Below are 121,896 nucleotides of genomic sequence, written 5' to 3' on the forward strand. Positions count from 1 at the left end.
AATTTAATGTCCCTCCATGTGTTGGCATCATGCATGGAGGCTTCTTCCATTCCTTTAGTGACAATCTTAAATCCTACTGGGTGGTCCGCAAATCTCTCTCTTCTCATCTTCTAGACTTAATGGTAGTAACCTTTCCACTGCTCTATCCTTGGCTACTGCATTCTGCATTCTTCCTTGTAGTTTACCTATGCTCTTCCTACTCATCGAAAGCAGTGTTTTTGTTAAAAATTCTTGCTGAACTACCTAATTTAAATGTTTCATTTATTTTTCCCAGCCCTCTTGGTTGATCCAGAAGTTCAATTACATTTTAATCTAGATTGACTAGTACATAGAAAATTATAATACTGTATTACTCACTGTCAAAAAATAACTGAATAAACAACTTAAGGGAGAAAGACTTTATTTTGATTCAAGGTTTCAGACCTTTTTGTCCATGGTTGGTTGGCGCCATTGCTCTTGGCCAGTAATGAGGCATAGCACCATGGTAGAGAGGGAAGTGTGAAGAGTGAAATTAAGAAGAACTTTACATCACAGAGCCGCCAGGAAGCAGACCAAGGCAAACATAGGATGGATCTAGGGACCAGATAAACCCTTTAAAAGTATGCCCTCAATGCCTTACTTCAACTAGACCCTACTTCCAAAGAGCCCATTCAGCTATCAATTCATCAAAGGACTAATACAATAATGGAATTACAGCCTTCATAATCCAATTAACACCCAGTTTTACCATGAGTTAGGGACCAAGCCTTTTGTGGGGACATTTCATAGCTAAACTATGACAGATACCTCCTTAACTAATAACACATGCATATTTCTCTTCACTATAAAATCTCTGGAATCATATTGTTTTGATGCCTTTTTCCCCTGTTAGACAATCGTTATAGGAAGATTATAAAATAAAGAAGTGAATCACTAAGTGATTCCATAAGCCTGAGTCAAGTGATATTAATATTTGGTGTGAAAATCTATAGCAGAATAATAATCTGGTACTCAAGTAGATATTCTTTAGGTGTTTACACAGAGGAGTGGTAGTATACTGGCATAGCAGAACACCAGATGATTGGTAGGTATATCAAGCAACACAATTCCACCCCCAAATTCCCACAGTTCACTCAGCTGTATCTTGTGCTGCCCATCCAAACCTCCAACAACTATAGTAAATATTCCTTCCAATCACATATAGTTCTATGTGTGGAATAAATTCAATAAATACAACTTCCTTCATCTTGGCAACATTTCCACTAATATTTCATTGTTCCAATACTTTTTTTTAACTCACTCTACCTCTTAGCACTGGGCTAATGTCCATGTCTTTTTTTTTTCTACTTTGGCATAAAACTAAGCATGGCAACGAGATCACTGCAATACTATAGCAGTGGTGAAGTGAAAACTAAAACATGAAATGTAATTTTCCAGTTATCCTATAAAAATGTCAGCTTGTCTTGTTTTACAGTTGCCTCTGCCAAAGTTTCTTTATGAAGTGTTCACAAAGAGACATTAATTTTGATCCATAGCTCGTATGAGGGAAAAAATTAAGTAAGTGTTTATGCAATAAATACTTTGACTTGAATGGATGAATGGACCATACAGTACTAAACCTCATTGACAGAATGCACTCACTCTTCTCCTTGAGATGAGGGGGGAAACTTGTGCGACCAAGGAGTCAAACTTTCATTGCTGTTTAACTTTATATGTTATTGCTAAAAGCACAGGAGCAATGGTGACATCTTGTGTCAGGTTAAAAAGTAACAGGAACTTAATTCCTTATGGGTCTACTGGGAGCACCTCAGATGAGCTCTGACTGGAATACTTCCTTATATGTTCCTTTTAGCTACAAATCAAACCATGAAACAGGATTTCTCAGATGTGGAGATTGATCCTTGCACGAATTATGGAGGCAACTCCCCTTGGAATTTGACTCATTTAATGGCCACCTCAATGATAGGGCCAGTAGGAATCCCAATCTAGTTCTAAAACTCATTCTTTCCACCATGCCAGGACAACCTCAGCAACACACACGAGCTCGGAGTCCATTCACTAACAATCTGAAGCAGCCAGAGGGGAGCTGCAGAGCTCTGTAGCAATTCTATTATTTATTCAATGACTTTGGCCATTTTCCTGATCTTATTTCTTTGGCAGGCCTTTAGATATCATATAATATAACTGGAATTTCTGGAACTCAACAAATGCTAAGTAAAACTTATTGCTGTGGCAGTCATGTAGGAAGACAATTCTCCTGTTTCACATGCTCTCCACGAGATTGATGTTTCTTAACATTGGCCACACAAAATCATGTGGATATCTTATAAAAGCACCAATATTGTACCTAGATTGATCTCAGACCAGTAAAGTCTCAATTTATGAAGGATGAAGCCAGACTCCTTTTCAAATTCCCAAAATAATCTTATCTTTTCTTACCTTGAAAACCCAGCTACCATGTTGTAAGGAAGCCCAAGACACCTGGAGAAGCCATTAGTAGGTATTAGAGATACTACCTCATCTGAGGTCTAAGTTAACAGCTAGTATCAACCACCAGATAAAGGAGTCAGAGAGCCTTTGAATAATTCAAGCCTCCAGCCTTCCAGCCATCCTAGTCAATGTCAAGTAGATGAAAGACAAGTTGTCTCCACTTACCCTTGACCAAACTCAGATCTGCCCTCCCAAGTAGATATGATTACCTAGTTCTAAGATTTTTTTCTTAAAATATAATTTAAAACCTTCTTAGAATTATTGAATCTGGAGAATCCCTTTGTAAAATATAGATTAAAATATTTAATTTGCAAATCTTAATGTTTAATTTCTTTCTTTATGTTAAATGTATTGCCAAATAAATTTCCAGGAGGATAGGTCTTTCCTCAAATAGTTCCCAGCTTCTGCCATCTTCACTTCATCTCCTTCTTTTCTCCCTTATACCCACTCCAGTTATGCCTTTACCTCCACCACTACACTGAGCTTGCTGCTATGATTTGAAAGCATCTTCCAAAGGCTAATGGGTTGAAGGCTTGGCAATAAGCCTGTGGCACTAGTAGGAGATGGGAAAATCCTAAAAATGAAAGGAAGTAAGGTCATTGAGGGGTATGCCCTTGAAGGGGATATTAGAACCCTGGTCCCTTCTTTTCTTCCTCTTTTGCTTCCTAGCCACCATGAAGTGAGACTCTTTGCTCCATCAGGTACATCCTTGCCATGATGTTCTTTCTGCCTTACATCAGGGTCAAAAGCAAGAGAGCTAAACATACCTTTCCTCCTTTCAGTTGATTTATCTCAGGTATTTTCTCATAGTGACAGAAAGCTGTGCTATGCCTACTCTCCACAGTTCACTCACTATTGATCTCTGCATTGCTGAGTCCACAACTTACCATGACCTAGCAGCAGCATTTCCACAATCTACAACACTCTCCCTTTGATGTGATTTTCAGCTGATATCCAGGTCCCTTCCCTGGTTTTGGATTTTTCATCTCTCTGATTCCCCTTCTGTCTCCTTTGTTGGGTTTCTCTTTTTTTCCTGGAATTTTCCAAGACACAATTCTGGCTCTCTTCTTCTGGCTCTCCCTTCAAGATATTATCCTGTCTTGAGATTTTAAATTACACATACATGACTTGAATATCCCCAGTCCAGACGACTCCCTAAACCCCAGGCTCGTAGATCCAATTAGATCCTCAGCAATCAGTGTGACAGGAACCGTTTTCGAGTCCTTTTCCCCCCAATTCTTCCCTACCAGCATCTGTCTCCACCTCAAGAAATGGCAATACTTGCCTTCTAGTATTCATGCAAAATACTTGTCTTTTTCTCAAAGTGTCTTCTTTTTCAGCTTCTTTCTTCTTTCTTTTCTTTTTGTGGTAGTACTAAAGGTTTTACTCAACCTGGCTCCAGATCTTTTTTATTTTTTAGCTGTTTCTCAGGGACCATTCTATGTTTCCGCCTAGTCTAACAAAAGCTGGCCTACTATGTAGCTTGAATTACTAGTATGCACCACTATGCCCAGCCATGCCCTCTCATTTTTTATCACCTCGTACTCCAGGACAGACCCTTTTGTAACAAGAGGCTACAGGAGTGCTGGATATTTGTTGGATGAATGAATGATTCAAGGATATTACTCTTCAGCTTGAAACCTCTGGAAAGATGCAATTGTTTTATTTAATCCTCTAAGATAAAAAGGGCACTTAGAGTAGGTTTCGTTCTGCTGGATACTCTACTTCTTTGGGTGAGGCCTACCATCATCTAGCTTCCCTTCAGGTTATTCAGGCACCCTTCACTCAGGCTTCCTTTCTCTTGTGATAGCTTGAGCTCCAGAATTAGGCCTTTGTTTTCTCCTGCACAACTGTGTCAGTATCTTTCCTTCTGCCTATGACTATCAGCAAGCTGTCAGCAGGAAAGTATCAGGTCAAACTAATTCTACTTCAAGATGTTTGTGATGTCCTATTCCTTCTGAGCCTCCAGGCTGAGAGACATACCCAAGGGTTAGATAGATTCACCTTCTCCATTAGCTCATTAGCATCACACTATCACTCCTTCGAGACTTCATCACCTCACTTTTCACATTAGATAGATCATCTAGACAGAAAATCAATAGAAAAGCAGCACACTTGAACAACACTATAGACCAAATGAACTGACCAAACATGTACAGAACATTTTATCCAACAGCAGCAGAATAGAAATGCTCTTGAACTTGCAATAGGGTTTTGTTCTGATAAACTCATCACAAATGGAAAACACTGTATAAGTCAAAACTGCATTTAATACTCTTAATATTCCAAACATCATAGGTTAGCCTAACCCAGCTTAAGCGTGTTCAGAAGTCTTACATTAGACTACTATAATGCGAAGCCTATTTTAGAACCAGGTGTTGAATATCATTTGTGATGTGTTGAATACTATGCTGAAAGTGAGAATCAGAATCGTTGTGTGGGTATACTTTACCAGCATGTTCAAGTCAAACATAATGAGCTGGACCATCACAAGTTAGAGCCATTGGTATACATTTTTCTTAGTTGCAAGTAAAAAATTCTCTAAAGTAGCTCACATGTTAGGCCATAACACGTCTCAGTAAATTTACAAATTTAAAAATCTTTTTTTTAATTTTTTTAATTTAATTTATTTATTAATTGAACACAATTTTTTTGACAAGGTGTTGTGCAAAAAGGGTACAGTTACATAGCAGGGCAGTGTGTACATTTCTTGTGATATCTTACGCCCTGTTTTTCTTTCCCTTCTCTAGGTCAGGTAGACATATATACAATATACAATGTATCAAGAACATATACTGTAGCCACGTGGCCAGGCCCAAGAAAATTCGCCTAGGGCTTTAAATGTAATGTCGATATTAGACTATATGTCGACAGTAGTCTTATATGAAAGTACATACATAGCTTTTGAGCTATTGTATTCCACTGAGAGGTCAATTTTTGACCTTTATATGTTGAGTAGTTGTTTGGTTACTTCACAAGAGAAGAAATAAAAATGGCAAAGAAACATATGAGGAAATGTTCAACATCCCTGGTAGTAAAGGAAATGCAAATAAAAACAACCCTGAGATACCACCTCACTCCAGTTAGAATGGCCTATACTCTGAACTCAGGCTACAACAAATGCTGGAGGGGGTGCAGGGAAAGAGGAACCCTTCTCCATTGTTGGTGGGAGTGCAAATTAGTACAGCCACTTTGGAGAACAGTATGGTGGTTTCTCAAAAAGCTCAGTATAGACCTACCCTATGACCCAGCCATACCACTCCTAGGCATCTATCCTAAACAGCAAGTCCCAAGATATCAAAAAGACATTTGTACTTCCATGTTTATCGCGGCACAATTCACAATAGCCAAAATATGGAAACAACCCAGATGCCCCTCCACAGATGAACGGATCCAAAAAATATGGTACCTATACACAATGGAATACTACATAGCGATTAGGAATGGTGAAATATTGTTATTCGCAGGGAAATGGTCAGAACTTGAACAAATAATGTTGAGCGAGACAAGCCTAGAACACAGAAAACAAAGGGGCATGATCTCCCTGATATATGACTGTTAAGAAAGGGAGACAGAGAGACAGTAGAGACCAGGTCTGTGAAACCAAAAACTGCTTGTCAACTAGTATTTCCCACAGGATTGGGGGAGCGACCCAACAGTATGTAACTAAAAAAAAAAAAAAAAAAAAAAACTAAAAATCTTATTAAATATCTTTCTGTTGGTCAGTTGTGGGGCTTGAACTCAGGGACTGGGCACTGTCCCTGAGTTCTTTCACTCAGGGCTAGTGCTCTACTACTTTGAGACACAATACCACTTTTGGTTTTCTGGTGGTTAATTGGAGGTAAGAGTCTTATGGACTTTTCCTGCCTGTGCTGACTTTGAACTGAGATCCTCAGATCTCAGCCTCTTGAGTAGCTAGGATTACAGGTGTGAGCCACCAGTGCCCAATGTCTTTTTATCTGCAATAGTATGAAACCACAAGTCAATAAGAGAATAAAACTTTGTCAAGTTTGCAAAAGGGTAGAAATAAAACAGCACATTCCTACACAACAAGTGAGTCATAGAAAAAAATCAAAAGAAGAAAGAGATACCATGACACAAACAACAACAACAACAAAGAAAACATAGCAGAGCAAAATGTAGGCAATGAATTCTTACATAGAAATATATGGAAGTTCTCCAATAAACAACCTAACTTTGCACCTCAAGTAACTTGAAAGGACAAATTAAGCCTAAAGTCAGCAGAAGGAAATAATAACAACTAGAGCAGAAATAAATAGAATAGAGACTAAAAATAAAATAGATCAGTAAGTCTAACAATTGGGTTTTGAAGAAGTAAACAAAATTGTCCAACTTCTAGCTAAACTGAGAAAACAAGAAAGAAGGCTTGAAAATAAAAATTATAAATGAAAAAGGAGACACTCCAACCACAGAAATACAAAAAATCTTGACACTTATGAACAATTATAAGGCAACAATTTGGATAACCTAGAGAAAAATAGGTAAATTCCTAGAAACGTTTAATCTCCCAAGACTGAACAAAAATGACAAATGAAAAATAAGTGAGGAAACTGAATCAGTAATCATAAACTCCTCTCCAAAAAAGAAAATCCCAGTGTAATACCACCATAAAAACAAACAAATAGCCCATTGCAACAAAACAGAGCCCAGAAACAAACTCACACACACACATAAGTGTATATATAATATATTAAATTACATAATGTACATATACTATATATAATCTTCATAAGGGCACAAATAATGCACCATAAGGAAAAGATATGTCTTGGAAAGTGAAATATGCACATGCAAGAAAATGAATTGCAGCATTACTTACACCATACATGCAAAAACAATGGACAAAAGAATTAAGATTTGAGAACTTCAAACTTCTAGAAGAAAACATAGACTAAAGGTTTCTTGACATTATTCTTAACCATGCTTTGGGGGAAGGATATGTCATCAATTAAATAAACCCCACAGGGTGAAAAGAGAAAGTAAACTAAGTAAGACTACATCAAAGGAAAAAGCTCCTACACAGCAGAGGAAATAGCATCAAGATGAAAGGGAAATCTATGGACTGGAAGAGAATATTTGCAAACCATATACCTAATAAAGAATTATAATCTAAAATATATAAAGAACTCATACAATTCAGGCAAAACAAATACATAAAACTCTTGAAAACAGTCCTCAAATAACAATTTAAAAATGAGCAAAAGACTTAAATAGGATTTTTTCCAAAGAAGAAATGCAAATGCCCATTCGATATATTAAAAGGTGGCCAACATTATTGCTCAGGAGAAAAATGTAAATCAAAACTACAATAAGGCTATTAAAGAAAACAGTATGGAGTTTCCTCAAAAAAAATTTAAAATAAGACTGCTATATGATTTGGTAATTCCACTTCTGGAAAATTATCCAAAGAAGTTGAAATCCAGATCTTGAAGAAATATCTGCCTTTCTATGCTTCTTACAGCATTATTCACAATACCAAGATACACCATCATCTTATCTATCCATGGAAGGATGGAGAATGAAAATATGGCTTATACATGCAGGAATACTACTCAGCCTTTAAAAGAAAAAACCAAATCCTGACACTTGAAACAGTGTAGATGGACATTGTGCTAAGTAAAATAAACCAGAGCCAGAAAGGCAACTACTGTATGATCTTAACTATATGTGGAATCAAAGATAGTTAGACTCACAGAAACAGAGAACAGAATGGTGGCTACTAGGTGCTAGGAGGTGAAAGATATGGAGATATGTTGGTCAAGAAGTAAAACATTTCAATAATACTACATGCACAAATTTTAGTCACAATATTGTAACTCCAGGTAACAAGACTATACTGTATATTTGTTATTTGCTAAGAAGGTAGGGAAAAGTATTCTTAGTATAATTTTGAGCAAAAGTAAATATGGAATAAGAGATGTAACTATCTTGATTGTAGTGACAGTTTCATAGTGTATATGTATATCCGATCATCAAGTTGTATACCTTTAATATATACAATAGGCTATAATCTCAGCCCTCTAGGAGGTGAGGCAGGAGGAATGAGAGTCCAAAATTAGCTTGAACTAACAGCAAGTCTACAGGAGACTCTGTCTCAAATATCAGCAAGGCATTGGTGGCTCATGCCTGTAATCCTAGCTACTCAGGAGCCTGACATCTAAGGATCGTGGTTCAAAACCAATCTGGCCAAGAAAGTCTATGAGACTCTTGTCTCCAGTTGACCACCAAAAAAGTCAGAAGTGGAGTTGTGGCTTAAGTGGCAGAGTGCTAGGCTTAAACAATAAGCAAAAGCTCAAAGGCAATGCCAACACCCTGAGTTCAAGCCCCAGGACAGGCACGCGTGTGTGTGTGTGCACACACACACAGACAGAGAGAAAGCCATGCACTCACTCACAAAAGAATCAAATATCAAAATTTTTAAAAATAATGTGGAGTTAGATATATAGCTCAGAGTATGCATTTACTACTTATGTGGCCCCGAATTCCATCACTGATACTCCAAGATAATAATAATAATTATCATTATTAACCATAATATCATTCCTAGGAATACTTCACATTATAAAGGCAAACACTCCAAAAGGACAATACTTACTTGTTAACCAACTGTGATATAAGCCATAGACACAGTGCTGGGCACTGGTGATAGAATAAAGAATACGAAAGACAAAGTCATAATTGTCATGGAGCTCCAGTCCAATACCTGGGTTTAAGTATTTTATTTAGGGTTGGGTATATAACATAGTAGTAGAGATTGTGTTTTACTATGTGCATACGTGCAGAACTCTGGGTTGAATAAATAAATAAATATTCTACTGACTATAATATAAATTCACATTAATTCGACAATCTTTTCCAAAAGAATCTAGCAGGCTCTCCTCAGTGATCAAACACTATGATCATTTTTGTTTCTTTGCCAGCCAAAATAGGAAGTACAAAGAAATTTGGTGCTATGAACCCTACATGAAAGAACTGTGAAAATGACCCAAAAGATAGATTTGGGAAGGAAAAATTGACATCCTAAGAAAAATCAAGACATTATATTACCATCAAGGCAATGAAAAATTTTACTATTCTCTGTTCAATCAGAATCAAGTTCACAAGGGTCATAAATTGCACAAGCCAGAATTGAGCTCTTTCTATCCCACTTGAATACTTGAATTGGTTATAAGTTATCATTATGAGTTCTACTAAGCAGGCAATAAGCCTCTTCTGTCCTTTATTTTATATGCATTTGTTTGTTTGTTTGTTGACAAGATTTTGCAAAATAACCCAGGCTGGTTATAAACTCACTATCCTCTTGTCTCAACCTCCAAACTGCAGGAAATAATTTTCTCCACCTCTATGCCCATGTTCCTTATTTTATGTGATGACTGGGCCTTCTATATTTCACCTGGCCTACTCAGTGCACCATTTTATAAGAAAGGCATTGCTATCTCCATCTTGCAGATGCAAGAATGAAGATTAGCACAATAAAGTGATTTGTACAGGATTGGCCTTACTACCAGTGCCAGCATTTCAAAACTCAGGACTTCCTATCTCTTGGGCTTATATCATTTTCATTGTAACACATAGCTTCCTCGATCAAAAGTTTTGTGAGATCAAAATAAATATCTTTCCAATTCTGGTAGCAGAATGAAAGGCATTCTTTGTTCAGACAAGAACCAAGAAAGGATTTAGCTGGGTCTTGGAGCTGACAGGAGTAGAAATAGCAGAAATGACAATGGAGCATGAGCTCCATTTATATTTCTCCTGCATCTGAGTTTCTTTACGTGATAAATGAGAATGATGAAACAGAAAAAGCTCAGAGACACCAGACAAATTAATCTACGATTTATGACAATCTGACAGATGAATACTACAAATTCTTATCAGCATATTTTTCAGTTATATTAACAAGACTATAATACAAAGCCCCCACAACAATAAATAACCAAAATATTCATAGAAAAAACTATGGGTAAAAGTAATTAAAATGAATTGTGGGCTGGGAATATGGCCTAGGGGCAAGAGTGCTTGCCTCCTATACAAGAAGCCCTGGGTTCGATTCCCCGGCACCACATATACAGAAAACGGCCAGAAGTGGCGCTGTGGCTCAAGTGGCAGAGTGCTAGCCTTGAGCAAAAAGAAGCCAGGGACAGTGCTCCGGCCCAGAGCCCAAGGCCCAGGACTGGCCAAATAAATAAATAAATAAATAAATAGTGTATATTTACCAAAATACAATGTAAGAGCCATAAGAAAAAGGAATAAACTTTGGTTACTCTTGCAATCTGAATCTTAAGGGTCCCCCAGAGGTCCCCGTGGCAAAGGTTTATTCCTAGAGTTGGTGCCATTGGAAGGTGGGTGTAACATTTAAGATGTGGGAATTGGGGAGAGGTTTTTAGGTTATTGGAGGTGTGCCCTAGATGCTTCCAGACCATAATGCAATCCATTTTATTTTGTCATGGGTTCCTATTAGGACACACCATCACAGGCCCAAAGTAACCAGTCCAAGCAATCATGGATTGGAACCTCTAAGAACTATCAGCAAAACCTATTTCTCCTTATAAGTTCATTCTCTCAGGTGTTTGTTATAATAACAGAAAATTGACAAACACAGTTGAAGGCAACAATGTGGAGGAGGTGATGAATATTGAAAGCATGAATAAAAAATAACATATTATGATGCTATTTTTATAAAGCTCCAAAACAGGCAAAAGTAAACAAAATCTCTTAAAATGTACATTGCAAAAAGCATTTTTTTTCTTTGAAGAAAGAGGATACAATATTGAGAAGAACAATTACTGTGATGGGAGAGGAAGAGGTTATGGAACAGAGCCTAGGTACTAATAGTCTAGTCCTTGTGCATTTATACTTTAGTATTACTCACAACTTACAAATTGATTATATATGTATATAATTTTACATGTAAATGTTATATAATACAAATATAAGGTAAAATTATGGTTTCTGTATTTGTACTGTAGAACATAGTCTTAAAAAATCCTAAGATAGGGTTAGGGTATAACTTCATGGTAAAGCACTTGCCTGTCATGTATGAGACCCTGCGTTTGATCTTTAAAACTACAGAAAGAGAGGGGGGGAAGGAAGGAAGGAAGGAAGGAAGGAAGGAAGGAAGGAAGGAAGGAAGGAAGGAAGGAAGGAAGGAAGGAAGGAAGGAAGGAAGGGACACTGGAGGATCACACATATAATCCTACCTACTCAGGAGTCTACGATCTGAGGATTACAGTTCAAAGCCAGTCCAGACAGGAAAATCTGCAGTACTGTAGTACTGTTACCTCCAATTAACCAGCAAAAACCTACACATGGAGCTGTGGGTCAAGTGGTAGACAGCTAGTATAAGCAAAAAACAAAAAGCTCAGGGATAGTGGCCAGGCCCTGAGTTCAAACCACAGGACTAGTATACACACAGGGAAGAAGAAAGGAAGGGAGGGAGGGAGGGAGGGAGGGAGGGAGGGAGGGAGGGAGGGAGGGAGGGAGGGAGGGAGGAAGGGAGGGGAGATCTATTTTTTTCTTGCTATGTTAAGGATTGTAAGAATAGAGACTAAAGTCTGAATTGTGGTGCAAAGGACCTGCAATGCATCTCTCCAGCTAACCTTTTGAGCAGCCCCTGTCAGATAATTAAGTAGTTTCCCTCCCAAGCCTGAACTGGCTCATGTTAGCTAGCCAGCTCCTTTCCACAAGATAAGACCATTTGACATATTATATAATCCCTTTGAGAGGTTATCTTTTGATTCACTAGGAAAAAATCTTTAGTCTGGAACCTTGGACAGGCATTTTTCAAGACAAGAAAAATAATGAACATTATCAAGTTCTTTGGCACGTGTGTGTGTGTGTGTGTGTGTGTGTGTCCTTGATGCTCCAGTGTGAGAGGTCATAAAAAAACTGGGTAATATTAGAAAAGCCTTTTGAAACCTAGACTTATGATTGGTGGGTTTCCTTCTGAGAACAAGTCCCTGTACACTTATGATCCATTTGCAAGGGGAAGTGGAACCATTTGACATGCTCATGACTTGCTTTTTCACTCTTCTTACCCACATGTTACTCTCCCAGTCAGACAAAGTAGAGAGGAGATGGGGAGGAGGATGGGAAAGAGAAGTGAAGAGGGGAAAGGAGAAGTGGGGAAACATGTAGAAATGGAAGAGGAAGTGGGAAAGGGAGGAGGGAACACGAGTGGAGAGATGAAGTAAGAACTGGCAGTGGGGAGGACAAATAACACAGAATGAGCAACCACAGTTATACATCCTGTACCTGATTATTTCCAAAGGAATCACCTCATTTAATTCTCAGCCTTGTGAGGTAGGTGAGAATATACATGGCATATACATGGAATAATAGAGAGAGAAAACATCCTTAGACTCTCACAATTTGTAATCGGATTTAATTCCAGATCAGCTCCTTCTAGTGCCCTCCTCTAAGACGCTGAATTCTACAATGCAGTAAAAAGAAAGGAAGGAAGGGAGGGAGGGAGGGAGAGAGGGAGGGAGGGAGGGAGGGAGGGAGGGAGGGAGGGAGGGAGGGAGGGAGGGAGGGAGGGAGGGAGGGAGGGAGGGAGGGGAAGGAAGGAAGGAAGGAAGGAAGGAAGGAAGGAAGGAAGGAAGGAAGGAAGGAAGGAAGGAAGGAAGGAAAGAAGGAAGGAAGGAAGAAGGACTATACCTGGAATATACATAACATACACATATGGGAATACATATGATTATATAGGTATAATGCATATATGGAAATAATATGTAATACCAAAATCCCTCCACTGAATAATTACTGTATACTAATTATAAAAAAGAAAAAGGAGCAAGAGCCTAGAGCACAGCAATAAGATGGCAAAGCCAAATATGTGTACAATTTTAAAAGTTAAAGTCTCATTTCACTCACTAAAGAATATTTAACCATTTTAAGTAGTCTTACTACTTGATCAAACAGAAAGTAGACAAAAGAAATGGGACAGATACTTAATTCTGAAAAGCCAAGGACAAGTATGAAGAAAAAGACTATTTGACCTGAAAAATTTAAAACACAAGAAAGGTAAAACTGGTTGTAGACTTAAAGAAAACACATTTCTCCTAGCCCAAAGATAGAATCACAGAAGATAGAGTATCAGGAGACTAATCTAGCTTAGAAGTTCTGAAAATATATTTGTGGTTATTTAATAAGAATGCCATAATATGTTTTAAGTGTAGAGAAAGAATCGAAGAAACACATTTGTCTAATGTCAATATTTAAAAGAATAAGAAGAGGTTGGAGGCATAGCTCCGGTGGTAAGTAAGGCACATGCTAAAGAGCATAAAGCATCAAATACTGACTTCGAGTCTTGGTCTCAGACAAATAAATTAAAGGATAAGAAATGTCCACAGAAACCTTCCTACCTCCTGCTCACTCCAGAGAGGAGCTCAGCATCAAGAATGTGGTGAAGTTGAAAGTTCCCTGAGGTCAAAGTTGTATGGGGGAAGGTTGAAGCTCTCTTCGTTCTTTCCTATATTCCCACCAGAATTTCACTCATAGGTTGATAGGTTCCCATCAAGAATGGCATGGAGGGATCCAAGAAAAAAAACATAGGATGTGCTGCTCAGTGGTCACTGGTATCTGAGCCAGAAGTCAAAGGGGAAAAAGAAGCTTTTGACCTTTCTCCACAAGCCATCCTAGATTCCCAGTACAGGTGCACTGTTATAGAGATGCAGAATCCACCAAGAATAGCAACATGCTTTTATCCACCAGACTCTTGCCAGGAAACAGATGGCATACCCCACATGGGGTAAGTGAGAAAGGTTTAATGAAGAACTGTCTATAAGGTTAAGGGAAACAAACAAAGAATGGTGCTGCCGTTTGGTGTTAGCAGTTCTCTGAGAAGGAAAGGGTGGGCGAGGACTGTCCAGGTATGAAAAACACCCATCTAAGAATGGAGATAATGACAAGCTCCAAGGAGGCAGGGTGGGAATCAGAATCTTTTCGCTACCATTCTCTATTGTACTCCTCCATTGTCCTGTGTGAGCTTCCCATTACCAGCAGGCAAATGAGCCCCTGGACGTGCTCCATGGAGCAAAGCAGAGAAGGATGAAGATTGGACCCAGAGGGCCAGAGAGTTAGGCTGCATAATCATTGGAAAATTATGAGTATATGCAAGGCCTCAGCTATGAAGACATTCATCACAAACATTGTTTATAAAAGCAAATATATGCAAATTACCTAAACATTAGATAGGGGAAAATATTATGTAATACCCACAAGAGAATAGAAGCTGCCTTACCTATTTTTATATACAACATAATCTGCAGTCATTGGAATAATACCTTATATAGAAAACACTCATTGAACATTAAAAAGGGCTGGTAGGAGGATATATTTACTGACAGAAAGATGTTCATGAGGCCATTTCTTTCAAAAAAGTTCACAACATGATATGGTAATGCTCCCATTTTGTTTGATAACTGGCTACAAGGAGATAGAATAAAGGTTTGGAAAAAATATATATTTAGTATTTTAGTTTGATTTGGCCTATTTGTACTTCAATTTCTGGCTTCCTCTGCACTAAATACAAATTGCTTTCCTAATAAGAAAATACATCCCATTTCCACATTTGTTATAAAACAGTGGGTTTTTTTTGTTTGCTTGTTTCTGGTGTTTTCCTTTCCCTTCCCTGTGTCAGCTCTTGCTCCATAACCTTGAGAGTGGCAGCAGATGGCAGGGCAGGCATGGGGAAAGAGGGGAGGGGAGGAAATCCCACCATATGCAAATCATGACTCACTGCTTTCACAGCTTGCTGAGTACTGAGGACCAAAATACAGAAGAGTGGCAGGGGCCTAGGAAAACCTGCTGTTCTCAAGACTTAACTCCTTACAAGCTGAGAATCCTGGTACATGCCCAGGCTGACTACAAAGAACTTTGAAGCTCTACTAGAAAGCAAGATAAACAAGCAAAAAAGAGAATCACTGCTAGGGAAAAAAATGTTCAATTACAAGAGAGAAGAAAGGAGAATCCTTCAACTCCTATGTTTTGCTCAAAGCAACGATTCTCCTTCTTTTCCATCCTGATCAACATCACCAAAATCCTTATCACCATTACCACAATCATCATCACTATCCTCATGTCCAGCAACATAATCATGTAATCTCCCCAAATCACAATACTCACCATCTCTGTTGCAGGAACAGCAAGTGTCATCCCTGTGTCTTTTGTTAGAACGTCCATCACATACTCATGAACCGAGTTGACAAAGATGAAGGCAATCTGACTAAGTGAGCTGAAAACACGATACTGGTAGGAAGGAATCATGTAGTGCATGAAACGTTTCTAAATATTTTGAAATATTTGGGGGCTAAGGTCAAGGATTTGAATAATGTTAACACTAATATGATTCTATAAATTTATTTATAAATTTTACACAGGTTTTACTACTATAGTATTAGGTTATATACATATATAACTATGTGTACATATATTATAATGTTTATAACTATATACACATATCAACATATATACATATAGTAATATACACATAATTATATATAACTATATATATACATTGTAATGTATATATGTACATAAAATGTTGCTGTGAGAAAGATGATGATGGAGGGTTTTACACACTGCATAGAAAACTACTGTCAGAGATGACTACTAGTTCAGTAGTTTTTGTTGTTGTTGTTTGGGTGCTTTAGTTTGTTTTGTTTTGAGACAGGTGTGTGTGTGTGTGTGTGTGTGTGTGTGTGTGTGTGTGCCAGTATTAAACTAAAACTCAGGGACTAGGTATTGTCCCTTAGCTTTTTCACTTAAGGTCAACACTTTACCACTTGAGTCACACCTCCACTTCTGACTTTTTGCTGGTTAATTGGAGACAAGAGTCTCACAAACTTCTCTGCCCTGGGGTTGGCTTTAAATAGCAATCTTCCGATCTCAGCCTCCTGAATAGCTAGGATTACAGGCATGAACCACTGGTGTCCAACTTGAGTTCAAAAGTTTTTGAAACAAATACACAGAGGGAGCTCTAACCAACTATTGAAGAGGAAATATAGAGCAAGGTCTAATACTATTCCTCTGAATCATACTGTGGTCTTCTGTTATACTTGAGATCGGCTGTTTTAATTATCTGGTTTGATGTAGGAAAGAAGAAATATTAAGGGGGAAAGTATGTAATGTTCATTGCTCATAATTCACTAAATTTTTTTTGTACAAGGAAAAAAAACAAAAGTTTTTGAAACAAATACACAGAGGGAGCTCTAACCAACTATTGAAGAGGAAATATAGAGCAAGGTCTAATGTTGCACTGGGATTCCCAACCAGAGCCCAAGCCAAGCAACTTACTATGCAAGTTTACTCTTGTAATAGCAACACATCACCAGCAGATGACTTCTAGCTCCAGTCATTTAGTATGAGTGGACTGAGTAATAAGCAGTATTTAAAGAAAAACCAACCTTGACAATTATTCAAGTATACCAGATGGCACTCTGTTCCTGCTACTATTACTACTTAGCATTGCTATATTAAATTGCTCTATTTTCTTTCTAGGGATTTATTGGAAGAGAATAAGGTTTCAGAGGGCAGAAGCAAAATGTGCTTGCTTATATCAATTTGAGAAAGGATCCTAATACCAAGGCAGGCAGAAATTCTCAATTACACCAGAGAGAATGCTTCTCACCCCTACAGCAGCCAGTATCCTAATCAGGGTTGCTGGCTGTTACTCACAGGAGGGTAGAAGGAGAGGAACATCCTTGTTAGGTCACCAGTCTGGTTTACTTGTCCAACCCCACCCAAACCTGTACATTGATGTCATAAATTCAGATTAAGGAATCTATAGAAACATCACTTCTCCCCCCCACCCCCAACACTCGAAGGTGAGTAGTGTGCTCTAAGTACAATAACCCTAGAGCTTAATGGAAAAGTGTAACACAATGTTGATGTTAAGAAAATGATATCCCAAAGTATGGTGATTCATTATGTTCATTACTTCAAACTGAAAATGCATAGAAAGCTCTTAGGAAGATGCTGTCCCCACAGTTCCCCTATCTACATAAACGTCCAACCCTCTAGAAGCTATTCCAGATGATGATGTCTTATCAAAGGGGGAGAGAGCCCATGCAAGTGACAAGAAGGGAAACTAGGGTTGACCCCACACTCAGAGCCCAAGTGAACTCTGTCCCAGACCATTCCTCAGGCTCCTCAAAAATCTTGTTTCTAGCCAGGTGCTGGTGGCTAGCTATTCAGGAAGCTGAGATCTGAAGACTGAGGTTCAAAACTAGCCCAAGACCCAAAGTCTGTATGCGACTCTTAGCTCCAATTAACTAGCAAGAAGCCAGAAGTGGAGATGAAGGCTCAAAGGGTAGAGTGCCCGCCTTGAACAAAAAAGCTCAGCGATAGCACCCAGGCCCTGTGTTCAGTCCTCAGTAGCAGCACACACACACACACACACACACACACACACACACACACACACACACACACACACACACACACAGTGCTCCTTTGCCTCCCTTAAAAGTCATTCCCTTTTCTTCTAAATTGCCTACTTCTCCCATTTCCCTCTCTGCTATGAAATACCTAAATCTCACTGGACTATTGGGTGCTCACTTTCCTGTGATGCTCCTGTGCACATAATAAATTTGATATCTTCTCGGTTATTAATCTTTCTATCATCATTTCATTTTTATAGACTCAAGTGATGGAACCTTCAGAAGATGGAGGAGAAAGTTCTATCCCCTATAAGAGAGGACAAAGAATGAAGGCTTTGTAGTTACATAAATTTAAGACAGAATCTTCTATCTTCCTGATATTGGGCAAGCTATGCAACTTCTCCATTATGAAATAGAGTTAGGAAAGTGCTATAATATCTTTTAGGCTTACCAAGCACTGGAGATATTTATGGTGAACCACACATAGGCTACAAGCTCACTTCTCACTTGATCCTGCCAATAGGTATAAATAGCTGAGGCACTTGTTAGAAATATTTTTACAGAAATTCCCCTCATTCGCCAGGTAATTCTATTTGTCAAGCAATCTCAGGAAGCCCAGTAGCAACAGTTACTTCTACTATTAAGACCATTATCATGCCTATTTCGTCACTTCCTGCCCAGCCCACTCCCGCAGTTTCCTGGGCCCAGGCTGGCATCCCTGTGGATGCCTGTGGATCCCTGCCCATTTCATTGCAGCGAAAAGGGCTGTGTTTTCTACTTAATTTCCCTCCACCATCACCACTAACAACACAGACACCTTGGGAAGCAGAAAATTTCCTTTTGCCTGTGGTGGTTACCTTGATATTGAAGATATTCAAATGGAGACTGCTGTTAATGATCTGTTTGTTAAGGTTCTGCTGGAAGTTAAAACATAATATAAAACAATAAGATACTAATGGGAATGGTGGGAACAATGAAGTCATCCTGACTTTGTAGAATTTGAGTAGCTGCCTAGTCATAAACCAGGAAGCCACTGGACAGTGAAAAAGTTTACATGGTGAAAACTCTTTAGCTGTGATTGTTTTCAGGAAGAAAACCTCCATCTTGAATGTGCAAGCGGCTTCTAGAACACTGATATCAAGCGGCACAAATACATTATCCCACCCTTCAGCTCCATCTATCACCTATGAAAGCCAGCATTTTTACTTGCAGAGATTCAAAGCCTCTGCGCTGTGAGGCTGGAACCTCCCAGAACACAATCCAATGTTTGTTTACAATCCATTTAAAACTGGCACCACTCTTGAAAGGACTCTGGCTAAGATCTTGGCCTGGAGTACACGGTGCCCCTTGCCCAGACAATTTCTTCCTCTCCCTGGAAACCTGGCTTTTTAGCCTCCAGCCACTAAAGCCACCAGGCTTACACAGCATCAAGCAATGTCAGCCAGAAATTTCAACTGTGTCTGCGATTCTGCCTAAGCCTTTGGGAAGATAATATTATATCGAAGTAGAAGGCTAGTCTTCTTTGTAGATTACAACTCATTAGATTTTAACCTCTTGTGATTTTTTTTGAACTAGAAAGGACAAAAATTGAGGAGTAGCTTGTTTGTCTAGGCTGGCACCGTAGTGCATTGTGTAATTTAACTCTGATTCTAAATGCATCACTCAGATTTATCTTTCTTTTATGAGTTAATTTTGATTAATATATAATGCATACACAGGAAGTGTACAAATTATAGAGGAACAACACAGCATCTATTTACAAACTGATCACATCCTTTGAACCAACACCAAACAGAATCTCTGAAGACTTCTTTGAGCCTTTTCTCCTTCTCTAATATAGGTGTGTGTGTGTGTGTGTGTGTGTGTGTGTGTGTGTGTGTGTGTGTGGTGTGTGTGTGGAACTACAGTTACACATGCCATTAAGTAGTTTAGGATATTTTCAAACTCTAAGTAAAGCTCAACAGATCGTTCTTAAGACATGAAATTAAAAGTTAATATTAACCTATTTCTTTTTCTCATTCTTATTATCTTTAAAGCAGTTGCCATTCACAGAAGCAGTTTATGAATCCAGTGTATCTTGATGAATGTCACCCCTTTCAACGTTTTCACTATTTTTTTTTTTTTATCTTTTTTTTTTTTGTTTTTTTTTTTGGCCAGTCCTGGGCCTTGGACTCAGGGCCTGAGCACTGTCCCTGGCTTCTTCCCGCTCAAGGCTAGCACTCCGCCACTTGAGCCACAGCGCCGCTTCTGGCCGTTTTCTGTATACGTGGTGCTGGGGAATCGAACCTAGGGCCTCGTGTATCCGAGGCAGGCACTCTTGCCACTAGGCTATATCCCCAGCCCCGTTTTCACTATTTTTTAAGTTGGAGTTTTTCATAGTAAATCAGGCTTTCTAGACTTAAAGCATCCATTTCAATCTGTTCCAAGGGCTGTGGGCTGAATTTTGCTCCTCCCATTCATAGACTGAGGCCCCAACTCACAATGTGTATTTGGAGTTAGGACTCTAAGGAGGTAATTAAGGTTAAGGAAGAACTTAAGCGTGGGTTGCTGATCATATAGGACTAAGATTCTTCCCCATGTAAGGATGAAGGAAGAGGATGGCAATCAGGAAGCCAGGAACTGAGTCTGTGGAAGCCCTAGTTGTAGACTTCCCACACTCCAGCACTGTGAGAATCCAATTTCCCAGTCGGTAGCATTTTGTTATGGTAGCCCGACTTAACTAATGCATTGATTTCCTTGCCTTTTCTTTCCTGCCAGTACTAGAGCCACGGCTCCATGGGTTTGGGGTGGTTAAGAGATAAGAGTCTCATTGACTTTCTGCCTGGGCTGGTACTGAACCGTGATCTCCACCTCCTGAGTAACAAGGATTACAGGGGTGAACCACCAGTTCCTGCCCCCCCTCCTCTCTCTCTCTCTCTCTCTCTCTCTCTCTCTCTCTCTCTCTCTCTCTCTCTCTCTCTCTCTCTGTCATGGGGCTTGAACTCGAGGCCTGGGCACTGTCCCTGAGCTTTTCGGCTCAAGGCTACTGCTCTACCAATTTGAGCCACAGCTCTACTTCTAGTTTTCTTAAAGATGTAATTTCTGGTACTGGGGACCAAACTCAAGACGCAGTAAATACTAGGCATGTGGTCTACTACTGAGCTACCCTCCCAGCACACCTATTTTTATGTGCATTTCCTTCTACTAATATAGGTAATGTTTATCATTAACAAATACACATGTTTGTGAACATATTTTATAATTGGTATTAAAAATAGAACTTGAAATGAAACTAGCTTTTCGGTATTTTCAATAGATGCTAATTTTCCTCTGCTTGCTGACTGTACAAATAACTTCTATATTAAATAGTGGTGCTATTTAATCAGATTTGAAATTACAAGACTGCAATACAGAGCAAAATGATAATTAGGCAAGGCAAATATATTTTGTAATTTTGGTCACCTAATAATATGTATGTATTTTTGTCATTCATTTCTTTTCATTCAATGTTTACTAAGTACCAGGCACACAAAGTGCCAGGAATACCAACCTAATTTAAGTAAGAACAGGTTTTGTTTTGTTTTTCTGTGTTGGAGGTAGAGCCCACAGCCTGGTAAATGTTATGCTCCATCAAGGAGCTAGCCCCAGCCCCAACCATGAACCTTAGAGGGAGGCTTCCCACTGGAGACCGGCCTCTACATTTCCAAAGAATGCATTGGATTTTGTTTGGGCTTTTTTTTTTTCAGAATTAAGAGAAATTGGCCCACAAATGTAATTTCATAGTACCCCGTCTGAAACTGTGTTTTCTTAGATACACATAATGAGAACTATGCTCTACATGCTGGGGTCCAAATACAAGGAGGCAAGATTTCCTCATTCGATAAAATTCACATTTTCCATGGGACGTTTCAATTACTGCGCATCAATGGCAGATCTTAAGGGCATTTCTAATGTAGGTTTAGGCGCCTTGACTTTGAAGTAATGCAATAAAACCCTCTCCTTGCTGTTGCCTTTGAAATCGGGTTGGTAGCTGCAGTGTCTCACACTAAAAGTAGACATCCAATACATGTTGTTGATTAAAGAGGCGGCTGGAGGATTTTGAAGTCTTGCTGGAGTGAGAGTGATGCCAAGAGGTGGCTCTCTTTAATTAACACTCTGTTGGGAAGAATCCCAGGCTCCCACTGGAGTCACCCAGAGTACCCAAAGGGAGCACAGTGATTCTATTTGCAAGCCAGTGTGACGAGAACTATTTCCACTGAGTCATATTTTCAAAAGCCACCGTTTTCCCTTCCTATAAACAAATGCCAATTAATGTGTAGGCTGTGACTTTCTGAGAGTAGAATAAAAATAACACAGCGACTGGGTGGTAATGCAATTTGTCACTTGTACTTTTAATTTACAGACCTATGGCATGCCACTTGTGTCAGGCAAATAAACCAAGAAATAATTAGAAAGGTAGACTAATGGGGGAATGAGATAGTTGTGCTATCTGGGTCTTCCTTTTAGCTCAAAAGGCACTGTTTGTTATATTACCTCCAAATATAAAACAAATGATCTGTCTCCAACATAAACTATTTAGACTGAAAACCAGCCAAATGAAAGCGGCTGCCATGAGATTAAAAAGTCATTTTCTCAGCCAACTCAGATTAAAAAAGAAACCTTTTACGAACATATTTCTTCAACTCAAGCAGATTTTTATTATTCTGTGTTTCAGCTGCACATAAATATAAAAACAGCATCTCCTGGCATGACCATTTGCTAGAAATTTAATTTCAGATAAACAGATGGTGCTAAACTAAAAATATTAGTAGGGTATCAGATGTAAGATTCAAATCATTTTTAGTATATTTTGTCTTCACACTTTTTGTTGTTGTTGTTGTTGACAAAGAACTTTCTTTTTGTAAATAATTACACCAAAATGCAACTAATATTTATTCATAGGGCTATTGGACAAGGGCAGTTGGCATTTATCTTGTGTCTCCTATCTCTAGGAGCTCTTGATAGAAAAGAATCGTAAAAGATGCTGTTCATTTATTACATCTGGAGCTTAAGATCAATTTGGATACAATTTTTAAATTCTCTGTACTGATTGAGTTACTTACTAGTAAAGGTTTGAGCCCATTTTGTATGCCTGGGAGTCCAAATTCTGTACAGCCAACTTTAGGGAAATGCACGAGGGTAGATCAAGCTGGAAAGCGCTGGCACAGCAAATAGCTGAAAGACAACTTCCTCATATTTCCCCGCACTGGTCTGTGAAAGTCCTACCCCAGGTTCAAAAGCAGACAGCAGCTCTTGGGATCAAGCTGGGCTCTGACTCCAAGCAAGACAGTACATCTTCATTGTGTGTGTACGCATCAGTTCAAACGTGAACACTTTAGCATCCAACAAGCTTCAACGTCCATATTGTTCAACTTATTGCCTAAGCTGATTCTCAAGCCTGCTTTTACTTCTAACCCAGCCACTAACACAAGCAAAAAATACCATTCAACAAACATGATTAAAGGCACAAATGCAATATCAATAGTCTACTGCAATACATGCCGCTAATGTATTTTTTAAAATTAAAGTTATTTCTGCTGCCACCAGCATCCATAATTGTGAGTTAAGTAGTCTGAATAAATAAGTAGTGTTGATGTTATTTTTCTGGGTAATAGAAGGACAAGCTCTATGTGGAAATAAACTGGTAATGCTTAAGGAATGAACAAAGAAAGAAAAGGAACAGGGAGAGAGATGGGGGAGAGAGAGAGAGAGAGAGAGAGAGAGAGAGAGAGAGAGAGAGCGCTTCCAGTGTGGTTTGGTAGCACATGCTACCATGCTCCCAGTTTATAGGGAGGTTGAAATAAGCCTAAACTTCATAGCAATATAATGTCTCCAAAAGAATACGCTATTTTAAATTTATACCATCTTAGTACAAATAAGTTATTTTATTATACTAAGTGATCGGCACTGATTGATGAGTGGTGTTTTTTTCCTAGATGTCTTGGAATTTTGAAGTCAGGCCCTCACTGTTGCTAGGCAGGTGGCTCTTTCCACTTGATTCTCACCCCAACCTTTTTTGCTTTAGTTATTTTTTTATGGTTTCTTTTCATTTTGCCCATGGTTAGAGACTCCTGTCTCTACTTCCTGCAGAGCTGAATCATAGATAGTCCCCACAATGCCTGGTTTGTTAGTCAAGATGAAATCTTGCTAACTCCCCCCACAATCTTCACCTCAAATCACAATCCACTCCATCACCACCTCCCAAATAGCTGGGATTACAGGCATATACCACCATGCTTCATCCTGATGAGGAATTTTGGTCAAGATTTCTTAACCTTGGGAGTGTAAAAGCAATTTGACCAGATAATTTTTTGTTTAGGGAGATTTCCTGTGCACAGTAGGATGCCTAGAATGGCTATGGCTCATTAGATGCCAGTAGCAAAACTCTCTTCCATTTCAAATAAAGATTCTTATCCATGTTCTCCAATATGTCCTAAGGAACAGAGACAAATCCTTAACTTGCAAGTGTACCTAAGAAGACCTCTTTAAGGTCTTTACTTAGTAGTCAACTTATTCTATATTATTCTCTTTACCTAATAATAGGGAGAACTATTCTAGAAATACTATATTTTCCCAAAGATTGTTGGGTAGAGTTATCAGATTTTGCAAACTAAAATTAGAGGATGTTTACAAAGCTGAGTATGGTGGTACATGCCTCTAATCCCAAAAGTTGGAAGGCTAAGGCAGATGGATCTCAATTCCAGGTCAGCCTAGGATAAATATTAAGATCCATTCTTTAAAAAGGGATGTCCAGTTAAATTTAAATGATAAATAATTTTTAGAATCATCATGCCAACATATTTTGTAGTGATTAATCTGGCAACCTTATTTTTGGGAAAGAATTAAAAGTTAAGACCTAGGTTCTGTGGCTCATGCCTGTAATCCTAACTACTCAGGAGGCTAAGATCTAAGGATCGTGGCTCAAAGCCAGCCCAGGCAGGAAGGTCTATGAGACTCTTATATCCAATTAACTACTCAGAAAAAGCCAGAAATGATTCTGTGGCTCAAGTGATAGAGCACGAGCCTTAAGCACAAAGAGGCTCAGGGATAGCACCCAAGCCCTGAGTTCAAGCACCAGGACCAGCAGAGGAAAAATAGTTAAGAGTGGAGTGAGTATAAAGGAAATGCTAATTTATGACAGGAAGCAGAATTAATTGTTGACAATGAAAACATTACATACAGTGGGTTACATTTTGAACAGTATATCCTTTGGAGTCAGACAACTCTGAGCTCGAACCTGATTCTTCCATTTTCAAAGTTGACCTTGGGCAAGTTATCTTGGGAGTTTCCATTTCCATTTTATTAAAAAAAATCAAAACAATGGTGAGGCTTGAGGGTGGGAGATGGAATTACAAGCCACTATTATGTGAGTTATATGTGTAGCTCTTTAAAGATGAACTGAATTGTACTTATCAATTCTAGCCCTCAGCAATCTCTGGATGCGTTGGTGTATCATGCAGAGGTCTAAGAACTACAAGTCAGGACCTTGAGCAGGCTCTGCACTTTGCAGATACAATCTAATAGGCCCTGGGCATAACAGTTACTTAGGAACTGCTTTTGCTAAAAGCTCTGACTCTTCACTTGGGCCCACATATTTACTGAAGGCAAGAGAAAAGCCTGGTACCCTATCTTCATTTTGTATCTTTTTCTCTGTCTTAAAATTTGGGGGTCAGATACTCTTCTCTGACTACAGGCAGAATCCAGAAGTATCTGGCTAAGAATTGGTGAGCCCTAACCTATCTCATCCCCCTTCAAGGCTGAAGGAGAATAACTGAGGTACCTTACCCTAGGCTTTTTATAATATCTTGTTCCAGACCCCAAATGGGGATCAAGAACTGTCAGTCATCTTCCTGAAGTCCCTGTCCACCACAGACTCCAGGGCCAGTGGAGCCGCTCAGGTAGATCACCCTCAGATAATCTCTCTCTCTCTCTCTCTCTCTCTCTCTCTCTCTCTCTCTCACACACACACACACACACACACACACACACACACACACACCAAGAAGAAGCATTATCTCGCGAGAACCAGACTGTTCCTGCTAGCAATAAGGACTTCCCCAAACCACCTTTGCAGTGCTACAACTGAGATCATGATCATTCAGGCCACTGTTGCACCAGGATTGCTTGATATGACTGCTTCCGCTCCCAGTCCTAACTTTCTTCCTCTCTTTAATGCTAAACTTCACATCCATAGCCCAAAGATGGACTGAAATGTTTACATTCTGTCTTCCCAACATAGCTGTGTTGGTTCAAATCCTCCCATATCTTTTCATTCTTACGTCTTTTGTTTGACTTTGGGGTTTTGTTGCTGTGAGGAGTAAGAAGGGGAAGTAACCAAACCTGATCTATTGGAATCTCCAGAGTTAAAACTCTAGCCAAGCACAGGGATTACACAGGCTGCACCTGTTGGGGTCAAGAGGGGAAGAGGCGAGGACTGAGGTTGGCCGCACATGTGTCCTTGCCTGTCATGCCTGACCAGTGACAGCTGAACAACGTATTGAGTGCCTTTTGAATAGGGCTAGGAGCACACTCTTAGCTGAGAGTCGGGCCATGACCTAGAAGAGAAAAACAACCCTATATTCATAGGGCCATCTGCTTCTCCTCTTGAAATGCTCTGCCCTTTTAAATTTTTCACTCAAAATTTCCACCATGCAATTGGAATGACAGTGCAGAAACTATAATAGGCCTTTTTTTTTTAACAGAAGTACTCTCTTCTATCTCTATTGCTTCATTTGTAAAAGGAAAAGGTGGGGCGGCACTCTAACATCCATCTCAGCTTTGAAAGGGAGGAACCACCTCACCCAAGTCAGACCTTTTACTGCAGGGCTGTGCTCTGGAAATCTTGCCAGCATTCATCCATTCCTTAGGCTTTACGGTCTCTACTACCCATTTCCACAAAGCAAAACCTCTTTGGAATACATAATTTTTCTTAATTCAATATGAGAGAAATGTGTTAGTGAGCTCCTAAACAGAAAGGTCATTTTTTAAACAATTAGGAAAATTTATAAAGTGCATATCAATGATCAGTAAAAAATGAGGGGAAACTGCGTGTAATATACTATTCATACAATCAGAACAAGCACCATGCATGGGTGTGTGTGTGTGTGTGTGTGTGTGTGTGTGTGTGTGTTACCAATATTTAGGAGGCTAATGTAGGAGAATCTGGAATTTGAAGCCAGCCTGGGATACATAATGAGTTCCAGGACAGACTCAGCTACATAGCAAGATCCTGTCTCAACAAACAAAAACAAAATTTATCATGACTTACCTCATACCATTATATGATGTTATTAATGATATAACATTTTAGAATGATTTTTAAAAACCCAAATATCTGTGTCCACCACTCAGTTGAAGAAATACTATTTAGCAACATTTTTAAGGTCCCCTTACATCCCTCTGCAGTAACTACCTTGAATTTTGTTAGTCATTATTATTTATCCCTCACTCATTTAAAAAATAGTTTGTAGCATGTAAAAGTTCATTTAGTATTGCTTGTATTTGAATGTATGGCAATATTACATGTTTTTATATTCCTTATCCTGTGACTTTTAATTCAGTAGTAGACCTGTGCTACTCATCTATGCTGGTAGGAGAAATTCAAGTTCCTTTGTGTGCACAGTGCTAAGATATTCCGTTGTAAGAATAATATCACCATTTACTTAATCATTTATCCTGTCAATGGGATATTGGGTTGTTTCCATTCTGTTGTGATTTTAAGTAATGCTACAATGACCATTTTCTATATATCCTAGTACACAGAGAGCAGAATTATTTTAAAGTGTAGACATAAGGTCATCTTTACTTTCTTGATGATAGCAAACTGTTTTCAAAATGCTGTACCAATGCACATCCTTGCCAGCAGAAAACCAGAGGTTTCCTTACCTGTCTTCCACACAGGGTACTATAAGGATAAATTTAAATATTTTTATTTCATTTCAGCATTATTACCCATATCAAGGATATAGAATCAACCTAAGAAAATGTGTTATATACACCCAGTGAAACATTATGCAACCTTAAAAAAGAGGAAATTCTGCTATTTGTGACAACATGGTAACTCTGGAGGACATTATATTGAGCTAAGCCAGGACAGGTAGACAAATGCCATGTAATCTCATTTACCTGTAGAATCAAAAAAAGATGTAGTCCAAGATAAAATAACAGAGTGATTCCCAGGAGAGGGGAAAGAGAGTGAAGATTCTGGCCAAAGGAATAGAAGGTTTGGGTAAGACAAGAGGGATAAATGCAAGAAATTTAACATGCAATAAGGTTACCCTAGTTAATAACCATGTACTGCATTCTTTCAACCACTGTATTACACATTTGCAATTTTGTACAAATGAGCATTCAGTTGCAATTGAAATCAGAAGATGGTTAGTGATATTTTCAGCCAGTCTAGAGTCTGCTGCTGCTGTTGCTAGGGATTTATTGAGTTTCTTTCCTAATAGCAAGTTTATGCACAGCTCAACGAGGAAAATATCAGAATATTTTCAAGAGCAGCCCTCGATTGTTTTTCTTGTTCTTTCTTTTATTTCTAATATGTGCTCTGCACTTACAATGCTTCACATGATCACGGGAGATCAAAATTTGTCCTCAAACTCTGGATCTGGAAATACGGCACTGGAGCAAGTAATTGGCTTTCAAGATGACAAAACTGTCTCTGAATTTCCACCTGCATCTCAGCTTTCATTGCATTCACACCAATTTCAGCATCTTCACTGGAGAAAAATGATAGAGGCATCTTCCCAGCAAGTTATAGAGAAAATACTTGCAGCTTCAAGGCAGGTCAGTAGTTTCCAATGAATAAAAACTACCTTCGCTGCATGTAACCATGGGTTGTTCATTAGCACAGCCATGACATCATTATCGGAAGAGTACACAATTAAAATTTCTAGTCCAGGTCATATTTTTCTAAAGTCACTTACCCCTGGTTTGACAAGAACTATGCACCAATACTTTGTACACTGTTAGGGAAATAGTTATTGCTTCTTTAAAAGCAACCATGATTCCAATGAGTGCTTCCTAAACTAGTGATCCCAAGAGATCTTGACTGGATAGACTGAGGTGAAACTGGAGTATTTGTAATTCTAGTAAAGCTATTGATGAGGGGCCACACTTGGAACAGGCCTGAGTTAGAAAATGGCCTTGTTCTCACTGTCTTCCCCGTGGTTGAGATGGGCATCTGTTTTCCTTACTCTGAAAGTCTGTAAACTTTTCACAGAAACTAAGTAGCCCCTACTTGCTGCTGTTTTTTTGTGTTGTTTTTTTTTTACATTTAAAGTGGGCACCAGTGACTCACGCCTGTAGTTCTAACTACTCAAGAGGCTGAGATTTCAGAGTCATTGTTCAAAGCCAACCCAGGCAGGAAAAGTCCGTGAGACTTTTATCTCTATTATCCAGCAACATAGAGCTGGAAATAGAGGTGTGGCTCAAGTGGTAGAGTGCCAGCCTTGAGTAAAAAAGCAAAGGGACAGTGCTCAGTCCCTGAGTTCATGCCCTAAAGCCAGCATGTGCATGTGCACATGTGTATACACACACACACACACACACACACACAAATGGCATCATGATATTTTTCTTCTTGTATCTGACACCACTTTTCATAATGTCCCTAGGCCTCCTTCATGATGTTGCAAATGTCAAGAACTTCATTTTTTTTTTAACAGAAGCAGAATTTCACGGTCAGGCTGACCTAATATCAACTCTATTTTAACAATTGTTACCATGAAAAATTTCATGTTTTTAAGGCTGAATAATGTTCCATTGTATATATACACCACGGCTTCCTTATTCATTCACCCATCTATGGACAGGGGTCATCTGCACTTCATAGTTATGGTAAATGGCACTGCAATGAAACCATAAGTGTGCATATTTATGAGAGGCTGATTTCATTTCCCTTTGGTACTAACCCAGTGTGTGTGTGTATGTGTGTGTGTGTGTGTGTGTGTGTTTAATTTTCTTTTACGTGTAGTATGCTGGTACTGAGCCTCACATTCTCACTTCGTTTTTTTGCTCAAGGTCTGTACTCTACCACTTGAGACACAGTTCCATTTCCTGTTTTAATTTCTTATGAACTTCCATACTGTTTCGCAGAGTGACTGCACCATTATGTATTTCTGCCTACAGTGTGGAAGGGTTCCTTTCTATTTCTCTGTTCCCTCACCAATACTTCTTTCTTTCTTTTTTTAATTTTTTTTTGCCAGCCCTCGGGTTTGAACTCAGTGCCTGGGTGCTATCTCTGAATGTTTCTGCTCAAATCAACTGAAAATACAAGTCTCATGGACTTTCTTGCCCCAGCTGGCTTTGAAATGAGATTCTTGGATCTCAGCTTCCTGAGTAACTAGGATTACAGGTGTGAACCGCCAGCACCTGGCATCACCAACACTTTTTTTTTGTGCCAGTCCTGGGGCTTGGACTCAGGGCCTGAGCACTGTCCCTGGCTTCTTTTTGCTCAAGGCTAGCACTCTACCACTTGAGCCACAGCGCCACTTCTGGCCAGTTTCTATATATGTGGTGCTGGGGAATCGAACCCAGGGTTTCATGTATACAAGGCAAGCACTTTTGCCACTAGGCCATATTCCCAGCCCCCCTCATCAATTCTTATCCTCCATCTTTCTTACAAAAGCCACCTTACAAGAAGTCTAGCAATCTTTATGGAAACACAATGTGTACAGAATTCTGTTCTTCCTGGCATATCTTAACTCTTCTCTAATTGGTCACAATCAGAATTCAGGAAACAGAAAGAAAGGGACTAAAGATAAATATCACTTGATGGCAGAAATAGCCTCAAGTTGTACCACAATGATCCCAACTTTGGTTTCGTTTGTTTCATAATCATTGGATCTGCTGATAAATGAACAGTTTGCCCCCAAAGAAACTCACAGTCCTCTGATAAACACATGGGCAGTTATTTTGAAGATAAGATTGAGTGCTCATTTGAAAGGTGACTCGTGCAACCCCAGGAAGGGCACTTATCCTAACTTGCTGTGCTATAAAGTTTCCCTGATAAACACTTGACTCATCCGTGAAGGTATTTCCAATAGGGATTTGAATTCCACATAGATATTCTATGGGAAGAAGGCTGACCCTACTATCTCCATTTAACCTTGCCAGGCACTGGCTCTCTTACCACCCTAAATCCATTCCAGAAGAAAAGGAACATGGACAGATGTATTTTAGCCAGTTAGTGGTTTTTCTATTCCCATTTTCAGAGCTCCTTATATGTTCTCCTGTTATATACCTTTGCATTATCTTCTCTTTTTTTCCAATGCTGGGGCTTGAAATTAGGTCCCAAGCACTATCCCTGGCTTCTTTTTGCTCAAGGCTAGCACTCTACCACTTGAGCCACAGCGCCACTGCTGCCTTTTTCTATATATATGTGGTGCTGAGGAATTGAACCCAGGGCTTCATGTATATAATGCAAGCACTCTACTACTAGGCCATATTCCCAGCCCTTGCATTAACTTCTGATAGTGTAACAATTCTATCCTGATCCTGTTCTGTCCTCCTCCATTTGTTCTTATGGCTCCCCCTTCTCACTCACACATGAAAAATTAGTAGTTGTTTTTAAATTTTCCAGTGGATAGAGACACAGTAACACTGCTTTTCAGAACAAGTTGCCCTGTTCTGGGAAGATAAAATCTGATACTTGGTCAGCACGAACCATGTTCCTGGCATGAAAGTAGGATTTTTTTTAATCTAGTTAAGTCTGTGATAGAGATGCACTGCCTCTGTTTTACCATAAGGAAACTGAGCTAAGAGTGCTATTAATCACAAGTTATGCTGCCACTTAGTGAAGTCACAGAAGTCCAATGTATGCTCACACCTGATTTCATAGTTTTTCTAAAGTCAGGGCCTCTTCTACCTAGTGATTTCAATTTTGACTGTACATAGAATGTGTGATCAGAATCACACATAAATATATACATGCCTGAACATGTAAACGCACAGCCTTGGCCTGGCTCCTAAAGATCCTATTTTAAATGGGAAGAAGGGAAAACAACATAGAGATTCCCCAACAAACTAAAAATAGACATACCTTATGATAAAAAGAAATAGACATATCAGGGCTGGGAATGTGGCTTAGTGGCAGAGTGCCTGCCTAAAATGCATAAAGCCCTGGGTTCGATTCCTCAGTACCACATAAAAATAGAAAAAGCCAGAAGTGGCACTGTGGCTCAAGAGGTAGAGTACTAGCCTTGAGCAAAAGCTCAGAGATAGTGACCAGGCCGAGTTCAAGCCCCAGGACTGGCAAGAAAAATAGACATATCTTATGACCCCACCATAACACATTGTGTCCTATATTCAAAAGAGAATAAATGAACACAAAGAGAGATACCTTCATACCCATGTTTGTTGCTGTTCATAAGAGTCAAATGGTGCTCAATAATGAATGAATGGGTAAAGGAAACATGGTATGCATGTATCATGGAATATTACTCTGTCATAAAGAAAAATGAAGTTATGTCATTTGTAGGAAAATGAATTGAACTGAAGAATCTCATGGTGAGGGGGCTGGGGATATAGTCTAGTGGCAAGAGCGCTTGCCTCGTATACATGAAACCCTGGGTTCGATTCCCCAGCACCACATATACAGAAAATGGCCAGAAGTGGCGCTGTGGCTCAAGTGGCAGAGTGCTAGCCTTGAGCAAAAAACAAGCCAGGGACAGTGCTCAGGCCCTGAGTCCAAGGCCCAGGACTGGCAAAAAAAAAAAAAAAAAGAATCTCATGGTGAGATAAGCCAAGGTCAAAAGACCCAATATAACCTGCTCTCCCTCATTTCTGGAATCTGGACCTAAAATGAGGAGGAGGAGGAGGAGGAGCAGGAGAATAATGGGACATGAATATAAAAGGGGAACATGGCAGTGGGGAAATCAATGAGATAAGGAAGGGAGAAGGGAGAACATACTGTGAGGTAAAGAGAAAAGTATGTTACATACATACTATATATGTACGTGTGTGCATACATACATATAGATATTGATATAGATATATATAGAGAGAGAGCATAATTAAACCCAACAAACATTTTGAAAATGGAGAAATAAGAATATAATGGTGGTGGTGGTCTTGTTCAAAGTACACGGTACACAGGTACAGAATTGTCACAATGAAATACCTATTGTATTGCTTATGTGTTTTTAGTTTAAATAAATAGATAAACAAACAAACAAACAAACAAATAAATAAGTGGGTGAAGCCTGGGCATCAGTGTTTTCTTTAAAGCCTTTCAGATATTTCTACTGAAAACCCAAGGTTAATCCAAGTTCCACTAGAATGTTCAGTTTCTCAAACCATAGCAATACATTTTATAAAACAGCAGAGCTGGCCAGCACTGTAACCTTGACATCTAGACACAGGAAATAGAGGTATAAATACACAGTATGAAAGGAAACAGTGTGATTTCACCTAGGACGGTTCCCTTGTGCAGTGTTTATAATAGACCTAGCCAAGACAGAGAGTCCACATTAGCTCCCAGCATCTCTTCCTGGCATTGCAAATAAGCCTGTACATGATGGTTGGCTAGACTCACCAGCACACTCTGCCCTATGTGTGCTTGAGCCACCGTAAAGGTTCACCTGCAGCTACTGGAGAAGACCATCCTGTGCATACAGACAGCTCCTCCTCTCCAGCAACCAACAGGGTCTCTCAACATCTTTGCCAAGGCCTTTCTCCAGAACCTTCAGAGCTGCTCAGCTCAGGCACAGAGTATCCACAGAGGGCCAGATGGTCTTCATCTCCAATGACAGCTCTTAACCAAAGGGGGACAGGAATCAGGGGCTAAATACTCCTGCTTCCCCATCCTTAATGGAGCAATTTGGAAGCTGCTGAGTTCTGAGCTTCATTGCCCACCATTATTGACTCAGTAACTCATCATGACTTTTTTTTTTCTGACTTCCTCCTTCATCTGCCTAATACCGACCACCCCTCACTCAGGCTTCTTGCCATCACCTTCCCAGTTCACTCTGTATATCCAAAGCCTAGTTTCGGAGTCAGCTGGAAAAAAAAAAAACAAAGTAGAAGAACTTCCAGGTGTCTCATTTTGACCTAAGATATAAATAAGCATTAAGCTAAGGTTGACACTAATTTGTATATGAATAGTACTGTCTAGCTCACAAAGAGCTTTCACAACACTCTCATTTTGATCACTAAAGGAGGATTATGTTACTAATATCACTGCAGGAGAGTTCTAGGATAGATGCCATGGCCGTTAATTTCTTGAGAAAATGTATATTATTATAATAACAAAGATAGGCATAGATTAATTTTTCCCTGAGTGCATCTAGTCTGATAACTCTGATAATGGATTCTTCACAACAAACTAGTCTATTGAAGGAAATATTGGAAATATTTCTATTACTTATCTAGGGGATGTGCAAGCAATTAATGCAATAATGTCAGGGTTGGTTAATTTTTTACATTTTTATCCTGAATAACCATTCATGCTCCATTATGTAAAACTCTATGTTAAAAATATGTGTCATGAAAACACTTTTCACTGAGGAACAAAACAATTTAACATGGCTCACAGACTAGGAATTGCTGAGAAATTCAATATTTTTTACTTTTCTGCTACTATTTAAATAAAAATGAAATAGAAAGGGTGAGATTATTGGTGTTGCATCATAAAAGTAATATACTCTGCCATTTCTTTGCAGCATACAAAAGACTCTGCTGGGTAGCATATAGCAGTCTTAGCTATAGAGAACTTTAAATAAAATTGGCTCAAAGATGGGATATTATTATTTGGAGAATAAGAATGAGCAAAAATGCTCATTTCTCTCTGAGTTCCAATTTCCAATGAAATGGATTAACTTGCAGCAGAAGAATTATATTTGAGCTATTATTGTCCTATCTGTGCCATCAGGACTGGCAACCTTGTGGGTTTCTTCACACAAAGTAGGCTCCTTCTCAGTAGAATTATAATCTTTTCTCTACCGTTTGAGCCTTTTACTGCTGGCTGGATTTCTAGTGTCTGTATTTTACAGAATTCTAAAGCATTTCCCTAAAAAGATTCTATTAGAGGGCAACATATTAGCCATTAAATTAAGGACCGTTTAGTTTTATATTTATTTTTACAGGAAATCTAAATGAGTTCTTACAATATCTAAACAATGATATGAACAAATGAAATTTTTTCTCTCAATCACTTGGTTCCAAAGTTTAATTAAAATACACAATTTCAGCTGGGTGCTAGTGGCTCACAACTGTAATCCTAACAAATTTAGGAGACTGAGATCTGAGGATAGCACTTCACAGCTAGCCCGGGCAGAAAAGTCAGTGAGATTCTTATCTCCAACTAACCTAAAAGAAAAATAATGTGTGATCTTTGTTTTTTGGTGGTACTGGAGGTTGAACTGAAGGCCTCCCATTTGCTAGGCAAGTGCTCTACTGTCTGAGCCATGCCTCTAGCCACTGTCTTACATATGAAACTGTAACCCCTGTGTACATCACTTTGACAATAAAGAAATGAATCAATTTTAAAAAGAAAGAAAGAAAAAAACGTGTGGAACTATGGCTCAAGTGATAGAGTACTAGTCTTGAGCAGAAAGCTCAGGAACGGAGCCCAGACCCAATTTGATTTTTTTCTACATGAGCATTTGACATTTCATTCAATTATTGTAGAATTAGCCAGTATTTTCACAGTAACTTGAAGTTATGTGCTGCTCATGAAGAAGTTATCTTCTCTAGATCTAAACTTTACTCTGTGTTTTAGAAATTCCTCGGTTTTCATCTTTGTTGGGATAGAAACATGTTTTTGAAATATGAATATTTGTTGTCAAGAAGTTTTAAATAGTTAAAACTTCAGTTCAAAAAGTACTACATTACATAGAATACTTACTTGTGTTTTCAAACCGTAAATATTTTATAATAACACAATACTTGTTACAATGTTTAAATGGGTCTTCTTTTACTACAGGAAATGATAATAATCTTGTGTGTTTGATCAAATTCCTTTCTCCTCCTCCTCCTCGTATGTTGAAGGAATAGTGAAAGGCTTTGTGCAAATGGTATGTGCTGAATGTTGGAATTAGACAGGTTGTTCAGATATTCCTAGGCCAATTTTAAACAAAAATTTCCATGTCTGACTAAGAGCTACATCCTTTGATAGAAGCTAAAATGTAAAAATTAAAGCCATTTGGAGAAACTGAAGCCCAAGGAGGTGCTCTTTAGGTGAACATAAGATGCTAACATATGTGATGAACACGATTTTGCAGTAGCAGAGTCTCCATTGGAAACAAATCATTTTTATTACCATTTTCATATTTTTCATTTGCAATTTGTGGACTCATAAATGTTATACACAGTTAACATTTGAATGGAATTCCATGATTTACTTTTACATATTTTTAGAAAGTAATTGGCTTGTTCTCTGATATTCTTATGCTATTGAAGATGAGAAATATTATATAAACATTTTGATGAATTTTGAAGTAGTAAAAAATTGATGGAGAAGTTGATTCTGGAATTATATAGTTTCTAATCTGGTTATCTTTTTTCTTTTTTTAAATTTTAATTTAATCTTTATTATTATTATTTTTTTTTTGCCAGTTCTGGGCCTTGAACTGTCCTTGGCTTCTTTTTGCTCAAGGCTAGCACTCTACCACTTGAGTCACAGCGCCACTTCTGGCCATTTTCTATATATGTGGTGCTGAGGAATCGAACCCAGGGCTTCATGTGTACAAGGCAAGCACTCTACCACTAGGCCATATTCCCAGCCCTAATCTGGTTATCTTAATCATATTTTCTCTACCCTGACTCCTGCTCTCATGCTCCATTGATGAATTGAAGTACATGTGGCTGGGGGTTGGACAGCGAACTTCTTCTGGAAAGTTGTTCCTAAGAGTGGAGGAGATCAAGCAGTATAACAAGAGACATGTTTGATAACCAGTGGCCCTTGAGTTTGTTCATTTAGGAGACATACTGCTGTGGCTGAAGTTTTAGCATTTATTTCTTATGTGAATTTGGAAATAAATACAAGTACCTTTAGTGCATTCGTTGGCCTATTGTTGCTTTAGCAACCTCTGGACTTGTGTTGAAGAGCCCTCTAGCAATGGCTACTTGATGATACTGGTAATACCTTTTGTGGAGTATTGTCCTGGCAATGATCTGAGTTCAGGGGCTGGGGCTATAGCTAGTGGTAGAATGCTTTTGTCTTGCATGCACAGGGCCCTGGCTGCCATGCCAAGCACAAGGGAAAAAACCACTAGGAGCTATTTTCATGTTGATATCTTAAAGAGCCATTTATCCCTTCTAGCTCTTCCTTGCAATTTGCAGGAAAAACCCACTCCTTAAAATTAAACTTGACCAATGCATATATTAATGTGTTAACAGGTCTAGAAAACCTCTGAGATATTTTCACGGGTGAGACATTTCATCCACTGTGAACTTTTGCTGTTAGACTCATGTGTTTAAAAGAAGAGGAGGAAGGAGAAGAGAAGGAAATATGTTCAAATCATATCTCTGACAAAGTTCTAATATCCAGAATATAAGAAGAGTTCTTATGCCTCAGCAACCAAAAGACAACCCAATAGAAATTGTGTAAAGAACTTGAATAGATAATCCTCCAGACAGAGTGGAGACTGTCAACAAGCTGGTGAAAATGGTCAACCTTGCTAGTTAGAGAAATGAAGCTCAAGAATCACTGAGATGTAATTTCATATACATTAAGACAGCTAGGAAACAAGAACCAAACACATGAAAATAATGTGTGGGAGGGGATATAGAGAAAGACTATTGCTGATAGGTATGTAAAATGATATTCCAAACTTCTGTGGAAAACACAAGAATTATTATATGACCACCAATTCTACTGCTAGGTAGAAAATACTTATACATACTACAGTATGGGTGAAAAAAGCCACACAATAGTCAGATATTGTAGCAGGAAAAGCAAATCCAGAGAGACAGAAAGCAAATTAGTGCTTGTCAAGGACTGATGGAACAGAGAAATAGAGAATGACTATCAACATGATGATGGAAAGGTTCTGGAACTAGACACTGGTGAGAGCTGCTCAACATTGAAAACATACTTTATGGGGTAGGAGACCTGGCTCAGATGGTAGAATGCCAGCCAATGAGCTACTGTCAGATACAGAGTACAAATCCTGGTCGCACAACACAAAAGAAGAAAGAGAGAGTGGGGAAAGAGATAAGGACGGGGAGAGAGAAAGAATGAAAGAAAGAAAGAGAATGAAGGAAAGAAAGAAAGAACACAAGCAGGCAGGCAGGCAAGCAGGCAGGCAGGAAGGAAGGAAGGAAGGCAGGCAGGCAGGGAGGGAGGGAAGGAGGGAGAAAATATACTTTATGACCAGTGAATTACACATATTATCATTACTGCTATTTTTTCAGTGCAGACAATGGAACCCAGGGTCTCATGTTTGTAATCTACACCACTGAGTTAATCTTTGAATTATACACTTTAAAATCACTAAAGCAAGAGTGTGTCATAATTCACATTTAAAATTCCTGCACTCAGGAGGACGAGGTAGGAGGATTGTGAATCTGAAGTTCGCTTGGGCTACATAGCAAGAACCTGTCTTAAGAAAAATCATTAAAGTGGAAATGTTTTTGTCTCATGAATTTTACCACACCCAAAAGAATGAAAAAAGGGGACTATGTACAATATGTTGTTCATCTTGTCCACAAGGAAACTAAGACCTTGCCAAATGAAAAGAGATTTCTTTATGGAAATCTCTAGTCACTATTGATATCATGTTACTTTGATCAACCAACCTAACATCATTAGTAAAGATACAGATAAAAGGAAATTTAATTGCATGATATGATGTTCTTTGTGACCTCCATGATCGCAACTCCTACAGCTTACTTATTTTCGGTGTGAGTGCTTGCAAATCATGCTTTGAAGATTACAATTCACTATCTGGGAATAACATTAAGTACATGACATTGTTATTTTTAGTATCTTCTCCCTTCTGCTGGCATTTCTCCTACTTTCCAACCATTGAAATTTCGGGTCTTATACGTAAGGTTTCTCTGATTGTCCTTATTTACCTAGACACAAACCTATACTTACAGCCAGCAAGTTTGGCATCTTCTACCTTGTGTCTTGCCGTATTGCTTACTCTAGTCCAGTCACACTAGTCTCTTTTCAATTCCTTACAACAAAAATGTCATACTTCCTCTATCAAGCTATAGAAGTTAGTTTTCTCTGTTCTCTCTTCCTTATTTTTTAGTCCTTACTTTCTTCACATCTATGTTCAAATAGAATAGTGCCATGAAGAACTTTCCTAACTCTATCAAAAATGTTAACTCCCACGGCACCTCTCTGGCTTTGTTCTCTCTGGCTATTTATTATCTCCTGGCTTATTTTGTTATCTGCTTATAGTGTGTGTCCCTATTGTTACTCCTTTCCCCTTACCTCTTGGCATGTCTCACTATCTGACATATTTATATGTTCAGTTTTTTGATTATCTGGCTCCCCTGGCATGTTACAAGTACTCAGTAATTATTTTTCTAATAAATCAAGGCTGTACTTCAACATTCCCCTTACTCAATCAACCAAGAGTGATTGAGCAGTCTTGCTATATTGTAGGCACGGTGGTAGGTCTGAGATGCAGAAAATTAAAAGACAAGGCACCTGCTTGTAAAGAACCTCTGGACTAGAAGCAGTGGGATCAACAAGAGTTTGTCATAGTAGGGGCTGGGGAGTGAGATCTCTTATGGAGGTTTCACCAAAGGGCTGAAAAGGCCTGAGATTTCCTGAAGATCAAAGAAGTTTTCCCTAGGATTTCAAATTCACTGTGGTCTAAAAGAACAGAGTTCATTCAGACAACTTCAATATTCTGAGGCTGGAGCTATTATACATGCATCGAAAAAGTAGATGACACTTTTCACCACCTAATTATTTGTTTATCTTTCATTTGCCTCCTCTCCTCTTGGGCTCATCATCTTCTAAGCAAGCTTCTAGAGTTTAATCCTGAAGGGTCATTGCCCAGAGTGTAACACCTGCAGGTGACAGAACCCATAATCAAGCAGACAGAAAAGGGAAAAATGAGACAGGGAGCCCAGCAGTGATGCTATTTGTACAAAGCCCTCATTATTCCTGCTTGCAGATGGCTGCGGTACTTAAGAAAGCTGCCAAGTCAGATTAAAATCAATCAAGAATGTAGAATATGGGTCTTAGGTTCAACAGACAGAACTATTGGCGAGGGAGTAGTTGCTATACAAAAGCCTCCCTGTTTTAGCGTAGGTTGGAGCAGGGCAATGTTCAGGGAAAGGCTGGTTAACCAACCCAGCATGTAATTGAGTCTGTTCTTTTCTCTGTTCTACTAATGATTCATTAAGCAGAGTATACCGCTCACTGTGACCCAGACTCATGACTTCAAATCAAACAGAGGAGGCCAATTTCTGCAAAGGGTAGGAAGGAAACAGTCAGTGCCCCTGGTTTGGTTAGTGCCGGCCACAGAGGCAGGAACCCTGCGATTGCTTTTCTCTGGGCAAAGTACTTTTAGAAAACTATATGGCTTCAAACCCAAGCAGAGGAAGGTAGGGAAAAAAAGTCAAGTCTACACTAGTCTTAGACTTGGCTACCATTATACCAATTTTCACAAATTGATAATTAATTCTGAAGCTATGACATGTTAACTGATCTTAATTGGCTAGATTAGAGAAATAAATGGACAATTGGCGCTAAACATTTTAAATATAGATATTATGGTGTTGGGTGTTTTTTATTTTGGTACCCTGTGTCTTGTATATAGGTTTACCTGATTTGGGGAAGGGAAGAGGAATAACAAAATGGTGAGACAAAGGACAAAGGGTGAACCAATGCAACACCAATACTCATAAGATACTATGTTGCAAATGAACTTTACAATTTGGGGTGGGAGAGAACTCTGGGGGGAGGGGAAGTGGGCGCAAAATGAGAGAGGAAGTAACAATGTTCAATAAGAAATATACTCATTACCTAACTTATGTAGCTGTAACTCTTATGTACACCACCATTACAATAAAATTAAATTTTAAAAATGTAATGGTGTTGAAAAATCAACTGATGTCTTATTCTAAGCATAGTTGTTGGAAAGTTAATCTGTTGACAATTAATAATATTCATGTTCAATTGTATGCCCATTATATACCAAGCAAATGTGGTAGGTCCTTTCTATACTTGATCTTATTTCATGTTCAACATAACTTTTAGAAATATTTATGTTATTAACATCATTTAACAAATGTGGAAACTTGAAGTTTGGATAAGTTAAGCAAGTTGACCATGTTATTTGGAGAGCTGAGATTTAAAGCCTAGGTTAACCTGACTTGGAGTGTATACTGTTTTCTGTGATGCTCCAAAAAGATCCTTCAGGCTTTTGAGGCAAAAGACCAAATATCTTCCAAAACAAAACCCTCGGCTGGTAGTGTAACTCAGTAGTAGACTGCTTGTCTGGCATGTGGGAGGCCCTGAGTTTGCTTTCCAGCACTGCAAAAGTCTTAGCAGATAAAAATGAGTGAGAATGAAGAGTGTGTTTACTCGCTGTGAATGTGCAATGACAGAAATCACAGCAAGGAGTTACAAAGCCTTTAGAAAGGAGTTGTGCAAAGGCATGATTCTCCACTTTCAATTAGGAAATGTCGACAGTACAGAAACAAAAGCCATTGAAGCAAAGACTTTTATGTAAAGGAAAACCACTTCACTTTGATGTTAAATCACAAATACAACTGAGGTATAAAATAAGAAGTTATCTTCATAAAAATATGAAGAAGCATTTAAAACATCCTTTCCTAGAGAACTTGAATGTCAGATGTTATGGGAACAATCTTAAATTCCAGGACATTAGCTTCCATTACATTATGCTTATTTCTAGACTTGTGCACAAACTTATGAAACACTTCTCTTATGTTCAGGGAAACACACACACACACACACACACACACACACACACACACACACACACTACAGCAGGCTTGAAACAGATTTTTGGGGATGCCTGAACTTAAAGTTTTCTCCTAAGGTTTTGGCTGGTCAGCCCTTCTTTTAACATCTCCAACAACTGGGAAATCCCCTACTTCAATTCCAGACACTTAATTATCACATAATACTTCTAATTTACCTGACAATATTTAACTTCCCTGTAGCTTTTATGCATGATCCTTCTTTTCTTCTCAGAACTTAAAGAGAATCCTATATCCTATCCTATCTCTTTAAATGCTGTAAAAGCATCCGTCTTTTGTCCCTGAATATTTTATTTCCTGAGCAAACCATCCTCACTCATTTTGGCTGGAGCTCATATGTCATGATTTATAACACTAGATGATATGACTCTGATGAAGGCCTTGAAGTTAGTCTATGTCCTCATGAAATATGTTTCCCAGAATTGAATATAACAAATCAAAGTATAGTAAGATTCATTATTAAAGCATAGAATAGCCAGAATACTGTTTTTCTGTTTAAACAGCTTAGGAATCATTTGGTTTGAGGTTTTGTTTTTTTCCATTAGTTTGCAGCCTCATTGTGCTGTGGCCTCTAATGCCCTCAATTCTTTTTTTTTTTTTACCTGCTTCCATTTAGCAAATTCTCCCTGTATCCTTCGCTTTGTTTTCAAGGATAGAATACTAAAGCTTACCACATTTAAATTTTATTTTAATAAACATGATCATTTATGCATTCATCTTAACTTAGTGCAAAAGATACTAGCTGGATGATATATCACCCCTGGGCCAATGTCACTGAAGAGCTTGTCATTTGATTTATTTATACTATCTGTTTCTTATTCTCCACATGTTGATATCCAGGTCCATTCAGACAATATCAGGCTCCTTTTTTTTTTTTTTTTTTTTTTTTTTTTTTTTTTTTTGGTGCTGGTCCTGGGGCCTCAACTCAGGACCTAGGTGCTGTCCCTGAGTTTTTCTTTTTAAGGCTAGTACTGCACCACTTGAGCCATAGCTTCACTTCTGGCTTTTCTGTGGTTAGTTGGAGATAAATGTCTCACAGACTTTCCTGCCCAGGCTAGCTCTAAGCCACGACCCTCACACCTCAGCCTCACACACAGCTAGGATTACAAGGCATGAGCCACCAGCACCCAGCTCCAGGCTGCTTCTAAGAAATCTTGAGCTGGGTGTGATGGTGCAAACCTGTTAACCCCATCCATGAGTGAGCCAGAGGTAGGAAGATTACAGTTCTGAGGCTGGTCATGGCAAAAGCATGAGACTCTCCAATCTGGAAAATAAACTAAATAAAGAAGAAAAGAAAAGCTGGAAGTGTGGTTCGAGTTGTAGACCACTTGAAAGCACAAGGATATGAGTTCAAAACCCAGTACTACAAATTTTTTGAAAGACTATTCAAGAAAATAAGCATAGCCCTGTGGTCAAGCAACAGGGCTATTGTTGTTGGATTGTTTACAACATTTTCCAGATTTGACGTAGCTAGATCCATTAGTCAGAATTCTAACAACAGAGTGGCTATACTGTTAAATTACCTTATCTGTCAGTTTCTTGATCTTTCCCTCAAAGATGCTATGACAAGCTTTGAAAAATTCTGTATAAAAATATAGATATTTGCTCGGCACTGGTGGTTCACACCTGTAATCCTAGCTACTCAGGAGGCTGAGATCTGAGGGTCATGGCTCAAAGTCAGTCCCGACTATCCAGGAGATTCTTATCTCCACCAGAAAACCAGGAGTGGAGCTGTGGCTCAACGTGGTTGAGCACTAGCCTTGAGCAATAAAGCTCAGGGACATTGCCCAGGCCCTGGGTCCAAGTCCCATGCCTAAGAAAAAATAGGAACACTTCTATCCAAGACATTCCTTTGGTCTTCTAGCATAATAAACAGTTCACAAAAGAAACTAAGATTTGTTTGTTATACTGTAGTAAATTCACACTGGCTTTTAAAGATCATCTCTCTCACTCTCTTTCTCAAGTTTACACACTACTCATTTGGTTTTCTTTTTTCTTTTTTTTTTTTTACATGTACTCCAGAAAGCTTTAATGGGAAATTTTTAAGTCAGTGATATGAATAAGCTACAAATTATGTCATATTAAGTTTCTGCGCTGGGGTTATTTTGGTGGGCTTTAACTCAAGGTATTGGCGCTGTCCCTTAGCATTTTCTGCAAGGCTCATGGCTCCACCACTTAAGCCACAGCTTAACATTGGTGATTAAGTGGCAAGTTCATGGACTCTCCGGCCAGGCTGGCTTCGAACCAAGAACTTCTCATCTTAGCTTCCTGAAAATTATAGACATGAGCCACTGGCACTCAGTTTACTCTTACAAACATCTTCTCAAATGCAGCATCTGCTTTGTGTTATAGAATAACTACTTTCTGTTATGTCCAATGCGTAGATCAGTGTGAAAATTCAGGTGTCTTCAAGCGGTTCGTTGGTTCTTACCAGATCCTCCTCTTTACCCTCTTTGTGGTGCTGGCATCAACAGCTTTCATCTTTCTAGGTAAGGAGTCTTTATATCATATCTGCACCGTGGACTTTGACTTGGAAACTGCCTTCGTTTTATTTCACAAATTGCCTCAAAAGACTAGCATTCTTCTCTTCTGGTTGCCCCTGAATACTTGAGGCAGGAAGTTCCTAGCAGTTAAACAAAACAATGAACACAATATATCCAAAATGTGTTTATTGGGACGGTTTCCCACTCATCTTGGTTCTCGGTTCTTTTAGTGCTGCTTCCTTCTGAAGGAACATCCTTCTGTAAGCCTTGCTTTCCCTCCTGTAGGCTGGCAGAGGACAGTGGAGCAACCAGCACACAAAACTACTGTCTGTGCATGGCTAAAGACCGTGGTGATTTTATAGCATCCTGGGCATTTCACATCCATGAAGTAGGAGTTGGGGCTCTGTACCAGGCACTTCTTCTTGTGTTTCCTCTTCTCCTCTTCTGGAGAGGGATGGAGAAGATCCTTTGCGAGAGGCATGTTCTCGGGAGGAGGTCGTCACCGCCGGAAAAGGTCATTTGGTTTTCTTAATAGAGAATTAACACTGAAATTTTGAGTTACCTCTCTGAAGGAGACATTGGTCTTCAGAAAGTATTTCCAGGGGCTGGGGATATAGCCTAGTGGCAAGAATGCCTGCCTCGGATACACGAGGCCCTAGGTTCGATTCCCCAGCACCACATATACAGAAAACGACCAGAAGCGGCGCTGTGGCTCAAGTGGCGGAGTGCTAGCCTTGAGCGGGAAGAAGCCAGGGACAGTGCTCAGGCCCTGAGTCCAAGGCCCAGGACTGGCCAAAAAAAAAAAAAAAAAAACAAAACAGAAAGTATTTCCACTTCCCCATAGAATGTTGATGGTATTTTATGATCTTTTAAATTTTTTCTTGTTCTAAAACCAGAGACTTATGGCTTTTTTAGTTAGTTCTGTTTTTTCCAGGCTAGTGATCCAACTCAAGGCACTGCATGTGCTAGACAATCACGCTACCACTGAGCTACCAGGCCCACTGTTTTATTTTTTCGTATTTATTGTCAAAGTGATGAACACAGAGGTTACAGTTTCATACATTAGGCCTTGGGTATATTTGCCCACTGTTTTAGTTTGTATCCATTGGAAGGAGAGTCATGGGGATAGCAGGACAGCATGGTTTCCCTAAAGAATGGGTTTACTGTTTTCAAAAGTGAGAGATACTGGGCAAACAAAACAGATTCCGCTGCAGCAGTGAACCTGCAAGTTCAAGGTTCTTTTTAGCTAAGCTTTGTTGCATTACTGTGACAGATCTGTGCTGTTCTTGTGGTTTGAATCTTTTGATTGCTATCTCTTTATTCCAAGAATTTTATGTGTCTTTTATAATCTGAGCTCCTGAGAGAGACTCAACCCTTCTCACTATAAAATTTGGTATCATATTACTTTCTCTATACTATGGATTTAATGTTAATGTCCCCTCAAAATTCATATGTTGAAATCTCATTCCCCAATGTGATAATATTTGGAAATGGGGCCTTTGGGATGTAATTAGGTTTTGATGATGGAAACCTCGTGGTAGGATGAATGCCCTTCTTTTATGAAGAGGCTCAAGAGAGCTTGCTTCTCCTTTCTCTGCCTTTCTACTTTGTGAGGATACAGTAAGAAGATAACTGTCCACAACCCAAGAAGAGAGACCTTACTAAACACTTGAACTTTCCAACTTCCAGAACCATGAGAAATAAATATTTATGAGTGCTATCTTTGTGTTTTGGTGCTTGAGATTGAACACGGGACCTCATGTATGCTAAGCATGGATGCGCTCTACCACTGAGCTACACCCCCAACTGGATATTTGTTGTTTAATCCACCCAATCTTAGGTATTCTATTATAGCTACTCAAACTGATTAAAGTACTCCACTGTTATGAAGAAGCTTCACTTCCTTCATCAGACAATAATCCTTTATGCTTATTTGCAATATATTTCTTGGGAAGAAAGAATTCATTCCATTTCATTGCTCTTAGTAGGTCCTGATCCTAGTCCCACGGTTTCTGTAACAATATGGTTTAAAATTAGCCAGAGGCCAGAGAAGATGATGCCATCCAAGGCTAATAGGCTAGGAAATAAATTATTCCATTTACCAGGATGAAAACGGAATCCTCGTATTAACCTTCCTAATTGCTTGCTTACCTTGTTTTTATACTGTCTAAGTGAATAGGAACAAAGCCACTTGCTGCTGTTCTCATTAACACTAATGATCAATATGTAGAAAAAAAATGCTGATTCTTATATTTTGTTCAACATTCCGTATGCTTAATTTAGAGCTTATTAGGGCATTGCCAGTTTTTCTCATTATCTCTTCCACAAGACCACTGTGTTTCCTAGGCAAGCACTTAACACGAAGCAACAATGACTGAGTGTTTGGAGTCAAGCAAGACTTTGTTATATGTACTGTGGAGGAAGAGCGGATATAAGGGAAGAAGCAAGTATTAGCATTACATAGTGACTTAGTTTAGATTTTTCTAAAGAGAATAAGTAGGATAAAAACTGAGCACTAAATACTAATGACTAGAGCTGTCTTTGCATACAGGGGAAGTGTTTGGCGTGTATTCTCCCCTTTAGCGTTAGGATTCTTCATACCTCTGGATCTGCTCATGTGCAGCTGCTATATATAAGTGATCTGTTCATGTGTAATATATTAACACAAACATATCCGTTTCAAACAATATTGATTGGTTCTCACTGTTTCTCTGGATTAGGACACAGTAGCTGAGGGTCTCTGCTCAGGACCCACAAGGCTAAAATCAAAGCCTCAGCTTGTGTTTCATGCTCTGGATCTTAGATCATTAGCAGAATTCAGTTACTTGTGGTATACATATAGGATGGGAGTACCTGCTTGGGATGGGGATTACTGTTGCCATTGGCTATCAGTTCAGTTCACTCACTTGCTAGAGGCTTCTGTTCTATCCTGGCCCACTCCATCTCAGCAATGAAAAACACTCTCTTGTTAAATCCTTCTGAAAAAAAAAATGCCTCAAAGGCAGGTGCCGGGAGCTCACACCTGTAGTCCTAGCTCCTCAGGAGCCTGAGATCTGAGGATGGTGATTCAAGCCAACCTGGGAAAACAAACCTGAGAGACTCTTAACTCCAATTATTCAGACCAAAAAAAAGCCAGAAGTTCTAATGTTTCTCCAACTCTCTCTTGCAGTAGTTTCAAAGTTTCTGGTCTGTTGAGGTCTTTGATGCACTTTGAATTGAAGTTAGTTTCAAAGATTGGGGGTTTTGAGGTATTTAATCCACTTTGGATTGGTATCAGTGAATAGTGACAAACAGGGATCCACTTTGAGTTTTCTGCATATGTAGAAACATCTTGAATAGAGTTCCAGGGGCACAACAGATAGGAGAGAGACTTGACAAGTGGGATTACATCAAAATATAGAGTTTCTGCACAGCTAAGAACATAGTTAACTAGAAATACAGCCAACAAACTGGGAAAATATCTTTAACAACAATATATCAGACAAAGGCCTAATATCCAATATATACAAGGAGCTCAAGAAACTAGCCTCTCCCAAACCTGATAAACCAATCTCTAAATGGGCTAGGGAGCTATAAGGGGAGACTCTTCAGAAGAAGACGTAAGAATGGCAAAAAAAAAATGAGGAAATGCTCATCATCCCTTACTATAAAGGAAATGCAAATCAAAACAACTCTTGAGATTCTATCTTACCCCTGTAAGATTGGCCAACATTATGAATTCTAACAGCAACAAACATTGGTGGGGATATGGGGGGGAAAGGAACCCTGTTGCACTGTTGGTGGGAATGTAAACTAGTACAACCACTCTGGACAGCAGTCTGGAGATTCCTCAGAAAAATAAATTTAGACCTTTCCCACGATCCAGCCATACCACTCCTGAACATCTCTCTGAATATCATGAGCCAGGAGATGATAAAGGTATCTGCACACCCATGCTCATTGCCACAGTATTCACAAGATATGAAAACAGCTTAAACACCCCACAATAGATGAGTAGATCCAAAAAATGGGGTACCTATACACAATGGAATTTTACATTGCCATTAGAAAGAATAAAATAATGTCATTTGCAGGGAAATGGATGGAACAAACAAGTCATGTTAAGTGAAGTAAGGCAAGCTCAGAGAGACCAACAGTGCATACTCTCTCTGATATGCAGAAATCAGATCTAAAATGAACTGGAATATGATAAATTATATAGGATTCTAGCTATTCACTTACCGTGAGACCAGAAGAGGATACTCTTAGGAGAGAGAAACACACAAAGGTGCAATGCCTAAGTGCCTCTTCATATTTATAAAAATAATATGCATACTGAAAGGAACTCCAAGATATGGAAACAAGAGACTTTTTCCCCACTCCATCCCTTTTTGTCAGTGGTGGGGCTTGAACTTAGGTCCTGGGTGCTGTCCTTGAGCATCTTTGTGCTCAAATCTAGCACTCTACCACTTGGGCCACAGCACCACTTCCAGTTTTTGAGTGATTATTTGGAGATAAGAGTTTCACCAGGACTTTCCTGCCTGGGCTGGCTTTGAACCACTATCCACAGATCTCAGCCTGCTGAGTAGCTAGGATTACAGGCGTGAGCCCCCAGCGCCTGGCCCCTTTATTTTATTTTTTTAATTTTTAGTTTTTGATGATTCTGTTTTCTTTACCTTGCGAATGATGCATTCAAGAGTACATCTTAGGAAGGGTTGAGGGGAGGACACCGAACTCAAGGGAAAAAGGGTAAAAAAGTGCAGCAGTGAAACTCACTGGACACTGATGAAAGTGAACTATACAATTCGTGGGTGGAGATAGGAGGGAGGGACTGGGAGAGAGGGAGGAAACAGAAGACACTGTACAAAAGGAAATGTACCTGACTCATGTAATTGTAATCCCTCTGTAGATCACCTCTATAATAACAATAAAGTAAATTCATAAAATTTTTAAAAGCCAGAAATAAGTAGAGGTACAGTTCAGGTTGTAAATCACCAGCCTTGAGTGAAAACGTGAAGGGAGAGTTCAAGCTCCAGTACAGGTACAAAAAAAAGAACTGCTTCAAATCTCTCTGACTTCTACCAGCCAGACAAAACTGTGTGTGTATGTGGGGGGGGGGGTGTTATATGCTTGTCTATTTTTAAAGAGATCCATATTATTGGTTAGGGCTAGTTGGATAATCTATCTTGTGGTGAAGTGAGTAGCAATCTTACTGATAACTGCAAATTCCCCTTTTCTAGTTAACATAATCATGACAGTGTATCAAACAGAATGTAGTGGGAGGGCTAGGAATATGGCCTAGTGGCAAAGAGTGCTTGCCTGGTTTACACAAAGCCCTAGGTTCGATTCCTCAGCACCACATATATAGAAAATGGCCAGAAGTGGCGCTGTGGCTCAAGTGGCAGAGTGCTAACCTTGAGCAAAAAGAAGCCAGGGACAGTGCTCAGGCCCTGAGTCCAAGCCCCAGGACTGGCCAAAAAAAAAAAAAAAAGAATGTAGTGGGAACAACTTATAATTTTGTCTTCTGAAGTACATTTAAAAAATATTATTGTATATATTCTCTGGAATGACGTCATCCTGCTATTCAGCTTTATTCATCAGTTCTCTACTGCTGACTTATAAATCTCTAGCCTCTGCACCAACCTCACATCAAAGCCTTTAGACGTGCATCATCATTTCCATCTGGACACCCTATACATATCTGATTTTGGAAGATGAGAAATGACTTCCTCATTTCATTACCAGCTTGCATTCTTCCGAGTTTCCCTCTCTCAGGGAGTCATTCTCCATTGTCCTCCTTAACATTATGCTCATTCAAAGCAATTTCCATCAATCAATCCTACCTCCAAAAGTCTCCAATCTACCTCCCTCTGTCTACTTCCGGTTCAGGCTACCTTCACCTCTCAGGTGAATTATTAAGCAACCCTTGAATTAGTGTCTTGGCCTCTAGTTTTGAGCTCCACAGTGGACATTGTGGATCTCTACTCTAACTTTCTTTTAGTGTTTTTTCAAGAAACTAAAAACTATATTCATTAGCTGGTTTCTGATTGTGATGAAACAATCCAGGGCACTCATGCAATATTTAGAAGATGGAAGGGATGTCTCATGCAAAGGAGGTCTTTACTCTGCTATTTCTGTTGGCAAAGAGAGTTAGGGAGGCATTTGGATTTCAGCAGCAGTTGTAGATGGAGGCCAATGTCCAGTCACTAGCTGCATGAATGAAAAAAAATTCACTTTATTGGCAGCAGGTCCCTGATTTCCAGATCATGGCAGAGAAAGGATAGTTCCGGAGCCAGCAGTTATATGGAAACAGAGTCTTAATATTCCAGCTCATTGATCACAGCAGAGGCAACAGCTTTCTGGCAGTCAACTTCTGCAGTGTTGTTCTGGAAGGTTTTCCTGGAAGCTCAGTCTAGATTTTGCTTCTCCAGTAATTCCAATCATTTTTAGAATGCTTCTGTTAAAATCCAGTACGATGGGTGTATTTTATCTGCAACTAAACTCAGATCCTACAATTAACCACATTTCATCCAGAGTGCTAGTCTCAAAATTCAAAAACATAAAAGTGATTATGACACTGTCCTTGTTTAAAGTCTTTCAATAACTTCAAAATCCTTATGTCAAGTCCAGACATTTAATCTTGTTTGAAAAGTCCTGTATATCTGGATGCCTGTGGCTCACTCTTGTAATCCCTGAAATCAAAAGACTGAGGTTCAAAGCCAGCCTGAACAGAAAATTCCACCTCCAATGAATCAGTCCAAAGTTGGACTGGAGGTGTAGCTCCAGTGTAACACCAGCTATGAGCAAGCTGAATGAGCACTGGGCACTTAGTTCAAGCCTCAGTACCACGGAACAAAAAGAAGAAAGATTCTGCATAATCTAGCCTTCCTATCCTCTGCAGAATCGTCCTTACCCATGCATGCTCTGGCCATGATCACTTTCTATTCATGTCCTTAAGAGGTCTGCACATTCACTTCCTTCTTTCATCATATGCGACTTTCCCTGTGTGAACCTCGCTTATCTTGCGTTCTCCTAGCCAATTCCTTCTCCCACTGCCCTTGCTCCCATTTGGCCTAAGCACTATATCCTTCAGGCTTTCTTTGACTCTGCCACCTATCATTACCATCAAAACTCTAGGTGCTCTCCTATGTGCTCGTACAGCATCTTGGTCATCTGCCTAGCCCCCTTCTTCCACTTTGAAACATTTCCTGAGTTGGGATTGGCAATTGTAAAGTATAGCCTTCCCTCATTATTTCATATGAGCCTGGTAGACGTCTACATGTCCAAGTTGCTTGGTTTTTCCTCAGTACTCATTGGGTGCACAATTGGAATGAATAAAGAAATTGGAGCAATTTAAGTAGAGGGTCTAATCTCTGTTGGACTTACATTTTAGGAAAATAGTCAAGTGGCCATGTACAAAAGTAACTGAAATGGAATCAAGTAGAGAAAACAGGCTGAGAAAGAAAAGTCCAATGTGGGCTGGGGATATGGCCTAGTGGCAAGAGAGCTTGCCTCGTATACATGAGGCCCTGGGTTCGATTCCCCAGCACCACATATACAGAAAACAGCCAGAAGTGGCGCTGTGGCTCAAGTGGCAGAGTGTTAGCCTTGAGCAAAAGGAAGCCAGGGACAGTGCTCAGGCCCTGAGTCCAAGGCGCAGGACTGGCCAAAAAAAAAAACAGAAAAAACAAAACAAAAGAAAAGTCCAATGTGCTGGTTGGTCAGACATAGTACAATATTAAAGACCATGGAAAGAAGGAGAATATTTCAAAAAAAAGCTGATCATATTCACGAAGTAAAAGGCACGGCATTATTAAATCTTCTTTGGGCAATTCAAGTCAACTTAAGTTTGCTGTTGTTGTTGTTTTTGGCCAGTCTGGTGGCTGGGGCTTGAACTCAGGGCCTGGGCACTCTCCCGCAGCTTCTTTTGCTCAAAACTAGCACTCTACCATTTGAGTCAGAGCTCCACTCCTGAGTTTTTTCCATGATTAATTCAAGATAAGAGTCTCATGGACTTCCTGCCCAGGCTGATTTGAACAGTGATCCTTAGATCGCTCCTTCTAAGTAGCTAGGATTACAGGCATGAGCCACTTGTGTTCAGCTGATGTAAGATTTTTTGAGTATTTACTCTGTGTAAAGTATTGCACTAGTTATTAGATAAATCAAGTGTTAATACATCACAATCCTGAAGATTATAATGGCTTCAGCTGGTGAGTAGAACGTAAATTCATCAATGTCAGGAAAAGAAAAGGAGACTGAAGAGTTTATGTTTTGACCACCAAAAGCTGTTGAATAAATTAGGAGAAATGGGGATGGGGAAAGAGAGAGCAATAGGATGTTAATCTGATTAAAGTACTCAACAGACATATGTAACTCTTAGAATACAGTGAATCCTCTTAGTACTATTAATATGTAAGGAATGAATGCCAAGAATGTAAGACAGGCTATGTTTGGGAGTAGGTATTAGTGGGAGGGGAAGATGGAAAGGAGAGGATGAAACAGAGTGAATATGGCTGACTTCAGATAATGGTTCAAAAGAGAACAATGAAGCCTATTCAAATTGTTTCAAAAAGGCAGAGGGAAGATAACAGAAAGTGATCGAAGGGGTGAATTTCATCAGGATAAATTGTATATATGAAAAAATTACAATGAAATTCCCATATGCAACTAATGGGCAGTGGAATAAGGTCTTTTGCTTTGAATATTTTTATAGTAAATAAACATTTACAATGACAAAAAGATTATATATTCTGAGGACTAGTAAATCGAATATGGTTTCTAGGAGTTTGGGTTTGTTTCTTGTTTTTGTGTTCGCATTAGGGCTTGAACTCAGAGCATTCAACTCAGTGGGATCACTTGGCGTTTTTGCTCAAGGCTGGTGCTCTGCCACTTGAACCACAGCTCTACTTCTGGCTTCTTGCTGGTGTAATAGGGAGGCCAGATCTGCCCAGTGCCATCATTAACTGTGGAGGGACTTCAGGTTGACTCGAGCTCAGATAAGAGCAGAAGCCAACTCCATCTCCACTAAGCCCTCCCCCACCCTATTCAGGGAAGCTCCCTTTACTATGTTAAGTTATGTAGATTGACTACCTGAGGCCTGGGAGCTTCAAGAGAACCTGTGTCCTCCTGTTTATTATGATAAGTTATGTAGATTGACCACGTGAGGCCTGGGAGCTTCAAGTATCCACCTGCATCGTGTGAGCCCTGCCAAATCCATGCGTCAATTCTAACTCGAATGATAGGTTAGTTCAAATAGATATTATGAGACAGACTGTAACTCTATTGGCCACCTGCGTGCGGCCTAGCATGTTCTGTAAGTGTTATATCTTCATTGGTCACCTGCGTATGACAAGTTTGTCTGTGATATTTGCCTTATAACCAGGCTGGAAAGCCACACGGACACGTGGTCCCAGCTCCCGAGTCTGGGCTGCACAGGTGTGCGTGGTTCCAGCTCCCGAGTCTGGGCTGCACACGTGCGGGCGGTTCCAGCTCCTGAGTCTGGGCCCTGATCCTGCACTCATGGTCGGCAGTTTCGGCTCCTGAGTCCGGGCTGTGACCAAGGCCGGTCGGTTCACTTTTTATTCACTTTTTACTTCCCCAATAAAACTGTCTTTTTGTCACCTTGTAGCTGGAGACTGTGTGGTGGACTCTTGGGGGAACCAGGAATCCCCTCCCTTGGGTGGGGACCCTGTTTCATTGTAGCGAACCCCCACTCTACTTCACTGGTTAACTGGAAATAAGAGTTTCATGGACTTCTCTGCCAAGGCTGGCTTTGTACCACCATCCTTAGACCTCAGTCTCCTGAGTAGCTAGGATTACAGGCAGGAGCCACCACTACTCGGTGAGTTTCCATGACTGTTTGTTTGTTTCTTTGTTTTTTAGTTTATTCAACAAAGATAGTGGTTGGGGTGGCAATAGATGATATACTGTGGCAAGAAGGTCACTAATTGGTAGTATGATCTTAAACAACTTATGTAACTTCTCTGAGCCTTCATTTCCTCCCTTGTAAAATGAAGCTTTTGAATGAAATGATCTTTTAAAGTTTTATTCTTTTCTCTTTTATATTTAAAATGTGTGTAGTAGTGCTAAGAATTTTTTCAATAAATGATTTAAAATGTCATATAGTCTAAGTGGTGCTAATAACGTTTAGAATAAATATTTTATTTTTCCAACGGCAGAGGCAGATAGATCAGGATACAGAACAGTCACAAATAAACCATAAGGTTTTTGTCAGGTCCTTCCCCAGAGGGCTCCCTGCAGACACCCCCACCTAGTTAAGTCTCCACCCACCTGGGTAACCAGCAGACCTGGAGACAGTTACCACCCCCTTCTCTGAGGTCACAACCTGATCCACCTGGCCATGCCCTCCTGCCCCTGCCCTAGATAAGCAGGGCCTGGTGGGGGTCGCCCCTTCTCTCCTTTCTCTCCCTTTCCTCTCTCAAGCCATGCATCATCTGGGCCACAGGCCAGCAGTTCGGACTAAACTTTCCTCTCCTGCCTGAATACCACATGGTGTTCTCCTTTACCGACTACCTACTTTAAAAACCTAAAGGGAGGGAGACAGAAAGCAGGATTCGAATCAAGGAAAAAAAGAGCTACTCACTTGAAAAATCACTTGATATTCCCATCACTTCTCTTTGTAACTAAGTATGCAACAGCTTGTAAGAATGGCCAGTGATGACGGGCTGGGGATATGGCCTAGTGGCAAGAGTGCTCGCTTCGTATACATGAAGCCCTGGGTTCAATTCCCCAGCACCATATATATAGAAAAATGGCCAGAAGTGGCGCCGTGGCTCAAGTGGTAGAGTGCACTTGAGCAAAAAGGAAGCCAGGGTCAGTGCTCAGGCCCTGAGTTCTAAGGCCCAGGGCTGGCAAAAAAAAAAAAAAAGAATGGCTAGTAATGTTAGCAGCTGTAACAGATGAACCTGTAAAAACCAGTGGCTTAATGCAAAGTTTTCTGGTTTTTTTTTTTCTCATTCACTTAAAGTATATGGATAGGAGTGATGGTAATGGTAATGATGTGGACGTGTCAGTTCTAAGCAGTCACAAGGGGAGGGTTGGAGAGGAGAGGGGGTGGGGGTAAAAGGACTTCCTGTGGGAGGTTTATGTGGACCAGGCCTGATTTCAATCTCAGTTCCATGAACACTACAAAGGAGGCTGAGGAACCGCGTTTAACTGCATGCTAAGAAAGAAAAATGACAGATTTCTATTACTGCATACTGCTCTCTGGCCTCTCCTTTACCCAGGGATATTGATTCTATCCAGTTTTCCCTTTTTAACTTCCATCTTCCTCCTTCATGTCTGTAGTTGTTAACAGATTTCAGAGGTGGTTCCTACTTGCCATAACTAATTGGAAAATATTTTGTGATTAATGGTATTCATCAAGTAAGCATGAATTTTTTTGCCAGTCCTGGGCTTGAACTCAGGGTCTGAGCACTGTCCCTGGCTTCTTTTTGCTGAAGGCTAGCACTCTACCACTTGAGCCACAGCGCCACTTCTGGCTTTTTCTGTATATGTGGTGCTGAGGAATCAAATCTGGGGCTTCATGAATGCAAGGCAAGAACTCTACCACTAGGCTACATTCCCAGCCCCGGAAGCATGATTTTTATGCTGCAACTTCAGGTTTCTCTAAGCACTCCAATTTCATCCATAGAAGCCTATGGTACAAACTGAGCACAGTGGCTCATGCCTGCAATCCTAGCTTCTTGGGAGGCTGACACCCAGAGGACTGTCAATCAAAGACATCCTAGGCAAAACACTCATGCGTGCTCACTGAAATTAATAAAGAGCTGAGAGTGGCCGTGTGGGCCTGTCAACCAGCTATACAGAAAGCATAAATGGGAGAATTATGTTCCAGACTGGCCCAGACAAACGTGAGACCCTATTGAAAAGATGCAAAAGAGGCTGGTTTTATGGCTCAGGTGGTAGTGTGCCTGCCTGCCCAGCAAGAAGAAGGCATTGTATTCAAACCACAGCATACTGGGAAAAAAAACTTATAGCATATTATATTGTACAGGGTATATAATGACCATATTGTATTGTCTATATAGATTTAATTTTAGGTTCATAAAACTTTCCAGTTGGATACAGAATAGTAGTTCTCAAAGTGTGGCCTCTAGACCAATATCACCTGCATCATCTGATAATGTGTTAGAAATACAATTTTCAGGCTTCACCTCAGACCTACTTTAAGAATGAAGCCAAGCAATTCTGGTTGCACAAATCCCCCAAGACAAGATTCTAGAATCACTAGTCTAGCTATTTAGAGTCGAGTTAAATTACTTTAGAAGCATTTTGTCTTGAGAACCAAGTCAAAACATCCTTTCAAATTGTTTTAAACATATAGAATCTCTCTTTCTTACATTGCTGTGAATGAAGACTGAGTCTGGGAAGAGGGAACAATTGGAATGGGGAAGAATGATGGAAGAAGTAACTCTGATCAAGAAGCACTAGGCAATTAGATGGACATGTTAAATTGTAACCCCCCCTTTTTTACACAACTTTTTGAAGTTCTAAATTTATTGATAGAGTAGCTAGGTGCCATGTTTGTAATCCTAGCTACTCTGAGGAACACGGTTCAAAGCTAGCCTGGGCAGGAAAGTCCATGAGACTCTTATCTCCAATTAATCACCAGAAAACCCAAAGTGGAGCTGTTGTCTCAAAGTGGTAGAGCACTAGCTTTGAGTGGAAAATGCTCAGGGACAGCACCCACGCCCTGAGTTCAAGGCCCATGACCAACAACAACAACATGAACAAAAGAATGACACTGACAACTCACAAAATGTAAAGCTTGCTCCTAATAATCCTAGAGAGTCTTGAGGGCAGATATTTTTTTAAGGTTTTCTAAGGTTGCACTCTATGAACCATCTCGGAAATCTAAGGCTCCAGGAGCCTTAGAAGAAAAATGAAAAGAAGTAACATATATCAAGAATAATGCCTCCAAGTATTCCAAGAGAAAGCACTTCTTCTATTTCATGAATGTCTCTAAAAGATCGGCTACTACAGGTTAACCTATTCAGTGACTAACCCAGGCTTGCTCACCTCTAGCTGTACTGGCAGTTGGGACTGGTCCATTCTTTGTTGTGGGAATGATCCTATACATCACAAGATGTGGAACAGAATTCCTTGGCTCTACCTACTAGATGCTGGTAGACCATATCCTCTCAGGTGTGATAAGCAACATGTCTCTAGACATTGCCAAGTGTCTCCTAGAGAACAAAATTGCCCAGGTTGAGAATAACCTATTACTAATAGGAGGATAGCTATTTTCCTGTATTTTATTCAGAGGTATAGAAACAAGCATGAAGAAAGAGCATATATTCTACATTTCTTCTTAGCTCATTGTTAAGGACTTTGGCAGTGACAGCTCTATCTATTCTGAAGTGATTTGGTTCACAAATCCTCATTATTTCAAGTTAGTTTTCTCCTTGGAACAGCTTATCTTCGGAGATGAAAATTCTCAAACTCTAAGTACCCTTTTTGAACATACCTTATATACTTGACTGAACATTGAATGCCATTAATAAGTATTTTTATTTAGTAGTTTCTAAATAATCTATATGCTGCCTAAAGGGACTCTAGTGTCTACAACATGCAGCTATCAAGAAACTGAATGGTGCTGGGGATATGGCCTAGTGGCAAGAGTGCTTGCCTCATATACATGAAGCCCTGGGTTCGATTCCCCAGCACCACATATACAGAAAATGGCCAGAAGTGGCGCTGTGGCTCAAGTGGCAGAGTGCTAGCCTTAAGCAAAAGGAAGCCAGGGACAGTGCTCAGCCCCTAAGTCCAAGGCCCAGGACTGGCAAAACCAAAAACAAATGAATGGTTTTTAGTCTACCTCATTACACTATTTTAAAACTTATCTACATAAAGCTGGGCACTGGTGGCTCACACGGGTAATCCTACCTCCTCAGGAGGCTGAGATCTGAGGATCCCAGTTTAAAGCCAACCCAGAGAAGAAAGTCCATGAGATTCTTATCTTTAAAGCCAGAACTGGAGCTGTAGCTCAAATGGTAGAGTGCTAGTTTGAGTAAAAAAAGCTCAGGGACAGTACCAGACCTTGAGTTCCAGTCCCAGGAGCCCAGGACCAACACACACACACACACACACACACACACACACACACACACACACACACACACACTTACATTAAAATCTAAAAAAAAAGAGAAAGAAAATTGCCTCTATGACCCTACTTAAAGAAAGGTATTAATCATCACTTCTGGAGTTTACTTCCTGGTGTCTAAGGAAAAGCTAATAATTCTAATTCTGGACTTATTTAAGATAGCAGTATTTCATTAGTATACTCTTTATATACTCAGTGTTTAAATGCCATATCGACAGTGGACCCTGACATCCTTTCTTACAGCCTTGTGTTAATGACAACCCCATACTTTTTCCATATTTATCAGGAAATGGAAAGTATTCCTGAAAACTTTGGATGATTGTATAGAATTAGAACTTTTTATTGTTAAGAAATAAAATCCTGATTTCACCCTGAATCTGCATTTAGCTTAACTGACAGTGAAGAGTTTTAAGAAACAAGTGTATAATCTGGTTTTTAATTTTTTAAAGTCCCTATTTTTGTATTATAATTGTTTGTTTTAACACCAAGAAAGCAGGATCATCCTAAAAACAGAAATAGAGGATACAAAATATATCCCCTATTGACATGACAGATGGCACCGATACTAGGTGAGGAGAAACATGGATATAACAAAGCCTACAATTTGGTAATTGTGGGAATCGAAGTCATGTCAGTTAATTACTAACAAAGATGGCAACTGTGGGTATTTTTTTGTATTTCATAGGGAATTCACAATTAGCACTTAATACTAAGACTGGGGAATAAACTATCTATAATCTACTGAAAAAGACCATCTGCTTCTATAAATTTTGTCCTCATACATTTGCCAAAAGCGAACATATTAACAAAATAATGGGCCCTGCACTGTTAATTGCTAGGTTGTTTGCAGTTGTGCTGTTGCTATTAGAATTTAATAAGCCATTCCTTCTGCTAAATTAATAAGCAGCCAAGATTATGTAATAGCTGCTTTCAGCTGCTAATTATTTTTCCCATGATTCCTTCTCCTCTGTCCCCCCCCCCCCCTTCATTTTTTTGGCTAAGAACACAGAGATGGGATTGCCAATATGTCATAAGCAAGTCTCCTGTCCTCATCTTCAGAGTCACAGACCAACATTAGGAACAAATCTAAAGAGTTTGAACTTGGAAATGGCTATCTCAGGAAATTTGAGGACATACGTTTTGAACAGAAAGAGAAAAGGATGCAGCATTTGGAATCAAAAGGCCAGTCCTCATTTGTCATATTAGAACAATCTTTGAACTAATGGCATGGGTTTCATGTAGTAAGGGAGAAAGAGGACATCGGCAAGCATTTTTGGAGCATGCTTAGGCAGGAAATAGAAAGAAGGTGGGGCTGGGGTCCTAACAAATTACAGCAAGCCAACTCTGCTTTCAGTGGACTACTTCACTATTCCAGCATACACTAACCGTTCATGTTAGAAAACTTTCCAAGCAGCAGAGCAGTCCTAAAAAGGGGCGATATTATACATGCTTTACTTTGCCTCAGAAGGCCATAAAAATGCCCTAAAGTTCCTATCAGATATCATCTTAGTTTTACAGATATTGTAACTCAAAAACGAACATAATCTCTGACAAAGGATTCTTTTAAATTGAGTAACCTTAGCTTCCCGAAGATTTTAGCATCTCTTTTATACTTAGTCATTTAAAAAAAATTCTGGCGACTATGTTTAGTAAGCTCTGCAAAAGAGGGCATGGCCCAAGAAAAGCAATTTTGTAGTTTCCTTTGTAAGAACGTAGGTGACTAGGGTAATGAATAGCATTTGACATGGGAAACCCATGGCTGTTCAAACAAGGTCACCTAATCTCGTGGGGCTCCTCTCCTCTTATCTATAAAAGATGAGTTGAACTAGATGATTCTTCCATTCTCTCATTCAAAAAAAAATGAACATCTATTATGTGTCCAGCATTGGCTCAGCATTATAGCCCTTAACCAATTTATCAGTGTATAGTCTTAGTAGCCAAGGAGGGAATTAGCTCAGGATGCGAAATGAATAAATCTCTGAGCTAGGCTAAATCGGGATTCATGGGCACGTAGGCGAAAGAGGGATTCCTTTTAGGGTGAGGCTTCATAGATGAGACATTTGAAAGGACAAACTCAGCAGATTGCATCGTTGGCCAGGCTAAACTGCAACTCAGGCGACTGGTGAGGAGGAAGGAAGCGGGCTCTTCAAGACGAAGTGCCGTCTGGGCTTCCCAGCCAGGAGGAGACAGTAACTCATTTCACCCTGAGCACTGAGGATGAGCGAGGCAAACCCAGGAAAAAGACTTGGGGCGAGGAGCGTCTGGGCTAGAGCTGCAGCAGTGCGCGGGGAAGGAGGGGCCTCCTCGTGAGTGCCAGCACGAGCTCCACGAAAAAGCTGACTTGTTTTCCCCAGAGTTGCAGCTCCCCTCCACCACCCAGCACCATCGACCCCTCCCACCGCCCCACTCCAGCTTCCTGGGGGACTGAGAGTCAAGCGAACTAGAATTTGGTTGGCTTTTTACACTCTGGACCTGTCCTACCCTACCCTGCACCACCGGGTCAGCTAAGGGCGCCGCAGAACCCTTTCCAAATGACAGCAAAGAGCCAGGGCAGCTGCCCGCAAAGGATCCGGAGACACCAGCGTTAATACGCAGGCGCCTTGGTTGAGGCAGAAGCCGCTTCCGGGTCACGTGTCCTAGTTTCCGGCTATGACCTCGCCTCTTCATGGCGACGTAACCAATGATCTTTCTCAGATTACGCAACAGCCGTTGTGCCAGGAAAGCCATTGGCTACTGTCGGGCTGCTTCGCCAGTGTCGCCAAGCCCGCCCCTCCGCTCGCCGCAACCGGGGCTCCTCCCTGGTCCAGCCTCCGGGGCGGAGACTGTTGGCTCGCCCTCCCCTGGCCACTTAAGCCGGCCCTCCGCGAAGTGGATCCCCTCCCCACGGCAACACGGCTTCGCTTGCACAGCCAGGCGACAGGGGCTTCCCCTCAGCCGCCACCGGTCAAGCTCCGTCGGGTCCACGATCTCCTGCCGCCGTAAGTCTCTAGGGGCGCGCGGAGGTGTCAGAGATGAGGAGTAAGGAGAGATGGTTGGGCGCGCCCCCCGCCGCCCCGCGCGCACCTCGAGGACCCCACCCCAAGCCCGCCCGGCCCGCCACTGGGGCGCCGCGCCCCGCAACTCACTTCTCTCCAGGTCCGCGGCGCGCGCACCCCTGTGCGTCGCGCTGGCTGCGGCTGGGGACTGGTCGTGGGCTCCGCGGGAGTCCCGCGGCACCTGTGGTTCAGGAATCGCCTTAAGTTTTGCGGAGCGTTTTGGGGAGGGGCCGGCGACCCGGGGCGGCGGCGGCCGGGGACTCTTGGCGCCCCCTGCGTGGCGGCGGTTGCCATTGTCTGCTCCGCTCCTTGCCCATCGCCTCCGGGCTCGGTCGGGGATGGAGTGGGGCCCCGGGAGGAGGCGATGGAACGGAGATAGCGGGATCCTGGGAACGCTGGAGCGGAGCCCGCTCCAAGTCGGAGCACATTGTTTTTGAGATCAATCCGGGGGAATCGTGCTGCTCTGTAATGTGTGGCAAAATCAAAGCACTGGTTTTGAACGTGGGGAAAGAAATACTGGAGTCCGCACCACCAGGTTTTGTCCCATGTGAAAACATCATGTATTTTAAAGAGCAGATCTTGGATTTTTCTTTCCCGTCCTACGAAGTGCTAGGGAGGACACAGGACCCCGTTACCCATCGCCCAGAACCCACTGATGACTAACGCTCATTCCTTCTGCTCACCGAAGTCTAGGAATCCGGGGTACAGTCTTTCCCAAGTTCTGCTAACGGGCTTGGTTAAATGTCCAGTCGCTGCTTCACTTGCTGTCCCTTGCGAATGCCGCTATCTTGAGGACTTAAGTGCGAAGCACTTTGGTATCACTGAATTAATAGCCGTGTATTTTTGTGCTACTCGTGCATGTGTCGTACATTCATAAGGTCATTTTAACTTTATGAAAGTTAAATTGCCACGTCATAAATTTCCAGTTATCTTGGGGATGGCTTTCTGGCTTATTGGAAAAGAGCGACAGTAATTTCATGCCAAAATTTCGAGCCCGTTTTATGTTATACATTGGTTTGTGTAAATTCACCCTCCCCGTGTTCAAATTCAAGATGGTGTGGTCAATGCCAAGCATCAGGCTTGACTCTGACTTGTGCTGACATTGTTAAAGGAAGTTACAAGGTTAAAAGAAAAAAATCTGAATTGTGCTTTTTGTAGAAAGAATGCGTCTGGTTTGTAGTTGAGATGACCAGGTTAATGACAAAATGCTTCCCTTCCCTTGAAAGAAAAATGTGTAGCACAATCAACAGATTTACAGATTCCGAATAATAAATCCATACTAATTAAATTCTGTGTAAAATGCACTAGAACTTATCATCCACTCCATCTGTAAGTGGTATTTTTTATTGTTTTAAGGGTTTTTATTGTTTGTCACAGTTCATATAATGTGTCTGTGTATATATATGTATATATATGCATACATATATATACACACACTCATTTTGGCTTTTAAACATTGTATTTTTTCAGATTATAGTAATTCATTTCTTGGTGGATATTTGTGTTGCAATTTTTTATATATGAAGATGCAAACATGAAAATCAAGCTTTTGTTAAACATGTATATTTATGAAATTTTTCTTATTGCTTCATAGCTATCCAGGTTTCCTTAAAATATGCTAGGGTTGATTGAAAAGAGAATTCTGTGTGATACGTAGTAGGTCTGCAAGTAATTCAGCCTGAAACTAGAACAACTTCAGGATAAAAAAATTGTAGGTCTTCTTGTTTCTTCCAAATATTCCTAAACCAATTGATGTTTGCAATTCTCTTCTGATGCATAGATGGAGTGGAAAGTGTATGGAACTGGTAGAAAATAGTTTCTTAAATGACCACAGTTATCTGTTTTCCTCAGAAATTTCACTCTAACTTACTACCTGTTTCCTCCTTGTTTTTTTGTTGTTTTGTCTTTAATGTCCACACATTCTCTTCCAATTGTATGCAGACTAGAGTGGGGAGGGGGAAGGGAAGGGAAGGGAAGGTTTGCATTTAGTAGGAAGACTTTAAAAGAATTTCCTGCTATTTTAACTGGCAGAGTGATATTGAAGGTTAGGAATCCATCTGTCAGTTAAACGCCCTGCCCCCAAAGCTTCTCTGAGAAACATTTAATCTTTGCTATTGATTCGAAATAGTTTGTGTAATCTAGATTTTCTTTATCTTAACAGATGCAGTTTATGTTGCTTTTTAGTCGCCAGGGAAAGCTTCGACTGCAAAAATGGTATGTCCCACTGTCAGACAAAGAAAAGAAAAAGATCACAAGAGAACTTGTTCAAACCGTCTTAGCACGCAAACCGAAAATGTGCAGCTTCCTTGAATGGCGCGATCTGAAGATTGTTTACAAAAGGTATAAATTTTATTTATCAGGGTGAAATGGAATCAAGTGGTAGGCCTTTTATAATAGGGAAATTGCAGACTTCTGAGTGATGGCATTTATAAATAATGATTAATAAATATTTAGATGAACTAGGCTTAAAGGAAAGCTTTGTGTTTTCAAATAACTGCTGTTTTGATTGGTTGCTCATGCTAAAATGGTAACATCAAGGAAATCCATTTTAAATCTAATTACATAATTGAAGACAAATGACTATGCTTAATCATCTTTTAGGAAAAAAAAATCAGTGAATTCATTTTATTGCAGGGGCAAATAGGGTCAGTATTTTAAATTATGTAAGTAATTCTTTGAATTCAGGCAAGCATAGTAACTAATCCTTTCCACAAATCTGTGTAGTAATATCTGGTACTTAAAATGCCTTCTGTGTTACTTTTAGAACCGTGCATATTTGGGGAATATAGACCATTTCAGTAATAAAGATGCTTAAAAACTTGGTTTATGGGGCTGGGAATATGGCCTAGTGGCAAGAGTGCTTGCCTCATATACATGAAGCCCTGGGTTCGATTCCCTAGCACCACATATATAGAAACTGGCCACAAGTGGCGCTGTGGCTCAAGTGGCAGAGTGCTAGCCTTGAGCAAGAAAAAGCCAGGGACAGTGCTCAGGCCCTGAGTCCAAGGCCCAGGACTGGCAAAAGAAAAAAAAAAACTTGGTTTATGTACAGGATTTGTTTATTAATGTGAAATACACTTGTTGCTGTGGTGGTCTGCTGAGATATGATAGATATTTTACCAAAGATAGATTTTCTTAAAATTTTGATGTTGCAAAAGGTATCATAGATTGATCTTTTTTTTTTTTTTTTTGGCCAGTCCTGGGCCTTGGACTCAGGGCCTGAGCACTGTCCCTGGCTTCTTCCCGCTCAAGGCTAGCACTCTGCCACTTGAGCCACAGCGCCGCTTCTGGCCGTTTTCTGTATATGTGGTGCTGGGGAATCGAACCTAGGGCCTCGTGTATCCGAGGCAGGCACTCTTGCCACTAGGCTATATCCCCAGACCCTAGATTGATCTTTTAACACCAAGGTTTAAGAAAAATGCTACACATTTTTATTTTATGGGTATCTAAAACTGTGACAACTTCAGTTTCTCAAGATTGTTCCAAGCAAGTTAAATGAAAAATAATTTCTTCTTTCACAAGACACTTTTTGCGGGAACAGTTGTTTCTTCCCCATTTCAGTTTATTTAATATAAGCAGCATTTCTGTATATGAAAAATTATCTTGTATGGAAAGTATGCAGAGAATTAACAGTATGGAATGCAAGGAGGGGAGAGAAGTCTGGTTTTCTTTTTCCTTTTCTCTTTTCTTATTGTACTTCAGATGAGATTTTGGTAGAGGAGATTGCAGAGGAAGCAATGGAGATTTAAGGACATAGCGTTCCCTAATAACTATGGAATTATCTTTATTATAGAATAACTGTAATCAGTTTGGTGATTTTGTATCTCGCATTTAGTAAGTATTTGATTAGAGCTGGGAGACATCTTAGAATAATTTTGGTCCAGGGGTAGAACCTTAACCAAAATTAGCAATAAGGGAAGCTGCTCTTGTGAAAACAAAGACATTCTTTTCCCCTGTTCAATTGGCCTCAACCATCTGCATAGGTTACAGTTCCTGATTTTGAAAAACACTGTTGACCAGTTTTCTTTCTTTCTTTTTTTTCTTTGGTGCTGGTACTGGGTCTTGAACTCAGGGCTCAGAGCCCAGTCCCTGAGCTTTCTCACTCAAGGCTGGCACTCTGCCACTTGAGCCATAGCTCCACTTCTGGCTTTTGGGTGGTTAATTGGAGATAAGAGTCTCACAGACTTTTCCTGCCAAGGTTGGCTTTCACAATTCTTACATCTCAGCCTCCTGACTAGCTAAGATTACAGGTGTGAACCACCAGCACCCAGCTAATTTTCAGTGGTTTAAGAAAGGAGAATTTGGGGGCTGGGAATGTGACTTAGCGGTTGAGTGCTTGCCTAGCATGCATGAAGCCCTGGGTTCGATTCCTCAGCACCACATAAACAGAAAAACCGGGAAGTGGAGTGTGGCTCAAATAATAGAGTGCTAGCCTTGAGCAAAAAGAAGCCAGGGACAGTGCTCAGGCCCTGAGTTCAAGCCCCGGGACTGGCACAAAAAAAAAAAGAAAAAACTGAACACCTGGGGGGGGGGAGGGAAAGGGGGGGGGGGGAGGGGGGCATGAGGGACAAGGCAACAAACAGTACAAGAAATGTATCCAATGCCCAACGTATGATACTGTAACCTCTCTGTACATCAGTTTGATAATAAAAATTTGAGAAAAAAAAAAGAAAAGAAAAGAAATGAGAATTTGGGAATAGTGATTTGTCCAAGGTAACATGCTAATGATTGATACGAGGCTACACCTCAAATCCCTAGTGTGGAGACAAAGGTTTTAAATAGGAGTGTAAAAAGATTGTATTTGCCTTTCTGAAAAGACTGCAGTTAGGTGGTTGGTGGTGAGGAAGCAAAGGGGCTGAGACTGGCACCTGCAGGATCCGCAGGGGACTGCAAGATAATGACATCCTGAAACTAGACGCTGGAAAAGAGAGCTGTTACTTAGGAACGTTTGATAAGGCTTGGTCAGCCCTAGAAGTAGGGAGGGAAGCTGAGGAACGGGAGGAGTGAGGTGAGCCCCACATTTCAAATTTGGCCAAGCGGGGTGAATAGTCAGTTAAAGCACTCAGCTAATTTGACCATAGAATGCCACGGAACTTCCATTAAGGGATGTCTGGCTTTCTGATGGTGTATTGGTAGCACAGTCATGGAATTCTGGAGACAATTAGACATGAAATGTTAAATAATCGTCTTTTAGGTAGCAAGCAGAAGGGATGAAGAGAGGACTTGCAGAGTAGAATGAAAACTGAAGGGTAAATATTATATCAGTCAAGTCAGGCAAGCAAGGGTTTAGAAAGCAGGCACTAATGCCAGATGTCATGTAAGTTCAGTGGAAGTGAAAACTGTTACATTTTATGGTAGCATTTCATCAAGTGCACCTTATGGGAATGTTTTGCAAGGAGTAGTAGAGACAGACCTCCTGTGTACTAGCGTGAAGCCTGAAGCACTAGAGAAACAGCATGTGTAGCCTATTTTGGGGAACTTCACTGTGTGGAGGACAGAAGAGGTAGTAACCACCCATAGACATGGATTGGGGACAGATTCAAAAATAGGTACGAGAGGCTTAAGTTTATTTCTAGACACTCAAAGGAGTCCCTGGTGTGGAGGAGGAAAAGCCCAGGGAGAACAGCCCATAAATAAGCTGTTAAAAGAAAAAAGGGAAAGAGCAGGTTGGTGCCATTGCATCTCTCCCTGGCTAGAGTTATAAGGAAGCCAGGGGCCTATCACTCATGCCTGTAACCTCTGATACTCAGGAGGGTAAGATCTGAGGATTGTGAAAGCCAAGTCTGTGAGAATCTTATCTCCATTAAACCACAGAAAAGCCAGAAGTGGAGCTGTTGCTCAAGTAGTACAGTGCTAGCCTTGAGCATAAACGCTCAGGGACAGGACCCAGGCCTCAAGTTCAGACCCCAGTACCTGCACACATACACACACTAGTGACTCATGCCTGTAATCCTAGCTACTCAAGAGGCTGAGAGCTGAGGGTTGCAGTCCACAGCTAGCCCTGTCAGACAAAAATGAAGGAATTCTTATCTCCAGTTAACCAGCAAAAAGCTGGAAGTGGAGGTTTGACTTGGGTGGTAGAGTACCAGCCTTGAGTGACAAAGGCAAGCAAGAGCACGAGGCCCGAGTTCAAGCCCCAGTACTGGTCCATACATACAGGGAGGAAAAAGATAAAGGTAAAACTAACCTGATGACACCTTTGTCAAAGCCCCCTTAAGTAGATTTAAGAAATAAAAATCACATCTTTTTAGTGATAATTCATATGCAAAAGATGGAATGTTTCATATTTTTCTACATATTCCCTTCATTTCATATTGTAAGCCTCCTCTTCCTACCACTTAATGACATATTATTTTCTTAATATTAGCAGATGATTTGTTTCTCTTGCTCCATCTGGAAGAAAAGACCTCTTAAGCCCAAGAATTGCTGCTTAGCTCCCGAGAAATTCTGAGCTGGTACTTTTGCTGTGTGTATCAGCAAGTGTTTTATATGTCATCTTCATCCTGAATATTTAAGCATACAGATTTCCCCTTCAGAGAGGGAGAAGAAAAGGGACAGGGTTAACACAGCTGGATACAGGCTGAACATCATAAGGTTTAAGTTCTGTCTGTGCCATTAGCTATCTTTGTAACCTTGAACCTCAATTCTAAAAGAAATACTCTTGAAGATCCCTTGAAGACCGAATTCTGTATGTTTTTCTGATTCTCTTCAGCATTTTGTGGAAGAATCCTTGAGTTAAAGTCTTTGAATTTAAAAATACATACATCCTCAAGTTACTATATTGAAAATGTCTTGAAGGGTACTTATTGATTTTCTTTACTAACAAAAGAATTTTTAATGACATACCAGTGGGTATTGAGAACAGTTTAGCTATGTTCATCTACAGTCAGCTGATATTTAGCTGACTGCGGAGAGTCATGTGTTTTGAATATAAGAATAGGCGCTTTCAGATGTTCTCTGAGTGCCGGTAATTAGAGTAAGCCTTAATCCACTGTGCTAAAAATAACTAAACATACCTTTTCTTCTTACTAGTCTATTATTAATTTTATTTCAGATTTATACTTACAAATATGCACTATGAGGGAAAAAAATGAACTCATTATTTAAGTTTTAAGAACTATTTCAGCCTAAAATTAGGCAGTACAATTCAGGTTCTCTTGATAATCTTTTACTAAATCAGTATGACTTTTTTTTAACTTCTTCAAAGCTCCTAAAGTATTGCTTTGAGTATATTTTATTTGTGCCAAGTTCAATATTATTGTATTATATTTGGTAACAATGGTTTTTCATGTATAACTTGGGCTCTTATGTCCTGAGCAGGTTACTCAAGCCTGCAGATGATAATGGTATCTTTTATAGGGTTGTTTTGAAGATTAAAATGGTAAAGTATGTAAAATCTGTAGCTAACATTTAGTTCTCCTATTGAAAACATGGTCAGTAGTAACTCTTTACTTCAATTTCTCTCTGGAAAGTGGTATTCGTAGCATCCTGATTATTATCTGATCACTTGAAAAGAAGAATTCTTTCATTTGATGGCTCTTTTTCCATTCTTAGCAAAAATAAATATTTAGAGGGCTGAGAGTGTAACTCAATGCTAGCATGTGGGAGGCCGAGTTCAATCTCCACCACGGAAAACAAAGCAACAAAAATTCGACCACGTGGGGGAAGGTTTACATTTTTAAAAATAATGTTAGTTGTCTTGATGATTTTTACATCCATGCTTTTAAGTTGTATAATTTAGGACCTTTGGTTCTTGTTTAAGCACTGTTTATTTTTTATTTTATTATTTTATTTTGTGCTCGTACAGGGGATTGAACTCAGCCTCACATTTTCACTTGTCAAGACTGGAGCTCAACCACTTGAACCACACCTCTATTTCTGACTTTTTACTAGTTAATTGGAGATGAGAGTTTCAGAGATTTGTCTGCTCTGGCTGACTTGGAACTCCAGTCCTCAGATCATGGTTTCTGGAGTAGCAAGGATTCCAGGCCTGAGTCTGGCAGCTGCCTAAGTACTGTTTATTTTCAAGAAGCAAGACTGTGAATAAGAAGCGAGGATGGTGTACACATTGGCTTGTCTAACAATAACATTAGGGGAATCTTAAAGAATTTTTTTCAGAAATTAGTAAGGGCTGTAATAGAGTTGTCTAGTATTCTGTTCATTTGAGCTAGTCACATCTGGTTTTATTCTACCACTTTTGTGTCACTTTTAGTTAGATCAGGAAATCTTATGTATCATTTTGCATCAATTTCTCCCAATTCTGTTGAAGAGGCTAGCTCAGGGAGAAAGAACAGTTGGAATAGCCCATTGCCTTTTAACCATATAAACAAAACTTGGGTAATGACTAGAAAGAGAGGAAGCATGTGGTTAAATTTGGAGGTGGTACCATATTTTGTCTTCTACAATATTTATTTCCCTCAAAGATGATACATGAACTTGATGGGTGCTGGTGAGTCATGTCTGTAATCTGACCTCCTCAGAAAGCTGAGGTCTGATGTGTGCGGTTTGAAAGCGGGCCAGGCTGGAAAGTCCATGAGATTCTTATCTGCAGTTAACCACCAGAAGGCCAGAAGTGGAACTATGGCTCAAGTGTAGAGTGCCAGATTTGAGCAAAAAACAAACAGTTTAAAGGACAGCGTTTAGACCCTGAGTGCAAGCCCCAATACCAGCACACACGTGCACACACACAGATACATTAAAAGAAGATACATTCACATTTCTACCATGGAAGACCCACAATTTTAAATAACTTACTGACTATGAAAGTAAGTTAGAATAGATATTCAAAAAGATAATATATGGCACAGGACTTGGTATGGTAGAATAGAAAGGGGCCTGGATGTTAAGGGAAAGTAGGAGATAGTATTTTTCAGCCCAGTAGTATTGTGGACCTCGCTGAGTTTTGTTTGACTCTGTAATCAAGGATTGTAGGACTTGCTCTTGAAAAGAGCTAACAGAAACCAGGTGGAGTGGTGCATTCCTTGGGAAGCAAAGGCAGGAGGAACCCAAATTCACGGCCAGCCTGAGCTGTATAGTGAGCCCCCATTTCCAAAACTAACAAGGACTAGAAAGGTAGCTTTATAATAGAAGGCTTTGCCTGGAATGCAAAAGGCCCAGGGTTCCATCTCCAGCACTGGAGAACAAAATCACATCAAAGAAAATGGTTTTGATAATATTGAAATTGTTAGTGTTGTATAAATTCGAGGCTATCTTTATAGCAAAGAGCCAGGAATTCATTGAATCCCTAAACTCAGGTTGAGTGTATTTTTTCTGTATTTTATTCTACACTAATGTTATGAGTAGTAATTGTCTATTGTGTTTAAGTGCTCCTCAGTGAAAATTACAATCCAGACTGAGGCTTGTTTAGAATTAGGTTTTTATTTTCTTTCTTTTCAAAAGCCTTATGTACACTTGGATCACTTAAAATGTTCTTTTAGTCTCCTTCAAAGGGCTTGCTGAACCACAAGGCTATTCATTAATAAGCTTGTTTTTTTGTTGGTTTTTTAGTCAAGCAGAACCCAGTCACATAAATCAGAATCCTAATTTGAAGACAGAATGAGTTCTCTAGCCTTATTCCTCCTTCTGGTATAATTCATTTCAGTAGTATAGAACTTGGAAATTTAAGGTCGGGTTTCAGGGTTTTTTGAACTGATAATGACTTTATGTACTTTGTTTCTAACTTCTGTAATTACGTGCATCTGTTCTTGAAGTTTACAATCCTAGAAATCTTAAAAAAATTCTATGCTGTTAAAAAATAAGATAGTGGTTCCCCCTAGAGGTGAGAGGTTGTAACTGCACAAAGGCATAGTAAAATTCTGTAGCATTTCTTCTCTTCTATGATTTTGATAATGGTACATAGATGGGCTTGTTTTGCCTATTGATATGATTAAGTAATTTTTTTCTTTCTTTCAGCCTGCCTATGCTTTAAAAAATTTCTCTTAGGAGCTTATTACGTTCATAGTATAGGAGAAAAACAAAGATGAAAATTGCATGAGGTTTTATACAGTAGGGCATTAAAATGTTTAAAATATGTGATGATTGGGGAAACATTTTTTCCACATTTGTATTTTATTACATACATGCTACTCAAATAATGTGTTATTATAAAAGAAGAAAAACACCTGCTTATAGCATACCTTTCATTGTAGGACATGAAATGTGAACGTGTGATGCTAGTGTAACTTTTCCCCCGTTTGTGTTTTATTATAGATATGCTAGTCTGTATTTTTGCTGTGCAATTGAGGATCAGGACAACGAATTAATTACCCTGGAAATAATCCATCGTTATGTGGAATTACTTGACAAGTACTTTGGGAGTGTGAGTAGTATTTTGTTGTTCATCTTTTTCCCAGAAAAGTTGATTTGGTTGTATTGAAGATTGTAAGTATAGGGAAAAGGCATTGCATCTGATCAGTGAACTTCCATCAATACTGGCCTTTACACTTAATCATTTAATTATGATGAGAATGAATAATAGGAGAATGAATAAGATAGAGAGGAGTCTTCCTGCACACGTTAATATTCTGAAAGTGCTTAGTATAGAATTTAAATTTGGTTAGCAGTTCAATCACATTATCAAGGAAATATGTATTAAAATGTAAGTTATGAGTCAGAAATTATTAAGTTATGCTGGGAGGAAAGTTACGGCACCCAGTTATTATTTATCTTATAGGCATTGTGTTGTCAGGTACTTGAGATTTGAAAATTAAGCTGACTGAAATCAATGATGCTTAGCATGACTGCTGCTTTTAGAACAAATTAAGATTGATTTGCACTGCTTAGATTTTATTCCATAGCTGATCATGAATCAGCATATTTGGCTTACAGTTTAACAGGGTTCCGGCTTTTGGCCTTATTTATTGATTTGCTTTTCAGGTGTGTGAACTTGATATTATCTTTAATTTTGAGAAGGCTTATTTTATTTTGGATGAGTTTCTTTTGGGAGGGGAAGTTCAGGAAACATCCAAGAAAAATGTCCTTAAAGCAATTGAACAAGCTGATCTCCTGCAAGAGGTAAGCTACCTTTTTTTTTTCTAACTAGACAGTAGCATGTTTCGCTCTTGCTAGGGAAGTCTCAGTGATCATTCTTCGTTTCAGAATCATTCAGTAGTTTCAGCATGCTTGGCATGTGTAATGTCCATGTCTAGTTTATTGATTGCAATATGTGTCAGTCACATCAACTCAGTTATCTATGGATGGATGGTTCACTTTGGAAATACTCTACAATAGGCGTATTCTTGATTGCCCATTTTGGGGCCCTAAAACACTATTGTCTAACCTAGTGTAAGGAAGGAAATGATTGGCCAGCAGTAACAATAAGTTGAACTCTCCATCCATTGTGTGGAGTCTCTTAAAAGAAACACCTTTTTCATTAGTGTGGATAATTTGAAGTTGACTGTGAAATTATGCATTTTCATTCCAAATTGATTCCTCTTTTCACCTCATATCCATTAAGTATAAATGTAGCCAAGCAAACGGTAGTGTTTGCAGGTTAGACTTTCTGTAGAACTCTGATTTTGTGTTAGCAAAACAAACAAAAAGTTATTTGTACTTCTCTTTGTTCCTTTTAAATAACAAACTATTTTCTGTCAACATTCTTATATTTTTCTCTTAACCTCCATATTCCAGAACTGTAGCAACCCTTTCCTTTTCTAATTGCCACTACCCCCCTGTGCTGGTCATGTCTTTGATGCTTATATATTTTCTAGTTCTGAAATTTAAATTTTGATGAAACTCTGATTTAGGTACTAAATTAAATTATGATGAGCTAACTATGATACTCTAATGAGCTAACTATAAATGTTGTCTTATAGAAAGTTTACAGCATGAGAAGAGCTTAGTAAATATACAAAACCTAGTGTGTTTCCATTAAGTATTAAGCAAGTATCTGTACATATAGAGAAAAGGCCTTGAATATTTTGACCCACAGGTTCATTTTCTTGAAACAACGTATCATTTTCTATATCCAACTTCCTTTAGCTTCTTGTTGTACATTACCTATTTGTTCATCAGTATGATCTTTTATAATTATTAAAGCGGATTTTAAATTCTATTTTTGGCGTTTCTCATTATGGCAATAGCAAGCTTTAAGAGAATGAAATTACAGAAGAGTAACTAGTTTTCCAGTGTAATTGCTTTACTATTTATTATTCTTGGTAAGGAGGAAGGAACTATTAGGGAGCGCACAGCACCAGTCAGTTACAGGGATTAATCAGAATTAAAGTGACATCATTTAGAGTATAAATAGCTTTTAGAATACATTGTGTATTTAATGATCTCTTATACTTATCAAAAGAGTGGCTCAGGTACCTGCAAATGTAAAGTGTTGGCAACTGCACTACCATTGGATGCTGGTATTCCAAATATTTCATAATTTCCTGGTTAACTACATTTGCTTTTATAGCATTTTTAGAGTCATTGAAGTTTTAACTTTTGCCTATAATATGTTTCCTTGAGAGAAATGTATAGGGCACTGCTATCTCCTTGTGCCTGGATTATTTTTTAAAGGCTACTGGGAAATCACAACTTTATAATATGACAGAGGTGCTGTTAATACCTGGTAGCATGTATTAAATCTTAATGCACTGGGGAACAAAAGTGTTGCTATAAGAGCACATGTCATATTTGACTTCTTTAGAGATGAGTTCTTATTGTCCACATTATCAATAGGTAACATTTTCATTGGAAATGTAGATATAAGTAATACCTTAAATCTTTTCCTTAAAAGCCTAATAGCTTTTTGGGGCCTTATAGTTTAGGATATAGTATTCAGTTAGTCAATGTTCTAGAGTGATTTTGCTTATAAAATTGCAACTAAAGCCTTAAATTTGTAGTAGAAGGACTAATTGCTTAAATTTTAATTTAATCTTTAATGTGTACTGACTTTTCTATATAGCATCAAGTCTTTGATTTGATTTATTTCTGAGCTCTACAGATGACTTTGAGTTTACAGTGAATGTATATCTGTTGCCTAAGAGGTATATGCAAATCATTGAATGATTTTGATTTTAATTATCTTTAATTTATGAAATGTGCCTTTCTATAAGACAAATTTTTCTGTAAGAAAACTTTTTGAGATTTTCCCTTTTACCTAATTTGTTTTAATGAGGTGTTACAGTCTTTCATCTATGGGCAAGAGAGCAGATGGTCAGCGGCTAAAGTAGATTTTATGTTAGTACATTATGGTTAGTGTTAAGAACATAAAATAATTATGATTTGAATAATAGTTACTAACATATCAGTAGACATTATGATTTAATAATAACACCTTTTTTCCTTGTGCTTAATTACATGATATACAAAGGATTATTTTTAGCATCTGTAGGCTGAACCCTATCCCTTTTGTTATTTGGTTGTATGAATACATAATTCAATTTGGGAGGGAAGCCCTGAAATTGGCCAATTATCCAATTTTTAATGTTTGCTGAAATTTCAAACATGTCATCTTAACATGACACTGGCATTACAGTTGATTCTTAAATGATGAAGGTATGACATGCTGAGTTCACTAAATTTATACTTTATGCAATGTTGGGACTATTTCTCCCCCCTCATACCTATTCTAAATGAGATTGTGTGGGAGTAGGGTGGGGAATAATGCAATTTGATTTATTTTATAAACACATACGTGACAAAGGAAGTAACAGTGTGGCTTTTTTTTTCCTGTAAAGTTGGGCACTTACCAGTTTTTCTCTACTCCTTAATTTTATAGAGCCAGAATGAAGAATGGGGAGGTTTGTCTGAGGATATCTTATGATAAAGAACAGTCTAAGGCTTTAGTCTCTTTGGTCCCCCCAACTTATTTATTGGTAACTACTAAATTTACCATTTTTGTGGCATGGATAAAATGGGGTGCTATGCAAAAAAGACTGTTGCACGTTGAGATGATTTCAAGTCCTGGCTTGATCTATGAAGATCAAATATTTAAATACTGGGCATTGGGCTTTAACCCCCATGGGTAGCTGCATGGTGGTGGTGGTAACGACGCTTTGACATGTGTCAACCTTTCTTTTTTTATACTAACAGCATTATTTTGAAATTTGTGGTCGTTTTTTTTTTTCTTCCTTTGAGCTTTGTTGGCAGTTGGTATTGTTTCTCACTAAAGCAATCTGGGAAATGGAAAATAAGTGAGGTACCTAAAATTTTGCTCCTACTTTGAAGTGGTACATATTATGAATAGATTTACTGTATTTGCAGGTGTTTTCCTTGTCTAGAAAGTGGTGCTCTATGAAGAATTACCACTGCTAAAATTGATTTGTTTTAATGCTGGAACCTACATGATACATCTTAGTATTATGCTGTATTTTTGAAAGTAATAATCTAGGGGACCACATAAAAATGGAAAGGTAAGAATGTTAGGAGAAAAAGTGATTCCTTTTAAAAATAAGGAAGCCTTTATAACTTCTGTTTTAAGGAAAGTATTTTAAGTCAATATTATGTAATAAAGTTAAGTAATAACATTAAAGTAAAAACATTAAATGAAGATTTCTTTTTTTTTCAAGATAAATCTTGCTAATTAAGAATATTGGGGTATGTTAGTCAAATTCAAGAATATCTTACCTGGGCTGGATGGTCCATTCCCATAATTATAGCACTTGGGAGACTGAGGCTGGAGGACTTCTAGTTCAAGACCAGCCTGAGCTACATAGCAAGACCCTATAAACAAAACCCACTGAATCTCTCAACTGTTTTGTGTGCTAGGCCTTGGGCTTTAACTCAGGGCCTGGAGCTCTGTTTCTGAGCCTTTATGCAAAAGGCAAAAAGTGGCTGTACCACTTGAGCCAGCTCCACTTCTGGCTTTTTGGTGGTTCATTGGAGATAGTCTCACAGACTTTCCCATCCCATCTGGCTTCTAGTCATGATTCTCAGATCTCAGTTTTCTGAGTAGGTAGGATTACAAACATGAGCCTCTGGCACCTAGCTTCAAATTATTTTAAGAGTTAGATGGTTTTATTATATATACAATTATGTCAACAGCAAAAAAAGCATTTTGATAGAAATGGTTTTAGGATTTACTTTAATAAGACAAACCCCTGTAATTCCTTTGTAATTGCCACTGTTTATAATAAAACCTTTTTAGCCTTAAACCTGTTTGTTTTCACTAGGCTAAAGTTAGACAAGGCTGTGGGTTTGTTTATCCCAGTGTATTTTAATTTTTATTGATAAGCTTCATTGGGGACTGCTAGAGCAAATTTTACATGAGGCTTGTTATATTGGTGTTCAAAATGTACACTCCGGAGGAGACAGATAGCATAAAAATGTTTGTATATTTTATTAACTCTTTTTCCTAAAAGATTTTTGAAAATTCTCCCATCCCTTGGTGTTTCTTTTCTAGCTCTTTGTGAATCGGCTTTTGCTACTCTAGACTATTTATAATGATGGAAAGGAGGAATAGCTTAAATATCTATTAACTTTAAATTTGATTTCACGAGTTTTTAATAGATCCCATAGCAATAAATGCATTTTTAGACCATAGTAGTAAACAAAGCAGAAAATTTTATTACATAACACTCTCTTATTTTGTGGTCTCCCATTTTCCAGTCTGTTTTCTTTTTCAATACGTCTCTTGACCTACTTACTGGAATTCATAAGCTCTAGAGTTGGGACCTACAAAGGGCATATTCCAATTGGTCTTTTCATTACTTTGTGAAATTCTTTCAAGTTAAAGAGTTTTTTCCCCTTACTGCCATTATAATTTCTTTTGGTTCCTTTGTTGCCTTTTTTCAAAAAAGTAAAATAAAAACGAGCAAATGCCAGCAAGTACACTAGAATATAATCTCATCCACCAACTAGAGCCAAGTAGATTAACTCAGAGGTTCTCATGGGTTGGAGGAGAGGCACTTGTGTCCTAGGATATACTGAGCTGTGCTGGACCCATCACTATTGGCCAAGGGACTCTGCTGAATACCCTGCAGTTCACAGGACCCCCCCGCCCGCCGCCAGAACGATCCTTTCCCCAATGTCAGTTGTGTCTGAGTTGAGAAATCCTAGTTTAATACCATAGACTAAAAGTTCCATTTACATTTATAGCTTGTTACATCTTTTCAATGGTCTATGTAATTTACAGTATACATTGTTGGCTGAAAGTTGATAAAAAATGCAAAAGGAAGTGGGCAGCTGGGCTCCAGTAGGTCATGCCTGTAATTCCAGCCTCTCTGGAAGCTGAGAGCTTGAGAATTGTAATGTGAAACTAGCAAAAGCCAGAAAAGGAAAAAGCACCAACCTCGACGAGCAAGAGTATGAGGCTCTGCATTCATGCTCCAGTGCTAGAAGAAAAAGGCAAAAGGAAACCTAAGAATTGTTGTTGTTGTTTTTGCCAGTCCTGGGCTTGAACTCGGGGCCTGAGCACTGTCCCTGGCTTCTTTTTGCTCAAGGCTAGCACTCGCCACTTGAGCCACAGCGCCACTTCCAGCTTTTTCTATATATGTGGTGCTGAGGAATCAAACCCAGGGCTTCATGTATAGGAGGCAAGTACTCTTGCCACTAGGCCATATTCCCAGCCGAAACCTAAGAATTGTGAAAGAAGGACTTACATGTCTAATCTCACCTGTGACTCACTGAAATGTTTCCTTGATAAACAGGGTATAGGGAGATAATCTGTGATTGACTTTCCAAGCTAACCCACAGCAATGCTAGTGGAACATCGCCATATAATCTCATTTTGTCAACAACAACCACATCAGTTTGTTTCTATTAGGGTAATTGAATTTGTATGTGGAAATAGAATTGAGACTACCCTGCAGGCAAGCAGAATACTTTTGAATTTTCTGCTGATTTCTCCATCTCCCTTATGGGTTCAGTCACTTCTTCAAGAAAAAATAAATGACTATAATTTATGCACACAGACTTTTCTTTTGCTGTAGCAATAGCCTTTCTTTTTTTGCTATTGTTCTTTTGTACTCTGTTAACTTTAAAGGATTTACTTAGCAAAGATATTTAGAGTTTGAAGTTCTATGACTCTGAAAAATCTTTTTATGTTTGAGAAACTTTGATTTAATTTACAGCATTTTAAAACAAACACAAATACTGCTTACCATATTTCATAACAGTCTAAATTGTATTTGCTAAGCTGAAATTTTTCCGATTATTTTTTAATTAAAAAAATGCAACTCTCAGAGAAAGTAATTTATCTATGTCTCACAATAACAGGAAAGAACAGCTAATAGAACATAGTAAAGTTACTCCTCTGGTTATTTTTAAGACAAAAGTAATAGAAGTAGATCAACAGCCCAGCAGAAAAGAAAACACCTAGCAGAGGACATGAATAGGTAATTCACAAAAGAAAGAAAAGCAAAATGAAAGGTGGAAAGACCAAAAGATGAGCAAAATGAAAGATGAAATTCCCCTTATATTAGAATGAAAATTAAAATACCTACAAGACCTTTTTATTGGCAAGTATACCAATTTTAATACTTAAGTTTTTTATTATCTTTAAGTAGTTGTACACAAGAGTTGCCATCTAACAAAGCAGTTTAGGAATTCAGTACATCTAGATCAGTGGCGCTGCCTTCCCCATCCTTACTCTCCTTCAAGCCAGCCCTTCTCTTAGTTTTCTTAATTTTCTACTATATACCACAAGTTCTTGACTGTGTTCTCCCTCCCTGCCCTCCTTCATTTGTCAACCCTTCTCTCCTCGGCCCCATCTCCCCTCTTGCAAGTACCCATTTCCTGGTGCTTATTTTGTTGGACTTTGGCTTTTGTGAGAACTCTCCATCAAGTCTACTGTACTTCAGCTAACACTTCAGGAAGTAAACATTTGCACACCCCCCATGTGCTTACTTACAGGTTTCTAGGCTCATTCTACCTACTGTACATGAGGGAGACCAACTAGACCTTTTGCTTATTTGTTTCTGCTTGGATAAGCAAGCATAAGAGACACTCTTTGTCCACCTTCTATTCAAGTATACTTGCATTTTGTTTTGAAGGACGAGTTTGATGTACCTATTAATGATCTAATATGTGTATATCTTTTGACCTATTAAACCCCAACAGAAATATACAAATGTATATGTAAGCATAGGCTCAGTATAATGTTAAGCCATTAGGACTTACCCACACATCCATCAGTGGGAAAGAAGGTTAAGAAAAATTACAGGGGCTGGGGATATGGCCTAGTGGCAAGAGTGCTTGCCTCCTATACATGAGGCCCTAGGTTCGATTCCCCAGCACCACATATACACAAAATGGCCAGAAGGGGCGCTGTGGCTCAAGTGGCAGAGTGCTAGCCTTGAGCAAAAAGAAGCCAGGGACAGTGCTCAGGCCCTGAGTCCAAGCCCCACGACTAGCCAAAAAAAAAAAAGAAAAGAAAAATTACAACACAGTCACACATCCACCTGTAACCATAGCTAAGGAAGTAAGATGGATCTTCTTTGTATTGATATGAAAAGATACTCAAGGCATATCACATGAGGAAAAAATCTAGTAGCAGCTAATTTTAAATATTACCTGTGGAAATGTTAAGTTTCTCCCTCCCTTTTGAGGAAGTGTAAAATAGCATATTGAGTATTGCAAATGTTTAATGGAAAAATGCTTCAGTGCAAATGAAGACATGGTAAAACTAAGGTAGACTTTATTAAAATAAATGTGCAGCACATAAAGTATTGTCTGCTGTTGGCCATTTTAGACATCATCTGATGTAACTGTATCATTCTCCACTTACGGCTCATATGATTTTTTTTCAAAAAAAACAACTAGGCTTCTTAATAATTCACAAACATGCATGAGACAAGACTGATACCATGAATCCTGTTCTCCAAAATGTGTCTTTAAAAGCGTTTTCACTTCTAGCTGGGCGCCAGTGGCTTACCCCTGAATCCTAGCTACTCAGGAGGCTGAGCTCCGAGGATCGCAGTTTACAGCCAGCCCAGACAGAAAAAAGAAGCTGCAGTCACCCACCTCCAGCTAGCCAACAAAATTCTGAATTGAAGCCCCCACTCCGCCCAGTGATGGCTGGCACACGCGCGCGCACACACACACACACACACACACACACTTCAGTCTTTTTAAAAACTCATTGTTTTAAATCTTGGTGAGTTAGAATATTCCTTGACCCTTTAGGCCCATAACTCAAATTGTCTCACAATTCTGTTGGGGCAACCCACAGGACTAACTACTGTGTTCTAAAATGGCAAGGACAAACAAGAGCACTTTACTACATTGTGTACTAGAACCAAAGAGACTAGGTGTTTATTCTTAGCTCTACTCACAATACTGGCACCTTTGGTTTCATTAAGCTCTGCTCTTTTCAACGAGACATAAGCATCTAGACATAGCTTTGCACTGTTACAGCTTTCGAGTTGACTTTCTTATGAATCATAAGCCTACTCTGATGCATATCTAGGAAATGTTATGGTAATATAATTTTACTTTTCTTGAGAAGGTAGGTGGTTTTGAGAATAGATATAAATTAATTCCTGTCTTCAGTATTTCTTATACAATAGTTCCCATTACATTTGGTCCTTTTGACAGGGAATTAAGAACAAAGTTAACCTTGACACAGAGGAAAGTTGAAGATGCATGTATATGTACTAAGGAGAAGATTCTGATGGTGAGAGTGATAAGAATAAGACAAAGGGGGAGCTATACTCTATTGGGAGGGATAATGGGAATGGAGTGAAAAGCACTGGTTTAAGCCAGACGCCCGTGGTTCACGCCTGTAATCCAAGCTCCTCAGGAGGCTAGGATCTGAGGCTCGTGCTTCTAAGTTGGCCTGGGCAGAAAAGTCCCCATGAGACTATCTCCAATTAACCACTGAAAGACCAGAAGAGGGGCTCTGGCCCATGTGGTAGAGTGTTAGCCTTGAGCACAAAGAGGCTCAGATAATGCCCAGGCCTTGAGTTCAAGCCCCACAACTGACAAAAGCATTGATTTAAGACAAAAACGTCTTTCTCCTTTAGTATGAGGCAGTAATAGGATAAAGCTGTACATTTTTAAATCATGAGATAGATGAGCAAAATTACAAATTGTTGTCCTTTCCTTGGCCTTGAAAGCTGACATCATCTAGAGAAGAACCACTGGGCACTAGAGAGGGAAGTATGGATAACCCAAGGAGAGTTGATGACTGGCAATAAATTCAGTAAGGAGCAATTTAGTGAAGGACAAGATTTCCCAGAGCTAAAGGATTATTTCAGGTTGAAAAGGATGATACACTTACCATCTTTATTCAGAAAAACAGGTCTCTAATGAATCTATCGTAGTCAGGCACCAATGGCTCATACCTACTGTCCTTGCCATTTAAGAGGCTGAGATTGGGAAGATTGAGGTTCAAAGCCAGCCTAATCAGATAGTTCATGAGACCCATTTTCAATCGAGAGCTAAACGAAGTACAGGCTTATCGTCCTAGCCACAATGGGAAGTCTAACATGGGCAGATCCTGATATAGCTCCATGGCCTGGCAGGAATCTCAAAAACAAGCAGCATATAAAAGGGCTGGAGATGTGGCTCAGCAGGAAGACTGCTTGCCTGGCCAAGTATGAGGCCCTGAGTTCAAATCCTAGCACTCACGCGCACTCACGCGCACACACGCAAATGCAAAAATGTGTATTAAAGACAACTTGAGGCTTCTATTTGTCCATTATAGCAATTGCACTAATTTTTTTCTATGCTACAATTCTGTCCTTTACTCCCCCTTAATTTAAATAACAGGCATTTTGGTATATTCAGAAATAGACCATTTATGATTTCCAAAAGTGCCCGTGTCCATGTCTATGGGAAGAGTAAACCAATAGGTCTAGTGCTGCACAGTTTCTATGTACTATGACAGACTTCATGTCAACTTTAAATACAATTGAAGAATTGTAGTATTCATAAGTAATATGATTTTTCTGTGACTGAAAAGATAAACTAGTGTTACAAGGGCCCAGATCACTAGAGTTTATATCAAATCTACTGTTGTTCCATGTATAAGAGAAAAAAAATCTTAGTTAAGTATGGGCATATTTATATACCCTAAAGTCAGATTTAAAGGTTAAATGATCATTAAGGCATTTATTTATAGCAGAACTTCTTCAGAGCCTTGCAGTCTAAAGTGGGTAATTACTGAGTACATCTTAGAGCAACTTAGAACTAGATACAATTCATTATTATTTCTGTGCACTTTAGGGTTTCTTTTCTTTGGGAAGGAGGTTTTCCCATTAAAGAAGGGTTTCCTACTAAGAGGAGAAATCCTTCAAAATTGGTGGATGCTAATTTCTTGTTTAAGTACAGTACTCTAGATCATTTGCTATACAGAAAAATTTGGCTTACCACAACTCACAGGCAGTGAAACACCTATCAGATAAAGGGCGATGCCAACGCCTGGCGTGGTCACGTTTTACAGCAGTCCGTATAGAACCTGTCTTCATTTAGAATAAAAGTTTTATTTAGAGAGAATGACTTTACTCACCCCTGTTTGAGAAACCATCTTTCTCTTTTGTTTTTTAACTGATGTAATATAAAATTGAGGGGCATTTTTTTAAAGATTAAAAACTATAATAAAGGCAAAGAATTGATACTTAGATGAAAGGTTATTTGACAGACTTTTCTTGTTCTTTCTCCAGAAAACAGAATTTATATCACAGCAAGCATTTTCATTGGTGTAAGAAAGCATACTAGAATACGTGCTGGAATACTGACAAGCAACAAAATGTAGTAGGCTATATGAATTCAGTTTGTCGTTAAAATTGTTTTGTTTGTTTTTTATATTATAGCATTACTTGAAAAGTTAAATACCAAGGGAAGAATACTATTTTTTTCTAAAGTTAATGTTTTCATAGAGTTCTTTTTTTTATATAATTTATAGGTTTTTTTGTTTTGTTTTTTTGTTTGTTTGTTTGTTTGCCAGTCCTGGGCCTTGGACTCAGGGCAGGGCCTGAGCACCATCCCTGGCTTCTTTTTGCTCAAGGCTAGCACTCTGCCACTTGAGCCACAGCGCCACTTCTGGCCATTTTGTATATATGTGGTGCTGGGGAATCGAACCCAGGACTTCATGTATACGAGGCAAACACTCTTGCCACTAGACCATATCCCCAGCCCTAATTTACAGTTTTTTTTTAAATAATTTATTTTTATTTTTATTTTTATTTTTATTTATTTTTTTTTTTTGCCAGTCCTGGGCCTTGGACTCAGGGCCTGAGCACTGTCCCTGGCTTCTTCCAGCTCAAGGCTAGCACTCTGCCACTTGAGCCACAGCGCCGCTTCTGGCCGTTTTCTGTATATGTGGTGCTGGGGAATCGAACCTAGGGCCCGTGTATCCGAGGCAGGCACTCTTGCCGCTAGGCTATATCGCCAGCCCCTAAATAATTTATTTTTAATGTAGGCTTTTGAAATAGATTGAGGCTCCTTGACACAAAAGAATCCTTAAATACTGTGAATTGCTAATATCATTGGTATAGGAATACAATTTTCCTATGAAAAATGATAGTTTCTTATGGAAATGAAGCATTTGTTAATATGATTGTTTTAGTTACTGGAGTAACTAAATTTTTGTGGAATTTTTGTGAGTGGACGAAAAAGGGAAGCTGTCTTTTGAAGATCTTGAGGAACCTGTTTAGTAACTGTCTAATATAAGCTTTCAGTCTGTTACTTTAAGAAAAAATAAAAATGCTGGGCCCTGGTGGCTCCTGCCTGTAATCCTAGCTCCCCAGGAGGTAGGAAAGTCTGTGATCTTCAATTAGCCACCAAAAGAAGCTGCAAGTGGAGCTGTGGCTCCACTAGCCTTGAGCAGAAAGGTCAGGGACCAAGGCCCTGAGTTCAAGCTCCAGGAAAGGCCAAAAAATGTTTTCAAAGTCTATCTGCTTTTGTGACCTAATGTCTCAAAGTTACAACTTGAATAAATGTTAACATGAGCACACTTTACAAACACTCATAAGTGGTTTTAACCCTCTTGGATTCACTGCCTTTTGATGGGGGTGTAATCCCTGTGACAATTGGTGAGTCCTCTCCTGAGGGACATTTGTTCCGAACTTTGCTTCTAATTACAGAGAATTCTTCAAGCCCCAGGAAACCATCTGCAACCCTCTAGGGTCAAATTAAGACCCTCACCACACGGTATCATTTTTCCTTGTTGATGTGAGAAATCTCTCATTAGATTCATTTGTGGGCATGAACACCTTGAGAAATCTGTTTAGAGAATTCTTTAGGGGAATCTCTGGGGATTAAAAAAAATTAATACACTTAGTCTCAAAGTCACACTCTTAGATTTTTGTTAGTTCTACTTTTTTCTTGGGGAAGGGCTTCCTACTTTGTGCAATAAAAGCCTAATCAACTTAAGGCACGGGTAAGGGGTACTATTCAAATTGGATTTTCAGTTTGCTCATTATTGAGTTACACTGAAAATATTTTCAGAGTGAAAGGAAAGACCTTGCTTTGTAAATATAGCACAACATTTTGTTTGCCATTACATACAGAAATTTATAGTAGAAATATGAGTCTGAACTGGGCACTATTAAAGAAGTTAAATATTCAGTCATAAACCAAAGAACAAAAGTAAACAACCCCTTAAACTTTTACTAACTTTAAAGTTCTAGAAATCTAATTGTGTCAGTACCAGTTTGTATATTGTGTATAAGAATATATGCATTTCTTTTGTAGCCACGTCATGAATATTTTAATGTCCCTGTGTACTAAATGACTACTCATCGAGTATGCAGAATGTACCAGAGGAAATAGAGAGCTGATGTACTTATGAAAGAAAATATCCTCAGCTTGGTGTCTTACTGTCTTGTAAAATAATAATGGAACTCCTATTCTAGAACCAGTACCATTTTTGATTGTATACCTTTCATCTTTTTCACAAACCCCCTTTGTTGTTTTATCTTCATTCTGTATGTGTTAGCCATTTCTGATTTAATTTTTCTTGACAAAATATGGCCTGTGAGTATTTTGGGTAATATTCATCAAAACACACATATGTGATTATTAATGAACCATATGGATTAACTGTATAAGAAAAGTCTGGCAATCAATGTTTACCAAAGAAAACATAGCTAAAGCACTTGGTTCACAATAAGCAGTGCCATAATATTTAGTGTGGTTCAGTCTTCAGTTCCAGAAAAGAAATTATTTAGTGTGACTATGGTCTGTATGAAGCAATATGTTCTATGTATAATGTAAAAATTTATCCAGAAATAATACAAGAAAGTAAAAGTAATCTGTACTATTTATTATATGATATTTCAGGTTAGAACATTCAATTTTAAAGAAACTTTTCAGTGCCACATTTATGCAATGATTTGTGCTATATAATAAGCTCAAACAATCTGTTTAGGCAGGACTTTACTACTTGGGCCATGCCTTTAGCTTGAACAATCCCTTTAAAAATTATCAGAAAGTGATGTCAGCAAAGTTTGCCCTGCAAGGCTTGGTAGTAGCCCTTTCACTATAGTATTACAGTACAAAATGTCGAATATTCACTTTTTTCAGTATCTAAATTCTTTGTTTTGTTTTTGTTTTTGCCAGTCCTGGGCTTGAACTCGGCCTGAGCACTGTCCCTGGCTTCTTTTTGCTCAAGGCTAGCACTCTGCCACTTGAGCCACAGTGCCACTTCTGGCCATTTTCTGTAAATGTGGTGCTGAGGAATTGAACCCAGGGCTTCATGTATACGAGGTGAGCACTTTACCACTAGGCCACATTCCCAGCCAACTAGGCCATATTCCCAGCCTCTAAATTTTTATATTTGATTAGTTAGTAGCTATCTAATATAAGCCTCCATTTAAATCTTTAATTTTTGGCTAACTAGGATTGTATATTTCTGAATATCCAAAACTTTAATTTAGACCAGTGTGGTATATGCTTTTAAACTTTTAGCATATTTTATTATGAGAGGAAAAGTCCAAGTAATTAATTGGATCTAAAGAGTTTAAAGCCTGGGTTAAGTAATTTGGTGCTAAACAATAACTTAAAGATACTACTTTACCACTGAAAGAAGACCTTTGAAAATGTGCTTGGAGCAAGCTTAGTATTAGGTAGGTACTCTGATCAGTCATCTCCATTGTTACCATTCTTGCTGTATTTACAACATTTGAAACATTGGGAAATGTTGCTCTTTCATTTCCATTTGTTTTTCTCCATGCCTTTCTCTGTCCTGCAGTATGGTGTTCATCTGGTTTTAATGCTGCAGAAATAAATTTGCTTTGTCTCCTGCCTGATTGCTTTGGTTTCTGTGGGCTGAGCTGTAACAAAATGTTGCTTTCTTGTGGTTATCTGTATCCAGCTGCTTGCTTAAATTAGCAGACTCTGAGAGGGCTTTCCTTGCATGTCTAAAATAAAAGTATTGCATGCACTTCAACTCATGTGAATGGCCTTTTCTTCTTCATCCCCTTTGATAAAATAACATTTTATATTTTTATTATCCCAGGTAATTTTTTACATGTCATTTGAAAACATTTAACATCCAGTTAATCATGTTAAGTACTGCTAAGCATATAGTTCAGTGGTGTTAGGTATTTTTACATTGTTGTGCAACATACCTTCAGAACTTTTTCATCTTGCAAAAGAGACTCTATACCCATCAAATCAACCACTCTCCATTTCTTGGTCTCCACAGGCCTTGGTAAACACCATTCAATGTTGTTACTATGATTTTACCACTTTAAATAATCATTCTCCTAAATATTTTTGAACTGCAACTTTAATGTGAACTTGTGTGAAAATTACATTTTACATTATAAAAAATGTGTAAAAAAGGTTCAAATTACACTGTCTTAAAGGAATAAAGTGTATAAATGAAACTTGGCTTTTTAGGAAGGAAACTTTAAATAATGCATATTCAAAAAGCATCATGATTCTTTCTCAAGAAAGTCTATATAAAAATCTCTAGGCAGTGAGTATGTAGGAGAAATTTGATTGGCTCTACAAAATAGCTCTGGGCCATTTTTACCAGGATAAACTGAGAATGTAAACTGTATACAAGTCAAGCCATCCTTTCATTAAACATATTAAAAGTTGCATTAATTTTTAAAAATTATTTAATATTAAGTGGAAGTAACTAGCTTAAAATATTAAATATATGGTTCGGCTATTACTCAGTGTACTTTAATGATTAAAGGCTAAATAAACATTATAAATGGAAGAGATTGGCATATATGGAGTTTGAGAGAGCTGCTACTTTTCCATTTGATTTTCTTTAAAAATAACCTGCCATGAAAGCTTCAAGACACAAATGCAGAAAATTCTACAAAGAACCTTCAGGTATACTCAACACCACCAGCCATCAACTTAATATTCTACTTGTTTCCTCAAGAACATTCCCTCTAGTTTTGCCCTGGAATTTTAGAGACATCCTCCTCTGTTTCACCTTGAATACTTAATACCTAACAATAGTTCCACACGCAACAGAGTTAAGAGTAATTCTCATATCTGGTTCAGATTTTCCTCATTGTCTGGAAGAAAGTGTCTTTTATGATTGGTTTGTCAGAACCACATACCAGACAAGCTTTATATTATATCTGTCTGGTTGATATGTCTTAAATTTCTAAAGTTTTAACAAGTTATCTGCTTTTTTCCTCCTTGGCGTTTTAAAAAACTGATCATTTAATGCCATACAGGGTGGGGTTTTTTTTGTTCACTGATTGTATTCTTGTAATATTTAATTTGTTCTTTTATCCACCATTTAAAAAATTATAACCTAAATAAACTGAATTTCACTTGGGAAGGACATATAGATGAGACTACCCTTTAAAAAATGCCATTTTCACTAAACCACACTTTCACCCAGATTTTCATTACTGCAGAAACATATTAACAGGTCACACTATGTACATTTTTTGGCTATAGTAATTCAACTTACTACTAAATACTAAAATACCTTCATTTAGTTTTCAAGTTGTCTAACTTATCAGCTAATGTTTTTAAAGCACTTTCTATAAATCAGGCACTGAGACCTAAATTCTCTTAACCTCAACATGTGAAGGTAAGTAGTACTGTTATTCTTGACTTCCAAATATAGAAATAGATCGTAGAGTTTAAGTAATTTATGATTACACTGTAAAGTGCCTTATATATAATTGAGCCTAATGCATTATGAATTTATTATTTAATATGATTTTTCTTTGTTTTTGTGCTGTACCACAATTAGGATGCAAAAGTAAGTTTGGTTCTTATTGCTACCAAAAATTCACATTGTTATCCATAATTAAAATATAATATTGCCTTTTAAGGGCAAGATTGCAGTAATTCCTAAAAGTTGATCTGCATGCCTTTTTAAGCATTTTGTAATGTGCAAAGTTAGCCACTTTAGAAATAGTTGTTTTTAGCAACTTTATTTTGTCTTCCTTTGAGATTTAATCCAGGTCTCAGTGGTTCATGCCTGTAATACTAGTTCCTCAGGAGGGTGAGCTCTGGAGGATTATGTTTGAAGGCCAGGTGGAGCAGAAAAGTTTGCTAGACTCCATCACTACAATAACCAGAAAAGGCTGGGCTGGAAGTGAGACTTCAATGGTAGCTTGCCAGCTGACCAAATTCCTTTTGCCCCAAAGTGTTGTCTTCTGTGTGTGGCTTCCAGAGATGGTTGCCCGGAGAAGATCTGGGAAGGCGACTCTTTCTAAAACATTGCTGCTGTGAACATTTAAGTAAAAATTTCAAGAGGAAGACATTTTTATAAATACATGGAACCAAAAAAGCATAGAAAAAAATGCTGCAGCATAGGCGACTTGATTTTCACATTAAGATAATATTTAATTAAGATAATGATTTAACGGACTACCAGTGATTTCATCCATTGTACATTGCATTGGGTTGGATTGCATTTTGTGTTATAGTAATGGTGCCCTCATACAGTGGGGGCATTTACAGTAGACATATAATAAATGTGGAGATAGTTTTTCTGTGGCTTCCAATTGGGGCACTGAACTAACTGGCTGTCACAAGTAGGATGTTTCTGAGGCATGTTCTTCGTGTCCATTTTTCACCTTCTAAGGGGCCCTCCCTGGATTTGCTTACCAGAATCTCACATTTTCCCTCCACAGGAAGCTGAGACCCCACGTAGTGTTCTTGAAGAAATTGGACTGACATAACTTCTCCCTTGTTGATGACTTCTTGTGGCATTTCACACTTGTAGATGGCCACTGCCTTCATGTCCATGTTAGCTAACAGTGTAAGATGATGTCTTGTCAGTATTAACTGTTTTGCTAAGCTGCTTCATTCAGACCTATACAATTTTTTTAAAGGGAACTTTGGTGAATCAAAGATGATAAATTAAGGGACTTAAATTATGCATTGGAACGTTATAGGAAAGGATTCCTTTTGGGGGTATTTTATAGATCCATTTCTCTTAGCTGATTATGTGCATATATGAGAATTATATCTGGATAACATATTTATATCAAAAAATCATGCAAAATATTCATACTACTGTTTGACCAAGAAAACTCAAAATTCGAATGTGAAAGTTGGTTTTATGAAACCAAAGACTAGATAGAGCACCATTTCAACCTGTGTAAGAACAAAGGGAATTTACGTGTTAGATCAAATGAATGAAAATTGAGCTACTGAAACTGTAAGCAAAAACCAAATTTATACCAAAGACCTATATTGGATACTCCATACATTAAAACAAAAAGAATATCAATTCTTTTAGATGACTAGATTGGAATGTTATTGTTTTCCACTAAAAAGTATACTATGAGCAAACAAGACAAGGGACAAAGAATGTTCTATAATAGCACATAATGGTTACAATGTCAAGGCACATTTGATTCCTGAGATGAATTTTTTAAGGTCCTAATCATTTACTTAGTTTGCTCTTGGTGGCCCCAAATTAAGTGGGAGTATCAGTTTGCCAAGAATTTTTGGTAACAGACTCTTCTGGAATTTGTTAATGGCTCTTCTCAGTGTTGCATAAAGTCAATCTCGAAAGTACCAGTGTTCCTTACGGGGTGCTTGTTAAAAGCCAAATTTATTTTGCTTCTCTATTGCCTCCTTCCAGTTAGAAGTACTAAGAACTTTACAGCAGCTTCCGTTCCTTCCACGGCATTGCCTAGCGATCAGAACATAAAAAAGTTTAGAACCTTTTCATGTTACAAAGTGAGTTGAATGAAGTAAAATGGCACTAGCTGGCGCTCTATTTTTAAAGCTGTGTAACTGTTTGGCGTCACTTTCATACATTAAACGTGCTCATGTTCACACTTGTATATGCTGGGCTGGATCAAGCTTTGTTGTGATTGTAAACAACATTCAGACCACACTTGTCTTATCACATCCAGTTGTAATAAATGTTCACCATATAAACACTGTAGTGTGTTTTTAATCTCTTTCCAAAAGTTGGTCCAACTATGGAGAGCTGCTGAAGGAAGAAGTTTTCGATTTCAACAAAATGTTAACACTTCCCACCATCTGACACCCATCCCCTCATTTGAATTTGGTAGTGATTATAAGCACATAAATAACGGATCTAATGAATTCTCATGTACTTCAAGCTCACTAAAAACAGGAATTCCATGCTGCCCAGAGCATATGAACACATTTATTTTCAACTAATAAATGCCGCTTTTAAAACTTGATGCAGTCGACTTCTTTCTAAACAACTAGGATTAGTCCAGGTAATCAGTTATCAAAACCATCTCATTACTCTCACCTCCTATCTACTGAAGGGGCACAGTCAACAGCTCCACACAGCTGCAGCTAAGTCTAAGACAGATGTTTATCACAATAATCAGAGGTTTATAAGCTCCTGCCCCATTGACATCTGAAGGGAAAGGATCAACATCTCAATTTTGTCTTGGCCTTAAGGTGAATCCCTCCCCCCCACTACAATGGATTAAGAATAATCACTTTTCCTGTAAACTTTGCAGCAGGTAAAGAGGGAATTGGAAAAAAAATGATGGCAATGGGAAGTCCTAAAGTCATTGTGTCATCTGTTTTCGATGAGCCTCAGCCACATCATGTTTTAGAATAGTAAACAGCACCCATCTTGCCCACCTAGGACCATTTTCTAAGGCTTGGGAGTTACTAAGGCACGACGATATTCTCCCAGCTCAGAAAGGATTCAAGGCTATAAACAGCAACCACCATTGAGTCTATTACATTTCCTGTGTGGGGAACAGAAAACATGCTTAGCTTTTCCTCATCTCCCAATATTGTTATTCTAAAATCCTTGATCAAACTTAAAAAGAATATTCATTCTTCGCCATGTGTCAAACTGCATGCCTGTAGTTGACAGCTATTCTAGCAGCATGGGGCAGGAGGCCTTTAAGTTTGAAGCCACCACCTTAGGCAAAGTTAGGGAGACCCTATCTGAAACAAAAAGCAAAAGGGACCGGGCACTGCTGGAGTGCGTGCGGAAGCCTGTGTGAAACCCTCATTTGTGTGTGTGTGCTTGTGTTGGGGCTTGAACTCGTGCTGTCCCTGAGTGGCTGGCACACTACTTGAGCCACAGCTCCACTCTGGCTTTTTGGTGATCAATCGGAGTCTCAGGGGCTTTCCGGTCCACGCTGGCTTCAAGCCCCTCATCCTCAGATCTCAGCCTCCTGATTAGCTAGGATGCCCGGCGTGAGCTGCCTGTGGTTGCCACCCTTCCTTTATAAAATCATTCCATTTTATTCGACTTTCACTGATCTCAGAAGGAACGTTACATGGTCTTTTTTTTTGGCCAGTCCTGGGGCTTGAACTCAGGGCCTGAGCACTGTCCCTGGCTTCTTTTTGCTCAAGGCTAGCACTCTGCCACTTGAGCCACAGCGCCACTTCTGGCCATTTTCTGTATATGTGGTGCTGAGGAATCGAACCCAGGACTTCATGTATATGAGGCAAGTGCTCTTGCCACTAGGCCATATTCCCAGCCCCACAGTACATAGTCTTGCAAGTGGATGTGCGCGCACAATCATTAAAGAATAAAAGTTTTATTTGGATTGGGGACTGGATGGTGTTATCTCCACTCCTTGATCTCCCCACCCTAATCCCTGCATGATGAGCTCTGGCTTCGGCTTCTCCGGCTGCGGCTGCGGCTCTGACGGTTCCTGCGACTCTGGCTCCGGCTCCGGCTCCGGCTCCGGCTCGGGCGGTGTTTACAGTTGGGGCGATTGTGGCTCCGGTGGCGGCTGTGGCTCCGGTGGCGGTTGTGGCTCTGGCTGCTTGGGCTGCGGCTACTGTCCCTCTTCCTTCCCCGGCTTCGGGAGCTGTGCCTCGCGCGGCTCTTGGCCGAGTGTTTGTGAGCCTTTTTCCCCCGGTGGGCGCCTCTCTTTCTGGAGGTGGAGTCCCCATTCCTCTTGTAGGCGCTGTCGGCGCTGGGGCTTCTCCGCCTCCTCGACCTGCTGTAGTAGTCCTCGTGGTGGCCCGCCTTCTCTCGCCTTTCCAAGTTCTTACCACAGGAAGAGCCAGTCTGATCTGCACACAGCAGGTCCCTGTTGGCTTCCCAAAATTCATTGTTGGGATTTCTGAACACATGAAGGAAGTTGCAGTGTTTGCCTCTTGGACATTGTTGGATCTCAAATAAACCTGCAGTGGCACAAGGAGGAAACCACACTTGTCACTGTGCTTTATGGGCCGGGCGCCTTCCCCTATTCAGAAGACACAGTGCTGAAGTCTGGAAGGCTGGGAATTCCAACTCGGTGCTACTTAAACGGGGCCTACATAAATTGATGTTATAGTTTGGTTCCTGGATGTACAAATATAGTCTTTTAAATGCTATAGGACTATCTACAAACACTCTTACCAAAAGGAAGTGGAAACAAGCCAGACATTTTAACTAACTAGAATATTCTATCGTCTGAGTGCAACTGAACAAATGGTGAGCACATACATTACCTTCTCCGGGATCTTGCCATGTCCTGACTGCCAAGAGTCCTAGTTAACAGTGCACGGCGGGCCTGGGAGCCCGTACCCCGCCTAGCATGCTCAGAGGGCATGGTTGTGGCAGAACAAATCACTGGTCAGAAGAGATGGGTTCTCATTCACACACAGACTAAAGCGGATGCTCTTAGTGGAGGACCCCAAAGGCCTATCACCTCTAAAGACTGAAAATTCTATTCATCAAAAGTAATTCCAGAAAAGAGAAACATGGGTTTTTTTTTCCTTGTTTTTGGAGGTGGTGGCAGCAATGGTGGTATCTTTGGTTTTTGTTGGTTGGTTTTGTTCTTTGATCTGGCTTTTGGGAGGGGGTCGAGGGAGGCGCAAAAAGGAAGGCAGGCAAGCATGGTGTTCAGTATACACTATGTGGAAGATGAACTACACAATGTGTAGCCAAGGACAGCATGGAAGAACTGTGGACAAGCAAAAAAAAAAAAAGGGTGACCTCATCCAAAAAGAAATGTACTCATTATCTGACTTATGAAATGATAACCCCTCTGCATATACTTTAAGAACAAGAAAATTATGTTTTAAAAAATAGATGGCTACACTTAATGTCTGTAATCCTAGCTACTCAAGAAGCTGAGATCTGGGGGTCACAGTTCAAAGCCAGCCCAGGCAGGAAAGTCATGAGACTCTTAACTCCAAGTAACCACCAGAAAACCGGAAGTGGCTCTGTGGCTCAAGTGGTAGAGCACTAGCCTTGAGCTAAAAAGCTTAGGGACAGTGCCCAGACCCCAAAGTCAAGCTCCACAACCAACAAAAATATTTTTTTTAACTTTTAAAATTATTTGATGATGTTAAGAAGTCAAGTCTATTTGAACTATTCCAAGACACTTGGAGATATTAAACTTTATTTCTCTTTTAAGTTGTAAATTCCCTAAATGTGTAACAGTTAAGTAAAATAACACGGTATACCCAGAAATTACCAAACTGGATCAGAGAAACTTAAGCATGAAAAATGAAATGAAGAAAACACATAGTTTTAGTGACCCTGAGGTAAGCAAAGGGGGTCCTAAGTAGGACCCTGAAAAGCACAAACCAAAAGGAAAGAAAAATAAAGTTAGACTTAACCAAAGCTAAAATATATCACTTCTTTTGGAAACACAAAATAAAAAGACAACCTATGGAATGAGAAAACATTTATAGATCACATTTGTGATTGGGCTCTTATATGCACACTATAGCAAGCACTTTTTTGACCTGGTAAGAAAAAAGCAAATATCCTAATTAAAAATGGGCCTGGAACTCCTCCTTAGCTCCCTCTCCTGATGTAGTTTGTTTCTTTCACTGCCTTTCTTTTGCTTTCAAATAAACTGACCCTGTTTATCTATTTTTTAAAAAAATAGGCCCATGATCAAACAACTAATATCTTTCCAACCATACAAATGGTCAGTCACGAGCACACAAGCAGTTTAACATCGCTGGTCACCGCGAAAACAACCATCTATTACCTTTTTTCAAGACTACCTTGGAAATGTCAAAGCCACACTAATAAGTACCTCACTGAAATTACACTGCAATCCCAGGAACTGGCAAAAGCAATTGCCTTAATGGAGAAAACAATTTCATGCTCCATCCCCACTCTCAAAACGCAGGGCAAAATGTTTCTTCTGGATCTCAAAAGCCAGGACTTCTGAAATCTTCCTCACTTCCTAAATGGCTGATTAATAATTGGTTGACTGAAAGACGATCTCATTATGTAATCTAGCCTGGCCCCAAACTCATTATTCTCTTGCCTTAGCCTCCCATGAAATTTTTGTTTTGTTATTTTGTTCTGTTATTTTGTTTGTTTGGGGTTTTGGTTTTGGTTCCGATCCTGGAGCTTGAACTCCAGGCCCCTGGGCTGTGTTCCTGAGCAACTGTGCTCAAGCGAATGCTCTATTACTTGGAGCCACATCTCCACTTTTGGCTTTTTTATTTTCTTTTGGAGAAAAGAGTCTCAACGTGATCCTCAGATCTCAACCTCCTGAGTAGCTAGGATTACAGGCATGGGCCTCCGTGCCCGGCCCGTGACGTTTTTAAATGACAGTATTCATTAAGACAAAGCTGCTAAAGACTCAGACTTTAGAACTTATGTACTTTTTACTCCCAAGTTTTACGCAGATGAGAACACAGAGCAAAGAAACACAGTAAAAAAAAGCATCAGGTGCACCCTGGAGGCATTAAAGCCTTGTGCCTTTTCACCTGGGGAACTCTCACATTTAGAAACCAGAAAATGACTAGGCCTTCGAAGCTGTTTGTTACTCTACACAATGCTGAATCACTTCCTGGCTTACTTCTACACTCCAGTGAATCTGTCTATCTGAATGCACTGGATGCAGAACTGACCCGAGACCTACCAGTGGTCTCTGAGTCACAAGAGCATACTTGAATTTCAAGCAAGGCAGGAAATGCTATTGATATATAATTTTGTGGTGACGAAGATGACAGAAGATTCCTTGGGGAGAAAGAGAGAAACAAACAGCTCTAGTGAAGAGCACCAATGAATGGAAAACACCCCTGAAACTGACAAGGACAACTTGCTGGCCTTCACACACTTCTCAGGCTTCCTGAACCGTCAGGCACACAGCCCTGGACTGAGGATCAGAAAACTGAAATTCTAGTCCCAACTCTGTCATCGATACATTGCAACTTCAGCCACTTATCCATCAAGTGACCTCTAAAGTCTGTTCCAGATGGAAATGGGGGTGTCCTTTATATTTATAACATCTCTGCTCATCTACTGTGAGAGACAAACTAGGCTTCATCCCTTCCCTCAAAGAATAGATTTTTATATAGTGGGATAATTGAAACAAAAATCGTCATGTAGTTTTTTGTTTTGTGTTTTACCACAAATGGCCATTTTCCACCGGGTGACTGGGCAGAATTCACACTGAAGCTGTCGTCCTGCATACCATCGTCCATTAAACAAAGCAAGTGCTGATTGGCATTCTTCTTCCCTTTGAACCAAAAACCAAAGGATGTGATTTGTAACAATTCTAACAGGCAGATGAAACCCCATTATTAATTTATTACTGGACCACCAGGTTCATAGTTTTTATACTGCCTGAGGAGTCATCCTAACTAGAGCATTCAGCCTCCTTCAGCTCACAATTTTCAGGAACCTTTCTTACTAACCCTATGAGAGAATTCTTTTTCTCTTTTGGTTGTTTTATCAATCATGGGGCTTGAACTCAGGGCCTGGGTGCTGTCATCTAAGCTCTTTTGCTCAAGGCTAGCACTCTACCAGTTTGAGTCATAGTTCCACTTCTGGCTCTTGAGTGGTTAATTAGAGATAAAGAGGCTCATGGTGGGGCTGGGAATATGGCCTAGTGGTAAGAGTGCTTGCCTTGTATACATAAAGCCCTGGGTTCGATTCCTCAGCACCCCATATATAGAAGATGGCCAGAAGTGGCGCTGTGGCTCAAGTGGCAGAGTGCTAGCCTTGAGCCAAAAGAAGCCAGGGACAGTGCTCAGGCCCTGAGTCCAAGGCCCAGGACTGGCAAAAAACAAAAAGAAAGCAAAAGAAAAGAGTCTCATGGTGACTTTTTACATGTGCTGGTAGGCTGGCTTTGAACCATGATCCTCAGATCTCAGCTTCCTGAGTACCTAGGATTACAGGCATGAGCCACTAACTCTGGGCCCTTTGAGAGGTTTTGGTGCATGGAAATTGGCTTCAGTCAAAGCCTCTTAAACCAAAAGATTGAACCACTGAAACTGCAGAAGTGTTTTCCATTGTTAAAGCCTATTCTTTCTCAGCCAACACTACTGTTCTTTACATTTCAATGGTTAACTGAATCCATTAACCAGGGTGCTGTATAGGCAAATGGCAAGACAAGCAGAAATAATACAGTAACTACTCAGATGACCAGAAGTATACTATTTTAAGGCTTTGAGCTCTGGCTTTTTAAGATTTATGTTTTATATTCTCTATCCTAGTTATCTTTATTCAGTTTGTATTTTCATTATTAAAATATATAATAATAGCCGAGGGCTGTGGCTCATACCTGTAATCCTGGCTACTCAGGAGGCCGAGATCTGAGGATAACAGTTCAGAGCCAACCTGGGCAGGAAAGTCTGTGAGATGCTTATCACCAATTAACAACCAGAAAACCGGAAGTGGAGTTGTGGCTCAAAGTGGTAGAGTACTAGCCTTAGGTAAAAGAGTTCAGGGATAGCACCCAGGCCCCAAGTTAAATCCCCAATGACTGAAAAATAAATAAATAAACAAATAAATAAAAATTTAAATAAATATATGAAATATACCATAAAATATTCAAAATCCAAGAACAAAATGAAATGTATTATTTTTCAAATGCCTCCTATCAGCTCTGAAGATTTACATTTTGGAAGATGTCATGCACATAAAGGCTAGATATCCAGTGAGAAAGTCTCAGACATTAACAGAATCAAAATAGCTTACTATAACAAAACCCAAAGATGGATAGGGACAGTCAAAATACTTACGTCTGATACTGAACATATACATTGCCTCTCAGATGAGGTTCCATGTTGCAGCTAACCTATGGGAACAATGAGGAATGTGATCATAAGAAATTAAAGAAAACGTCTTGTCATCACATGTACTTTGTCCAGGCTAACATTTATTTTTTATTTTTTGCCAGTCCTGAGACTTGAACTCAGGGCCTAAGCACTGTCCCTGGCTTCTTTTTTGCTCAAGGCTAGCACTCTACCACTTGAGCCACAGCGCCACTTCTGGCCATTTTCTATATATGTGGTGCTAAGGAATCAAACCCAGGGCTTCATGTATACGAGGCAATCACTCTTGCCACCAGGCCATATTCCCAGCCCAGGCTAACATTTCTAAAAGTAGTTAGGAATCCAATTTCAAAACAGATCCTAGGAAAATTCTGTTGACTATATAAGGAAGGTGTACTTGTCCCACTTATCTAATCCCTATTAATCTAGGTCTGGTTTGCCTTTTCCATAAATTGAAATGTTTACACATGCATAAAAATACAGAGACTATTCAACAATTCAGAGATGTAGTACCTGGACTTAACACTTAACACATTTTCAAAGTTGATTGAAAGTGTTGGAATAGGTAAAACATTAGTGACCCAAATGAAATCCTCCCGTCGTATTCTCTCTCCTCCATAACTTAAGCAAGCACTAAAGAGAGGCTGAGTGTAGCTTTCACACTGCAGACATAAACATACATATACATGTGTAGATCTAGAGACACAACTATACATATATACACGTATGGGCATATACACAGCTATATGCATGCCAGAAGATATGTATCACACACAAGTATATATTATACAACCTGGTATACACACTTATGTGGATGTATGCAAAGGAACATGTATATGCATTGATAACATAGGATTGCTTAGCACATTTTAACATCTTAAATAAATGCCATCCTGTATTTTTGCAAGACATAACAATGCAAACTTAATGACTTAACTCCTGCCTACTAGAAACACCAAATAATCACATTTATGCATCTAATCTTCTAGTGATGGCTATTCAAGGTGCTTCCAATTTTTCATCTACGAACAGTACTGCAATGATATTCTTAAATGCATCTCTATGGGTCTAAGGATCTCTCTAGTCTGCATAACCAGGAACATGATGATTTATGGGCTTCCACATCACTGCATAGTGCCAAGCTGCTCTCTGAAGTGACTTTACTAACATGTACCCTTTACCCACTCTTGAGAGGAATACACTGTATACTGCTTAGCAGGCAGGTGTAAATAGCTCATTTTCACATATACTGTCCCTATTACTAGTAAAGTGGACCATTTCATCATATGTCTCCCAAAATGACCAATTTATTTTCATATGATACTATATATGAAAAGACCCTCAAACATTCCAACTAATGCTTAGTTTTTATCATTAAAACGAACCCATAAATGTATACATTTGTTTCAGAGTACTATTATTACAGCATACAAAAGGGGGCAGTTTGTAACATCATGCTTCAAAGGAAGAACTTTTTTAAGAACCTCATAAGTCCATGCCAACTGTGCCAGGGAGCTTAAAAAATCATTTAATCCCCGGGCACTCAAGGATATATTATTTGTTTTGATAATTAATTTGATGTTCCGAAATATTTTCTACTCTAAATTTACTATGTAGCTTTCCATTTGTTTGTTTTGTTTTTTGCCAGTCCTGGGGCTTGAACTTAGGGCCTGAGCACTGTCCCTAGCTTCTTTTTGCTCAAGGCTAGCACTCTACCACTGAAATCACAGCACCACTTCTGGCTTTTTCTATTATGTGGTGCTGAAGAATCGAACCAAGGGCTTCATGTATACAAGGCGAGCACTCTATCACTAGGCCATATTCCCAGCCTGTAGCTTTCCATTTGTAACTGACAACACGGTTGGTATAAACTCAGCCATCTTACCAGGTTTCTAATCAAAAGGAAAAATAATATGGTTAATGCCTGTTAGCTACTTCAGATAATACGATTCTCCATTAACCAGTTTCTTTTTTTTCCTTCTTTTCATATTTTCAGTAGATTTTTATTTAATTTGGACATGGAGGTTAAGGCTCAAGTGGTAGAGCAAAAAGTGTGACACCTTGAGTTCAATCCTTACTACCAGCGCACACACAAAAATAACGGACAGCCTTGTATATGGTAAGTAATCTACCACTGAACTATATCTAGATGTCAGTCAATCCTGAAAGCAACACCAGTGTTGCATGATCCATACAGTATGATTCAGGGGAAGCACTGGCATTAGGTCAATCTCACTCTGAGTGGTTAAGTGACATGGCTGAGTGCACAGGGCTAGTCAAAGCACAGTCCTTGCTTCAGTGTGATACTGTGTAGACATGAGCACATACTTCCATTTTAGTGGTTCCTGCTTGCGCTGAGTCAAGTGAAGGCAGGGAAGTGCATGCAACAGAAATAAAGTTTAAAGGGAAAAAATCCTTTAAAGAATACTTTAAAATCCTGAAAGTAGTTGCTAGAAGGATAACCTGCAGAATTCTTTCCTCCCATTTCCTGTTGGGAGAGGAGGAAATGTTTCTCCCATTTTGTCCCCACTTCTCCCTATTTTATCTTGATACACTAAATCCCTGCTAAAACTCTGAAACCAAAGAATGGCCTTGAATTTCAGGAATATCTCTGTCATATGGCTGTTCCACTCTCTACTGTCATTTCCTGTAGCAGAGAAAAAAAATCCACAGCCTTGTATTTTCCTCCAAAGTATGGGATATTTTCCTGGCCCTAACATAAGTCATTTAGTTTCAGATCTCACCAAATAGACAGACAAGGGAGGAGGTCGTTCTGTGTTACAGTTGAACTACTGGGCTCCAGGAGAAACAAGGATCACATCTAGCCTTACCCTCCATGCCTTAAGGAATTTTTTTAAATAATTATGTGTTATTGGAATGCCTCTTTTTTCAATTAGTACATTTTATCCCAAATCATGGTTTGAGAACATTATCCTTAGTATGGATAGTAGATGATGAATAAAAATGTAATTAAAAACAAGGAATCAAGTTCTGTGTGTCTTATGTAGCTCTGGAAGAATGAATGTACCTTGAGCAGAAGGTGGAAGCAGACCCCCATCAGCACCATGTTTGGTCAAATGCTCAGTGAGTGGAACTGAGTCACAGTGTGTGTAACAGCTGCATGTGAAGCACCTACACAGGAAGGACGGGCATGCTGTCCTCAGGGGGAGGGGCGTCGGAGTGAATGCCTGCATAGCTGCACACAGATGGCCTGATACAGAGAATTCAAATGCCAAAAAGAGCTACAGTCCAAAGTTACTGAAGAAATAAAGGGTCCTTTGCAACCCTGCCCCTAGTGTTCGCAAAACTAGCATGTGAATACATGCTTATCACATGCTTTCGTGTAGTATCTCTCCAGCCTCACTCTGAGTGGGGGTGGAAAGGGAGAAAGAAGGAAGGCACACTGACTGAGCAAAGTACCTGAATGTCTGAGCACCTGGGACCAGGCACTTACTAGCACACAGCTCCACCCAGGTAGCAAGCATGGGCCCCAGCTCTTTGGTGTAGAGAGAAGGTCGGGGTGAAGTGCACCAGTCCCCTCCTCACACCCATGCCCACCTTGAACTGAATCACTTTCCCCACGTTCCTAAACTCAGGCAACACATCATCATAGAAGTCTAGGAACTGCTGGTAGATTTCCTCTTCGCTGTACTCCAGGCTTGCATCAGTGTCATAGTCATCTCTCCTGCACTGCTCCATTCCAAACGTTGTAAACATACTTTTAATAAGAAGGGTGGGACTTGATGTGGGGAAGTTATGTTTACGTGAACACCTATATATGAAAAAAATCAAATTCATTAGTCCAGTACTTGAAAAGCAAACCTAAAAATGTTGCCTTAGAATTTTACGAGACAGACTCAACTCCAGTTATTGTTGTTTTACTTAACTCTAAGGTAAGAAATTCTACTCAGATGCCATGCCTTCAGTACACAAGGAACTTCTTCTAAGACTGACTAAGATAGTAGAGCTTTCCGTTAAAATGTCAGATTAGGAATGACGTGCAAGGTCTATGTCATTCATGTGCCCCTGGGTGAAGTTTGGAAAGATTTCTGTATGCTGAATAATGTGGAAAAAAGAAGACTTATTAGGGTGCTAGATTATGACAGACATGACAACATGTGGGCCTCAAAAGGAATGTGAGAACAATATCCTGGTGAATTTCCCATTAATAAAGTATTGTAATCTCAACTATGAACACAGGAGGATATAGCATTTTATTGTTGTCATGTGTTTTTTACCTTTATTCCCTCTGAGCCTTACAATTTGCTAGGATTGTTGGTACTGGAGCCCTGCTTTGCAGAGAAGGAAATGGAACCTAGAAAATGCACATCTAATCAAGCCATATAGCCCTGGTAGATCTCAGTTAACCTAAAATCTGATGCCTAGTCATTGCAATAGAATGAATTTAACTTAATTTTTATTTAATGAAGGCTTCTAACAACTGTGAAGAACAAGTTTCTTTTCACAGTTTAAATAGGACTAAGGCTAAAGCCAATCAGGCTGTGCCAAATAATTATTTTTAATCCTTTCTATGTTTATTTGCTTACTTATTCCCTTCTCCTAATACTTAGTCCAAGTTCTAAATAATCAAAATTTTCCTGGTTAGGATCTTCGTTAAAAATCTGTAAAGTAAGTCAGGAGCTGGTGATTCACATCTATAATTCTACAGAGATCAATCAGGAGGCTCGGGGTTTAAGGCCAGCCTGAGCAAGTATGCAAGATCCCCAGCTCAACCAATAGCAAAGTGAGATGGCACATGCCGGCCACCCCAGCTATAGCAGGACGCATAAACAAGATAATGACGGTCCAGGCAAAAAGGAAGACTCTACCTCAAAAATAATGAGAGCAAAGGGGCTGGAGGCATGACTCAAGTGGTAGATTACCTATCTATTAAACATAAAGCCCTGAATTCAAACCCAAATACAGCCAAAAATTCAATAAAAAGATTTTGAAGAAAAAACAACTTAGGAAGAAAGAAATTTAAAGACTAAGGCAAGTGCTGGGGGGAAAAAACAGTGCCTCTAAAGTGACCAAATGTTTACTTACAGTCATTTTCCATGTCTGAAATACAATACATCTATGCACCTATACAGAAGGCCCAGCACATACCAGGCCCAGCTCAAAAATGTTCAATGTTCATTAATGTGAATGTTTCTATTTCCAAATGATCTTCTGGATAACTGTACCAGAGACCTTGTAATTACACTTGTTTCCTAAAGTACTGGTATTGAAAGAACAAAGAAAAAGGATTCAACCTGATAACAATGTTAGCATATAAGTATGAAGCACATACAGAATTAAACAAGGAGCTAATTTAAGAATCTGTTCACAGGACACTTAGATCTGAATAAACTTAGCTCTACTTCCCATTTATGAGCATTCCTAAGATCAGAAGATAGCAAAAACCCCCTCTGGGGAATAATCTTCACTTGAACTGGAGACTAAGTAGAGCCTTTGTGATCTGAGTTTCTTCACAAGGCCAGCCTCACGGTTGTGTAAAAACTTAGAGAAATTAGTATATGAAAAGGTCGTCTAAAGCTATGGTACCAGGCCTGTGTGGTTCTTAGAATGACCTGGGGAAAAGTGACTTTTCTCTGGTCCTGCCCTAGAACATGGGATCAGACCTCCTGGGATATAGGGAACTCATGTTGTCCAAGTAGCTCTTCTCTTGGTTCTGATGTGTCAATAATGGTTGGGAACCAGTGATTTAGGACACTAGTTACCCATCACTCTGATGGGACTTCAAGTCAAATTCCAACAAAATCACATCATTGAACATTATCCCAAGTATGTCAAGAAATATCAAGGGAATCCAAATGACCCTTCAGGTGCAAGCTATTAATTCTTCCCCAGTGCTCTGCCCATGGAACTCTAGTTGCCTCCCGCTGAAGCTCCTCAAAGTCAAGTGACACTGGACTCTGGATCCCCATTTTGCTCCACTGAGTGTATTCTTCTTTTGTCTCATCTCAAGGGTACACCTCCCATACTCACTACCTTTGTCCTCCATAGAATCATTTCTTTCACACTGAAGTTAGGTGGTAATCCTTTATGAAAGATCAGTTTAAGGAACATTTGCATGAAGGTTGCAGATCCACTGTTATAAACCATCCTATTAATGTTAGGGTTCATCTTCCTGGGCTTTATCCAAGATATCATGGGAAACACACTTAGAATGAAGTGCCAGGAAAATCTTTGTCTCTCCAGAGTCATCTACCATTCATTTTTTTCTTTTTAATAAAAATATAGTTTATTTTTTTGCCTAGGAAGCATAAATCCTCTATAGTAGATTTAATGCAATTCCAACTAAAATACCTTCAGAAATTTTTTATATAGATTAGCTTATTTTCAAATTTATATGCATAAACACTGAAACTAAGATAGCTAAACAATTTTGTAAAAGAAGAATTTGGAAGAATCATAAGAAAAAAAATTAGAGTCAGAAGCACCATTCATTAGCAATAATTTGCTTTCTCCTCCTTTCCTTGATTTCCATTTTATTTAATGTAGCCAATCATAAGCCTTTGTTAAATTACTTCTAGAAGTATGTAAAGTGTGAAGATTTAAAGAAATTAGTTTTACCTTTCTTCAGTGGTTACTTTCCTTTAGGAGGAAAAAGAAAATAAAACTCCTTTCTAAGGTCTGGCTCCTCAAAATACCAATTCTACAAAGGCTATATAATTGAATTTTGTACTAATTACAAAAACAAATACACAAAGAAAATGCTCAGATTTTAAAAAAAGTGTTCTTTGCTTGGTGCAGTGGCTTGAGCCTAAAGGCAGAAGGGAGAGGGAGGGAGAGAGGAAGGGAGGAGAGAAAGAGAGAAAGAAGAGAAAAAAGTTAAAGGGGAAAGGAAGTATTTCTCTGACATCTGACAAGTCTTGAAGAAAGGCTATACTATCTGGAGCAAGTCAACAAGGCTCTCTGTAGAAATGAAATAGACACCAGGCACCATAGAAAGGAAATAGGTGCCAGGCACTAGTAGCTCATGCCCGCAATCCTAACTACTCAGGAGGTAGAGGATCTGAAGATCCTGGTTGGAAGCCACATCAAGTAGGTAAGTCTTTGAGTTTCTTAAAAGCTCAAGGGTAGCACTCAGGCCCTGAGTTCAAGCCCTGGGAGGTGGGGGGGAAGAGCAGTGTACTTGTCTAGAAGGATGGTACTAGATGAAGGATGGTGCTAGATTTCACAGGATTTTATATTCCACTCAATTCATCACTGGAACGATGACAATTCCTTAACTGATCTCATACTTTGATAGTCATGATGGTGAAAGTTCATTTAACACTGAAAACAGTAAGAAATGGTCATCAACTAATTTGACCATTGTCAAATGCCATTCCTTGAACCAATATGTCTGAGAGTTTGACAAGTCTTTCCTCAAGAAATTGCCTGTCAACTGAGTTCTTAAAACCATTGAAGAGGCTGGGTGTTGGTGTTTCACACCTGTAATCCTAGCTACTCAGGAGGCTGACATCTGAGGATCACGGTTCAAAGCCAACCCACGCAGGAAAGCCCGTGAGATGATTATCTCCAATTAACCACCAGAAAACCAAAAGTGGCATTGAGGCTTAAGTGGTAGAGTGCTAGCCTTGAGTTGAATACCTCTGGGACAACACCCAGGACCAGAGTTCAAGCCCCACAACTGACAAAACACATAAGGGATGATACAGTTGGAAAAACCTTAAAAGCAACTGGACTGAACTACCCACACAAATGGGAACTGAAACTGAGTCACGTTTATCTCTGAAAGGTCATCAGCTGAACACCATTTTCTTTGGTGGGGGACACGTATACTGATCAATTATTACTACTTCTTCCTGAAATGAAGTATACATTTAGTAAATGATTCTAAGGTAACAAGGGGGGAATTTTTTCCTTTGCTTAGTGACCAGTTCCTCAAAAGGAGGCAATCAAAATAACAACAATAAGTTATAAAAGGAATTATATATTGCACACCAGTTCTAAGGCATATTAGACATACCAGAGGACATTTAAAACCTAAGACCACCTAATCCTCTGAGATTCTGATTTACATGATTTGATGGTGAGGTCATTTTTTTGGTAAGGAAATTTTTTAAAGCCATTCAGATAATTCTAATATGCACCCAGGGTTTGTGTTGGTGGGGGATAGCAATATAGGGTCTGAATTCAGGGCTTTCTGCTGGCTAGGCAAGTGCTCTACCATGTAAGTCACAACCTTGGCTTTTTTTTTTTGCTTTTGTTAATTTTTTCAAGTAGGGTCTCATGCTTCTGCCCAGAACCACAATGCCATTATGTCCACCTCATTAGTTGTTGGGATTAGAGGCATGAATTACCACTCCTGGGATTTTGGGGTTTTTGGGGGTTTTTTGGCCAGCACTGAAGTTCGAACATAGGTCCTTGTGCTTCATAACACCAGCACTTGAGCCACAATTCTAGCCTCAAAGTCATTTCTTAAAAAATAAAAAAATGAGGTGTGAAGGTATAATGAATAGTACAGTGCCAGCCAATCAACCAAGCCAAGAGAGTGTAAGGCCTTGAGTTTAAGCCCTAGTATAAGCAAAATCAAAATATTTATCAACAAATTTTTTCCAGGCACTCTTAATCTTGTCTGTAATCCTAACTGTACAGGAGGCTAAGACTCAAAGGAGTCAAGTTTGAAGCCAAGTAAAAAAAGTTCACAAGACTGTAGCTCCAATTAGCTAGCAAAAACCAGGGCTGGAAGCATGTCTGAAGTAGTAGAGCACCAGCTATGAATAGCAAGCTGAATGACTGGGAGATTCTGAGTTCATATCACAGTACCTGCATAAAATAGAGAAAAACTGTAGCTGGACACCAGTGGCTCACGCCTGTAACCCTAGCTACTGAGGAAGGTGATAACTGAGGATTGCAGTTTGAAGCCAGCTTAGGCAGGGAAGTCCGTGAGACTTTTATCTCCAATAAACTACTCAGAAAAAGCTGCAAGTAGTGCTGTGGCTCAAGTGGTAGAGCTCTAGCCTTGAGCACAACCTTCTTAGGGACAGCTCCCAGGCCCTGAGTTCAAGCCCCAGAACTAGCAAATAAATAAAGAAAGAAACAGAAGAAGAAAAAGAAAAATTGTGTGAAAGCTTTCAACAGACAAGAAAGCCAGAGAACATTCATATCTCACTTTGTGCTCCTCTCAGTCTCTGCTCCCACCTTCTTTCTCTCTCTCTCTTCCTTCCTTCCTTCCTTTCTCTCTCTCTTTCTTTCTTTCTTCCTTTTGTTCTTTAGTACTAGGTTTGTACTCAGAGCTCTGTGCTTGCTTAGCTGGTGCTCTACCACTTTAACTACACCTCCTTTAACTACAGCCCTGCTTTTTGCTGGTTATTTTGGAGATGAAGTCCAGAGAACCTTTCTGCTTGGGCTGGCCTTGAACCTCTATCCTGTATATCTAAGCCTCCTGAGTAGAAAGTTTACAGGTGTAAGCCACTGAGCACACAGCCACATTTTCAAAGGAAATACAATTCACGGCATGGATAATTTATGAATAAACTAAACCTGAGAGATAATATAGTTTCGTCAGGCATCCGTGGCTCACACCTGTAATCCTAGCTACTCAGGAGGCTGACATCTGAGGATCACTGTTCAAAGCCAGCCCGTGCAGAAAAGTCCATTAGACTATTATCTCCAATTCACCACCAGAAAACCAGAAGTGGTACTGCTACTCAAGTGGTATAATGCTAGCCTTTAGCTGAAGAGCTCAAGGACAGTACCCAGGCCCAGAGTTCAAGCTCTACAACCGTCCACAAAAAAGTATCTGCGAATTACACTGCTCATATTCCTTTTAGGATTAATAAAACATTAATATCAGAATTAGATCTTTTCTTTCATGATGAATATGTAGTAATAATTAGATTTTTCCTCAGGTAAATAGAACTATTTATCTGCTTTGTTCATAAATTAACCAAACTATGAAAAAAAATCACCATTACTTGATATGTAACAGGAGTTCAAATAGTTGTTTGGTATATGACTTAAGAAATCAACAGATTTCCACATATCTTATTAAAACGAGGGAGGGGGCAGAGATCAAGAATGGTTCAGACTAATTGACAATAGTAATAATGAAAATACCAGTGGCCACACAGTACTTGTCATGTCTTCATTCATTCATTCCAGTCTCACAGTTCCCTCAGGAGGATAATACTATGCTTCCTTCCCATTTCAGAGATGAAAGACTTAAAATCCAGAGTTTAAGTGACTTTACCACTCAGCACTGATGCCAAGTTTTGAACCGAGAGGTGTGTTCTTGAGTCTCTGTTCTTGAATCTGAGTGTACATACTGTTTTTCAAGCAGAAACCCACAGGCAAAAAGGTTTTCCTAAGGCTACAGAATGAAAGGAGACTCTCAGCTAAGCCCACCCAGGGGGTAGGCTAGAGAAAGCAGAGCATGAACAGAACTGAGGAGATGGAGAAACAGACGCATTATGATGGACACTGCAAACTGAAACCCATGCCGCTTCCAAAAAAGAACTCAAAACCCTTTACCATGTTGAATCACTTCATTCTGACATGAAAAAGCAAAATTAGTTACCGATCTCCAAATCTGCATGCTCCTGTTTTAGTGTAGAATGGACAACTGGCTCGATCTTTCTCCGCTATTCTTAAATCCGTGGGTGGCTCTGGGTTCTGCCAGGTGACAATACTGTCCAACTGTTGAAAATAACCACAACTTTACTGGTGATATAAAAGCCCATGAAAGACTGATTCCATAATATCCAAATAGTTTCACCAAAAGTAAAAACGGTCTGATTTTTAAAACACTGACATTTAAGATTTAACAGGCAATCAAACTTTACAAGCAAATTGTCCAGAGATAAAAGCTGTTATTTCTCTCTCCCAGTCACTTTCCTTGATCAGTCATCACCACTGCCACCAGGGGCAGTCACCTGTTTTTCTTCTGGTTGTCTATTCTGGAAGGGTACCAAGACTTACGGAGCTACCACCGTGAAATGGAGATGTTACTCTGAATCAAGGTAAGTGACATCTGAAGCTAACAGTATATGATGTGGCTTATAATACTTTAAGGCACTCTAAACAAGTACAGTCCATGGGGTTATTCAATTCCATTTGTTTCGGTTCATCAGTAAACTTTTGTTTTCTGACAAACTCAAGAGGTGCAAAAGTGATTCCAGATATTTGGATGTGATCTACAAGGCCTACTTCATAACAAACACTGTAGTAATTATTGTTCTAATGACACAGTAACTAGTCTTAAAAATTCTTAATGAAAGTGTTTAAAAATACCTCATTTCCAGCCTGATTCAGCATCTTCTGCATGGCTTCCTACAAATGGGGCAAACATAGGACTAATGAAAACCCAAAAGTCAGGTAAGTCATATCTGGTTTTGGTGGTTAGAATCTCACATGGGACAATTAAAACACACACGCATATGTACATACACATACATACCACCCCCCCAAACACACACAAAAGCTTCAGGTTCTGATGTTGTTTCTAAGCACAGATCTTCTGAAAGCTTTCAAAGGATATGTATCTTAGAATTTTTATTCAAATAGAAAATTGAATAGAACACATTACAAAATGTTTAAATCTTATAAAAGCTCAGTAACAATAATATTTGGTATATTTGAACACACATACCATTATCTTGTTTTTTTTTAAGATATTAATGAACATTATAGGAAAGAATGCTAGGTTAAACATCACAAATATTTAACAGAAATTAAAGGATGACATGATCAGTAGAAATTAAGATTCAGGAAAATTTTCAAACTTTCATTAAAGCAAAGAAAATCCTGCAATGTTCCTGCAAAATTTTCTACTATTTTGCATTTAAAGACATTTTAAGTTGTGTTCTACAGAATTCTCTTCCCTAGCTCCTCAAAGAAATAAAACTCATGTCTGGCTATTTACTTAATAACATTATCAGTCAACATTATCAGTCACATAAGAATCCTGGTAACACAATGTATTTTAGAAGTCTTTCTTTTCATTCATTCATTCATTTACTTATGGTGCTGGGGATCAACCCCAAGGCCTTGCATGTGCTTAGGATGTACTTTGCCACTAAACATCATCCCTCAAACTCTTGTTCTCCTCTTGTTCTCTTCTATCTACTCTGGCATACCACCACCTAAATCTCTCAGTAAACCATGCTGGCATTTGCCCATCTGTTGAAACAAAACAATTTTTAAAATATGAGCTTGAATTCCTCTCCCTTTCTTTCTTGCCTCCATTCAATCCACCACCTACAGTCCTTTTAACTGTGCCTGGAACACAGTTCAAATACGTGGACTTATCTCTTTTAAGCGCCACCATTATCCAAACCACTATCACCAATTCAGAGTGGCAGTCTTGTAACTCTAGTGGAAGTAACAATATGAATGCAATAAAGTCACTCTCAGCTTAAAAACCTAATGGCTTCCCATTACACTTAACCATAAAATCCAAACTTTCATGAAATCCAAGAGGCTCTTCAGAATCTGACCCTTCCTGTCCTCACCTCTTCTAATGTTGTTAGGTACTCAGGCCTTCTTTCCACTGCCAAGTCTCTTCTCCCCAAGATTTCTATACTGGGGCATCAGCTCAAATAGCACATCTTCAGAGAGTTCCTTGATCAGACCATCTAAAAGAGTACCCCTCTATTCCCATAACTGCTTTATGTCTTTATAGAACTTAACATTATCTTATTTGTGTGTGTGTGTGTGTGTGTGTGTGTGTGTGTGTGTTATATGCACACACCACATGTGGGTCTTGTACTCAGGGCCTGGGTACTGTGAGTGTTTTTGCTCAAGGCCAGTGCTCTACCACTTGAGCCATAGCTCCTCTTCCAGATTTTTGATGGCTAATTGGAAATAAAGAATCTCACATGCTTTCCTGTTTGGTCTGGCTTTGAACAGCAATTCTCAGATCTCGGCCTCCTGAGTAGCTAAGATTATAGGTGTAAGCCACCAGTGCCCAGAGCATATCTTACTGTATTTTAAATGATTTGTTTTGATTATCTATTATCTGTGACCAGGACCCTAACATCCACCAGATCTGGAAAAGTAGCTCAGTAACAGCAGTGACTGTGTGCTTCTTATTAGTCTATCTCTATCTATAAACACAAAGCAGAAACACACATCACATATTCCTTTATATATGCTCAGAGCTGGTTCATTCCCTAGTGACTTACAAGATTTCCTTTGGAATAAAAATCATTTAAAAGAAGGCTTAGCTTTAGGCTGAGCCTGACCACTCAAGAATACCAATGATGAATATTTTACGTTAAAATAGGAATTGCTTCCTCTCTGTTTATGACAAGTTTCAAATATTTTGGTGCCTCTAAAAACCTAACATGATATTAGGCACTGCTCAAAGTATGCAAAGGATTTGTATGGGAAGAGATGCTTGGTATATATACAACAACAGTCACGGAGGCTGATGCTACCCATCATGACTAAGATGAAAACAAATGCATTTCTCCCAACAATAACGCAATTACCCAATTTATGCTATTCCAATTTAGAAATATTCCAAAATAATACATCCTGATGAATCAGCCAAGGAAAGATGAGCTGTGTTATCTTTTAAATACATGAGCTGGTAAGGAGTAGCAGCAAAACAAACCTAATGAACCATTTCAAAATTCTGGAAGATATAGAAGATATACATATACACATTGTTTAAAATAACAAACTATCATTTGCCTTTATAGTCCAAATTAGAAAAGTCAAACTTTTATAACAACAAAAGATTTAATTCCACAATATGCGAGCTCCTGACTTCTTTAAATCAATGAATTCTTACTGATATGTCATGAGCCATTAAATCCCTAATTAACTAAATAAATGTGGAAACTATATAAAATATCTTCAACAGGAATCAAGAAAGTCAGCAGAATCTCAGAAAAACACTTCTGTAGATAGAGAAGTACAGTGTAAAGCTGGGGCCAGCTGCCTGCTTTGTAGAAATGTTTGACTGGAATACAACCACTGTCATACATTTATGTATTACCTAGATCTATGACTGCTTTCTGGTACACTGGCAGAGCTAGACGTTTGTGACAGAGGCCACAGACACACCAAAGCCTAAAGCAGTTCCTATCCTTCCCTTTAAATGCAAAAGCTTACCAATGCCTGGTAAAAAGGGTAAATATAGTAAAACTGAAGAAAACTTTGAAGGCACCTGTCACTATAGATCCAAAGATAAGTACTGTAAGGAAATGCGAATGTATACCTAGAATAAAAATAGGACCTTCCAAACAAACAAGCAAAGCAAAAAGAAAACTGAAAAATAAACCTCAACCCCTGATATGCCCCCAGCTTCTTCTGCAAACCCATTATACAGCAATGTGCACACCAAGAAGACATGCGGTATGTCTATCCTCCCACGACAGGAATCACCTCTCTTTCTCTCTTCTCCTGAAGTTTCTGTTCCTCTTCCTCTTTCTCTTTTCTCTGCTGTTCTTCCCATTTTTCCTTCAATTTTCTCTTTAAAGGTTAAAAAAGAGATAGAGAGTAGTTATTTTTCAGGCTCGTTTCTTTTTTTTTTCTTTTTTTTACAGAGCTGAAGATCAAACTCAGGGACTTACCTACGCAAGGCAAGCATCTTACCAACTAGCTACATGCTCTCCCTCTGAGTCACTTTTTAAAAACATTGAATAAACAGGAAAAATAAATGAAAACTTTAAAGATGCTGGTAAAATTTCCACCATACAAATACAAACCTGTGAAATGATTTTAGCTTCATACCATTTTACTTCCAGATTTTCTGATGTTACTTATTCTATCTACATATCTACCAAGTAGAATTATAATTCAAGTTGAGAGTAAGTGCCCAGATAATGTTCACCTACTATCTATTTTGTTATATATCTCACAATAAACCATGATATTGATCACACTTAAACTCATTTTATGGGGATCTGTTGGTACAAAACATATTATATCTTGATAGCATTGTGAAATAAATTTTGAGTCTCTAAAAACTGAAAGAAAAAACTGGTAAAGCCAGGCAGTGGTAGCTCATGCCTGTAATCCTGGGTACTCAGAAGGCTGGAATCTGATGACTGTAGTTCGAAGCTAGCCTGGGCAGAAAAGACCAACAGACTCTTCCAAAAAAAACACTCAAAATGGCCAGAAGTGGTGCTATGGCTCAAGTGGCAGAGCCATAGCCTTGAGCACAATGAGGTTCAGGGACAGCTCCCAGGCCCTAAGCTCAAGCCCCAGGAATGGAAAAAAAATACTGTTAAAATGATTATCAGATTGTTTTTTTTTTTACAAACTAAAGATATCTAACATTTACTTAAGCTTATGAATCCATTTTTTCTAATATTTTATCATACTATATTAATTGTATAAAAGAATGGGCTTTACAATACGTGATCAAAGTAACTCAAGTATGGCATACCCAGTTTCCCTGGTGTCACCCTTTTGAACAATTACAGTTTAACAAAATGAATACTAGAAAGCTAAAATATGTATGTATTAACTGAGAGGGGTGGATGATTAGGGGAGGGGGCAGATCAATGGAGTGATAAATGGCAGGTGAATACAATTATATAATATCCAATGTACACATTTGAAAACAGAATTAGGAAACTTAAGGGGGTGGCAGGCTGAGATAGGTGGGAGGAGGGAGAATGACGAAAGGGATGACACGGATGAAGAGTAAACAAGTGCAGTTAGTGGTATGCAGTACACACTACGTGGAAATGAGCCATGCAACCTAGGGCAGGGATGGGAGGGGAAAACTGGAGGAACACAAAGAAAAGGGTGACACTGTCCCAAAAGAATTATACTCATTACCTAACATATGAAATGGTAACCCCTCTTTACAACACCTTAATAATAACAAAAGATATTTTAAGAAATTGAAATTCCTTTGTACAACTACTTGAATTTTTTAAATAATTAAAAAAGAATGGGCTTCATTGTGACATTTCATGCATATATGTGATGATATACTTGGGATATGGTGTTATTTTGGTTAATTACTAACTAGTTCACTGGTTATTTGATTAATACTTTACCTCTTGTTCTTCCCGCTGTTTTCTAGCTGCCTCTTCCTTTTCCTTTTTTATTCTGAATTCTTCTTGTGCCTTTTGTTCCCGCAGCAACCACTGCTCATGCAATTTTTGCCTGTTAATATAGAAAGCAATAAACAAGGAGAAATAGGAATTCACACACACATACCAGCAAACAAAGCCAAAAATGACATGCTTTGGGACTGATTAAACATCAGAAAAGATACCCTCACTCTCTACAAAGCAGTCACATAGGGTAAAGGAGGGGAGCTAGGACATGCTAGGCAAACACAATGCCCCTGAGCTATATTATTTCTCCAGCCCTTAAGAATAGCTGGTGAAAAAGCAACTCTTCCTAGAAAGTAGTACGTTACAATCACTATTTCTAATTTTACTGGTGGAAATAGCTATCATACCCTTCACATAAGAAAATGAGTACACCATTTTCCCATTAAGTTGATCACAGTGATGTTTATTTGCCAATAAGGCAAATGACAAATTTCAAAAGAAACTTCACCTTTCACATTCTGAAAGAATTATGCTTCTTATCCTATAGGCTTTTTTAAAAAAAAATTTTCTTCCTACTAGTGTTCAAATGTAGGCAACCATCTACACTTCCTATTCATTTATGCTTTCAATTTATTTTTTCAGATAGGGTCTCAATTTTGCCTGGGGCTAGCCTAGAATCACAATCTTCCTCCTTCCTTTTCTTGGGATTACAGAGGTGCACCAATATTTTTTGTTGTATTTTTGGTACGGGGTCTTAGTATGGAGCCCAGGCTGGTCTAAAACTCACTATGTAGCCCAGTCTAGCTTCAAACTTCTACCCTGCCTCAGCCTCCTGATAACAGATGTGAATCACCATTCCCAATATACTGTATGTATTTTAAATGTGGCAATTTCACAACTGCAGTCTATAAACACCTAACAATCTTTTGCCAGAAAGTTTTGGATTACTTCTCTACACAGTTAAAATATTCCTATGATTTGTCTTCAAGTATCTAATCATAATTAAAGGTAAGGGGAGACAAGCATCTTGATTCATTGCTGGCAAGGTTATAAACTGCAAAGCAGTATACCTTTTCTACCTACCCATCTACATTTTACACACTCTTTGAGCTCAACAATTTCATTTCTAGGCATTTTTCTAAGGATATAACAGGCTAATTGCCAAGGGAATATATGTTTTACAATTAACTTTTCATATAACAGTAACAAGCCATTATAACCTTAGAGCAATTAGTAGAAAACTATACATTATGGATAAATAACTGAATTAGATCTCTACATCAACATTGAAATACATGTAGTATTTGTTTAGCAAGAAAGCAATGCATTAGTTGGGGGTTTATGGCTCTGTAATCTTAGCTACTCAGGGATCTAGTGGATAATGGCTCAAAGCCAACCCAGACAAGGGAAGTTCACTAGACTCTATCTCCAGAATAGCCAGCAAAAAGCAGGTATGGAGGCACAGCTCAACTGGTAGCATGCCAGCTGAACAAGTACAAAGCCTTCATCAACAATTTTTAAAAGCAATTTACAGAAAAACTTGTAAAATAAATATAATCACATTACAGAAGTATATGTACAGGACATTTATACTTTCTTAACAATGGCTAACTTTGGGAGTGCTACATTCACAGAAGATATTGCAAATTTTTTGTACTTAATTTTCTTTTTTTTTCTAGAATAAAACACCAGTCATTTAGCAAAGACCATGAAAAATACTTCCATTAAAAAAAGATAACATCTGGGGCTGGGAACATGGCCTAGTGGCAAGAGTGTTTGCCTCTTATACATGAAGCCCTGGGTTCGATTCCTCAGCACCACATATATAGAAAAAGTCAGAAGGGGCGCTGTGGCTCAAGTGGTAGAGTGCTAGCCTTGAGCAAAAACAAGCCAGGGACAGTGGTCAGGCCCTGAGTTCAAGCCCCAGGACTGGAAAAAAAAAAAGGTAACATCTGATGTTAGCCTGTCAGCTAGAGACTTAAATACCTTATATGTGGTTAAGACTTATTTTGTACAAAGTTTTATATAGAAACCCTGTACTGATTAGTAAAGGCTGGTGTTATTTAAAAAATAAAAAAATACATGAATTTGCTTTAACTATTTCAGTTAGCATTGACCTCTCTTTCTCCAACAGCTTTTCTTCTTCTTCTTCCTCAATAAAAGAATCTTCTTCCTTCTCTTCCTGTGAAATGCCTAGAGGAATTCAAATGTATTATTAAACTGAGAATTGTAAATCCTTGGCCAATAAATTCAAGGAGAAAAATTACAATATCTAAATCTTTCTAATAATAATGACTCATCTATGGCCATACCATCCTGAACGTGCCTGATCTTGTCTAATAATAATGACTATAAATCACCCAAATTTGGTACCATGATTAGAAAAAATAATGGCGGTTTAGAATGCAATGTACTATTATAGCAACACTCAAATTTCTAGCTTTCTGGGTAATGTTTGTCCATCTAATGTGTACTACAGTCATAGTATTCATGAAGTATCACTAAGGAAAGAATCGAGTTGGAGTAGGTACAACTAGAGAGGTGATAAGTCTTGGATCTACCATTATTGAGTATATAGTACAACTAGAGAGGTGATAAGTATTAAGTATATAATCTTGAGCAGACCCAGGACCTAGATCATGCCATTGTATAAATTGCTAAGGGATATCTACCTGACTTTCCATGACAGTTCTAAAATGACTTTTTGAAATTTTTTTTAAAAATCAACACAATATAAATACCAGCTGCTAGAGGATTTAAAACAAGGGGGAAAAAGATAGAAAGAGATTTTTGTTTTGTTTTTTTTTAAAAAGGGTATATTAAAATAAAAGCTTAAATGAACAAAGTAAAATAGCTGAGAACTTCAAGACTGCAGTTTAGGACTACAGTAAAACCAGTAACTCCAGCCTACCTTTGTTTTTTCTCTCATCCCCAATACTAAGTCTTGCTTCTAATGAAACAGTTTTCAACTACTAAGAGGTTCTAATACAGGTTGCAGGTAAACACACTGTTCCTTCCATTCTAAATATTCAAAATGCTGCTAGTAAAATAGTCACCTCGGAATTCCAATCCACATGAAAATTCTGTGGCCATAATTCTCAAGGCTCCTGATTAGTACTTGAGGCCACAGTCTCTGAACTTTCTCAGTGCTCTCATCTGCACTTATAACTACATGTAATTGTATAACTAAGTGGGAATTCTATTGTTTTAAGCAATTAGACATCATAAACAAATATTTGGTTCTTTCTTTCATATGAAAGCCAATGGCCCGGGGCTGGGAATACAGCCTAGTGGCAAGAGAGCTTGTCTCATATACATGAAGCCCTGGGTTCGTTTTCCCAGCACCATATATAGAGAAAACAGCTAGAAGTGGCACTGTGACTCAAGTGGCAGAGTGCTAGCCTTGAGCAAAAGGAAGCCAGGGACAGTGCTCAGGCCCTGAGTTCAAGGCCCAGGACTGGCAAAAAAAAAAAAAAAACAGAAAGAAAGAAAGCCAATGGCTAGCTGTACAAATGACAATTCTGGTGTAGTTTAATGGGGGGGAGGGGGGAGGGCGGGATTCAACCCGTAGTGCAAAAGTAATAGAGGCATACCAAATTTCCATGTTGGGCTGGGAATATGGCCTAGTGGCAAGAGTGCTTGTCTCCTACACATGAAGCTCTCCGTTAGATTCCCCAGCACCACATATATGGAAAACGGCCAGAAGGGGCGATGTGGCTCAGGTGGCAGAGTGCTAGCCTTGAGCGGGAAGAAGCCAGGGACAGTGCTCAGGCCCTGAGTCCAAGGCCCAGGACTGGCCAAAAAAAAAAAAAATTTCCACGTTGTCAAAATCATTAATGTACACTTGCATTGTACTGGTATATAATTTCCTACGGTTTCCTAATTTTAAGCATATTATTTCATAACCAAGTAAGAGTTTCAGAACTAATTTGATACTAAAATAACTAGCTTGAAGCTATCAATACTAAAATAGCAATACCTTGAGACAAGTAAGAGTCAGTTCTCTGTCATTATATTGAACTGGGAGCCTCACATTTGCCTACCAAAATGCTCTATCATTTGAGACATACTTCCTTTTTACTTTCTTCTTCATATCAGGTGTCCCTTGCTTTTGCCTTGCTAGCTTTAGACTCCCTCCTTATACCTATGCCTGCCACACAGCTCTTTTGTCGAAATAGTCTTAGCACCTATTTTTTTTTTTTGCCCAGAGGCTAGCTAGGTCTGTCTGCAATTTTATCTTGATCTCTGCGTCCTGAGTAACTGCTGCAACTACCAGCTTAGGGCACTAACTTGGAATGTCGCATACATTACTAAAGTGTAGGGAAAACGCTGTAAAACGTCGAATTTAAAGCATGCATTCGCATTGCAGAAATAAATAAATAAATAAGACGTACCACGGTGTTACAAGGTGTGGTTAAACTACTGTAATTCATGATAAACACACATATAATAATTCGCCACGACTGCTCCCACACCGTGTTTCAAACCCAGATGCAACGATCCCCGATCCCTGAGAAACAGTTGGCGGGCGAAGCGTCGGCGAAAGGAGTTGACTTCGTCCTCACGTGAAGACATCAAGTTTGAGCAGGAGGTATGGGGAACCTATTGTCCGTCCCCCCCTGTCTCCCCCCCACGGAAAACGCGAGAAGGCGTCGGTCTGTTACCTGCATCTCTTAATCGCGCGAGTTCTTGTCGCCTTTTCTTCCGTTTCTCCTTCTTCAGGACGGCCCTCTGCTTTTTGTGGCTGAAAGAGCGACAAGTCCACAGCGCAGGGTGAGCGCGAGCGGGGCCGGCGCTCCCCCCCTCCGCCGGCCCGGCGCCCCCACGCGGGAACTCGCCGACGCGCTCCGCCCACAGCCCTCGCTGCCCCCGGGGGAAGCGCAACGCCGACCGCCTGGGCTGTCTACGCTCAACTGCAAGAGAAGGTCGGCTCCAGTCAGCCACCTGTTCCATTCCGCACATTCCGTCTGCGGACGCCTGAGGCGATCCAGGACACACCCTACCCAGGCGGGCGGAGGGTTCTGGCGGCCGCGGCGGCGCTCTCACTGGCTCCAGTTCCCGGCCCCCTTTCTCCTTTCGTCCCTCCCAGTGCCGTCCTTCCCGGACAGGCTCGACCTGCTCTGTCCTTCAGTCTCACTCGCTCATGCGGGGTATACCTGAGTTTCCCTAGAAACCTCACATCCGGAGACGCCATGATGCTGGTGCTGCTCCGCCTCCCATAAAAGTGACCGGAAGAGGCAGGCTCTCCGAGCCGAGAGGGCGGGCGCAAGCGCTTACGCAAGGGCTGCCTGGCGGCAAGTGGGCGGGGCTTGTCTTCAGCCATGACTCCATCAAAACCCTGCTAAAATCTGTTAATCTGTCAAAGCCTTTTTCCAGGCCCTACTCATCTGGAGCTTTTACCCCGCCCTAAAGTAATCAAATCTTTTTCACCTCAGTGCTTCCCCAGGGCTTCTGCACTACACACACAGCTCCACATGCCACCATTCAATCCCTACATTTTAGTCCACACATGGGGGGGGGGGGGAGGATTTCCTTGGGACTTTTCCAGATTTCTCCTCTCTTTCTGTGGCTCCACCAAGCAACAGCTCCGACAACCATTTCATCTCCCTCCTTTAATTCCAGTTGGTTCCTGTGAAAGAACCTATTACACACACACACGATAACATTGTATCATCTGCCCCTAAGGAGGTTATAAATGAGATGCACAGAACGTACAGTACATGAATACAGTGTAGGCAGAGATGGAATTTACTTGACATAGTCCACCTAGAAATTCTGATGCTTGAATTGAGGACGTTCTGGCTCTGATGGAAGCTCTTTTGTTTGAGCTACACCCCAGCCCTTCTTTTTGCTGGTTATTTTTGCAATGAGGGTCTCACAGCCTTTTCTGCCCAGGTTGGCCCTGGTCAAGTATCCTCCAGATTTCAGCCTAATTAGTCAGAAATACGAGCATTTGCCACTGGCCACTGACTTGAGTTTAGAAGAAGGATGGACTTCACCTAGGTGGAGAAGGATAGAAAGAAAGTAACAGGCAATTCGAATAAGCAAAGGCATAGAGATATAAAACTGGAATGTACTGGACAAGGTGAATTTAAAGTGCACATTGAGCCTGGAATGTGGCTTAGTGGTAGTGTGCTTGCCTAGCATGCATGAAGCCCTGGGTTCCATTCCTCAGTACCACATAAACAGAAAAGGCCAGAAGTGGCGCTGTGGCTCAAGTGGTAGAGTGCTAGCCTTGAGCAAAAGGAACCCCTGGAGGGCATCCAGGCTCTGAGTTCAAGCCCTAAGACTGGCAACGAAATTAAAAATTAAAAAAAGTTAAAGGGCATATTGAGAAGGTATCAAGGAATACAGAAGTAGAGGTGGTCTGAAGCGAGGTTGTGAATGGGGATCTGACACTTTGATTATGCTCTATACATCATGAGAAACTATTGAAAGTTATAGTGACCTATTGGGATATTTATGTTCAAGGTAAATCATTGTGGTTTGCCATATAAAGAATTAGGAGATAAAACTGGAATCCAAGAATCCAGTGTCATAATCTAAGTGAGAGGTGATGAGGAATTAACGTAGGCAATGAGAGATTGAGAAACTAAAAATAAACTCTGCTAACAATCACAATGTGATGTGCAACAAAAGGCCAGGAACAAGGAAAAAAAAAACCTTTCTAAGGATACGTTAACAGCCCCTATTTTTTGAGTGACTGAATAATTTCCTTAGCTTAAATTTCTTCCTCTGTTCTCTTCTGATGTTTGCTTCAGAACAATAAGAATGTCAAAGAAAAGCTGTATAAACGGGATCACATTAAATTACGGCTTCTGCATGGCAAAGGACATTGCTAGCAAGATAAATAGAAAGCCCATAGATTGGGAGAAGATTTTCACTAGCTATACAACAGACAGTGGCCTTATATCAAAAATACACCTAGAGCTCAAAAGATTAAATCGCCTCTATAAAAAACCTCAAAGAAACAACCAGACAATTAATAAGTGGGCTAAAGAATTAAAAAGATACTTCTCTGGAGAGGAAATAAGAATATCCAATAGACACGAGAAGAAATGTTCAACATCTCTAGCTATAAAATGAAATACAAATCAAAACCACATTGAGATTCCACCTCACCCCATTTAGAATGACCATTATCAAGAAAACAAATAATCTTAAATGCTGGCGGGGAATGTTGGTGGGAATGTAAAGTGGTTCAATCATTCTGAAAAGCAGTGTGCAGGTTCCACAAAAGGCTAAACATACAGCTGCCCTGTGATCCATCAATCCTACTCCTGGGTATTTACCCAAATGATCACAAACGAAGCCACACTAAAGCTACGAGCACAAGTATGTTCATTGCCGGATTATTTACCATAGCTAAAATATAGAACCAACCCATATGCCTCTCAGTAGATGAATGGATCAAGAAAATGTGGTGCATATATATATACAATGGAATTCTATGCTTCCATCAGAATGAATGGCATTGTCTCATTCAAAAGGAAATGGAAAGACTTGGAAAAAGTCATATTAAGTGAAGTAAGCCAGACCCAAAGAAACATAGTCTCCATGGTTTCCCTCATTTGTAATAATTAGTATGTGTCTAGGGTAGTCCTAGCAGAGGACACAATAGCTCAATAGCTATGTACATATGACCATATAAAACTATGCTAATTGAAATGAACTCCAAGATATAGAAACAAGAGGGGTTTTGTTGTTGCTGATGTTGTTGTTTTTAATGTACTGTATGAAGTTCTTTCTTTTTGTTTTTTTTTCCTTTTCCTTCTTTTTATGCCAATCCTGGGGCTTGAACTCAAGGCCTGAGCACTGTCCCTGGCTTCTTTTTGCTCAAGGCTAGCACTCTACCACTTGAGCCACAGCGCCACCTCTGGCCGCCTTCTATGTATGTGGTGCTGGGGAATCAAACCCAGGGCTTCATGTATAAGAGGCAAGCACTCTTGCCACTAGGCCATATTCCCAGCTTTTCTTTTCCTTTGGTTTATCACTTGTAGTCACTGTTTTTGATTCTGGTACCCTGTGTCTTGTATATGTTTATCTGATTTGAGGACAGGAAAGGGAATAACAAATAAGAACAAATGGTGAACCAATGCAACAGGGATACTCACAAGACACTAGACTAGGTTGAAAATGAACTTTACAACTTGGAAGGGAGTGGAGTTCAGGGGGCTAGTGGGAGAAAAACAAGAGAGAGGGTAACAATGTGCATCAAGAAATGTACTCATTACCTTATTTATGTAA

General features: G+C 39.4%; 3 protein-coding genes across 12 annotated transcripts; 1 reads left to right on the forward strand and 2 right to left on the reverse strand.

The window, feature by feature from the left end:
- Positions 1-44,461: 44,461 nt before the first annotated feature.
- Positions 44,462-44,799, reverse strand: LOC125343586 (40S ribosomal protein S27-like). Its single transcript, XM_048336079.1, has one exon. It carries the CDS (start codon positions 44,769-44,771, stop codon positions 44,517-44,519), a length of 255 nt encoding a protein of 84 aa, XP_048192036.1. The 5' UTR covers positions 44,772-44,799; the 3' UTR covers positions 44,462-44,516.
- Positions 44,800-61,246: 16,447 nt separating this feature from the next.
- On the forward strand, positions 61,247-90,636 carry Ap1s2 (adaptor related protein complex 1 subunit sigma 2). Of its 7 annotated transcripts, XR_007209347.1 has the most exons (7): positions 61,247-61,375; positions 63,594-63,772; positions 71,642-71,750; positions 72,308-72,445; positions 75,144-75,240; positions 88,485-88,493; positions 89,374-89,389. XR_007209347.1 is itself a non-coding variant. In XM_048336011.1 (5 exons), exons 2-5 carry the CDS (start codon positions 63,594-63,596, stop codon positions 89,419-89,421), a joined length of 474 nt encoding a protein of 157 aa, XP_048191968.1. In that variant the 5' UTR covers positions 61,247-61,375; the 3' UTR covers positions 89,422-90,636. The 7 variants fall into 7 exon arrangements, 4 of the variants coding, with proteins under 4 accessions (XP_048191968.1, XP_048191972.1, XP_048191971.1 ...); XR_007209346.1 differs by lacking the exon at positions 88,485-88,493 and having other exon boundaries at positions 89,374-89,437; XR_007209345.1 differs by lacking the exons at positions 75,144-75,240; positions 88,485-88,493; positions 89,374-89,389 and adding exons at positions 75,629-75,777; positions 80,900-80,978.
- Positions 90,637-92,231: 1,595 nt separating this feature from the next.
- Positions 92,232-118,866, reverse strand: Zrsr2 (zinc finger CCCH-type, RNA binding motif and serine/arginine rich 2). Of its 4 annotated transcripts, none has more exons than XM_048336130.1 (12): positions 118,806-118,854; positions 118,314-118,393; positions 116,706-116,805; positions 115,767-115,842; positions 113,647-113,755; positions 112,019-112,105; positions 108,917-108,955; positions 108,204-108,322; positions 101,228-101,441; positions 97,637-97,692; positions 96,020-96,129; positions 92,232-92,836 (listed from the first exon to the last, which is right to left on the reverse strand). In XM_048336130.1, exons 3-12 carry the CDS (start codon positions 116,740-116,742, stop codon positions 92,295-92,297), a joined length of 1,389 nt encoding a protein of 462 aa, XP_048192087.1. In that variant the 5' UTR covers positions 116,743-116,805; positions 118,314-118,393; positions 118,806-118,854; the 3' UTR covers positions 92,232-92,294. The 4 variants fall into 4 exon arrangements, with proteins under 4 accessions (XP_048192087.1, XP_048192086.1, XP_048192085.1 ...); XM_048336129.1 differs by lacking the exon at positions 118,806-118,854 and adding an exon at positions 118,541-118,795; XM_048336128.1 differs by lacking the exon at positions 116,706-116,805 and having other exon boundaries at positions 118,806-118,866.
- Between the last annotated feature and the right edge of the window lie 3,030 nt (positions 118,867-121,896).

Source organism: Perognathus longimembris, chromosome 28 (assembly GCF_023159225.1).
Source record: "Perognathus longimembris pacificus isolate PPM17 chromosome 28, ASM2315922v1, whole genome shotgun sequence".
Taxonomy (NCBI): Eukaryota; Metazoa; Chordata; class Mammalia; order Rodentia; family Heteromyidae; genus Perognathus; species Perognathus longimembris.

Coding starts and splice junctions, on each gene's coding strand:
- LOC125343586 (XM_048336079.1), bottom strand. CDS start 44,771: ATGCCTCTCGCAAAGGATCTTCTCCATCCCTCTCCAGAAGAGGAGAAG.
- Ap1s2 (XM_048336010.1), top strand. CDS start 63,594: ATGCAGTTTATGTTGCTTTTTAGTCGCCAGGGAAAGCTTCGACTGCAA. Junction 63,773..71,641: donor CTGAAGATTGTTTACAAAAG/GTATAAATTTTA, acceptor GTTTTATTATAG/ATATGCTAGTCTGTATTTTT. Junction 72,446..75,628: donor AAGCTGATCTCCTGCAAGAG/GTAAGCTACCTT, acceptor CTGTATTTGCAG/GTGTTTTCCTTGTCTAGAAA.
- Zrsr2 (XM_048336126.1), bottom strand. CDS start 118,611: ATGTGCGGAATGGAACAGGTGGCTGACTGGAGCCGACCTTCTCTTGCA. Junction 113,756..115,766: donor AAGCTGTTGGAGAAAGAGAG/GTCAATGCTAAC, acceptor CTATATTAACAG/GCAAAAATTGCATGAGCAGT. Junction 112,106..113,646: donor AACAGCGGGAAGAACAAGAG/GTAAAGTATTAA, acceptor TAACCTTTAAAG/AGAAAATTGAAGGAAAAATG.